General features: G+C 40.4%; 8 protein-coding genes across 8 annotated transcripts; 7 read left to right on the top strand and 1 right to left on the bottom strand.

Moving 5' to 3' along the window:
* Nucleotides 1-27,037: 27,037 nt before the first annotated feature.
* LOC128302679 (netrin receptor unc-5-like) lies at nt 27,038-63,180 on the top strand. The gene is made up of 9 exons (XM_053039542.1): nt 27,038-27,685; nt 27,877-28,093; nt 29,156-29,352; nt 29,958-30,036; nt 30,175-30,345; nt 30,885-31,142; nt 38,515-38,640; nt 40,546-40,924; nt 63,168-63,180. The coding sequence occupies exons 1-9, from the start codon at nt 27,038-27,040 to the stop codon at nt 63,178-63,180; spliced, it is 2,088 nt and encodes a 695-aa protein (XP_052895502.1).
* Nucleotides 63,181-69,919: 6,739 nt separating this feature from the next.
* Nucleotides 69,920-110,275, top strand: LOC128304381 (netrin receptor UNC5C-like). The gene is made up of 11 exons (XM_053041562.1): nt 69,920-70,567; nt 70,748-70,964; nt 73,739-73,935; nt 74,964-75,042; nt 76,318-76,488; nt 76,738-76,779; nt 77,118-77,372; nt 90,076-90,201; nt 102,339-102,687; nt 108,460-108,566; nt 108,897-110,275. Exons 1-11 carry the CDS (start codon nt 69,920-69,922, stop codon nt 110,273-110,275), a joined length of 3,570 nt encoding a protein of 1,189 aa, XP_052897522.1.
* Nucleotides 110,276-116,383: 6,108 nt separating this feature from the next.
* LOC128302678 (probable ATP-dependent DNA helicase HFM1) lies at nt 116,384-119,792 on the top strand. The gene has a single exon (XM_053039541.1). It carries the CDS (start codon nt 116,384-116,386, stop codon nt 119,735-119,737), a length of 3,354 nt encoding a protein of 1,117 aa, XP_052895501.1. The 3' UTR covers nt 119,738-119,792.
* A 16-nt stretch (nt 119,793-119,808) lies between these two features.
* LOC128302340 (glia maturation factor gamma) lies at nt 119,809-121,633 on the bottom strand. The gene is made up of 3 exons (XM_053039140.1): nt 121,475-121,633; nt 121,284-121,377; nt 119,809-121,140 (listed from the first exon to the last, which is right to left on the bottom strand). Exons 1-3 carry the CDS (start codon nt 121,475-121,477, stop codon nt 120,821-120,823), a joined length of 417 nt encoding a protein of 138 aa, XP_052895100.1. The 5' UTR covers nt 121,478-121,633; the 3' UTR covers nt 119,809-120,820.
* A 364-nt stretch (nt 121,634-121,997) lies between these two features.
* On the top strand, nt 121,998-124,366 carry LOC128303319 (exocyst complex component 3). Its single transcript, XM_053040242.1, has 2 exons — nt 121,998-123,020; nt 123,085-124,366. Exons 1-2 carry the CDS (start codon nt 122,049-122,051, stop codon nt 124,324-124,326), a joined length of 2,214 nt encoding a protein of 737 aa, XP_052896202.1. The 5' UTR covers nt 121,998-122,048; the 3' UTR covers nt 124,327-124,366.
* Nucleotides 124,367-124,689: 323 nt separating this feature from the next.
* On the top strand, nt 124,690-136,134 carry LOC128305825 (CCR4-NOT transcription complex subunit 1). Its single transcript, XM_053043442.1, has 12 exons — nt 124,690-125,035; nt 126,703-126,909; nt 127,305-127,485; nt 127,981-132,554; nt 132,629-132,739; nt 132,848-133,477; nt 133,557-133,907; nt 134,026-134,583; nt 134,653-134,894; nt 134,980-135,190; nt 135,276-135,424; nt 135,504-136,134. The coding sequence occupies exons 1-12, from the start codon at nt 124,934-124,936 to the stop codon at nt 135,595-135,597; spliced, it is 7,410 nt and encodes a 2,469-aa protein (XP_052899402.1). The 5' UTR covers nt 124,690-124,933; the 3' UTR covers nt 135,598-136,134.
* Nucleotides 136,135-136,560: 426 nt separating this feature from the next.
* LOC128302467 (uncharacterized) lies at nt 136,561-138,240 on the top strand. Its single transcript, XM_053039296.1, has 2 exons — nt 136,561-137,771; nt 137,843-138,240. The coding sequence occupies exons 1-2, from the start codon at nt 136,664-136,666 to the stop codon at nt 138,034-138,036; spliced, it is 1,302 nt and encodes a 433-aa protein (XP_052895256.1). The 5' UTR covers nt 136,561-136,663; the 3' UTR covers nt 138,037-138,240.
* A 690-nt stretch (nt 138,241-138,930) lies between these two features.
* LOC128304283 (uncharacterized) lies at nt 138,931-140,338 on the top strand. The gene is made up of 2 exons (XM_053041446.1): nt 138,931-140,002; nt 140,085-140,338. The coding sequence occupies exons 1-2, from the start codon at nt 138,931-138,933 to the stop codon at nt 140,276-140,278; spliced, it is 1,266 nt and encodes a 421-aa protein (XP_052897406.1). The 3' UTR covers nt 140,279-140,338.
* Nucleotides 140,339-144,179: the final 3,841 nt, after the last annotated feature.

The following is a 144,179-nucleotide window of genomic DNA, read 5'->3' as shown; positions in this document are numbered from 1 at the left end:
ATAATGATTTTGTCTCCCTACAAGTACACCCTAGCGCTTCACAAGCAATAAACCGTGCTGCCCTTCCTGAGGCCTACAGTTCTTTTGTATGTACAGACTCCTCGTTGCGAGAGGAAATCAAGACCATTCCTAATGATCTTCGCCCGAAGGTCGTCCCGGGCATTTTTAGGAGAAAGTATGGCCATTTAGACCCTTCAAAACAGTTCTACACTGATGGATCGTCTTCTGGGGAGGGTACGGGCTTCGGTGTTTTTGGCACAACAACGGAGGTCGCGTTCAAGTTGAGGCAACCATGCAGTGTATACACTGCTGAGTTGGCCGCAATATTTTACGCGCTACTTATCATAGCTGCGAGCCCTTCTGGTCAGTACTTCCTTTTCACTGATAGTTTAAGCGCAATTGAAGCGCTAAAAACAGAGAAGGCTGTTAAGAGCCATGACTATTTTATCCACAAAATTATGGAAGTATTTGGCTCATTGTTTGAGAAAGCTTTTAGAGTTTCGTTAATTTGGGTTCCTTCTCATTGTGGAATTCCCGGCAATGAAAAGGCCGACTCACTGGCCAAAAAAGGCGCAACCGAAGGCGCATTTTACGATAGACCAATCTCAACCCATGAGTACCTTCGCTCCCCACAGCAACTTTGTCTGTCTCGCTGGCAGAGCATGTGGGAAGCGGATGAACTCGGGAGATTCCTTTTCTCGATCTCTCCGCAAGTGTCCCTGCGGCCCTGGTTTGGTGGGCTCTCTGTGGATCGTGCGTTTATCCGCATGATGTCTCGGCTTATGTCGAACCATTTTGCACTGGATGCACATCTACAGCGCATAAACCTGTCGGACACGAAAGTATGTAGCTGCGGGGTTGGATTTCACGATGTGGATCACCTTCTGTGGCACTGCGTGGAATTCGAACCCGCCAGACCTGACTTGCTGAGGGCAATCCGGGGTATCGGACTGCAACCGGGTGCTCCGATCCGCGACGTACTGGCTAACAAGGACTTGAGGTATATGATGATTATACACCGCTTCTGCCGAGAGAATGGTCTAATCCTTTGATTCCCTTCCTTAAGTTCCTTTCCATCCTTCCAAATGTTCCATTAAATGTTAAATGTTGTCCTACGTTATATTCGTATTGTGCCACATAGATTTCGACACCAACGCGACCCCACTGGGACACGGCAGCATCTCCGAACATCCACGGAGGCAGAAAAATATAGCTACAATTAGCACGGTTGTATCGCTCCTTGTTGTAACTGTTGTAAATGTTACACTAATATTACGTGCCTGTTCTTTGTCCTACACCTACAACAATAGACCGGCAACAACATCAATAGCCCAGCATCACATCCACCACCATCGTTTCAAAAACACTACCACCACCACCACCAACCACCACCATACAACAAATACCACCACCAGCATCAGCATCACCACCGCCACCATCATCGCCATTACCACAAAGCCTCAACCGCCACCACAAAAAGATCACTGCATCCGCCACTGCATTCCATAGTTTTAAGTTAGTTTTTAAAAACAACCGAGCAAGCCCGGGATAAGGCTCATAACTGGGAGGAAATGCCCAAAGTCATGTAATTTCGACAAAATATGTCGATCATACGGCCCTTGGCCGTCATAATGGAACAATAAAAAAAAATAAAAAAACATGAGTAACGATAAATCATTGTTTATGGGCTCATTGCATCTGAACATTGGATTGAGGATGGATTGGTGACGATAAGCTACACGTTTCCACTTTCAATAAGAAGCCTAAGACCAACGATCGAACGATCAATCGTACCTAAACGATGTACATTCTACCCGGCAGCATTGGATTGGAAGTATGATTGATGAATGTTTCCAGAAGCGAGACAGGGACTTTCGCTGGACAGTGATTAGCAGATAAAGATCTCAGTTTGTGATCATTTGATATGTGATCGTTTCCATTCCACATTACTTTTGCCGAAAGCGCAATCCAGGAGTGCTAATGAAATGCTCTTAGCTGTTAACCATCGCTCCCGTAAAAAATGAAAATAGGGTGAAATGTTCACTCTAAATATTGCAGTTTTACAGTTTGAACTAAAATTCTTCCTCGTCAAATTTGTTACAATTCGTCATCAATTTCTTTTTTTTATTCAATTAACACTATCTTTAAATTATATTGTTATTTTTTGCGCATTATTAAAATACTTATTAAATATTCATCCACCTTCTCATTTACCTTAAAAATTACAGTTTCCTTAAAAATATAGTACTCGGTTATTTGAAATCTCGTAACTCTCTGAAGAACATCATTCCTTAACGCACAAAGATATCCAATCGACATGCTCCCGAACCAATAATCGAACTATCGTTTAAATCGTTCCCACATTTATATCAATTTACATTCATATATCAATTTACATGAGTAGCTGTAAAAGCGATTGCTGTTAATGCTTTTACTGTCCCCACAGATTGTTTGTCCAGTATCTATAGATTCTTTCTCACTGTAAACTAAAGGCCGTCTGTATTGTTTACCAAGGATAAAAGCATTTTCTATTAGCCCGAAGACTGATGGAAAGTAGTATGGTTCGAACAGTATGAAATATAAAACCACGAATGAGGGAAGTTGTTTAAAACGTGTTTGATATTTCTTTGCTTTTCTTCATATCAGATTAACGATTCCGGGAATACATACAATTTATTTCGATTTACTTTCCGCCCAATAGAGCGTTGAGTTTTTGAAAATATAAATCAATATTTGCTTGACAGAAACCTGATTACCACATGATGAATACAAGACTTTTGTTAGTAACGATCCATGGGATGGTGGAGGTCGTCAAATAAACATGTACAAAATTTGGTCCAATTAAGAGGCTGCACATTCAAAATCTTGTTTTACGATAACTGCTTTTTAATGAAGAATAGACATCTGTTTTTCCTAGTGTATGTTTCACATATTAAGTAAATTAAGTGAATTTGAGGTTCATTAGATTTAGTACATAGAAATCAAAACACCAGGACCAATAGCCTTCTTTTGAGAATCAAAAGATTTACTAAGATGCTATGCTATGTATTTATCACGAAAATTTTTAGTTAGCCGGATCATCATTATGATATTTTTCTCTACAAAAGCTAACATGCTATTTTATTAACACCCTGGATGTTTTTTTGTGACGCAACATTTTAAAATTGATTATGTACATTATGGGCGCAATAATTATCCTTCCGATTCCTACCGTTTACATTGTTCCTTGTGAGGGATTATTTACTAGGGAATATATGAATTCGAACGCTCTTATTTATACACATTGTAAACTAATTCGCAATTCTAAAAATAGCATGCTGATTTTAACTTCCGACATGGGTTGCCAATTCCCTCACTATTGTATACGTAGCTCCTTTAATAAACTTTTCGTCCCGTTTTCCCGGGCCGCATCACTTATCAAGGCCTACTCATCTATTGAAGTACAGTATATACGACCATTCCATACCATACCATTGTAACTAGTCCCTTGTACGTGCTGGAAAGAGTCTTAATAAAGAAAAACGAAATGAGTGTTTCTTTTGGAGAAGTGAACCCTAATAAAAGAACCAGAAGCCAAATTCCACTAAGTTTGAAGCATTATAAGTTTAATAAATAAAAATAAGTTTTCTTTAATTCCCTAACCTGGAAACCGTTAAGAGACACTTAAGCCAGAAGCAAAAGTCAGCTCCATTTTCGTGTAGGCTCAAAATCATTCAAATCAACTATCGCCTTTTACCACCACCAAGGCAATTCATATGCCATTTTTTATCTAACGCCGAACGGCTGTTGGTGTGGCGTGTCTTTCACAATATCAACGCAAACCTGTCACTAGCTACAACGGAAGCCATAAATTATTTTCTTTGCTATTGCTCTTTACCGTTCCTTCATTTAGACGCGCCTAATCAGTTGGCTAAAGCATGACTGCTAGCAGTCTGATGCAGAACGATACAGGACGTCCGACTTAGAATTGGTGTTCTTTTTTCTTGTTGTGATACCTTATAAAACTATGGTATTATACTTCATTTCCACTCCTTTCTATGCACATCCTCAGATAATCTTTTCTGTCATCGCGAAAACGAAAGCCATGTCAAATGAATTGTGTTTTAGGCGCGTCCGTTGGATCCCGTTGTGTAGTGATATTTTGTTATGTCATAAGAAACGGAATACGGTGTATTGCTTCTGTTGTGATACTTGTTGATAGAAAAATTTTATCATTCTAGATATTTTTACATATTTTTTCATCGTAAACTCTGTAAAATGTATGCAAGGTTAAAATGAGTTTTCAAAGCGTTTATTTTATTTACATACACTCTGAAACTGATAATATAAGAACAACTAAAGATCCATAGACTGCAAACTAAGAGATTTTTAAAACGAAGATCACTGCAAACAAATATTGAACTTACAATCAAGCCTTCTTTTTTTACGACACTTGCCATTTCTGACATGCTTTTTTATGAAAGTTCTTTGAGTGTTACTGAAATGTAAGTTTTGCGTATGAGAGAACGGTCTTTAATAGCGGTGAGAACGGATGGGACCCGATTTTTTTTTTGTCAAACCTGTCAAGTGGGAAACCAACCCCGCTAACATTACTCCCCCGACCATACAACTCACATCACAGTAAATTGAACATGTCCATTAAATGTATCAAGCAAAAACAATAATAATAATCATTTTCATTCATGCCAACACAAGGTTTAAGACATTCCAAGCGGTTATTTCCTTTTAAACCACTTGTAATGCATGTCTTGGTTGCTGAGCTTCAACTGCAATGCGGATTACAGTACAACCATGGAATAAGCCGATCTTACCTAAACCACTCCTTGCGAACTTGCTTTCATCCGGCTGAAGCACAGCCAGCTTCCTGCTGCTTTGGGTACTCTTGTAAAGGTCTCCAACAGTTTCGTTTCGGACGTAACAGCACATAAATTAGCGAATTGGGCACGGAATGGGTTTTGAAAGTCTTCTTGTACGTATTGGTTCAGGAGCGCGAAACACGGTTTAATTGACTGTATCCATATACGAAGGGCGCACATGAAGATGAAATGAATGTTTCAATCCTGTATGCTATCCGGTTCAATAAAGCCGAAAAAATAACACACTACATGGGATGCACAATTGATAACATCCATTTGCAACATGGTAACAGTATTTCAAGTTTTACTTAGTTGAAAAAACGACAGCAACCTCCCTTTTTGGTTATTACACACACATACACACACTTAAGAAATTCAAGAAGGAGACTTTTAAATGTGAAAATTGGCCGTTGTCTTTCTGAGCGTAACTTCACATTAATTCATGTATTTGGGTGTATGTTTTGTGTTGTCACATTGCACCTATGAATATTTGTTGCTCTTACTCCACCCCGAATGTTGGTTACTTGTACTAATATTTTATAAAAAGTTTATAAAATTCTAAAGTCTAAAATTATATAAATTCTGATCAAGTAAAAATGTTAAACCAGTTTAAATTAATTCCATGTGATTGTAATACTTATTGAGTTGTACGGAAATCGTTTATAGTACGTCTAGTTAAGCAGAAGTCTAGTTAAGGACTTGTAAGGACAACATGTGATATATAGCCAATAAATGTATATAACAATATCTGGTTGTAGAACCAGTACGTATGTCGTTGGAACCACTGCTGTATCAGGGTGGGTCTTAGATGTACTTGGCCAACGACGTGCTGAATTAATGACCATGCCACAGTCCGACTGTGCAACCAATTGACGACAGCTATAATCCTATTATCTCGATATATCTTGATTTGCATATCAACAAGGTGCAGAAATGGATTATTTTGTCGATGAAATTTCTACACAGCTTGCAGAGTCGGTTGGGTCGCGTAAGCCTTACATTTAACTCCTAAGCCATTCCGACTTCTTAACAAGAGTATGAAGTGGACGGCAGTGACAACCAACCTGACAAAGGCTTGAACACAGCAACAAATCGTGTCCAATGCTCGAATACCCACCGCTGTTGACATGAAATCATGAGGGTACCAAAGGAAACTAGGCAATCCACAGTCAAAACCTGTCGTAGTCACTCTCTATGACTTCTGTATCATTTCTGTGACTTAGCTCTTAACTGCCCTTTGCAAGGAACTGGCTCGCAACGTTTCAAATGTGCAGACGGCCGTAGCATGGTGACACGAAGCGTTGGTTTGATTTGTTCTGTTTTTTTTTGTTTGTGTCTTGGATAAGATCTTCTAGACTGGTACCGTCGGAGAGTTGCATTCAAATCAGCGACGAATCCTTTGCTGAATGACACAAATATACTCACTAACGGTTAATGGATATTTATGTTGATGAACCTTCAAAACAGCAGCATTAATAATCTGTTACCAGAGATGATCAGAGATAATAAAATGAGACGACGATAAGGTAAATTAAATGGAATTGGAACATAAAATAATGAAATCGATTGTGTGAGCAAAGAATTCATGTCGTATTTCACTTCATCTACCATGTCTTGAAAAATATTTAAAAGAACTATTTAATTCCCATACTCACTTGTTACATATATCTTACAAAACTATTCAATCCTCGTCTAATTTTCCAGAATTTTAACACTATTCTTCCTTTATTCAAAACATTGGTCAGTCTCATAACATATGGCCAAACACGAAACCTCATCGAGTATAATACAAATTTTCTTGACCCAAACGTTAGCTACGTTACCGCTATATTTGTGCATGCAAAGATTCCCAATCCAACACTGCAACCCAAAGCGAATGGCATCAGGTGTAATGAAAACGAGCCTCTTAAACTGCCTCCGTCACTTTCTCCGATTGCTTTCCACTAAGCCACAAGATTTATCGGAATCATTGAAAAGTTGCATGCGATCTTCTCATCCCATTTAAGCTACCAGTCAAACAAAACGTGTGTGCCCCTTCATATGTAATCATTGTGAGAATCGATAATTGAGTTGTGCAAAGATAAACAAATCGACATCCAAACACAAGAGGCGAAGAAAATTTAAATCAATTAACTTTTACTTACTTTAGAATAATTTTGGATTTCATTACTTTTTCAGAGGATCCATTTGACCCATTTCGTTCGGCTGAATTCGTTTGTGTTTTTTTTACTCCCAGCATCAGCTACGCAAAGAACCGGTTTTGAAACTCTTGGATGCAAATCACAAGTACCAGCTATGCTCTTTACACATAAATTTATGCTCGTAACATGGCTTTCCCGTACCTGCACGTTGCAGTCATTAGGAAGCAAATTACCATCTCACCGAAGATCGTGTGCATCACTACGGGTGGTCTAACCAAACTTAATTGCTTCGCAAATCCAAGCAACTGACGTTCAGCAGAATCATTTGACTCAAGCAATATGTTCAATAGAACCCATTCTACCTTTTGTGCAGTTCATTGATCGACAAATTTGAAGACAATATTCAAATAAGCTCTTTATCTTAGTTGTCGATCGCATATAGTTCTTTGTTGCATATTCTGTTTTAAATTAACTGACATTAAACTAATATAATATTTTTGATATTTTCTCTCTTTCTCTCTCTCTCTCAAACATCAAACTTTCATCAAACTAATAACTTAAAAAAATCATTTTAATTTACCAACGACTACTTACCAACAATGCAAAATAAATAAAACATTTCCATGAAATCATCAAATATAGAATACTTACAAGCCAGAATAATGGTTACAACATTCCTAACGAAAAATAAAGAAGATATAGTAAATCAAAATGATGTTATTACTTTGGTCATATCATACTACCAAACAAACTTAAACTTCGATTGCACTATAGTCACATATAAAAACCTCATTTTCATTGCTGTGGTTGATTTGAAACGGCTTTCCAATTCATATGTCCCACAACTTCAAATTTCCCAAAATGTCTCATAACTCCTTGTTTTTCTCAGATAACGCAAGGCAGGTTGAATTTGAAAACTTTCCATCGAAATCACTTTCATTATCGCTTATGGCTAAAATAAAAATTAACCACTTTTCTTACAAATTTCAACTGTTCAATTTCTTAGTTTTACCAGTCTACTAAAAAAATCAAAGAGTTAAAAGATGAAACAAAGCCAAAATGCATTCCAAAAACTAACGCTATCTAGACGATCATTAAAACAAATTTAATGACCCTGAAACCTTCCTTAAAATTGTCGCGCTCAAAACGTTGTCATGGTTCTTTCACCTTCTGTTTTCACCTCTTCAACCATTCGTTCTACTCTCCATGCTATACGCACTACTATCGGCTGAAAGTGTTGCATCGCCGCACATCGATATCTCCCACATTCGTTTCAAGTTTTAGTGCTAAGATTATAACCTTCGTTTTGTTTTGTTTCTATTCCTGCACTCGCATCGTTTCCTGCACTTCCCAACGGATTGGAAACGTTTCCTTACATTCCGTTATAAAACTCAGACGCACAGTGTTCCCGAACGTCTTCCACGCGAGCAGTGGAAATAAAACGCTACTCAAACACATCAAATTATCAATATAATGGTGCCGTAATCTGTAAATTGTTTCCCGGTCTCACATCGTCCACCCAAGAACGGGACAAATTATTCACAAATCTTGAACTCCAAACGATCCGAGCTGACGGAACATAAATTTAAGGATTACAGTCGGCCAGTTCAGCGCTATACCTTGAGGCAGAAGAAAATAGAACAAGTTTAATGCTCGATGAGCGTAAAATTTGAGACATGTTTTATGACCTAGTGTCTATCTCGTCCAGCTGGAAAGAAACAAAACCATCCTCAATAGCAGAAATATTCAATTCAGTATTTGGTCTTGTTTCCTAGGCCTCATATCACTATAGTGTATAAGCTGCATAAAATAAACAGAAAATTATTTTTGAATTTCAATGCTGTATGAATGAGTTACACTGATTTATTGGTTTTCTGATTTGAATGTTTCGCACCAAACAAGAAATTTCGTCAATTAAACTCATATGCACACTTTTTCAAGAACTTAACTAAGATTTAATTTTATCTTCTGCTATTAAAACATTCTCGCGAAGCTTATGTGATTTTCGTCTGATAAACAAGTTTAATTTTCGGAATATTTATTTTTACCAATTAATTGGTGCCTCGTTTTAGTTACTTTTACTAGATAGCGATATACTAGCATAACGGAACAACTGTTATACATAGCATAAAGTGATCTAGTCAAAATATTAGTTTGTGGTTAAACTTACGCAACGAAACTAGTTTGCATCTCACATGAACAAAGCTGACTTGAAGCTAAAACCATAAAAGTTAGATTCATTTTTATATAAATCTAGTTCATGTTATCAGTGGTTAATGAAACAACACTTTACTTATGCTTTGTTGGTGAAAATGTTATCTGACCTGCAAATAGAACAAAATATTCAGTTATTTTATTTTTAGTTCTATGACATTTCTTGGTTATTATAGGATATTTTTAAAGTGTCTATACAAAGTTATCTCTTCCTCACTTCTTTGCGTAACGACCTACTAGATCACGCCTGTCATTTCTAGTTTAATATACTTATTTTATCCCGAATAATCAGTCTTTGCTATGGGAGATCGGTCCGAAAGGGATTTTGGTTCGGTCCGTTTGTGTGAAAATCGGTGCCGCTACCATCATGCTACCGGGCCTCCTCTTACAAATACAAATTACTAAGCAGCATAATATTTAAATCAAAGCTATTTATTTGATCAGCATCCACAAGGAAAATAGAACTGGATTACAAACTAGTACCAATTATCTTTCTCCCATTAGAATTGCATTAGGGATAATCTTCGGAGATGCATTTTAGCCCGTATTATTTAACCCTTTGATCTCCACAATGTTCGTTGGTGGTTTGCACGCCTAGTGTTCGGTCGTAATTTTCAGTCCCTAAACATCCCGTCGTTTGGTAGCGTAATTATACGCACGTTTGCCACGCTTGACTTACGTTGCGCACGTGTCGCGAAGATGTCACGTCACTTGGGTGGCATTGCTTTGTTGTCTTGTTTAGGTTTAACGTTTTTATGTGCGTAATTTTAGGTTGCAATATTTTCACATTTCAATTTGCAGTGGCAAACACAAAAATAATACTATTGAAATTGAAATTAAATCAAACATTTGAAATTGAGCTTCATCATATAAGAAAAAAATAATTTATATTAATAAGGTTGCAAAGGCTCAATCATTACTGAATACTATTAGAGAACATATCTCAAAATTTATCTGTCTAGTTAAGGTTAACAATAATAAACATTAATGCGCAGCTTTTCGTTTTCCTATTATAGAAACAACCTAATGATTAACTTGATTTTTATTGATTATAACGTTTTTAACACGGTTAATTACTTTTTATTTGTGATCATTGAACTTTACTTCAAAGCTCAAATCTATACTTTTTTATAAAATTCTCAGAACTGTAATCAATAACTTTACAATATTTTTTCCCAGTTTATTACATTCAATGTATGCATATAGGTTTATTAATGAAAACTCCCATAGAGCAACCCTGAAACAGTAATGCCATAAAAGAATTCGCATCAAGTCCAGCCGAAACCTGTACACGTTCATGTCTCTGACAGAGCTTGACCACCACAACTAGCGCAAGTAAAAGCGTGTAAAAGAATCACTGTGATGCTGGTACAATATCCTAGGGGTCAACATGAAAGAGCGATCGTAAATCAGTACCAGACGAGTAAACATTGCATAGGAACGACGCTAGTGCTGCCCGCTTTGTATACTTCAGCAAAGGTATCAAAGACGAAACGATCTGATGTTACGTTTTGGCCTTGTCCGCTCTCCAACAGAGGATTCCAACTGCGCCTTTAATGTACGCAAAATAACCAATGGTTATTGCTTCCATTTCTCACACATGACTACATTTAACATGTTCTAGTAATGGCACAGGAGATGACATCAATCAGGCTCCCGCTGCTCTAACATATTATTTTCTTAAAAACCTGCTTATTTATCTAGAACCGTGGACTTGAACGCAAATGGCACAGTTGAATGTTTAATAAAACAAACAACTATTTGTCAAATGGGTTTTTTTCAAAAGTGGACTAGCGTTTTGTATCCGTTTGTTCGACATTGGGTAACACCATTACTTTATGAAATGACAAATTTGAATTTGAGATAAATTGAATTATTTATTTAATTACATAAGAAATAAAACACAACGGCTAATAGCAAAAGTGACATTTTTTTCAATTTCTCTAATAATTTATCCTTGCTGTGTAAAATATGGTCAAAAATTCCTGGAAATGCCGCTATATTACGTTTCATGTTTTCTGCATGAACTGAAATTCATCATTCGATTTTGCGAACAAATTCCAAACTAGTTATATAAAAAATTGAAAAAAAAATCTGTTGATGTGTATAGTTCTGCCTTCAATAAATTTTCCTTACCGCTAACTATTTACGAATCAGAGCTTACAATACAAGCGCTGAGTACATTTACCAAACGGTTCAAACCAAATCCGATGGTAGTACTAGTATTGCAACACTCTCCCACCTTTTCCCTACCAGTTGCATCTTATAGGTTAACAACTTCACGCCGCTGCGGCATACCAGATTGCCTAGAAGCGCGCGTTTGATTTCTTTCGAAATCAATTTTTCTCCAATTACTCCCAACCCAAAGCTTCGTCGATGTAGGCAATAATAGTCAGTTGGGTGGTCGATCAAGCAGCTGCAAGGCGCACAACATCCATCGAGTAATAACACAGCGTACTGCAAGACACATCTTGTTGAGAAGCGTCAACGAACCTCCAATTCCTTTAGGTGATTCGAAAGAAGCGGCTCAATAACAGGATAAGCAGCTAACGATAGGAAAATGACACTAATCTGCATATCAAGTCTCGAGGTGTTGAAACGGTACTACGATGAAAAGATATCTATCGGAAATACCTGCCTAACTGCAAGCTATGATCAATCCCGTTGTTGATGACGAAGATCATAGATCGAACGAACCTTCGGTATCCGACATAACCCATAGGCGCACGATGATTATGGGGTACTGCATCAAGGGAGCGCATGAGATTGTTTCACTTACAGGTTGGCATTATACCGGCTGAATTATACGGCCCATTCTCTTATGCAGTCACTTTTATGTGTACGTAAATTGAATCAAGCTAACCAGAAGTACAAATTATACCTTTTCTGGATGCTAAACGTAACTGAAAATTCAATTTTTAAACTACACAACCATATGGAATTTTAACGAGAAAGAAGTTACTCTTTATTCTTCATTTTATGCTAAATATATACAAAAAATACGTCAAAAATACAAATACGCACAAAATACGTATATTTATCATACATATGACTTTCAACATAAATGAAAAAAGTAGAATCTTTGTCAATCTTCTGTAGAGAAACCCAACGTAGTTGTAGTTTATTGTCCCCTCATGGCTCTATTTATTGGGAGCTATTAATTTAATAGTAATGTGAACTTTTGACAGTAGATAATTGTTATTGTTTACATGTCTCATATTGGCCGACTCAATTTGTTACAAGGCAAATGCGTGTTTGACTACCAGCAGAACAAATAGCTTTCATGCGGGTTGAGACTACAATCATCAATTAAGTAAAGTTCACTGATATCTAATGAAGACATTCCATACAATCAAAATAATGACCGAATGGAATGAATTTCTCCAACAGGAATCATCCCAAGTACACATGGTTTGATCATGCTACTTGTCCATAACTTTGACGATTCAAGCATTTGAGTAACTTAAATACATAAATAGAAATTCTATTTCTAATGATTGAAAATGTATGCCATAGCACAACGTACTCATCATCACCAACATAAACGAAACCCTCAAAAACCTCCCTGGCTAATGACCAACTCAATCAATGAAAATTGTAACACTTTCCGGTATAATTGCTAAAGTTGCTGAAAACTTTGTTGCAAAATCATGATATTAATGATCTAACTATCTCCAACCCGGCAGTTTAGCGTTGAAATACTAAGGTCAATGCAAAAGGATTTTATCATTGCGGATACCCTCTTCTATTATTGCCAGAAAAGTTTTTGGTCCCTTTCCCTATGCCTTTCTAATTAGACAGGTGTATAATCCTTCAGTTTACCGCCGTTTTGGGAACGTCCATCTTGTTTAAACGATAATGCAATGAATTATCAACGAATCTGGGCTTTAATTGGATTCTACCTGACCCTTAGAATGAGAACGGTGCTTTAAACGGTAACATTATAGCAATTGGTACTTTACTGAAATTGGGTAAATGAAGCTAGCCATTAAAATCAACATAAAATTAAAGGCTGCTAAACATTATTTCTTCACACGACAGAATCGGTACAAAACCCCACCCGGACCGAGGTACGCGGGACTGAGTATCCAGATAAAGTAAATGTAGTTAAGGAAAGTCAGAAATTTACCTCCGGAGATTCTTATGGCCGTACAGAACAAATAACATTTGTAAGGAGTTCAGTGTTTCAGTTCAGAGTTCAGTAATGCAAATGTTGTTTAGAAAACTTAACCAAAGCAAATAAGCCATTGCATAATTTTAAGTTCATTTTATTATTTGAAATGTCTTCTAATCAATTTCACAATGACACATTTACAAATCCTTGAAACTCAAAACAAGCATTAAAATATAGAAGGAAAATGAAACCAAAGACAACAACATTGGTATAAATAAACGTTTATGAACTAAACGATATTAAGCGCATTATTCTTTTCGTCCACAAGTCGGGCTTCAATTCAATTCACAGTAAGCAAACGAAAGGAAACGAAGTAAAAAATTTCTCCATTCCGGAAGGTCAGATAGGCCGCACCGTGGTGCAAATTATGAATTAACCTCCACGATGCGGTACAGATCCTTTCTTTACCGGTTTTGGGTTGGCGTTGGATGCATTCGATTCCCACGACCTACGACCGACACTCTGACCAGTTTCATCGCTATCATTTATCTTTCTTCCATGCCATTGCACGGTTAGGAATGATCGCCGCACCTTACGATGTGAATTATGCACGCAATCGTGGTTTTATTTGCGTGAAATACCGCCCGTTTTCCTGGCCACGATAAACTCTTTTCCCGGCATAAGAAATGTACGAACGGAAAAGATAATCTGTTAAGCACAATCAGCGATAGAACGGAGCACAATACGGTATTTACGCCTTCTGAAATGTCTGCTAACTTGAAACCACCCAGTATACGTAAGGTTTTGTTCTAATTTACTAAATAGTTCGAAAAGGATTATTTAAATTGCATTGGCTTTTTATTTAATTGTTGTGTGTTAGTATATTTTGTTATACAAAATAATAAAACAAATCTAAATAGATAAACAAACATTTACATTTATCAAAATCACAGTAATTTACGACGTATCCAATCAAGAAAACAATAGTCACATTCGTGCATTAGGGCAGCTTCTTAGTATGACATTTTTTGTAGCAAGTAGTCGTGTAATGTTCTTTGTCACACCGAAATTATTCCTCTTTACAAGTTGTATTGAAAAAATATATATAATATTAGGTAAAAAAAAATGTTACAGCTTCCAACTTAAAAGTCTTTATTTTAATTACTTCAATCAGGACTTAATGAATCTTGCAAGAATTCATAATACGTAAATTGGTTAAATACAAATACTTGATACTCTATAATGTGATGTGATTGGTGGTAGAAGATTAGAATAAAAGTTTTCGAATATATTCAACCAATGCAATAATCAAGCAGAAAAAAAGAAAAGTCCTGTCACATTCCTAAACTGAAAACGATTAGTATAGCAACAAAGCGACAAGAAAGAAAGCAAGCTTTAAAGTTAAGATTATCTCTCAAAAATCAGCACCGTCTGCCAAATTAAGATTAGTAGCTTTTGAAAGTTAAACTTTCAACCTGGCACCATCGTGTTTCAAGTGAGTCGGTATGTCGTTACCCTAGGGATCAAATTTATTTCCTCTCTATGGAAAAGAAGCAATGAGGGGCAAGGTTGAACAACAGGAGACTCTGCACGCTGTTTCAAAGTCATACCCTTAAGGGAAAAGGTGTTCAGGATGGCTAGATAAACAACCAATTAGTCAATTCTGCGAAATTCCAAATCAAACGTTGTTTCGGTATCCTAATTAAACTTGGGGTCGATTTGGGTTTCACTTTTCATCGAGCCGTTAAACTAACAAGATAAACACATTAAAACAAATCCCTGCCAGGGGTTATTTCCTGTCCAAAGTGACTCGTTCGTTAGTCGGAAGGACTCGCATTATAAAACTCAAAAGAAGCGTCACATCTTATGCAGGATAAGGGACAGATAATACTTCAGGACACTTAATCTAACGAGTAGCCGCTTTTCTAATGAGCAATATCGCTTGATACACCGAAATGTGCTCATATTCAAATAAAGCAAAATTATTGATCAAAATTCGATAACCTCCATAAAAACATTATATTCATCTTGTGATTTTCGACTTCTTTACTCCTAAATATATTTTCCAAAAAAATGGGAAATATTTGTGTAAGTTATCCAAAGAAATTGTATTGCAAATTAAATATTAAAACTTATCGATACTTAAATGTTTTATTTATTCGAGTGAAAATTGAACAGCTTGGCAAATTAGAGTCGTTATGGATCAACCATTTCTTCTCATTTTTCTTTTGTTGCGGAACTAGAACCTAAAGAGGTCTTGGTTCATTTAGGACTTTCGATGATTTTATTTACCCGAAGCATCACAGTCAGTCTTTGCGTACTGCAAATTGATTCATATGTCATTTTGTACCGATCCTGTCGTGTAAAACCACCGCCGCTACCGAATACAGCACGATCACTCGTATACATATTTCAGGTGGAAGAAGAATCACACACATTTAAGTATTGTTTTGTATACTGCTACATAAATATGTAATAAATTTATGCATTGCAGGTTACACATAAGAGACAATTGAAATTAACATTCTCAAACTTATGCTACACGATGCAATCATGATCATGATTGTTTTTCTTGTATGTGCTTAAATAATGTACACTTTAAGCACTTAGGAGTGACAAATACAACAATGCCAAACCTGGCTGTTTTTTGAACGTCTAGCTAAAGATCATTTTATCACCCTGCGCAGCCTGAAATGGCTAGTATAACTACTACGATCATTATTCAGACACATCTTGCCGTTAGCACGTTTGTCATAATAATTCATCTTATCTTTGTTAGACTTTACGGTTGATTTATAGTGTCTGTTCTCCACACTAAAAATATGAGTTTATTTTTTCAACACCTTTTGTGGGAAAATGAAATAAAGGCCATTGTCCTGCAAACTGCTGATCACTTGGTGCTGATGTTCAAATGATCGAGAATACAAACGCGTGTAGTTTTGTCAAGCAATGAAAAAAACAGTTTTTACTCTCCCGCTATGGGCAAAAGACATTTGTTTAACCATTTACGTTTTACCACCGAGCATCATCTTTATGAATCCATAAATGTGGACGCTATAAAACATTCAAGAGAGGCTTAGCACGTGCCTGCGTTCCTAGCGGTTAGCTGCGAACATTATTTGCTTAACTAACCACAAAGCAAATCAAATTTTATAGAGAGCGGCTGTTACTTTTAGATGATCGGATAAGCTTCGGCGACGGACCTATTTTTATTTCTCTTGTGGTTATTGTGGTTACCCGTTAGAAAACCCGGAGATATGAATAATTTCCCCAGTTCGTTTCCTTTATCTATTCACTTGCAAAAATGTCATTACAACAACACATTTAAAAATACAATTCTGCTCCGTGTGGTAACTCGTATATATCAAGTGTATAGTGTTACCATATTCCCTCAGTCAGTTTATCACTTCTAAAATAGAATTATTTTTCTTATGATGCTGTAGCTATAAGATGAAGTTGTAGATTAATTAGTTTTAATGAAAAAACCTTGTGTATCTCTTCGAAGAAGACCAAGACGAATAGCTTATAGGAACTTAAGTTCCTAGTTGAGTTTAAGATCTATCTTCTATTACAATATTGTCACATGTGTACCTATATCGTTCATCGAAATACTTCATATTTGTGTAATCGTTATTCTAAATACAATGTTCTATTACATAAATTCGTTTTCCTTGGCCCACTCAGCATTTGTCTTCCATTTACCATGGAATAGTAATTATGTTAAAAATGCACTTCCGCAAAGCGCTACAATTGTCGGTTTACCACATTCTGTGCAATCCCCTAACATTTCCATCCCATGAAAGGAGCAATAAACATTACCTACAGCCAACGAAAGGATGAGCTGCTTGAGAGACTCTTTCAAAAGTCCTCAAATTCTAGGACACTTATGCAGTAAAACTGTCTGCCAGTGTTACATCGAGCACGTATGAGTCCTGCACAATCCTTTCTAATAACACGCATGGCATTTTATGGATGAAGAACGTACGGCATACAAGCGGTTAGGTAGACAGTTTCTCTGTCTTCAGCCAAGTCTCTTTTGCATTTTTTATACCTCCCTACTTAACGATTCTTTGCAATTGTAAAGATATTTGAAATCTACAATCGACCCTAAAGTATATTCGAATGAGGTTTTAAGCACAGAATATATTGTTAACGGTATATGTAACAATTCAATATTTTATATACGTGTATTAATCTCTTAAGGGATCAGTGTTGACATGATTACAAAAATATGTTTAAAATTATAAAATACACTCCTTTCAACAATCAATACTCAATGATGAACGTGTGCAGACACTCGTTATAATTTTCACTAAACGGATAAGTGAAAATGCAGATCGCCAACTATCTACACATACACACACAAAATTGCAACTCTTTGAGAAAGAGAAGTGATTGCCTGTCCCTATCATGGTTTGAAAATTTTGTATTATATTACAAATTAATTGTTTTATGTCAGTCTTCGTGAAATTTTTTTTTTTATTTCATGAAGCATAATTTTTAAATTAAGTTGCTGCAGTCCATTACAAAGGAACACATATGAACAAGCGACACAGAGACTACAGCGAATTGTGTATCATTCCCATGCTACCATCTGATGATCTTTCCATGTTTAGAAAAATCGTCAAGTCACCTTCTTGGCCTGAAGAATTTTAATAAACCATGAACAGCGACAACAAGAATATGCCTCACTCGACGCCGCTTGATCGCTAAAAATATGCAACACTTCGGTGCATCTACCATTCACCAGGAAGACTTCCATGTGTCTCTTCATGGTTGGAATGAACATGCTAATTTACATTTCTTCCCTATGCTCTGGTGATGCTGCTGTTGTAGTCGCTTTAGCTGGGACATTCGATGGCCATCAGACACTCAGAACAACGCAACTCGGAGCTGAAGAATATTATCTTATACAAAAGAATTCTAAAGTAACGCTTATTATAGCTAAATTTCATAACTTTTTTTTAAATTAGCCAATTTTAGCATACTTTATTTTGCGAACATCGACCGATAGTTCCATTTCTTAACGTCCACTTCATAACAACAACTTAATTCACCTCACGTTCATTGCAAACTTCTCCCATCTCGCTCGTGAGTTCCTTCTCATGCGCTTTCTCATCTCGATCTCACTATGGAAAGCTCACTTTCTCACCAACTCTCTCAGCCATTTTGGATTTCTCACTCGAATCTTTCTCTCACTCTCGTGCTCTGCATCCAAACAACACTCACGTTTACCAGGAATTCAAGAGAACAATCCGTAGCATAAACTCTTTCCTTCTCACTCTCACTCAGTCTCATCGAAAACATTGAACGGGAAGGACGCGTTTCGTCGTCGCGGCCATTCAACGAGTTTCGTCTTCCTGTGGTGTGGGCTTATGCGATTCTACAGACGGGTAACGTATCAAGTGGAAGAGGGGCCGTTTGTTGTTTTCGTTCGTGTGCCATGCGTTCTTTGCCAACCCGGTGCTGTGGCTGTGTCGTTCAAGCTTCTTGCATTGCCTCGTAGCTGTCAAGGGTTGTTGTGAATCCAAAGCAAAAGTGAAAAACCGACTACCGCCGGCAACAGTGGATGCAGTCGGTAGTGAAAATGTGCTCGGATAGTGCCTAGTGTGCTTGGTAATGTAAAATTTAGTCCCGCGCAGGTTGGTGTGAAAAGTTGAAGTGCTTCTTCAAGGTCGCTCGTCGACATTATCATATGAAGTGATGATACAAATCCTCTCGTGGGAGATATAGTGCGGCAAGTATGTGAAAAAGGAATAAAAGTAATTGTTAAAATATCCACGACCTGAGGCGGCTTCGATGAAAATGATTTGATGCAATCGTGACCGTGAAAATAATGATAGTGTACGACCAGGAGTGAGAAAGTGTGAGAAAAAGCCTCCGGAAAGATGCAACCGGTTCTTCTGCAGCGACCGTCCTCCACAACGCCATTCTACGTCAGTGCGAGAATAAAAAAGTGCTAAAAGTGAAAAGATTATTTTTGTGGTGTTTATTCAGGCGCACATTTCATGAAGAATTAATTATAATGAAAATAATCGTACGCGTGTTTGAAATAAAAATTCCGTCTGCAGTTCACTGAATGTGACGTACTTGTTTTGTAAGTGAAAAAGATAGTGCAGTACTCGATGGATTACGAACGTCGACTGATTAATCGAATAAGGATTAGCAGCGAATGATTTATCACCTTCGGATATCTAAAACGATGATAACATAGTAGAATCGACTGACGAGATCGTCGATTGTGTGAAAATGGTAGGTAGTTCAGTTCGATTTGACTGCATGGTTGCTCATGTCACGCATCGTATGTCACAAAACTTTACGTGAAATCGTGTAGTAATATCTAACTTGCTATGAATGATATCTCGTGCCTTATTTTCTGTAACGATATCATCAGTTCTTCAGAATATATCTGTTTTTTCTGACCTATTAAAAGCGACTACTGTGCGTGGATCACAAATTGGATTTAGATTAGGTGGAATTTACCATCCAATAAATCCGTAAACACGACGAACACATCCCTGTGGGACGAGCAAGGAAATTGTATTGCTTTCATTCTTTGCTAAATGTCAATTCAATCAAGATTTTATTACATTAGTTTTATCAACCTTGACCGCAATGCCACCTTCCGTGATAGCAAATAAACATTCTGCTCCTATCCAAAGATCACGTTTACTTGTTCCAGCAATCTAGCATTTATACGTAAGCTCAGAAAATCAATCGAGTATGGAGCATCTTGTGGTTACACCAACGTAAAAATAACAAGCACTACAATATCTCGGAGGAAATTCCAAAGAAAAGTCAGCAAATGTCTGGGCTGCAGACGCTCTTGCTGGTTGACGCAAGGGGAAATATTTGACTGTAGAAACCAGCACACACACATAGAGAGAAAGACCCTTTCATGTTTGCCATATGATGCGGCTTTTTTCGTACGAAGGAATGCTGGAGATGGCCTGTCTCAGCATTAGATAAGGCGAGCAGGGAAGGATCAATAGCATAAATGGTTACTTTCGGCCTAATTCGGTAAAAGGGAGCCTCTGTTTCACTTTGCGATTGAGCAGGAACATTTAATGGGCAATTCGCCTTTTCCCTTGTCTGTTTCGTTCTCCTCGTGGTCAATAACCCGTAAGCGCATGTGTGTTTACTTAAATCACACGATTCAGAGATAATAAACACAAAGCGATTCTGAGACTTGCATGCTGTAGATATCCACTAAATTGCGCAATTTCCGTTTAATTAACCAGAAATTAGACCTGTTTTGTAAAACTCTCAATTCGGTGTAACAAACTTATTATTTATTCCGTTTTTCTCTCAATCAGTTTTCAAAGTTATAAGATCATTGAAGGTTTCAGAGAGATTTCATAAACGATCGCTCCTTGGGAGGACATGCGATCGATTTCAATCACGGCCTGTCATAGCAAACCGTCAGATTGCGGTAGGCCGCAATATTTCTTTTGATGTACGGTGTTGACCACCGTGTTGAAATCTTCGATCGCCTCACATCAACACGAACAAACTGCTCGTAAACCTATCTATTTCAAGTTGACCTCGCACTAACATTATTGTGGGCGTTTTCGTTATTTCAATTAATTTACTAAACTATAAAAGGATCTTAAAACATAAAGCATATTAATCGTTCACATCAAACGTTTTCCATAGTTTAAACGTTGATGCGTTCACCATCAAACCTTCTCTAAGATTAATGTACCATTTAACATTTCTTAACCCTCAAAAGTGCTTTCCAACCTTTTTTTTTAATGTTGCTCACATAGCGACCTAAATCAGCAGATTAATGTTTCAATTGCATGATTCAATATTTGCATGTTCAATCAGTATCTATCACTCTCTCTCTCTCCTTCTCATTTCCTTTTCTTACACGACAGGATGCTGCGTGACCATGTACGAAAGCGAAAGCCTTCCAAACGGCACGCTTCATGCATTGGCAAGCGTACGGTATAGAAAATCGCGCACTTAGTCTTTGATCTTTCCCGCGTTGCTCTCACTTTCTGTACGGGGAACGCATTGGAGCACAGTATTGGTGGTAAATACTATCCAAGTGCAAAGTTGCCAACCGAATGGGGTTTATGTTACGTTGACCGAGAGGTTTTGTTTGGTCAAATCTGGTCAAATGTATATTTTAAAGCAAACGGGAATTTTTGAGGTGAAATTTACTATTCTATTTCTTGAAAGCAATACTTTAAGATTTACTGATTGTCACTTCGCGACGGCGCGACTAATCTAGGGACGATCTGCTTGCGCCGCGGTAGTTACGCTAGCGACCAGCAGAGGGCGCTGGTTCGGACCTCATCGGCCAGGATGCGAACGTTGACGTCAACCGAGCCGATGCGACAACCGTCGAGCGCTAGAATCCTTCTTTTGGATCCTGACCGGCGAGGCAAGCGGACAAATTTTTAGCCTATCACTACCACCGAACACCATCGCCTAGATAAAAACGTGTAATAAAGTAAATGTTTTAAAAGAGCTAAAAAAGCCGTTTTGTCGTTCAGGGTTGCGTTAGCAACATTCTAAACGAACGGCGCAAACAGATCGTCCCTAAATTAGTCGCGCCGTCGCGAAGTGACAGTCCACCAGCGTTTTAACGCAGTTAAAACGAACTACTTGGCGCGACGTTTAGCGTAACAATCTTTACCACGGGTCTTTCCAATGTCGTCCCTCGCGCCGTCTTTACTACCACTCGCCGGATGCCTCCGTCCCTTGATGGTATCACTCGTTCAATCCGTCCTTTCGGCCAACAAAATTGGAAGGCCGTGCAGGCTAGGACGAACGCGTACTGGAAGAAATGGATGAAGACATACCTTCCGACACTAACGCGGAGGACTAAGTGGTTTGAACCCAGCAAACCCGTCGAGCCCGGAGACGTTGTCCTGATCGTGGACGAGAACTGCCCTAGAAATTGTTGGCCGAAAGGACGGATTGAACGAGTGATACCATCAAGGGACGGAGGCATCCGGCGAGTGGTAGTAAAGACGGCGCGAGGGACGACATTGGAAAGACCCGTGGTAAAGATTGTTACGCTAAACGTCGCGCCAAGTAGTTCGTTTTAACTGCGTTAAAACGCTGGTGGACTGTCACTTCGCGACGGCGCGACTAATTTAGGGACGATCTGTTTGCGCCGCGGTAGTTACGCTAGCGACCAGCAGAGGGCGCTGGTTCGGACCTCATCGGCCAGGATGCGAACGTTGACGTCAACCGAGCCGATGAGGTCCGAACCAGCGCCCTCTGCTGGTCGCTAGCGTAACTACCGCGGCGCAAACAGATCGTCCCTAAATTAGTCGCGCCGTCGCGAAGTGACACTGATGTTTTACATGTTTTGTTTTCATAACAATCTTTATTAAATTGTCCTACTTCTCAAGCAGATTATGTTTTGATTCCAATTTTATTTTCGATTTTTTTTATCACGTATTACGTGAAATAAAAAAAGAAAGGAATTTGAGCATAATTAATATTTGCAGCAAATATTATTTCATTCCCTTTAATAGTTTTACTATTACCTTTGGAAAATCATTCAGCTTACTTCCTTGAAACAGTAAAGCATCTACTTTGCTCTGTTCACATCGATCTATTCAATGATCTTCACGAGTAAACAGTTGAAAGCGATCTCAATAAACACCCATCCTAGGCATTGTGTTTATTTACTGTTTAGGATCAATACAGACCGCAGACTATGGAGCCCAAGTTTCAAGTGTATCCAAACATCTAGTTGCACCAAGAGAAAACTCGTCGACGCAATTAAATTGGATTCTTAATGGACTTCATTTCGGTCCAGTCATGTGTTGCAATCATGCAAACATTTCCCAGGGAAGGACCAGTCAATATACATCAATGTAGTTCAATACACTAACCATACCGTTTGCAGTTCCAAATACACTCAATCAACGCATTGGCCCCGTTTTCTCGCTGCTCAATCGATGTCATGCTTCTGGCTTATTAAAGTACTTACTGAGATATCTTGAAAACCTCGTACCAACACTTCATCGTCCAAACCACGGCAAAACCAACTCAATCATTGCATAGTGCGAAGCAGCGCTACGAAGGTTGAGCAAATCAACAACAAAAAAATCTCCGCAAATGAAAGCACCGTCACGCTCGTGAAGTTTTTGATGAGTTTTGATGTGTGGAGCTGACTTCTTCTCCCTTTCGGTTGCCGGATTCGTGCTGGGAAGCCTTCGTTGATGATGTTCAATGTTCTGCTGCTGGCTGTCAAAATGTTGCTGCTGCTCATCTCAATTGCCTGTCATTTGCTTTGTTTATCCTCCACGGTACGTAACACATTCACTGGCTTGTCGATTGTGGACCGAATCGTCGTCAATCATTCTCTCGAAAGTTTATATTGGCATAACGATTATAATTATGCTTAATTTGGTTCATTTAAATAAATGAATAAATTATTGTTCCGGTCGCTATAACCTTCTTTTACGAGCGGTCAGACCTTATTTTCGGTGGCTGCAATAATTTGATGAAATCATCAGGGGAGGGCATCTTCTTGACCTTCTTTCCAACGGTTATGTTTACGAAAACCAGCATAAAGGAAGTCGGACATGTTACATAGCATAGTTGCAACATTTTCAACTATTTGCTATTTGGAGCTGCGGCTTGGTCATTGTAAATGTCAGCTATGTTTCTATGTTTAATTATATTTTTTCAGTTTAAATTTTGAAAAAGAAACAATTAAAAAAAAACTATAATATTGTTACTAGCATACCATGCGTTATCGTAGCTCTTACATTCAAGTACGCCACATGTGGTGGAGGCAACTTCGGTTACAGCAACATAAAAACAATCAGATCCTATATTCAATCATTAACCGTTCATTGAATGGGTCTTCGACGTTTTGCGCTTTGTTTTATTTGTCCTTTTTGTCCTTTTTGCTTCTAAAACATTTAACTTCAATACTGGGTTTATTTTTTTCCTTCAGAACTCCGCACAGCTAACCTTCTGTTTCCAACCGTATGAGGAACGAAGAATGGAGAAATTGAAACTTCATGTTCTTCTTGACAAGGGCACAATGTCTTTTAGCATTTGCTCCTTAATGTCGTTATTTTGCTACCGAAGGAAAGCTGGTGAGGATTCCTGATTCGTTGCTGAAAACCATCCAAATGGAAACATACTCGACGGAACTGTTGGGAGATTTGTTATCTTTCTTCTGTCTATCGCACATAAAGACGAATCTCGCCATAATCAATCTAAAGGATCACCGGGAGTGATATATCATTGTCACTCTCCGTGATAGAAACAGAAGAAAAGGGTTGCTGGATACATTTCCACACCTACCCTCATTCTCTTCCGGTTGTTATCCGTTAAACGTACACTCTAGCAAAATATTCTGTTGTCTGCATGGTTGTTTTAAAAACATTTTACTCTAAAATATTCAGTATTACTTTATGGGATGTCTTTTATTGCACCTCTGGGGCTAACAGGTGCTCCTCAATCAAAACTTTTCCCATTGTCCAATCGGACCAGAGGATCATCCAGATAAATCATGCCTGTTTTCTGCAACCCATTTTTGCGATAGGCTTTTTGAAACACTCCTACGCATACCAACACGTTAAATAGGTCAGTGTCGATGGGTCAGATAATTTAACCCTAATTACGGGTGAGTCCGTAAAGGATTCTGCTTCAGGCAAGGATTAAAATTTGTAACCAACCTTATACACTCTGGGTGGAATGTGTTTGTGTTTGTGAATGTCCCCAAAAATAAACACAAATGTTGGTTAAGGGAATGAGACAAGTTTCTGGCACATGCCCGACAAAAGTTTAGTTCATGGAGCTGAGCTTGTGACAAGGTGAATTGTATACGATACAATGAATAATTCAATCAAGGATGTAACACGAACATCAAGCAATTCTTCATGCATCAACTGTTCTGCTTTTTTTGTATAACCAAATATATAATAATTTAATTGAGTTAAATTTTCAACAACTATAATCCCTAATTAGATATATGACCGTATTACAACCAACGAACATATACATAAGAAAACTCAATGTCATGTCATGTAGTAATGAAAACATACGCGTCAGTGTTATCCGTTTTTTTAATATTGCTCTACCCACTGAATTATTGATCTATGTTGTGTTTTGCGAACAAGATGCTCCTCATGCCATATTTACTACATGCTTAAATGCTTCAAATAAATCATGATTTTGCCCATCTCGATTTAACTTATTAAAGACGGCCTTGTTGTATTACTGCCAAGCTCTTATTTTTGATTATGTTCCTGTTTGAAGTCCATTACTCTTATTTCGCCAACTAATTTTGGTTAGCATGGTTAGCAATCAATGTACTACTGACCAAAAATTATTTGTGCTGGAAACATATGCACTAAAACAACATAATATTACTTTCATATATAGTTCCGGAAAGTCATCGGTTGTCATTAGGATTCTTCATCCTTAAAAGCTGTTTCTCATTTTTCATTTAGAGCATATCATGTGAAGATTGTAAGATCCCATCATGGCAAATCCGATCCCACCGCTATCTCTGTTGGATGAACCTCGAAAAGAAGATTTGAGGCAATTTGTCAGTTGATAAAAATTGAATCAATCTGTCTTTGTCACAAGTTCTCATGCTGTCTTTGTGAAAAAGTAGCACACAGATTTGCAGCTAAAATTGAAATCAAAATAAAACCCGTTGCTACACAAATTGGAACATAAAATTGATTTTACTCTTGCCACCAGCCACTATTCACTGATCAAAATATGTAACATAAAAGAGAATGGACAACCTTTCACCTTAATAGTTGATAATTCAACCAAAAACTGAAGAGTTTAGTAAAGGTACAATCTCCGTGGCAAAGACTTTCCGGCTTTATTGCAAAATAAGTATATTTCATTGCTGGTTAGGATTTTTAGAAATTTGTAAACATAGATCTAAACTAGTTACGATACAGTGACGCATACACTCTTGCACCAATCTATCGAAATCTTTTGAAATATTTTCATATTTTCCAAGAGTTTTATTACCTTTCCTGTTTTGGACGCATGCACCTAAATATATACCAATACCAAACAAAAAACTTTGCTGAAGTTTGCGGATATTAATTATATCATTTAGTTCCATACGTAATTTTCAACGGTTTACAGAAAGCTTTGATTTTACATTACATTTTGTTACATTATTTGGAAAACTATACGAAAACATTTTTGAATACATTTGATCACTGTTCTGTCCTTCGTCTTTCTAGGCTTACTGATTCAAACATGCAAATACGCTGAGTTATCAATAATTGTCAATAAACACACTGCATGTTTACCGCAATTTTTTTGATAAACAAAACCATTTGTTAACATATTCTTTTTTTTTTGTTTTCTCTATTGCAGATAGTATTACGAATTCAACTAAAGCATATTACTCGTGTACTTATTGGTTACATGCAAATGAATGTATCTGTGCTCATATAATTCCTCAACAACATGTTAAAATAATTTGAAAGACCATCATAACAAAAAATAACATTGTATATCAAAATATCAACTGTAAAAAATGCGAAAACGATCGATGAAGAAATCATAAGTAGCACAACATAAAAACCACCGACTGGTCAATGTCGCGGAAAGTGACTTACGGGTGGCCTAATGTGTAGCTTCGTGTTGGTCCCACCAAAGGGATACTGCTCAACCGTCACACATACGCTACACACCGCACGTACAAACACATACTCAAGATAACAACGGCTACTGCGCGGGTCGTAAACATGAGGATAACAGCGGCGACATTGTTTCCATTATTTATCGGCTTGTTCGGCTTGGTGGAGAATGTAATTGGCCTCAAAGTGAATAAGGATCACCAACATCAGCGGCAGCTCTCAGGTGGTCCGCTCGATAGAGGTCGGCGAGGTTATACGTCGGTGAACGATGACTTTGGCTACATTTCCGATGCCATGCTGCCGGATGTGCATGGCGACAGTACCAGCTCGCTCGGTGCAACTGTATCAAAGGGCGCCAACAGTGCTGGCGTGCCACCGTACAAGTCGGATGTTTCCACCAGCTTACCGGCTTTCTCCGGGACGGTTACCAACGCGAAACCAACGCTTGGTGCACATAACCGGGAGGAAGAAGAGGAAGAAGACGACGAGGAGGATGGTTATGAGGATGGAGGCGAGCTATTGGGAAACTTCGATGACGACAGTCGAGCGACCGAGGATCGAGCTCCAAACGCGAACAAGCACGACTCGTTGGACTACACCGATAACTTTGAGGCAGGAGCTATCGATCAGATCGAGAGCTTTGGGGCGGGAAATGACGGAACGCCGTATCCGGCGTTTATAGTCGAACCAAAGAGTGCTTACGTGATGAAGAACCGACCAGCCAAGCTGTACTGTAAGGCGTCACATGCACTGCAGGTAAGACACGGTTCAGATCACAGCATATTTCAGTAAAACGGAGACAAAACCGTTGGTCCAAACAGTCATCACATTTTAATATGTTATCATGTCGCTCAAACATCCCGTACCGTCTCATGAGAAGATCAAACATTTCGTACAGTAGAATTCTACATCATTTCATTAACTGCATTTCCCCCATTTTTCTACAGATCTCATTCAAGTGCAGCGGAAGTAACAAACCTCCACCGACGGAGAAAGAACACCACACAGATCCGCACAGCGGTGTGCAGCTGCAAGAAGCCACGGCCACCATCACCCGAGAGCTCGTCGACGAGTTCTTCGGCACAGGCCCATTCGAGTGTGAATGCCGTGCCTACTCATCTCGCGGACCTGCCAAGACCCAACCAGTTACGATCCAAGTGGCAAGTAAGTGTTAATTACCGACTGGTTACCATTTCTCTTGGTGCACACATGTAACCACAAACGAATCTCCTGGAAGTTGAGGTATTATATACTTCAAGCGCATCATTCACTTCATTACCGATATCAAGTGAATGGTGCCTGAAGAAGATACTACTAGAAATGGGAAAAAATATATGTTTCGATGTATAATTTTGGGAAAACCCAGAATATTTGCAATAACTAATGATCGTTTAGTGAAGTTCTTTAAATGAAAGACATTAAACAATGTAGTGTTGATAATTGTCTTTCTGTTTTTGCATTCACCCTGTATCCTATGTACCGTTCTTTTCTCACGATTTTATGTATGGTTTTAATGCATATGTTGCATGCTGAGGTGAAGTTTTATTGAGGATTGCAGTAAAGTCAGTGAATAAGGTACGCTTCACGAATCCACTCCATTTCTCCAGATTAATCTCAATCTTTATCCCATTGCCGGTGAAACTCTCTAAAAGGAGTCTTCCAGCTGTTCAAAACAGTCGTACGACGTAACACATAAATTAACGGATTGAAACTTAAATCGAAAGCTTCGTACATATTCATTGAAAGGAGAGTAAAACAAGTTTATTTTTACTGCACGTTTCTTTGCGCACAAGCACGCATGAAGCTGGTATAAATGATTCAATCCTGCTTGATTTCGCATCGTAAGCAAAAAAATGAATGCACCTCGTGTTGTATAAAATGCACTCCAACTATCAATACTCACATCTACACCGTATTTTCAAATTAATTGTCTGCTGGTAAAAAAAACAGAATTCATTGGAGAATGGAAACTTGCAACAAGGAGTTAATTGATCAAGAACGTGCATATCTGAGCATATTCGAAACACCAAAATACGAAAATAGTTAAACGGACATATAGGCGGCATAACAGTTCAAATGAGAGTTTAATCCACTGCAAGTTGTGATTGAATTATAACCGCTCTGGTTACTTCTTTGCCCACTGAACTCCGTTTCGTCATAGATTAATTTAAACTGGATTTTGATTATAAAATACTATCATGCCATCGTTTTTCTTCTCCTCCACAGCAATAAAGAAACAAATTAGCATCTCACCAAAGACCGTGCGCGTCGCTACGGGTGGCCGGGTAGAACTGGTTTGCATCGCTAATGCAACACCTGCAGCAAAAGTCGATTGGCTGAGAAATGGCGTTCCAGTGCAACCCAATCCACCTTACGTAGTGCTGACAACAAGCTCTCTTCAAATGTCCAGAGTAAAAATGCAGGTTAGCAGACCGTAACACATCTGAAGCTTCTCATTGAGCGTAATGACGCGCTTAGTCTTGACACCATTAGCTAATTTCAGATCATAATGAATAATTTCTTACTTTTGTAATGATTTATGATATTTAAATTAGTATTTCTTTAAATCCATCTTATTATTTTCCAAATCTTCCAAACCACGATAAAATCGCTAACATATTCGAATTCGCAGAAAGGATATGATTACATCCGATCGACCTGAATTTTGCCATCAATCAAAAATTGTGATTTTTGTCCTATCGTTCTTTGCTGATTGTCTTTACGCATGCTTGCATTCGAAGTAAATATCATGCTAAATCATTTTTCTCTCACTGCAAATCAATGTAATATATTTTCTGCAATCTGAAACATGATAAAAAACATTATGCAAATGTGTTCAATCTTGTTTTCTTCTTTTAATCTTTGAATTGTTTTGTGTTGTCCATTAAAAAGATTCGTATTTTTTAGGCTAAGATTATAATGCGCAGGCAATGACGCCGTTGAGCGTTTATTTTGTGTAGCTTGCCGTTTTTGTATAACAATTTTCATTATTTCTTTTTCACATCATTGTTTTTTTTTTATACCACAGGACATGGCAAATTACACGTGTGTTGCTGAAAATATTGCTGGTAAACGCGTGTCTGATCCAACTTTCGTCAACGTCTACGGTAAGCTCAATCATGCATAACTACTTATATTTTTTTTTCAAAAAGTTTGTGCTATGTGTCGTATATGTTAACTAATTTCCAAAGCAAAAATAAATTAACGAAATTGTTTTATGTTTCTCCATTTGTTCTATTACACAGTTGATGGAGGATGGAGTCAATGGGGCACTTGGACGGATTGCAAATGTCCCGGCCATCCCAAGCAAGGTAAAAAGCGATTGCGGATATGTAACAATCCAGAACCCGTCAATAATGGTGCCATGTGTCAAGGACCAAATACAGAATACACTAGTGATTGTACACCTTGTTCTGGTAGGTATATATTTTTCGTTTGGCGTTCTCCATTATTTTTCTCCAATAGAAATTGATTGTAATTGATCTTTCATACAAATTTATAAACGTAGATAAACGTAATAATAATATTTTTTTATGTGCAATAAACTTTACTTTTTCTTTTGGGAGTATTTCAAACAATCCTGTAAATTGATTTTGATAATTCTTTTTGTACCTCATTTTACGTGATTTAACATTTTTTTAAAAACTTGTTGATTTGACAAACAAAAGCCCCCGGCTAAGCGCTGAATTTAATTGTCTCATTTGCATAAGGAGACATGGGTATTTCTCCCTGCTAGTACAAAATTCCATCTACTACGTCACCCTTGATTTATGAGTCACATTTTCTCGCACCCGTACTTTAAGAAAATATTTCATTTGTTGCATGGCTGCTGTTTGTCCGAGCGATTGAAAATGTTTTCTTCGTCAGGCTTGGCACATAACATCAACTTCAAGGCACCATTCAGCTGTATACCAACTTAATTTTATTTGACTACATTTGCATAATTCAATTGCAGTCGGACGATGGTCGAGTTGGTCAGAGTGGAGTGAATGTGGCCATGACTGCACCCAGATTCGACAGCGCCACTGTATCGGAAGCTCTTCAACAGCTCAAATATCTTCATTCGGAGGTCCGGTCACCACAGCTGCCTTACCGACTAATAGCTCCTCAGCGCAAGCATTTGCCCTCAACAACGGTACAATCATCAGTTGCGCTGGAAGGAGCCAGCAGTCCATCAAGTGCTCCGATGGGTTGTGCAATAACACAGCTTTAGGTAAGAACCTGGCAAATTGTTATATATCTTTAAGTTATTTAAAAAATATTAGAACGCCTTTAAATCTTTTATTCATCTCTGCAACTCCACAGCCATCGTTGGCAAACCAGGTCTTATCTCTCCTAACCCATAAAGTGTTGAAATAACACACTAACCCGAAATAGTTCTGAATCCTACTAATGTGATCGATTTGCCCCTTTCAAAATTTGACTATGTCGAAAAGTTCTCGTTAATTATCAAAATGATGTGCAAATGACTGCATTTAAAGAAGTCAGCCTACACTTCAATCTTATTCTCCGACGACTCGTTTCAATGGCTAAAAGCAGAGCACTTTATAACGTGCTCGACCAGACATAGAAAAGTTTAGTTTGAACGTACTTCAAGGGCCTCAGCATACAGCATCCCTCTTAACTTCCGAGGCGCCATATCGCCCATATCCACTTGCATATTGCGGCATAAGGTTGGTACATTGTTGTGTCTGGTAAACATCAATGTTCTAAAAACGGCTCAAAATGGGGTACGACTGATCTCCCCACTTTGATGTTGCCGGTTACAATGCTTCCGTACGTTCCGGGAACACCAGATGCTCGATCAACCTGCCACTCGAAAGTGCAGTTGAAGGCAGATATCAGATGCACTAAGATATAAATTCAATTTGAGTAGTTTTTACAAAGGAAACGCTGGAGAACAAAAAAAACAGTATGTATCTATATCCAATTCACCCACAACTACGGGAGCATCAGAAAAACTGTGAACATTTATGTTGATGGGATGATGGAAAACTAACTCAAACATAAATCTAAATATAAAACAACGTGGGATGACTATTGGTTCTGAAACAAAAAAATGTATAGTTCGTGTTCATTTAAAATTTGGTTATATTATCACTTAAAAGAAATACGATTCTTCGCGAAAGTTAAAACACAAACTATTTCGAAATGTACAGGTTCAGCCAATTTTCATGAAAGTATTTTTACCCCGACACGCAAAACGGACACATTTTGTGCACACAAAGGCGACGCTTACATTGAAGAACGAAAAAATGGATAAAATGTTCTTCTTATGTTCAAAACACTGGCCACATTTGTCGGTAAAGAATAAACCGGGTCCTCGCTTGTTCCTTCTCAGATCTCTATTACACTTTTCAATTTCGAGGGAGAATTTCCGTTCCAGTGGGAAGTATTTTCATCCGGCACGGTACCATACGATCGGAACCTGTTTTGTTTGAGGGATTTTTTGCAAAGGTATTGGCTGGATCAACCTTTTCCGTTGCTCTCCTTTTCTTGCTTCCTTTTCTAACCTTTTTTCTTGAGGTTGAGTAAATTATGTGATTCGCTCTTAGTACTCTTTTATTGTTGGTAATGTTATGGGTTACGATTATGGGCCACAAGTTTATGTCAACGAAAGTTGTGCAAACCTGATCTTCTGATGTCTATGCTAAGGCAATCAATTCCACAACTGTGTTATAAAATAATAAAAAAGCTCACCCGATAAAATCAAACAGGACATGGGAAGAGTAAACATACACGCTTGACTAACAGCTGTTATTCTTAATGGTGGCTAAACAAGACACCTGAAGAGCAGTTCATTCATTCAACAAATCATTCAAGCATACAAAACGAACTAACGGAACCCTCCAATCTGCAATTTTTTGTCGATTGTTAAAGCATTATTAGTAAAAGTTCCAATAATCGTTAGAAAGTGTTGCTATCATTGTATCAACTTCTATATTTTCAATACCAAAATACTATTTGCCTCCTTTACTATAATAAGGCAAAATTGGTTGCAAATCGCATTTCTGTAAGCAACAGAATAAATAAAATTAAATGTACAAAATCTGAACGACACAACACACATGTCAATAGTCTAAATTGAACCAAATGTGTTTTTTCCGCCCATTAACTGTAATTGTTTTTGCTGATTTAAACAAATTCAATACACACACACTGACAATTTCATAGTTGGAACAAATCTAAGTTTAGAATTTGTTTTCTATTCCATCATCAGTGCATTGCAGGCGGCTATCTACGGAAGCTGTCTTTTTTCATGTTCATGCGTCGTCAACCGAGACGACATCATTAATTATCGGTTAAAGTTCGACAAGAAAAAATCAATGATGATATGTCGCCGTATAAGCCAACCATTCATCAATGTTAAAACCCATACCATAAGGGATGACGAAAATGCTGTACGTCCAACACAAAAAAATGCCTCAATATACTATTTTTCAACGGAGTCGTTTAAACACATCTCCGAAAAGACCGAAAAGTAGTATAAAATTATCATACTGATTTCTCCAAAGTTCCTTTTTTATATCGCTTTTGTTAGTTTTGAAGTTACTTCTACCTAATTGTGCTCATTGCGAAAAATGTCGAAACTGATCACAAGCAGTTTAAAACCCATTATCATACGCATGTGAAAAGTAAACGATGCCTCAAACAAATATTTTTAAATTTTAGTTGAATGATGCAAATAGAGTATGGGTTTTTAAGGGACATTCCCAGTAATATTTCCAAACCGCTGGTACACTTTCGTTGATAATCCATTAACACAAAATCAAACCTCATGACGTTAATTCAATCACGTTTATGAAGTAATCTTATATACTGTTTATATTACAAATCCTACAAAACAAAACAACAAATCCTGCGCAATATGAAAGACCAACGATTATCATAAAATGATAACATTTTCATCAAACTAAACTAGCAACTTCCCCATTAATGGCGACCCATTTGCTTGGTGCAGATAACAGCCGAAAGGGCAAACCACATTGATATTCGGAGAAGAAGAGACCTCGACTGAGGACTGCACGGAGAGAAAGGACGCGAAATACCAGATGGAGACTTATCTTATCTTCAACCCATCGGTAGACTGACAGCGAACATTGGCCCTCGAAAATGTCCAACGAGTTGGAAGCCAAATTACGACAACGATTTCCCATTAGTGTCGCCAAAGAATATTGTCCGGCATGCCCAAAATGTGCAACACTACTGATACGTCGATGCAAGTGAATTAAACAGTTCCATTCATCACACGGCGCGCAAGGAACTACCAATGACTTTCTCTTGCCAAGATATTTGTTGCCTATATGCAAGCATTCACAAAAATTTTTTCTATCACTCAAAACAAAATGAAATGCGTTAGTATCTCTTCACGATTTTTGACACATGCACATTAGTCAGCACCTGGCGTCCTGCATTCGTCATCATTAAAAGTTGATGCTTTGTCAGTTTCATATGTCCAAACGGAAGGCCATAAATTAACATTTCTCTCACTGGATGATGGTTTCACATATTATGATGCTTAAAGTCCACAACGTTTTGCTTCTCGTGTGTTAGCTGCTTCAGCCTTAATATACTTCCATCATCCAATATGCTTCCGTTTTTATGTTTATCCCGGATCAAGTCTGATTTGGATCCAGTCAATCAGATATTTGATTACAAGCTTACGGTGCTTTGATACAAATCATCTGAATATGATTAAGCAGTTTCTGATTAAAACCTTTATGAAATCTTTATACATAATATAACGATCATCCTAAATCGATGACACAACCTTCATTTTATTTAAATTTCATAGTACAAAAAAAATATTCTATGTTGTGGCATGTATTTAACCTTTACAGAATTTATTTTGCAATCACTTTAAAATTCATTGATGATGATTAAACTTTATTTTTAATTACTTTATTGTTCAACATACCTCATTCAGACATTCTCAACTTTTTTGGAGTGTTCAAAATGCATCATGTTGAAGAATGCATCATGGTGCGGCTAATAAAATATAACCTATTCTATACTAAACCCTTAGCTATTCCATGCCTTTACAATCGGTGACGGTGAACTGTTCGTTAACGGCTCGAGGAAATGCACTCATATTTATGGCGTTTCTTTTACGACCATAGAAACAAATCCAATCTCAGACCAGCCGCTCACACTCGTTGCCATAGGCTTTCGAGTAAAGTAGCACATTCTCCATACGGTCGAGTCCATTTGCCCAACGCTAAGGGCAGATTGATTTAAATGACATGAAACCACTTATGAGGCAACATCATTTTAGGGATAGTCGCATCTCCGTGTGATGTGATTCCTTGAAACTGTGAAAAATGTAAAAGAAACCTATCTTGATGCTAGAGAAGGCCTAACTTCGCCTAGCACACAACTAAAATAGCACAGGGCTGCATTTCATGTTACACGTGGATACTTATCTATTAGATTTTGAATATGAATCTCAAATCATTCTTTCGGCGGTAGAAATAATTATCAATTTCTTACCTTTCCGTTTTTGACAACAATTACAACTAGAATCAATAAAAAATACACAAAAATAAGTGTTATACAAGGTTGATATAAAATTCAACTGGTTGTCATAGATACTAAACCATGAAGTCATGGAAAAAATCATAGCAAAGCTCAACAGTGAGCGTTTTTGCAGGTCAAAACCACACATTCATGAACCACATTAGCAAACCAAACGTTTCTTGGTAATCCCGTACTGGTTGCGTCCAGCATGAAGAAACTACATAAAGTTTCTAGTAATTTATTCCACAGCGTAACATCCTTATGCCTCGTGTACCTAACAAGCATATGACACTCCCTTCATTCAGCTAACAACCATGAGAAAATACGACACAGCAATGTTATGATTGGACTCGCACACATGAAATCTTATGCAACGCCGATGATGATGGCTAACATCGCACATGGGCTTGGTTCAGCCGTTAGTAGAGCCTCACTTTTTCTTCCACATTTGCAATACACTTCCCAAGCACCGTGTTTAACGATATTGTGAAAGACGTGTCAATTCATTTGTACTGCTTCCGTCCGGCTTCTGTTGAGTGTGTCAACATGTACTACCGTGAACGCGGAAAGCCTCTTTGATTTATCGACATTCTTTCGGCGGCAGGTAATCTTCGTTGTAAAAAGATTTATTTCCCATCCCAGTTTTGGTGTCTTGATGCAATAGGACGCGAAACAAATGTTTTTGAATTTTCGAAATTCAATTCTGCTGGATTAATGTAATCTCAACGAGAATTGTATCGCGCTTTACATGGAGATTAACATGATTTATTACTCAAAAAAAAAAGCTATTATATACATTCTGAACATTTTTGAGATATTCTTTCTGGGATTTTCAAACATTTTTTAAGCGAAACACTATTACTTACAGACATCAGTTGTCAAATATTGACCAAATCTCAAACTCAAAACGAACCTTAAATCACATATTCACTTTAATTGCTATGCGTCACAGACGCACTTCATGCTCTCCGTTCGACTTGGCCACTAATGATTTTGAAAACTTGCATGACATGTGCTTGTAACTTCCCAACATAAAACATCATGCTGGCTGGTAAAGTAATTATACGCACGGCCGCCACGCTCGACTTACGATGCGCACGTGTCGCTACGATGTCACGTCACTTGGGCGGCATTTCTTAAATTTATTTCGTTAACTTCCTCACCATTTCCGCCACTTGAACGTTTGCATCATGTGCATGAAACAAAAATATAGATGCAACAGTAAAGCGATTAATTATTTTACCCATTCATGCATAAATTAAAGTAAAATAAAACACCATTCAAGTTACGTTCTTTAGCTACATTGAAGATAAACTTATAGGACTTTTATAAAAAAAAAATCCCACACTATCAATTATACCTGATTATGCAAGCATAACCAAATAATGTCTACGTGAAATATGACGCTAATATTTGTACCGTTATCGACAGTTACTAAATTTTAAAAAATCTTTAAAATCTTTGTCTTTTAAATTTTTAAAATACTTTAAACTACAAAATTGCTGCACAAAGCTGCATTCATTTATGCCATTTTAACAGAGAAATTAAATTATTTCAAGTTTAGTTTCAATGAATCTAATAAAAGCTCCCATTCATCATCTTGCCCAGTGGGGATCGATTAACGCCTCGTCGTGGACTTTGTATTATTTCTCAAACAACCCCCTCAAAATGCGTTGCTTTCTCGTGCTTCAAGACGCTTCCAGCTGGGTCTAAATTACCTCTATTGGTAAATGTTTAACAAAACGCGAACACTCTATCCGTTGGCCAAGAAGAAACTGAAACAACTGATTTATGAACTTCGAGCGCAGTCGTCTGCAGAGCGATGTAAAATAAACGGTATTCGATGGACATGGCGTCACGGAACGAACTCCACAAAGCGTGTGGCTTGTATCCACCTTTCGGCGAAATAATTTAATCTCAACCGTTTAATCAATCGACACAGGTATTAACGAGACAGGTAACAGTCTATTATTGTTTATTACCGTTCAAAAACTGTCCAGCACGGTCGACCCCGAATAGCTTACAGGCGGGCCGTAGTACCATGCTACGTCTTGAATGACAAGGCCCCCATCGCCTGAGGAATACCCACGAAGGAGCCGATTGTCGACACCGTGGGTGACCTTTGACAACTCGCCACGGTTTGTAAATCGGGTTTGTGAGACAGACTGGAGAACGATGCACAAACCCCATATACTTTATTAATGTGTTGCTTTCCGTGTAGGTGGTGGGCAATGGCCAGTTTTTCAGTCTTTTTTGACGTCGGTTGTTCCATCAAAAAAAATATCGAAGATTAATTTTGTTTAATTTTAACCCTCCGAACAGCACAGGGCAAATGTGACGTAGAATGTCGATCCTTAAACTCCGATTATTTTTTTCGATTTTTCTCAAAGTTTAGTTAACATGTGACCCATCCTGAGAATTCTTTCTGCTAGAAATTGTCTTAAATGAACGTAACCCCCATCACAGCGCTTGTCACCTTTCATTTCCTGAGGTTCAGCCAGATAGGTTGTCATGGTTCAGAATGGTCTAATAATGTTGTCACATACTGCTGTGGCTGAATGTTGATTCGGTGAACCGTTCCCACTTTCCTTAGGCTGTCTTTTAATTGCCAACAAGTGATTGTACCCAACATCTACCCTGCAACAGCCGGTGCCGCAGTTCCTATCCATTTCTCCTTTTTGGTGCTATTTTTAATTCGATTGCTGCCGCGCCATGGTTCCAAAGAGGAAACAGAAATGACGCCTTTTGCTCGTGACTCCAGTGCGTCTCACTTCCTGTATGCTCGCTGTTAGTTAGAAGGAAACATTTTTATTAAAGGAAACGCGTTTCAGATGGAAACGGGAACGAAGCAAACCATAATCACACGAAACAGAATTTAAATTAAATCAGATGTTTCAAAGCAACACTCTCTCTGTATGCAATACTCTGTCCTATTCAGATGAATTATGTATAGGAAACAAAACAAGATCAATTTTACGATTACATTATTATATTATAAGATATGAAATGAACACGTTGTTGAATAAGTCTAATAAATTTTCTTGCATTTTCTTTATTTCTAATCACAGGTTCCAATTGGTCCATGTATTTATGGGTTTCTCTGTGCGCTATCGTTTGTATTGGAGCCGCCATTTGTGTCTTCAAATTCATCAGGATAAAGAAAACCATTCCCTTGTATAGTTCAGCACGTCCAGGTAAGCTAAACCATTTATATGAAACCATTTATTTTTGTTTTAAACCTCGGTTCGTTTAATTGTTAATAGAATTAATCTTTTGTCATAAAGGCTTTGTACAGTTGCAGATAATCAATATCGTTAAATTAGTTAAATTATGATGCTCAAACTGTTTTAAACGAACTTTTCTCATCTGTTCTTTAAATAATTAATTTGTATTTAATATATTTTACTATTTCTACTATATCAACAACAAGACAAGACAACACTGTTTTGTTGTTTCAAACGATTTGCTAATCTCAAAACTTCTTAATCATTCACTTTCATTGTATCCGTGACACTGTGACCCTTTTTTGTTATTGCATGTCAATCATTTTACCCTATTCTATCTGTTGTCAGTCTGCCACCTACTAAAAACTGAGACTGAATAAAAAAGAAACAATAAATAAGCTATGGAGCGCTTGTTTTCCTGGGCAACCCTTTAATTTTCGGTCAAATGCTAATCGAATTTAGGCGACGGTTTCACCTCGAGTGCGTGCTGTTTTTGTTACGATAACATGGTTAATCCACTCTCGGCCATCAGCTGGAACGGTGTTGTGCAGCAGCTAGACTGACACAATGATAATCTGTTTTTTTTTTGCCCGATGCTGTCCAACTAGAGGACAAGATGCTGAGCTGAGTCGAGTTATTTTACACCTACGACTGAAGCAATGTTTTCGAAAGGAGTGGAGGAAAATGATTAACGATGATTTGGTAGTTGTCAAAACCTTTCAAAATTGATACGTTTTCGTTGATTAACGAGTGGTGCAAAAATAACTTCACCGTGCAAGTATCCCACACACCCACGGGTTTGTTTTGCTAAAGAAACTATTAAAATTCCCAAACGGCCTCAGTACATTTATTTTATTATTGGTAAAAATATTTCATTAATTAAGTTCAAGTATCAGGTGTTCTTCCTTTTGGTCGTGATTATTTGCTTCGACAACTATAGTTGATCTTGGGCTGTCATCGCAAAGGATACCAAATACATAATACAAATTAATGAGTTTGCAAATAAGCTATAGATTCTAATTTGGAAGTGTGGAATCTATTCTAAAACCATTATGTAATTTCACCCATTGTACAACACGTTGTTTCAATGTACCCCACAACCCATATAGAACAGACATACACCCAACGAAAATTACGAACGGCTATAAGCTAGGGTGAAAATCCGATTAGGGTAGGTCTTGTTGAGGATTACAATTTGAATGCACAAATTGGAAATTGATTGGACGCATTATCTACCATCTAACATTACTCTGTGATTATAGGTTCTTGTAGTGCACGCATGTGTTCATCCTTCTGCTAACCATTGTTCGTAATTAGTTTTCAACACATTTTATGTTAATTTCCTCATGGTTTTCGCTTTCTTTGACTGTGACGAAACATTCGCACAAAATGCTTTAAAATTCGTCAATTCGGAGTGGAATTAAAATCACTTCTTTCTTAACACATCATTTTGCTGAGAACCTTTAATGTTTTATTCGCATTTCTCCTCCGCACAGCCACAAATTAATCACAATCGCATTACAAACAAGAAAATCGGTTCTTTAAAGAACGTTTCGAGCTTGCCACGCTAATTACATTCGCTTCGGTGATCTTTTGCCTCATTTGGGTGATTACTTCCCTAGGTAATTAACCTTTTTGCATCAGGTCACATTCCATCAGTACCAGATGCTTCCAGCGTATTTCATGGATGCAGTCGAACACATTACCGTTTGTAATGCTCCATCGCTTAATGATAATCCATTTCAAAATATTTTGTTCCGTTACTATAATTTACTAACTTTCTAACTCTGAAGTGTAAATTATCTTATTCGTTTAATATGGGTGGCCTTATAATACAACGAGTTAAGAATATTTTCATTTTTGCTCTATTCACAGAACTTCAAACACAATATTTCACATACGAGCGGAAACAGATGGCCCAGTGCAATCCTGACCTGACGCAGAATGTGGGACTAATAGATTACGAATATCCACTGACGGAAATGCATCAGCGCGACCAAATCGCGTCCAAGGATCACACACGCCCTCGGCAGACCATGCTACATTTCCAGCACGGTAGTAGTCTCTTAACAAGCGAAATTGATGAACTAGTGCCACATCATCCACAGAACCAATTGCAACAAGTGCCAAACGATGGGTTTCAACCATTAATGCCTTTACCCCGTCCCAACTCGGATCATTATTATGATGAACTTTGTATATACAATAAACCACCACTTCCTAACGGTTCGAACTGTTTTTCCTTTTCTTTTTGGTACTACAGATATGGAAAGAAAATGAGAAAAAAATCATGCGAAATTCATAAATTTAGCACCAGGCTATACGATGTCGCACATTTATTTATTTTTATTTTCTCTTGTTTGGATCATTTGGATTTTTTTTCCAGAGACCAGGTAAGTCTTTGGCGTTAATAGTTTGCATACAAAATATGACAAAAGTGTGTGAAATAGCACTGAAATTAACAAGAATTATCATAATGTATTATCGGAAACTTTTCCTGCTGTTTTTTGTACCGAAAACAACCAATGTGTTTAGTATACACCAAACGTACTACCAATTAGTAACATCTGCCACACAAATTTAAATTATGACTGCCTCATTAAAGGCTCAGTTTTATTCCCAACACAACATTTCACAGTACCGGCACCCCAAGAAGCTCATAATTCACCATAATCAGAACAGATTCGCATCATGTATTTGTTGATCTTCGACAACAAAAACTGGAACATGGTGTCTTTCAACAAATTAGTCATTAAATTCCAAAAAAACCTCAAAATATCATATGCATAATTTATGTGCTTTCAAATCGAGGCCACCACTACCAAGGTCTTGATTTATTTAAGACGGTTCTTAGTTTTCGGTCGTCTGTTGAGCACATTTGCTGAGGTGACTTCTGTGCTTAGAAACATCGGCACACTGTAAATAAAATGTGAAACACGCTAACGATTCGCCTACGGATCACGCGATATTATTCATCTCAGAGACCCGGGATAAAATTCATGTGTACAGAAATATGATTTATGGCAGAGAGACGTATGGGTAAATTGAAAAAGATTGTTCGATAAGGTCCGAAAAATTCTACGATGAGTTTAATTCTTACCAGATGTAGTTCGGCTCATAGTCGTATGCTGTGTGTTATTTATGAACACATTTTATTCTAACAGCTTTGATTTCCCATAACTAATCAGTAAGTTCTGACCGGCAGTTATATGTTTTTCACTTATTGTGTATTTTAATAATTAAATTTTAATTCAATTTATCCCAGCTTGTACGTTTTCTATTGAACTCTTACTAATTCTATTCACAAATTGTATTATATAAAAAAACATATGTTACAAAAACAATGCATTAGGGTTTAGAACGTAGTAAATGCAATATGAGGCGCGTTATGAGGCCAATGTCAAAATGTTTTATGCAGCTAAAAGCGTGATCAACCTTTCGACGACACACTTTTTTCCATCACCAGAACCCCTTTTTTAATTCCACTGTTGGAAGAAGTATAATATTGCGCAGCATACGTTCACTGTCGATCAACCAGCTGTAAGACCTTCTTTAACGAGCGACCTACACTCGGTAATAACAGAGCGTACTTTTGGACAAGTCTTGTTAAGAAGCGTCAACGAACCATTAATTCCCCTGGGCAATTTTTCGGAGACGCTGATCAATAACAGGATAACCAGACAAAACCCACCATATGATCAAAGTAATCTATTAACAATGGCTGCCTTGTAGGAAGGTAATCCTAGCCTCGGAAGAGATGGTTGAGATCATAAGGCATATGACCGATTCCGAGCGAACGAAATAGACCAAAGACTTTGAATGATAGGTTTAGCTATGATACAACAGTGAGTGAGACTATTTGAATTACAGCTTGCATCGCTAACATTGGCTGGGCTAGCAGAAGGATAGATCTATTGTTCTTTCCTTCACCACGACTCGAGCTTAAATACTGTATGATACCTCACAAACATGTCACGTATTCCATAGAGCATTAAGGAACCAAAAAACAGTTGAACTAAACCCACTGAACAGTTTACTCGTTTCGTTTCGTCGTTTAAAATTACACGGCTGTTATGGTATAAGCCAAAAGCAAACTCTGTATGTCGCAATTTGTATTTACAAAGGGGTAACTATCCTTAAGGTTAATCATTTTCTAAATCTAAAAAAGTTTCATTAAGTGAATGAATAATTTTTCACATTTTCAGCTTTGCTGCAATGTCTGTTTCAGTCTGGCTATCAGAGTTAAACTTTTGTTTATACAAATCATGCATTTGAGCTTAATTTAACCTCAAATTCAAAGTTCTAATTGCTATTAGAACTGATACTGATGCTATTCGAAGTTTGAAACCTATTGAAGCGTAAAAAAATAGCAATGAAACCAGTGCAAAACAACACCTTCGGAGTCAAAGCGAACCCCGGAAGATCAGGAAGGGCATTCCTTGGTGCAAAGTACAAATTAACCTCCACGATGCGATGTGGATCCTTTTTCCATGCCGCCTTTTTGCGTTGGCGGTTGTGTTCGATTCTCACGACCCTCGGCCAACACTCTCGGGCCCTTTTTCATCGCAATCATTTATCTTTCTTCCGTGCCGTTGCACCGCTGGAGATGTTGGAAATATTTCGCCGCACCTTACGATGTGAATTATGCACGCAATCGTGGTTTTATTTGCGTGAAATACCGCCCGATTTTCTGCTGGCCACGATTGGTGGCTACATGGGGAAGAGCATAAAAAATGAATCGGTGGAAAAAAGATAATCTGTTAAGCACACTATCGGTCAGGGAACGGCGAAACAGGCATAACTAGCGAGGCTTTGTGCACAATGGTAGAGGATGGACGAAACAACCAGATGTATTTCAGTTTGCAATGAACCGAAGAAAAGACGATGTTCCAGTTTCTTTGTTCTTTTTCATTCCTGTAACAACAATTCTTTACACTCATTCTAGCTTAGTTAGAGAAGATTACTTTTCCTGACATGCGTATCCTTTTCCATCATCGGTGAAAGTTGGTGCGTTTCAATCCTGCGTTTGATATTTCGGGAAGTTCCGTTTTGTTTCCCTGAGCTTGCTTCTAAATTGCTTTTCATCCATTCTGCTTGCGAACTGTACATTCAGTCGTGAACCATTCCCATGTGTTGTTATTTTTCAAGAAAAATAAATTTGTATGGGAATTTATGGAACACCCCAACATACCAATTCCGCTTTAAGATTACACCAACGGTCTGCGGTTGGTCGCGTGATGCACTTCTTTTGATCATAATCCCCTGTATTGTTAAACTGACAAAGCAGCACAACTGTAATGAATAAATGTAAACATTGAACGGCAAAATCATTATGATCTTCATTTAGATGTTTATGTACACTGGTTGGGGTCTAGGTAGAACCCTTACTCACCTAAACATCTAAAGCGTAAATCAAAATCACTCAAGATATGGTACATGTGCTTTATTTTGTAAACAAAGTTTTTCTGTAGCTAATTCACCAAGACAAGAGAGTAAACAAGAGAAACAAAACCTATCAAATGAAAAACGAACTCATTAGGAACTAATCGGGCACGAGATTGAAATACTAAAATAGAGAACGTGATTATTTTTTCCCTACCTTCACTTTACAATATTTACCCCACAATAATAAACATCCCAATTTAAATTATCAACGTTTATGGAGGGAACACTCCAACGAGAGCGTGTCAAAACGAATAATGAAATGGAAAATGATTTTTTTTAATGTTTCGAACAATAGAACACCTACCTTATTCACTGCCTTCCGCTCACGACAAATGAACCGTTCGTGAATGACAATGGATATTTTAAAGAATTAAATAAGTGGGTGGCATTGTTTTTTTTTCTTGCTATATCTTCAAATAGTTTTCAAATTTATCAACAGATTGGCGATTGGCTAAGGTTACCTTCATGAGCATTATATTATATGCTTTATTTGACAAACTGTAATGATATTCGCTACTTTAAATTCTAAATCAATTTTTCTATTATTAATTTTAAAGCACTAACAAATTATTGGTATTTTATATCCCAAATGTTATAATGTAAATAAATTGTTCCACACGAAACAATTGTGGTACGTACAAGAATTTTCAAGTTGTAACCTAATCCAACTGATTCATTGTTCAATTGACATGGATGGGTTAATTCATGGGAATGAACCCGAAACCGCACACATGTGAACGACGTCATGTTTTCACATGTGAGATGTGAACATCAAATTCACATAAGATTGATCGAATCGACACGCCAGACACTAATCCGTCAATCAAAATCGCTGTTCAATTCACTTTCACTCAAACTTCTTTGGTTTCGCTTTTCATTTACAGTTTGTTGACTTGCACTCAAGCCATTCGGTGCAAGATTTCAATATTTGATTGACAACATTATTGGCAGAATTATTCAAAGAGGATGGTTTCAGCTCCTCACTACCAGATGTCTTAATCACAATTTGAACAAGCATCATATTTCCTAAAAACTACTCAACGGTCGTCTAGCACGGGATGGCATTTGTTCCATTGATGTGCGACAAACAAATCTACGGACAACTTCTCTAATCCTTGTCGAAACGAAATTTGAATCGTTTGGGAATGAATATCTCCTTTCCAATGATATCAATGCAAGCTCCAACGCTCCTTATATCCCAAGAATGAATCGGATGCAATCCACAATTTATCTAAAGAGAGGAAGGGCAATAAGACATTCATTGATTCATTGAAATGCTGTATTCGGTCCCAACGCTCCAACTGGCTAGACGTGCTCAATCAATAACGTTTGTCAGTATCGATTTGAAGATGCTCTGCTGTTAAATCCTAACTGCACATCTTTAAAATTTCAATATAAAAACGAAAAACTTTCTGTATAATTTGAGATTATACTCTAATGACCAAAGTTGTTTCGCTCTTAAGGGCTAACACGTATAACTCCAACCATCTTCATGCTCAGCAGTCTCTTACCGAACCATTTGGAAATCATCAAAATGTCACGTTCCAATTAATCATCATGAAAACGTTTATATGTATCTATTTTTGTGAATTGATTTTACGCGTACCGCCCTAAGTAATAAAATCTCTTTCTACAAAGCCATTTCAACAATGTCTTTAACAACGGATTCTTTTTACTACAAAGCGTCAAAAAACACCCTAAACTAGGAACGTTTTATCGTTTACAATCACGTAACATTAGTCACGACTCTATAAGCTTCTACTAAAAAAATATGAAAATAGGCAAACAGTAACAAGATATTTATTTTTTTATAATTTTACTACATGCTTATAACCTTCTTACTTTAACCTCCTACTTCTTTCTGCATTCTTTTACCACTTTGCTTTTCATTCAAACCCCCAAAGTCGACGACATCGGACAAACATCTTAATCGTTTTCTGACGCACGATTCGAAAATGAATCAATTTGTATCACGTAGGTAGAGAACCGCCCTCTGAATGCAACAGAAACGAGCTTTCTTACAAAATGTTCAGAGTTCGTGTGTGGTACATTTGACAAGATTAATTCTGTTTAACCAACCCTCTATTGTTGTTGACGAAATAAAACTGGGAGTTCCTCGTCGGAACTGGGATTGAGTGTAGAGGTGCATTGAGTGTTCAGTCATCATTCATATTTCGAATTATTGCAATTGCTCATTGATTAGGTTTTATATATAGAAATAACTATTAACATAAACTGATTTACTACAACGTTCCTACGACAAGCAATAAAAACTGGTTCTTCTTATTTTCAAGCATATTTCTGTTGCAACTACACCTCACTTAATGTTGTCTATTAATTATCTCTGTTAACGTAAAAATATGTATGTACAAATAGTGAATGTTGTTTTCAAATGGAATTTACTAGTAAAGATGGTATAAATTCAATAAACATTCAACCTAATACCTTGAACACATGGACCAATATGAAGAATATTTATAGTCAGTAGCATAAGGAGAGAGTTAAAGCGTCGCTTTTCTGGCATAGTTCTTACACTTTTTCCACCACCATACGATGCTGCCCTAGGCGGCAGCCTATTCCGCCAACCGTTAGATCCGCCACTGTTTATAATAAAAGTACTACGTTAGTACAAATACTTAGACAATCTTCAATATAATACGAAATATTATTAGCCAAACATTTAAGCTAAATTGCATTAACAGCTCAGGAAACCTACTGTAATTTAATATAAAAAATGAAATCAAAAAGGGGATACAAATAAAATGAAATATTCTCACTGGTCATAAACTCCACTCCTGATAGAATCACAAGCCAACGTTCCGTATCTCAACGATCGTTCCAGTGACGGCACCATAGAATTGCGAATCCTCAAAGATATAATACAAAACACAATGCTGATGACAGCGGCCAGATCTTTATTTTTTCATCCCCACAATCAAAAGTCAAACCACGAAGAAGTAACAAATATAACAATGCTAACACTGGTGGTTAATTGGACGACAATCGTACGATCGCTTGGAGATGTATGTGGCTCAGCCTCAACCTTCACGTATCATGCACGTCTCTGATCTTATGATGTCGTTAACACCTCTGTCACAATTATTGCTATACCAGGCATGTTTCTGTGAAGTTTTACTTTTGATTTATAGTTCCTTTACAAAACCCAAAAGGTGATTTATATTGTTCACATTTGTGCTGTGAGATGTTTTGAAATAACTGTAATGGGATACAGTTATGGGATGAGGATATAGTAAGCCTTTATATTTTCTTTTTATTTATAATTTCACTGTAAATAAAAACTTTTCGTATTTCTTCAACAATTTTTTTCCGGAAAATAGGAAATATTCTATATTTTTATTATAACACAACATACCCCTGGTTATATATATTTTCAGGGTACGCTAAAATAAAATTTAAAATAATAAAATTAAAAATATTATTAGAGGGTGTTTCTGTTTAAAATATTTGACTGTACAACTGAACCAATACTAAATCTAGCATAGCGTAATGTATAGAAGAGCACATACAAACAACAACTCGAATGTATGAAGTGGAAAGAAACAGAATTAAAAGCCACTTCCCTAGTTGCATTCTTCATACTTAGTGCATGTGCTACTTTGCATACGTAACGAATATTAAAAGATAGTGCCTAATGTTCTTTGTCCTCGATAATGCAAGGTGGAATTAATGTTACATGTAACATAGTTTAAACAAGCAGAAAAAAAATCCATTTAGTTTCTGAATGAAATACGGAAACACAATTTTTTTAGTTAAATATCTATAAGCTAAGCTATCCATAAATTAAAACAAAACTGATCAGGTTCAACATTTCAAATGTGAAGCAAACCTCCATCCACAATTACTACACCCGACTTGGACGAAGATAAGTCCCTTGTCTTAATCAAAAAACTACGACGAAACCAGAGCTTACTCCCAACATACCCTCAGTAGTTTCAATATGCAAATGATACTTCAAATTCCCCATTCGCACTCGGCGCATTTAACGGAATCAGCAATACATGGACATTTACTTTTTGAACCAAGTAAATTCAATCATACTCCTAACACTATCCATAATACTTTATACACTGAACTACCAAACTTTCCACCAGTCGCATACACTTTTGTTATGTTCAACTTCCAATCACTCCTCTGAGTGTCCTTAAGAATAACTTCTTGCACATTAGTATTCATAGCATGTGCAAACGTTTTGCACGAAATAGGTTTTCCATTTCCTCTTCCCTCACTGAGGAGACCATCTTCAAACTAAGAATCAAACACGAAACTACACACAGAATCGGAGCAAGTACGGTACCCATTAAAGAGCGAAAGGCTCTGTGCAAACTCTATTACATTTTCTGTTACAACAGAACACGCGGATGGCTTATGTTTTCAATTTTTCAGCACGGACGACGGTTATCGTATGCTGTTACATTGCTGCTGATCTATTTTGAAGTAGAAAGTACTTCTTAGCTTCGCTACAGCGCGACAACGACAAGCAATTGAAATTTGTGTAACGTTTTGCGTCTCCAGTGAAGGACGTAGTAAAGGGAATAACGGCGTAGTTGAAGCATTTATTGGGTTTACTCATAGCGAAAGGTTTATTTCAGTTCATTCAATTAGAATTTATCAAACAAAGTATGCATATGTATACACAGTAATTGAAATCCTGAAACCTGGCTTGCCTATTTTCACAAAGCTTTCCAACAAAATTTAAGATTTTAGTTTTAATTTAATTTGACGTTTGATTTACTTCACGAGTAAAACTTAAACGACCCTATGTTACCCCTTTATATGATTCTTGTCTATGCACATGGAAATAATTGATTTATCCTTCAAAATTGCATACGTATTATAAATAATCTATTATTTACATATCCTCAGTCCAAGGAGTCTACGGTTTTCTCCGCCATTGGGCACAGCTGTCGGTTCAGATATCAACACTAATTGAATGTTTGTTAAAGAGATTACGGTTGACTGAAATGTTTGGATCACTCCTGTATCACATGTACATGGTGTCTAATGATGGCCCATTTTCTCATTCTTAATCCTCAAATCCTATGGGAAGCAGGACATGTTTGTCGACAAAAAGAAAATTGCTTTAAAACGTATACAAACAAACAGATTCCATGTAGCAGTGTACATTGCAAATGTAAAAATCATTATTAACAATCAAGGCATAACGGCATTTAATGTAAACCTTTATATTGTAATTACGGCGTGGTCATATTGTTTAATAAGATTTTATAATTTTCATCGCAGAAAAATTAGTTCTAGGTTTTTTTTACACTTGCAGAATGAGACTACCTCTATATCAAGCTGCAAATATACAAAATATAGCTGAAAAAACCAACACATGAAACCCCTCATACTTCAACGCTGTATGCACATACCATGTTTCAATTGTTTGTTCAGCATGCTGGTAAACGGTCGCCATCCATTGTTTTATCAACGTCGTCTTATACATGCTGGACACGTTCTGAACACCACACAGGGTGCACTTTTATCGAAAAACATCTGCTGACACCAACACTAGTATCACATAAAACCCTCCGACCAGCTTCAAATGGACAATCAACAACGACACTGTCTTCAACATCATACTCAACAACGCTTACCGCTATTGAACAGATGAAACATGTTGCATGAACAAATAAAGTGTCACTTTTTTTTCGTCTGCATACGCAGTGGCGTTAACGGAAACATTTACCCTACGTACCCGTAAACGATGTGAATTTTCTGGGTGTGTACCTCATGATGATGTTCACGGTTATCAGTGACGTCTGAAAACAAAACAAAGGTACAAACAATTGTATAGTCATAGTTAAATTCATCAAGAAATGAATAGTGCCTTCCATAACTTTCTAATTTGTATTTAGACAAATTAGTTTTAATTTTTCGATTATTTTTTTAGCTTTCGCTTAAAGATTTATATCATTATCAGTTTGGCATTTCTAGCTCCATGTCGTCCTCTGCCCGTTCAATGTCCATTATTCGTTCATACTGTCATTGATGAAAATCCACCATTTTAAATAATTTTACACGGGATTATAACATTTTTTTCTGGATATTCTTTTCATACGATAATACCACACCATCATCCGTTGTTTGGGTGGTGTACGGTTATCATGGATCATTTGTGTTTTACGGTAAATGGTCTGATTGCAGCGTGCATTGCAAAAAAAAAACCCAGCAGGACAACAATGAAATAAACAGCGATAATGGAAAAGTCTCGGTTTAATTAATGTGCACAGAATTTATTGCTCTTCATGTAAGCCCCTTACAGATATCACGTACTCTCTTGTTGAGTGGGTCTTGTAGCGCTTGGTCGTGTTTGATTCCATTTACCAAAAAGGCTAACTGTTGTACATCGGAACGGTACTCCACTTGAATCATTTTTAAAACAGAATATGAGATTACGGTATTTATATTTCATCTGGCTTTTAGTGATTGATTTTGAAAATATGTATGCATCATTAAAGTATAATCTCACAAAGTTAAAATAATCTTTTTTAATTTCCTTCATGAGCTTATGGCGCTGTTGAGTTATTTACCTATTTCCTTATGAGGTTTCTGTCATCGTTTTACATTACCATATCCATTCCTTGATGCTGTTATCTGCGTAAGCATTTGTAATTTGTAATTTATGTTATGCTGGCTTCGATAGCTGAATTACTTACTCAATTAAATACAAAATGCTACATACTAAAATACATCGTCTCTAAAAATATCAAAAACTCAAACGCAAATTCAAACAAAATGTTAAAAAATGAGCGATGTATACAAAATTATTTACAATTAGTAAATTATAACCGTAGCACGGCATAGCACAGTTTCATTATCAAAACTTCGGTAAAATATAAAATTTATATCCTAGATTGCAGAAGTCATTCGGGTCGTAAATTATCTACATAATGCAAAATATGTTCCAACAAATGAAGCTATCGGCACTACGGTTGGCCAAAGAAACCTGTTTTGATTTGTGCAATCCTCCGTTTCAGTACGATGCTTAATCGTTAAAAGACAACTAAAACCACTCTACCTTGCAGTCGATCGTATGCGTTCCTTTTCCTGCTGCGAGCCTACTGTAGATGAAGATATTGCTCTTCGATGCAAAGCTAGTCTATGAGACACTCCTCATTCAAAGTGCAGCGCCGAACGGAAGGCACGTACTCATTAAGACATTTGCTGAAGCATACGGAGCAACCGTTCAACGCCTATCTGTACCTTTATGTTTTGCATATACGCAAAAGCGCTATCTCGTCGCAAGAGAAATAAGACGATTGCCCGTATAAGCTATCTGGACGCACATTCGATGTCGGTTCGAAAATTGCATTCCGATGCAAGGCAATTTGCATGTCAATCATCGTTTCCGATGTATTTGCATACCGTGAAGCTGATAGTTTATTCAATTTGCTGCAGTCCATTACACACGAAGCCAAAGCTTAATGGGTCCTCTTCTAAAATGAATCGATATAAATTGATATACCTCATGAAATCTTAAAGTCAAATTTCTATCCATTTATTTGAAACTAGGATGTACGGTACAAAGTTCACTATCACCAACAAAAGCGTTGCAAAAAAATAAACGTATGTCAGAGACCAAAAAGAGTTGTTCTTCCAACCGTGGCTGAATGTACTGTTCCCGGCAATGCAGGGGTGTTTAAAAAGATTATCATACCATCTTCTCGGCCTGGAGAATTTTAATAAACCATGAACAGCGACAACAAGAATATGCCCCACTCGACGCCGCTTGATTGCTAAAAATATGCAACACTTCGGTGCATCTACCATTCACCAGGAAGACTTCCATGTGTCTCTTCATGGTTGGAATGAACATGCTAATTTACATTTCTTCCCTATGCTCTGGGGATGCTGCTGTTGTCGCTTTAGCTGGAACATTCGATGGCCATCAGACACTCAGAGCTACGCAACTCGGAGCCGAAGAGTGTTATACATTTATCTTACACAAAAGAATACGAAAGTAACGCTCATTATAGCTAAATTTCATAACTTTTTTTAAATTAGCTAATCTTTGCATACTTTATTTTGCGAACATCGACCGATAGTTCCTTTCCTTAACGTCCACTTCATAACAACAACTTAATTCACCTCACGTTCATTGCGAACTTCTCCCATCTCGCTCGTGAGTTCCTTCTCATGCGCTTTCTCATCTCGATCTCACTACGGAAGGCTCACTTTCTCACGACCTCTCTCAGCCATTTTGGATTTCTCACCCGAATCTTTCTCTCACTCTCGTGCTCCGCATCCAAACAACACTCACGTTTACCAGGAATTCAAGAGAACAATCCGTAGCATAAACTCTTTCCTTCTCACTCTCACTCAGTCTCATCGAAAACATTGAACGGGAAGGACGCGTTTCGTCGTCGCGGCCATTCAACGAGTTTCGTCTTCCTGTGGTGTGGGCTTATGCGTTTCTACAGACGGGTAACGTATCAAGTGGAAGAGGGGCCGTTTGTTGTTTTCGTTCGTGTGCCATGCGTTCTTTGCCAACCCGGTGCTGTGGCTGTGTCGTTCAAGCTTCTTGCATTGCCTCGTAGCTGTCAAGGGTTGTTGTGAATCCAAAGCAAAAGTGAAAAACCGACTACCGCCGGCAACAGTGGATGCAGTCGGTAGTGAAAATGTGCTCGGATAGTGCCTAGTTTGCTTGGTAATGTAAAATTTAGTCTCGCGCAGGTTGGTGTGAAAAGTTGAAGTGCTTCTTCAAGGTCGCTCGTCGACATTATCATATGAAGTGATGTTACAAATCCTCTCATGGGAGATATAGTGCGGCAAGTATGTGAAAAAGGAATAAAAGTAATTGTTAAAATATCCACTACCTGAGGCGGCTTCGATGAAAATGATTTGATGCAATCGTGACCGTGAAAATAATGATAGTGTACGACCAGGAGTGAGAAAGTGTGAGAAAGAGCCTCCGGAAAGATGCAACCAGTTCTTCTGCAGCGACCGTCATCCACAACGCCATTCTACGTCAGTGCGAGAATAAAAAAGTGCTAAAAGTGAAAAGATTCTTTTTGTGGTGTTTATTCAGGCGCACATTTCATGAAGAATTAATTCAAATGAAAATAATCGTACGCGTGTTTGAAATAAAAATCCCGTCTGCAGTTCACCTAATTTGACGTACTTGTTTTGTAAGTGAAAAAGATAGTGCAGTACTCGATGGATTACGAACGTCGACTGATAAATCGAATTTGGATTAGCAGCGAATGATTTATCACCTTCGGATATCTAAAACGATGATAACGTAGAATCGACTGACGAGATCGTGGATTGTGTGAAAATGGTAGGTAGTTCAGTTCGATTTGACTGCATGGTTGCTCATGTTACGCATCGTATGTCACAAAACTTTGCGTGAAATCGTGTAGTAATCTAACTTGCTATGAATGATATCTCGTGCCTTATTTTCTGTAACGATATCATGAGTTCTTCAGAATATATCTGTTCTTTTGGCTTATTAAAAGCGACTACTGTGCGTGGATCACAAATTGGATTTAGATTAGGTGGAATTTACCATCCAATAAATCCGTAAACACGACGAACACATCCCTGTGGGACGAGCAAGGAAATTGTATTGCTTTCATTCTTTGCTAAATGTCAATTCAATCAAGATTTTATTACATTAGTTTTATCAACCTTGACCGCAATGCCACCTTCCGTGATAGCAAATAAACATTCTGCTCCTATCCAAAGATCACGTTTATTTGTTCCAGCAATCTAGCATTTATACGTAAGCTCAGAAAATCAATCGAGTATGGAGCATCTTGTGGTTACACCAACGTAAAAATAACAGGCACTACAATATCTCGGAGGAAATTCCAAAGAAAAGTCAGCAAATGTCTGGGCTGCAGACGCTTCTGCTGGTTGGTGCAAGGGGAAATATTTGACTGTAGGAACCAGCACACACACATAGAGAGAAAGACCCTTTCATGTTTGCCATATGATGCGGCTTTTTTCGTACGAAGGAATGCTGGAGATGGCCTGTCTCAGCATTAGATAAGGCAACCAGGGAAGGATCAATAATATAAATGGTTACTTTCGGCCTAATTCGGTAAAAGGGAGCCTCTGTTTTACTTTGCGATTGAGCAGGAACATTTAATGGGCAATTCGCCTTTTCCCTTGTCTGTTTCGTTCGCCTCGTGGTCAACAACCCGTAAGCTCATGTGTGTTTACTTAAATCACACGATTCAGAGATAATAAACACAAAGCGATTCTGAGACTTGCATGCTGTAGATATCCACTAAATTGCACAATTTCTGGTTAATTAACCAGAAATTAGACCTGTTTTGTAAAACTCTCAATTCGGTGTAACAAACTTATTATTTATTCCGTTTTTCTCTCAATCAGTTTTCAAAGTTATAAGATCATTGAAGGTTTCAGAGAGATTTCATAAACGATCGCTCCTTGGGAGGACATGCGATCGATTTCAATCACGGCCTGTCATAGCAAACCGTCAGATTGCGGTAGGCCGCAATATTTCTTTTGATGTACGGTGTTGACCACCGTGTTGAAATCTTCGATCGCCTCACATCAACACGAACAAACTGCTCGTAAACCTATAGCCGATTTATTCCAAGTCGTGTGCAGTATTCAACACCTCATTCAGTTCATTTGTGTTGTTCATTTATGCTCTTCCCGTACTAACTTCACTGTGACAGAGTTTTAATGATACAGATGAAACTATACAAATAGCTCATATACTTTCACCGACAGACAATATCTTAATGTTCCCGTTTCTCTAACCACCGTACGGTGATTCTTCGTATTCGTTCGCGAATGCGCTCTTTTACTTTTCTTTTACGCTACTTACACGACGACCCAAATCAGCAGATTAATGTTTCAATTGCGTGATTCAATATTTGCATGTTCAATCTCCTTTTTCCTTCGCTTTTTCTCTATCTCCCTCTCTCTCCTCATCTGACATGGCGCGATGCTGCGTGATCAAGTACGCGAAAGAAAAACCTTCTATTCGGCACGCTTCATACATTGGCGAACGAATGGTATATGAAATCGCGCATTAAGTCTTTGATCTTACCGGGTGCTGCTGCCGTTTTGTACCACGGGAAGGTTTTGTAAAACGAAATGGTGACAACATTTTAGGCAAGTGTCAAGTAGCGAACTAAGTTCGATATAAGTTACGTTGGCCCGAGGTTTTTGTACACGCAACATTCTGGTTAATCAAACATTTTGATTCCAGTCATTGTACATGGAATTATAAGTTCCGTTTCATCTCGTAGCCACAATATACCACTACAAATGCAACCAAATTGGCACCGTCTTCAGCATCAAACTCGTTTTGTTATTCAGTTGTTCTATAAATGCAAATTTAAGTTATGTATGATTTGGCAAACTTTGAAAATATTTCGAGTTAATGAAGAAAAATAGGTGTAAAATATTTTAATTGAAAATTACTTACATGACTCATTTACAAATTAAAAAAACTCAGTGAAGTAGTGAGTGAAACTGACAATAAATAACTTGTATAAATCAAGAACTGCAAGATAATTGTGTGAAACTTCAAACTCTGCTACAAAGATGAAACCAATGTAAATGTAATGTGTCATTTCGCAAGTACAACCACCGGAGATAAGAAAATATGAATACAACAAAAAAATAAAACAATGCATTCTAGTCACACATTACTTCCTTACTATGAGACTAACGGATTATCATTAGTAAGCAAAGAGTCAGTGGTTCATATTATCATCATTTCATTCATTTGCGCTTCAACACATCGATCAAGCAGTATGATTGACGTTGAAAGTTCGCTAATGAAGCTATTCAAACAGGAAAGAATTTTAAAACAATCCCTTGCAACCGGTCAAGAATGTTGCTCTTGATAAGAATGTGTTGTTTATAAAGATTAATGTGCTTTCTTTTGCACTTTAATCGAATACAGCTTCACTTTGCATCAGTGTGTCTGATTCACTCAATACTTTTAAATGTGACAATGTGGCGTAATTTTTAATTCGTTCTGTTTTATACTTTATTTATTTTTTTCATTCATTTTCATTTAAAGTCTATTGCTACCATTTATTTATTAACAACGATATTCCTTTCTAAATACTGAATAAATTTTAAATACTAAAGTCTTTAATAATAACCTTGGATTAATTAATAAACTTTAAATAGAATAAATTCTAAATAACATTTATAAATAATCATTTAATTTTACAAGACCATATGATCTATAAAAAACATTTCTCAATAGTATTAGAAACTCATTTAATGTGAATGACATTGATCTTTTTAAATGACACAGATATTGCTTGTTCGAGATACCGCTTTGGTATTTTCTCGTACAACAAAATTTTTTATTAAATATAAAATTCGTTTTATCTGCAAAACGCTGACGAACAGGATTTTTGTTACAGTTTACCATCACGAACATTCCTCTTCTTCAAAGCATGTTTTTCATCAAACACGAGCACCATCTGCCGTTGTGTATTGTAACCGAGCCAGTGAAGCATGTTAACCGCGTTCGCGAACGCATCGAAGCAAAGTCACTGGTTCCGGTGCGATATCGGGTCAACCGCTGCACACACATACGAGCGGTACACAATCAGCCCGTTTGTCCAACGGTTCATCGGTTTAATTTGGGTGAGCCTACATTTGGCTCATGTGGTCAAGACGCGAACGATGACGTGAGCATATTTGAACGAAATTCACAGAATGGCGTTCTCTCCAGGGTGTATGTCAGCTGCTGCAGTTTTGGGCTTTTTTGTTGCCGTGTTTGTTCCATACGCAACACGCTTAGTAAACTGCATTATTCCCATTTGTGTCGTTTGGACGGGGGACATGCAGGATAAAGTTGTCGGTGGTGCCGAGTGACGAAAAGCAGGGATTTTGAACAAGCGAGAAGCGCTCCCTGTTTTTCCATTCCATTAACCGGCTAAGGCACGGAAGGGCGTCCTAAACATGTTTTGCATATTTGCCCACCGCTTACCGTCCTTGACGCTCATTCTCCAGCACCACACAATCGGGAGCAATTTAAGCGTGGACTCTTCCGATAGAGAAATACTTTTCCGCCATGTTTCATCCTCCATACGCACTGTTGGTTTACTCTTGAAAGCCTGTTACTGATTCTGTTATTGCTGCGCTTGGATTTGTTATGTTTCGCTGAACCACCACCGAAGCGTAACAGCGCCAGAACTTTCGCAAGGTTGCCTCTGTGCGGCCGATAGGACGTGGAGTGGGTTCATCGGACAGGTGTGGTTTTTTTATTGATTTGGTGGTTTATTATGCTCTACCGTACACTTTCCTGTCCATATTCTCTTCATTTTCATACCATTCGCGATGTGTTCATCGTAAATTGTTCCCGATTTTCAGGGTCCCGCTTATGCACCTGTACAAACTGATTCCGATCATCGTCTGCCACATCGCGTGAGACTGATGAATAAGAGTGGTTTGAACGCTACAGTACACTTTCACTTAGGGTGGGTTAACAGAATAAATTTCACCCTGTTCACTTGCTTTGGAACCCCCAAGCTTAATGGATCGAAGAAAGAACTGGACCACATTTTCGGTGCAAACAACAAACCACTAATTGATAAAGTTTGCATACAACCATGCGAGAGCGAACTTTGGGTTCATAGTTGTTTATCGTGCCTCATGCAAAGTGATGCGAATTTTACTTCATGCATTACCAAACTCACACCAACGAACGCTGCCAGCAATCGATGGAAACAGGAAAAAACGGCCAACAGCACCAATAACTTTTATTCCACCCAATTTACTCACATCCTTCCTGTTGTATAAGTAAGCGACCATCGTCTTGGAGGTACCTTTTCATCGACGCAATAAACTGTACGTTTTAATTTATTCCCTAATCCATCATGCCACAGTTCAAACCACCGGGACGGACGTGTACAATGTAATCGCGCTTCTTCAAATATTGGCAAACTTATGGCTGCTGTATACCGACATGGATGGAATTTGCGATCTGTGGAGTTCCGTTGCAGATAATTCCATAAAATAGGAATTAGGGATTAATGTAATCATCTGACCTGTATCTTTTGCTAACAAATTTCATCGAAACGTTTGAAATGGGATAAATAATATGCTGCTCAGCATTAAAACAAACATCCGCATCAGCTCTTGAGCTCACTATTTCAGAACAGGTGTTATAATGTTAAGCCGAGCAGGCACTACGTCCAACAAATCAAACTTTATTATTGTTTGCAATCTGAACTGTATTCGATTTGTGTTAAATCTTTTTTTTCCTTTTAATGTTTATTCGATTGTTCTTTAATAAATAAGTATCATTCGGTCAAATTCGATTACTTAACCAAACAAGCAAATATCAGAAAACAAAACAGGCACTATGACATCAAACATTCGACAAAACCATTTGAAAATGATGAGTTTATTTTAAAAAAATAGTTGCTGCGTGTATTACTAAAACTATTCCTCAATTGTAATTAACAAACAAAGTAAAGTAATACAAAAAAATTGAAACAAAATCATTCAGATAATAAAATTGCCGCAAATGCCATCATTTTTAGGAAAATAGCGCAAGAATCTTCATACACTACTCTTCTAGAGCCAAAATTAAACACAACTTAATTACAGGACGATATGTTACTGAACATCAAGCGACTCTTTCGATGATATTTCAGTTACTAAAAATTATTATCTTATGAACAAAGTTCAGAATATAACTGAGAAAATGCAGTTTAAGTAATGAAAGGATAATTTATCTAAGAATCGAAAAGATATCTAATTACTGAGTGAAACAACATGCTGCCATTCTAATTAAACAAAACGATGGTTGATGGAAAACATTAACAGTAGAGTGAAAAGAGTTAGGGATGATGACCAACCTCGTACCTTATTTCAGGGCGTACCATATTGCGATGGATTGGACGTAAGTTGAAAACTTCTTAGTATAGGTTCTAAGACTCTAAGGTCTAATATTGAAGCACTTGATTCACATGTTTTTTCTTCCGGTTCTGCCAATCTCATGAATGGCAAATCAAAAATTAAACTATAAGAATGCGTATAGTTGGACAGGTTTTTTTCAAGTTGTGATAAGGTCCTTTAAAATTTTCGCACAACACAGTTCCGATTTCCTTTTTTTATAAACACCAGCAACAATCCATCATGTACTTTTTAATTAAACGCTCACCAAATTCTTATCAGTTGGCCAAAAATTGAATGAAATGACAATTCAATAAAGTTATTTTTTTGCTCTATGTCACGGACCCGCAAAGATGAACGTGGTCTCTCGCTAGCTCGTGTTTTTTTTCTTCATAAATATCAATTAAGCAGTTCAACTTTTTCACCAACAATGCAACCGTTGTCATCACTTCACGATGGCATGGTTTGTGATAAGTTTTTTTGCTCTGTCGCTTTATGTACACTTTTTCGCAAATAAAGAAATCTCAATAACACGCGCACGAGAATTAGGCTGCAAAAACGAAAAAGTGCCCATACGTGTGTCCATGGAAGATAGTACAGACACAGCTAAATGTTGCTGGCACGCACTAAGCGCTGTAATCGACATTCGCATTCAATAAACAGTTCCAGTCCTATACCGTTGTCTGCATAAGCAATAAATCTTCTTATCATGCAATAAATTAACCGCTTACACCACGTCCTTCTCTTTTCTTCGGTAAGCAAACCAAAACGCACGGCTGTAGCCAGAGCGATTGATTAGAATAATAATGATGTACACAAACCGATAATCACATACTCCACCACCGTTATGAAAGGTTGGCACTTGGTTCATACTTATTGCTTTTCGTACATCGTGAACAACCCTGTTGTTCGTATCAACCGTAACATAGTTGAGCCTGATGATTGAATGGAATATGATGCTCTAACAGCTTCATTCAGTATAAATAATCCAGCTTTAACACAAAAACATTTCGGCGCTGTCTCACACCCGACTGAACTCCGAACCAAACCGATGCTCGTGACCGATTGTTTTCATCGCGCTGATATGGAAAGCAGCGTTTATGGAACCATTAACAGGGTAGTGGCAGTTCAGGGTTAAAATAACCAAAAGTCATCGTCGAGCAGAGACCACCGGAGTACTTCGAACAGAGCGCAACACGATTGGACATGATTTTGTTTATTTTTATTTTGTTATCATAAAGAATGTGTGTTATACTACACTTTAGTAGTTAGTTTTGCTACAGTGCGCAATATGAGCCACAATTGATTACTACCTTATAGTTAGTGGTTTAGATGGAACCGAACGCTTCCAACAATTTCATGCAATGTATCATCTACCCGATGATCAGATGATCCTATTTAACGAAACCCATTATTTCAATCTTGAGAAAGGTCTTTAAAATCTGCACAGACAAAGACTCTGTAACCTGGATACGACGAGGCACGTAACGAGAATGCAAATTAATTTGCTCAATCATAAATTGACCTGTTTGCTGCCCGCCAGCGATACGTAATAGGTTGCCGGTATATGCATTGCGTCGATCCTCGCCAGATAAGACCGGAGACGCAACGTCGCACCGTTGCTGGTGGGACGGACACATACACTATTAATCATACCGTGCGGCCCAACCGTGCTTCTGAAACGAGGATCGGTGTCGACAAGCTTCGCGACCAGATTGCCAATGGGTAGTCTAGGACAAGTGATCGAACGATCAACGAGACGTCAACGCCATGCGTCTAGTATGACGGAGCCGGGATCAAAGAATGATCGATGAGTGCTTCTCTGGTTCAACAATTGCGAGTCACAAGACAGTGATTAGCTGATAGAAATCTCATTTATAGATCGCGCGCGATGCGGCTACTTCTATTTAAACCTTTACTATTAAAACACAAATGAAATATCAACCGATCATGAGAGGTTTAATGATTTTGTTAATCACAACACCGTTTATAGAGTCATTTCTCTCGTTTGTTTTAACCTCAATATAAGGTTATTGCGAACAAAATGATTCATTTGAAAAGTATTTTAAATACTTTATGTGAAATAAAAATGGTTATTCATACATCTGAGTGTAACAGGAGAACAGAAGAGAGACAAAACAGTAATGCCTTGTGCAATATTCATTTTTTATTGGGGTTCTTTTTCCATTTCATAATCATTTCATATGGAACCGCATTGCATTACGCTACTTGGCGCAGAGAATCCATCTAATTGATGCAGATCATATTACATGCGAGTTACTCATCGACAAGAGACGATTTTTAAACGAAAAAGCTTAGCACAAAGCGTGCACCAGTGTAGCTCACTCTATAAGGTTTTCATCCATGTTTTTAATTCATGTTTTTGTTATTCGTTTGTAAAACACACGCGTTTCATGTTGTTGTAGTTATTTGTGTAAAATTATATGCTGTTTTTATTTTAATTTCCAATTCTCAAATTTGTGGCTAAAAATAAGTTTACCAATGGCTTCCATATTTACCCCACAACGAACAAAAATTGCAAAAACACTCTTATTCGACTATTCGTTCAAGCATTTGAAATATGTTCATTCGAGTCCTTAGGGTCATCTGAATATTTATTAGACTCGTTGCATTGGGTCGTCCCCGGTTTTACCTGACCACCGCCGGAACGTCGCATGGAAAAAGTCTCACGTTACAAAAACCGTTCACCGGTACCCGTACGTACACGTAATGTGCATGTCTGTAATTTTCTAGTATTCATGCTTCTTCTTCAATGCGCAAGAGGGTCGACGAACATCGAGCATTAACCCACAGTCTGCGGTGTCGAAACCGCATTTCAATGCCATCTGAAAAGGGGTTGCAATAAACATTGAATTATACGCCGTTGGAGGAAAACTATCGGCCCTAAAAACGTGGTAAGGTAAAACGAATGTGAAAAGTAAAAAGAACCACTTCCGGTACCGTAAAGCTAGCATTGCTAAGTGATCAATTTTAGGCAAGGGTTAGAAGTCATAAACTCTCACCTTTTGTTTCGGGATTACTATTGTTTGGCTTGCACGAAACAGCTGACGGACATTTGGAACATTTTTCAATGTGGTTGTTTCATTTCTATTCCAACAAACTACTTTAACGTTGTTTTGTTATTTGAAAGGTAGAAAAAAGGATGTAATAAACAAATTTGAAGCATAATACTAGAAAGGTTAAGACGTAAAAAATAACTTCACAATCTAAACTAGTTGCTACGAGGAACGTTACGCAACAAAAAAAACAACGTTTAATTTTTGTTGGTCTGTTTCTTCCTTTGTCCATTTCAAGAATGAAATAGGTATTCCTTTCAAAGCGAAGCATAACATATTTGTGGTAGACCGTCTTTTATACCGTACTAACGCAAGAGGCAAACCATCAACAATTCCTTTCTCAAATTTCTTCAAGCATTTATTCTCGAATAACGCGATAAAAGAATGTTGCTAGGATTCGTTATATCCTCTTACGTACTGCAAACATCAATGCGGGAAAAAAACACTCAAAAATGTTTTTTACACCGCCGACCGCTGAGGAACATCCAGGATACAATACCGACAAAATGTATCTGGGGTGCAACCCAGAACTTCACCAACCACAAAATATATTTTCGTAGAATTTATATTTTTAAATAGCGCTCTGTAATCAAGAATGTTCAAGCTGTTTTAACAAGGATCATTGTTTCTCATTTATTGTCCAGGCGGTTTGGCAGGTTTGCAAAAAAACGGTTGTAGCATGTTTCTGATCGGTTTGGAAATCTAAAAATATGTTACATTATTTGAAAGCGCAAAAAAAACCATTCTCAACATGTGTTTCTCTAAATAATGAGATTGTTACCACGTATTTCGCTGTGATTACATTCAACGAAAATGTAATCTCATTTCTTGACCGAGTGGGTGGTGAGCGAGGTAGCGCTTTCCACCGGTAAACAACGAATGACTTGAGGAAACAGCTGCAGTCCAACCCTGACGAAAGAGAACACTGAAACAACCTGTTTGAAAAATTCCAAATCTCCAAGCATAATTGCCTTTGTATCGTTTCGAGAACATTGCTACAGGTGACCGACCATATAAGAGCTTTAAAAGCTAATGTCACATAGCAATAGCAACTGATGCTCAGTAAATCCTGATTTATGGTACTTTTATTGCCTTCAGGTATGGAGGCTAGGCTACGTTTTCTTTTCTCGTTCTTCCATCGCACTCGGGATGTGGTTCAACCTGCCGACTATGTTTCGTGCATAGCCTACCGGCTGCCTTAAGAACATCAGCGTCGGCGAACAACCATAAACGATTATTTAACATCTGCCGGCGTTTATGAGCGCTAGCCGAAAGGTGAATTTTCTTTTCGGCCTATTGGAAGCTAGAACTTGTAATCAGCTTGAAGGTTTTAGTCAAATCAAGACCGCAGCCTCCCTGGCTTGAATAAGTCGTTGTAAATCTTTCTCCAGCCTTAACGTTAGACGTTTTAAAATAGAACATAACTAGGGAACGGTTTGTTGGGTCGAACCATTTAGTAAATGACCAAACATGTTTCGGAATAATCCGGAATGAAACTCGGAGCAATATTTATCAACATGTGCTATTCTCATGTTGTACAACTATGCTTAAAGTCTGCAGATTGTTTTTTTTTTTGTTATAAACCAGTTTTAGTTCCATCTCCGTTAGAACTTCTTTGAGAGGACTGCATTATGTCTGCTGCATTGTACCACATGTTTACATACTTGAAATTACTTTCCGTCGGCCAATCCATTTCGCCGACCTTTTTGGTGGGCTCTTAAATGTCACTCAAACTTGGTCTAACTCGGATCCTTTTTCCTTGTGTGATCACGGTATTATTATGATAAGAAGACTAGTTCAGTTAGATCTTGACATCTTCAGTCTAATTCGCGAAAGAGAAGCTAGTCATTATAGCGACTCATCCATTATGCTTCCACACATACAGCGCCAAAAACATTCTTCATAACATCTTCCTCTCGAATGCAGTTAAGAGGTCATCGTCAGGTTTCTACAAAATCCATGTCTCAAGTCCATAACCATGCATGTTATGCAACGGGACGATATTAATTCTATATATTCTCAGCTTCGTTCGTCGCGACGGTGGTTTAATTGGAGAAGTTTCCTCAAAATGTACAAGAATCAGTTGGGAACTAGCACACTAGCACTGATTTTTATCCAATACTGCTAAAATTTTGGAATAACTTCAAAATTTTAAAAATACCTTCTTGATAAAAAATATTTTCAGTTATTTTTTTGTATTTTTATTGGATTTTGTTCATTTTATAAAGATATAATAACATATAGCAATGTAAAATTAAAAATAACATCTTGCAATTTACGGAGACTCGTTCAAACATTACCCAATCCATTTTCTGTAAAAATATATTTTACAATATGCAAGACACCTTGTATAGAAAATTCTTAAATAGGTAAAATCATCTCCAAATATCCCAAAATGAGTAATGGGAGAATGCTTTCCACAGCTCTTATTTGTGCTTATGCTATAAACGCTGTTACCGACAAAGAATGCCGCCATTCGATAATGTTTACATAGGATAGAAAGCTCACACTTTACTGTACACTCGTGTATTTACTGAGGGCTTATTGTTACGAAACGTAAAACCGTACTCCTGCAGTTTATTTACAATGCATTACTGTATTTCACTTTCGTATTTCGGTTTTGGTTTGATTTTAATTCCCTCCGTGAATGGAATACTTTAGCATCTTACATTTTTGGTATTTTAAAACTTCAATTCAATCACATGTCTCACATGTTGCAGATCTGTGACAGCTAGTTCTCTACCCATTCCTTGATTTTGGGTGTGAATTTTAGATAATGAAGGGTTGTTTAAATAATCCTAGCGTGATGCAAGATATCCTTACCACATCAAGCCGTTACATTTGTTTGGTTCGAACGCAAAAAAACTTAATGGTACCTTAAATTAATAAAAAAACGAATCGATCAACCCTTGTCACCTAAAGCGAGCAGGCTTGTCACTAGCGTTATTCAAACGCGCTAGACTCGACTATTTCGTTTATTTCGCCTGGTGTAATGGTAAAAGTCACGAATGAGCTAGGTGCCACGTACATACTCAGGCCGGATAATGGTATTTATGTGTGGTTTCCGTTGAAGGGGCCTCTCGAAAAAGCGTCATTCCCAAACACTCACGGTTACAGCATTTATTTCACTTGAAGATGTGCGTCGGGCCCTTGACGCACTCGCATTGCCACTCTTGGCACCTTCCGTTCAATTGCCAACACACAAATCGCAAACATGCCGAAGCAATGATTGATGAGAACCATGGTGATGGGATTGCTTTTATCATTTCTCCCGATGGAATTCATGTTACACGGAGGGAAAGGACAGATCATCCGCTATGTGATATTTTTGAGTTTAGAAAACAAACCCTAAACCCCAAAAACTTCAGCCTCCGACTCTTGCGCTCTTCATTCATTCTTTTCCAGCAATGCTGTGTGAAAATCAGAGAAGATTCTCCAAGAAACTGCTGATCCCTTGGCATTGGTAACGAACCTTCGCTTTCTAGCCTGGCGCCAGCATTCTTCCCTTCGGTCGCTATATGCTTACAAACAGAAAAACAGAAACCTAGATCTCCGGGCCGTGGGTTATGGGCTAGAGAGCTGAAAAAAAAATCGTGTCATTCATTTTGCCTTCGCCGGGTCCTTTCGGTATTATCCCAGCGAAACACGACACATGTTCGTAATTCGATGCCACCGACCGATGAGCACAACACAACAAGAAACTTTGTCGCAAGAAAAGAACCGAAAGAACATCGTCTTGCACTTTTATGCCTAACTGATTTCAATAGCAAAAGCAGAATTCGAGCAGAAGTTCTTAATGCTCACTTCCCCTTTTTTTCTTATTCTTGCACAATACTGCAACTTTTTTGGCCAATTTTTCTCATATTATATCACATCGTTTTACATTTTGTATACAATTCAGTTAAATTACCTTTTTCATAATTGAATAATTTTTAGCAAATTGTTCATTGACGACCTACTAAATACAGACTATGACAAGTAGAATATTACATTTAATGTTGCCTCAAGACCCGAACGGTGACGGTTTCGTCGCGTAAGAAATGGGCGGTTTTTAGACCGCAAAGTAACGTTATTCGAAAGCAGAGACTGGAAAACTCCTCGAATTTCTATCTAAAAAATAGATTGCTATGCTTCAATGAACAAACTACCAGCCAACCTTCATCGAGAACGAATTAAAATTAGAAAACTTCCTTTCATTATACGTAAATGAGAACTATTTCGTTTGTAGAGCTAATATACCTTTAAGATTTCCTTTTTTCAATATGTATCATGCAATCCCAAGTAACAGAAGGGTCTTTTGTAAACCCTCCTGAAAAATCGATCACCGATCAGGGATTAAGCCCCATAATTTAGCGTTTTTCTATTACCATTCTTCTTGCCTTTTTCAATGTGCAGGGATATCATTCTAGCAATCAATAGTACCCTACAATCAATTGTTCAAAATGTCACGCCAGTTCATCCATTTTTTATGTAGCCCAAATGAGTTTTCCCATGGAAATAATTAACCTTCTGCTCTAGAAACTAGAACCTTATTTGCGTTATTACTCCTGCTCCAGTTGAATGTTGGAACAATTGGAATATCCATTTCATTCTTGATTATAACCTTGTAATTGGAGTATTGACAAAAAAAACTGTGCTGTAATGAAGGTTGTAGAATTCATAAACCTTCTCGTACACTCCATCAATTGTGCTTTAATTTCGACGAATTCATTGAATGTACGTTCCGGGGTGAATTTAAAAACAGGATCCGTTCGCTCCCTAATGTATCAATCAGCCTGCCCGGGCTTTATGTGCGAGTGTTATGCCTCATATAAGTTGTATAGTTAAGCTAACACGGTGGCAATCCCTTCGGGCAGAAATTGTACGACCCCTTCGTTTTACACTCGAAACCGACACCCGTGGCATTGAGTCAAATTTTGCTGGAACTTCAATCCATGCCAGGAAAAGTCGGAATCAAAGGTGCTTGAGAACTTGTGGCTCTCACACTCGCGTGTTGGTTTCTTTATCCCCTGGTTAGAATCCGATTTAAATTGCTGTACGGTAACGGGTGTTATAGTTGGTATGTAAGGCAGCAACAGCACACACAAAAAACAAGACAAAACTGAAAAGGAAGAAACCGTTGTGACGAGTTCATTTTGCATAATTCATTGCAACGTGCACCTTGTGAATGTTACAACGGGCACCATGCTGATGGAACGACGCGTTCGACGTTCGCTTCTCCTTCGAAGTTCCCTCAACGGTCGATACGGTCCTCCATCATGTCTGGAAGGTTTACCGACTGTCGGGAGCCACAGTTATTTATAGTTGTCATTAAATAATGTGTGCGGTAAATTTCTTTTTCTCTTTAAATCACCCCGTTCGCATGTAAGATGGGTTTCGCCACTCTTGATACGCCCTGTTGATACATCTGCACCCGCTCCATTATGCCATTCCATTCATGCAATTTTTATATGCTTAGCGAATTTTCTAAGCACATCAAGTGAAAGTTATTGTACAAATGGTAATAATATGTCAAGATTTGTTAAAGGTTTAGTCTCGCTTTTCCTTATAACTTCAACCAATATGCTAAATTAAAATTAAGCATATGCAGGGTTTTCTGAGCAATTGTTTTATTGCAAAAAAAAATGGATTAAATGTTCTAATAAATGTTCTGAGTTGAGAATATTACACTCAACAGAATATGTCATGCTCTGCACAGACAGAGGCTAGCTTTGCGTTTCGATTTCACTTCATTGGCTTCATATTCATCACACGGGTGCTATGATATCCGATACTTGTGCATTAACATTTTTGCTGCCTATGGTCAGCTTCTCGATATGTTAAATACATACCATAAATGCATCTAAAGTAGCGAATGTCACACGATGAAACAAGATACATTAAAATCATCGAAACCACCGCTCTTGTACCCAAACCACCCAACAAATCCGTTGCGTTTTCGCCCCTTTTTTTTAGCATTCGAAACTGGTTTAAAGCTCGCAGATCTTGGCCAGAATGGACGAGGATGCATAAGTGTGAACGACGGTTACTTCTCCTGCGCTACACTGCCATCGAAAAATGTCTTCATTATCTACGAGATATTATCAGTTCTGTTTCATCGGACATGCTTCGCTTAAATTTATTGAGCTTTGGGAAGCTTTGTTTTGGCGGTGTTAGGTTCCTTTTGGGAGGTAGCAACCATCGAACCCCGAGATTGTGCCGATAAACTTTACACCGCAATCGAGATTGGCAAACATTGGTTAATTTTTCAGTTCTCACAGTTCAGTCCATTGGTGTTTTCCCACATTGTTTTTCTTATAGAGTGAAACTTAAGTGATTGCATTATTGCTGTGCTTCATTCATGTTGAAGAAATTCAACATTTGTTTACTATTCGTGCTGTAATTACTATTGCGATAACAACACGTTGTGTTGGTCACAAAAGCAATACAATTATTGTGTTTTCTGACGTTCTAATGACTTTCGGTAATTATTTTCTAGATTTGAAATAGCGGAATATCGTACCATCTTTCTGCTCACTTCCCGAAATTTACTCTCACTAATTGGTTACTCTTACAGCATGTCAAAATTTGCCACTAACATAACATCAAATTCGATTATATCCAACCCTTACCGAGCACGAAAACCATAAACGAAACCAATCACTAACAAACACTTTATTCAATTTTCCAATTACAGGTATCACCTGGACTGACAAGCACCTACATACACTTGCCAACGAATGAAAGAGGGATTTTTCGATGGAGGAAAAAAAACCTTCCATAAACCAACCGACCGACACGGTGCCACCGAATGGCGAGTAAATTCTACAGCATGATGCAGTAAACCATGATACACCATTCAACCAGATGGAACGACGAACAAACTTACCAGCAGACACGCTTGACATTCTGCCACATAGTAAAGAATCTCATCTCGTCCCTTTCGTTACCCCGGACAATACCAAGCGAATGGTGAGCTACGGATCTGTTCCGAAGCTAAAGTGAAATCGTGGATGATTTTCCGAAGGTTCCATGTCCGTGCCATATTGTTTCGATGTATCACTCGTGTGATAGAAGCAGCTTGTTGTACGTCCTGTGGGTAACAGTGTACAGTGTATTATATAAAAAAGCGAGTCGCAAAGTTATCAGTGAGATATGGTTTGAGCGGAACAAGCGTGGTTTTAAATCTAATAGTGTATACAAAAAAATCTGTTAAAAGTAATCATTGTTTAGTTTGTTTCCTTGTTTTGTTTTGTTGTTTGGGTTGTTTTCTTAAGAAATACCCAGGCTGGACAGCTTATTTTGTCCCCTTAAATGATTAATCTAAAAAGGGTACCTCAAGGCATGTTCAATTGACTATTTTCTGAGCATAAATTCAGTTCTAGAATGGAATTAAATATTATGCTGAACCGCTTGTGGAAAATGAGCAAACGTGCAGAATTTATTTTTTATTTAAAGCCGTGACTTTCTACAATTCTAAAAAAATCTACGATTATTCAAAAAATTAAAATTCACTTTCATCCTTATCCTTATTTTCCTTCCAACCTTAAAGGTAAAAAACGACAAACGTCAAAAAATAACCCTAGTGTAGTGCAACCACTGTGAATTATCAAGGAGAATTAAAAAAAAAAACTCTTTTTGGCTTTATCTGCCAAAAAAGGTTAAATTGTGCGGCTAAAATTCCATAAGTGTGAAACCCCATTAAAACCACCGACTGGTCAATGTCGCGGAAAGTGACTTACGGGTGGCCTAATGTGTAGCTTCGTGTTGGTCCCACCAAAGGGATACTGCTCAACCGTCACACATACACTACACTCCGCACGTACAAACACATACTCAAGATAACAACGGCTACTGCGCGGGTCGTAAACATGAGGATAACAGCGGCGACATTGTTTCCATTATTTATCGGCTTGTTCGGCTTGGTGGAGAATGTAATTGGCCTCAAAGTGAATAAGGATCACCAACATCAGCGGCAGCTCTCAGGTGGTCCGCTCGATAGAGGTCGGCGAGGTTATACGTCGGTGAACGATGACTTTGGCTACATTTCCGATGCCATGCTGCTGGATGTGCATGGCGACAGTACCAGCTCGCTCGGTGCAACTGTATCAAAGGGCGCCAACAGTGCTGGCGTGCCACCGTACAAGTCGGATGTTTCCACCAGCTTACCGGCTTTCTCCGGGACGGTTACCAACGCGAAACCAACGCTTGGTGCACATAACCGGGAGGAAGAAGAGGAAGAAGACGACGAGGAGGATGCTTATGAGGATGGAGGCGAGCTATTGGGAAACTTCGATGACGACAGTCGAGCGACCGAGGATCGAGCTCCAAACGCGAACAAGCACGACTCGTTGGACTACACCGATAACTTTGAGGCAGGAGCTATCGATCAGATCGAGAGCTTTGGGGCGGGAAATGACGGAACGCCGTATCCGGCGTTTATAGTCGAACCAAAGAGTGCTTACGTGATGAAGAACCGACCAGCCAAGCTGTACTGTAAGGCGTCACATGCACTGCAGGTAAGACACGGTTCAGATCACAGCATATTTCAGTAAAACCGTTGGTCCAAACAGTCATCACATTTTAATATGTTATCATGTCGCTCAAACATCCCGTACCGTCTCATGAGAAGATCAAACAATTCGTACAGTAGAATTCTACATCATTTGATTAACTGCATTTCCCCCATTTTTTTACAGATCTCATTCAAGTGCAGCGGAAGTAACAAACCTCCACCGACGGAGAAAGAACACCACACAGATCCGCACAGCGGTGTGCAGCTGCAAGAAGCCACGGCCACCATCACCCGAGAGCTCGTCGACGAGTTCTTCGGCTCAGGCCCATTCGAGTGTGAATGCCGTGCCTACTCATCTCGCGGACCTGCCAAGACCCAACCAGTTACGATCCAAGTGGCAAGTAAGTGTTAATTACCGACTGGTTACCATTTCTCTTGTGTGCAGAGGTAAACAGTGGAGATAGTCCTGGATGGATGGATGTTTATTCACTAGATGCTTATTTATTTACACATTCTTGAACTGCTGTCAACTAACACTGTAAAGAATGAGAATTATTATTTTAAAAAGCTTTTGGAAATATTAAAGCATTGCTTCCGAAACTCTGCTCGCTTAATGCATCATCTGGATGAAGTCACAGCAAAAAACTTTTCAAAATAAATCTAATATGGGTCGGAAAAATATGAAATATTAACTTAGACTCATATCTACCGCTTTGTTCTTTGTTCTCGGGTTTGAAATGGTTTCTGATTCTGGGTAGTACCTAAAACCGCGAGATTTATGAGTTCCGCCTTCGAGGGTCTGAAAATTAAAAACAAATGTCTGGTTCCAAACCCCGTGCATGAACCCTAAAGAAGGAAGCATAGAACCTAAAATTATTGCCGCAATATTTTTTTTTTATTTGACATCAGAAGGCGTGTTTCTTATGCATGCCTTATGCTGCGGGAAGAAATAACCTTACGTTAGGCGCCGAATATTCGAACATGGCCTATGGGAACTGGTTTTGCGTTGATACGCGGTTAGAAATAACGTTCGCTAATTTCGTACGCATATCGTTTTATGGAATTAGAAAAATCAATAAGATTATGATACAGGTACAAATATGATAAACATCTAAAGAATGATTGAGTAATGAATTTATTTTGGGTTAAATCGTGTTGTAAACTTCACGACTGTTTGTAATCTACATATTCGAACGTTAATTTTAAACTTCAACTTTCCATATCAAGGTATTCCAACGGGTCTTGTTACATACAAAGTTGCTGTAAACTTTTCCTTCTCGCTCCATTGCATTTCATAACCGTGAGAATGGTCGTTGATAAATATCGATGAAAGACACCCGTTGTTTAAAACCCGAACTTCACACCCACCATCGATCAACGGCATAGAAAGAACAATCCGAACTCGATGCTGTTGTCGTCAAATTAGTGTTGGAAAGTATAATTTTTAAACGTTGAACATTCCTCCACAACCACAACAGGAAAACAAGGGCTTCGCTGTTTTCGAACGATCGTTCGACATGGAAATCGACTGGTACCTAATAAATATCCAGAAGAACAACGAAGAGGCCATAGGGCTTTAGTTGGCCTGTAAAGGTATAGCATGGAATTGTGAGAACGGTCGCACGTTCTCGTGGTTTTTTGGTCCAAAGACCACCGTTGGGCTACGGGGTCTAGGACAGGAAATTCACCGAAAAGCGGTTGCCCCGTTACGTATCAGAACACCAACGTCAGCGGAGATGGAATTTCTGTGTTCGAACGAATGTGTCATCAGTTCCCTTTTGCTTGAACTAACGATTCACGTGATGCTTACCAGTTTACAGCATTGAGAAAGGAACGGCAGTTTATCACATTCATCACCTCGACATTATTATGTATAACCCCTGTGTCGACCTAAGGGTTTCTGACCGATGAAGAAAACCTATCAAGCCATCGATTCGAATGCAAATTAACTTCATCAAAAGGTGATTGAATTTTTATTCGTTTGAATAAAAAGTCATCCAATAGTGTAACAAACACACGATGTTACAGAAATCAACGCCATCGCCGACACGGAATGTGGTGTTTGAAGTTTAAATTCTGTTGATGAACAGTCTGTATGCAAACATGGAATAGCTCGACTATGGTAGATGCAGATCGATCTCGCACTAATATAAATCAGTCTGAATAGCAGCAGATGACAACTAATTTATATGTAAAGTCGATGCGTACAATAAAATCTAAACAATAACTCTTAGTCAGATTAACGAACTAACCAATTATACATGACCAGTATTGCCAGTAAGTTCAGACACAATTCGATCCACAACTTTTGATGCTCTAACCTGAACAATCCTCATGGAACCATTAGACTATCCCGAACATTTCCAGCCCAAAAATGTTCAATAAGCACTACTGTTGTAGTTAGTTTTCGCAAACACACAAAACAATTTCATGGTTAACAAGAGACTTCCACAACTAGACCCTTGACCTTATTGAACTGCAGCATAATACAGCTCATTATTTACTCACTCGTTGGCAACTACACGCATCGTTGACAGCATGTTTGTGCAACCAATGTTTCCCATGGTAAATGCTACCACAAACAATCTCCACTGTCCAGCTCAAGTGGAATAGGCAAATGTCTGCAGGTAATTGTGGAGATGGCCTCTTAACATCCGCCGGGTATTCCCTTTGGATACCATTCCCTCTCCACCTGTCCTCCTATCGTGACATCCTCAACGGATCACGTATCATCGTTGACCGCTGTCAGAAATACATGATACAAACACCTCCCGTTAAGAGTGACATATGATCTTTGATTAGATTGATGAGTTGTGGTATGGCGCAGTGTCCAAAAGGCGAGAACCGTGTAGAGGATTTTAAGTGCTAATCTTTTAATGACTAAAGTAAATTAATTTTATGTATATTAAGACTAAAGTTTGGTGAACTAAGGGTATGTGGTATATTTTTTCTTTAAGAAAATAAAAGGGAGATTACAAAGACTTTTTTCACCACACACGCACAATTCCAACGCAACCACGTTCATTTGAATGCTAAGTGCAGTGCTCTTGCAACTGCTTCTTCACATCGTCTCATCTTTGTCTTTTGCTCGACTCGAGTGTCCGTTTCGCGCATCATTCTTAAACATATTATATCCTTCCTTCAACTTTACTTCACCTTCTTCTCTTTTTTGCAGCCATTAAGAAACAAATTAGCATCTCACCGAAGATCGTGCGCGTCGCCACGGGTGGTCGGGCCGATCTGAACTGCATCTTCAATGCAACACCGGCGGCCAAAGTCGTGTGGCTGAAGAACGGCGTACCGGTGCAAACCAATTCACCGTTCGTAATAGTGACCGACAGCACGCTGATGATTGCACGAGTGGAACTACAAGTAAGCGCATGAGCTCATGACCGATGCTCTGACCGAGGTATTCGCCAAAGGAAGCAGCATATTTCTGCTTTCGGTGGGATGATACTTTACAGCTCTTTTTTTTTTTTCAACTGAATAACGCAACCTGATACGGTTTGGCCATAATAATTTTGAGCATCTAGCGAAGCATGCTGTCAGGAGCGGATGCCAGCTTTCAATGGGAAAGGATGTGGGTTGGATTTGTTGAACGCAGGTCTTTCTTTTTTTCCACTATTGTTATCTCATCCGTTTCCTTCCACCCAGCGTAGCATGAGAAGCCACGCTGCATGCATCGGTTTGGTATTGTTCAGCTCGTATCCTTTTTATTATCATCCTAGTATGATGAAATCGGCATAGCATATTGTGTGTATTTCGTACCGACATAATATGAAAAGGATTCGATTAAAACACGATGAAATGAAGAGAGAGAGAAAAAAACATCACCCAAACCCGCATGAAAAGGATTCGATTAAAGCTTCTTGGGAAAAAGAAATTTTATCCATCGGAAATATAGATTTCTTTTCGCTATCCACGTTTGATCGTCTTTTGCCGCCATCGTTTACGAAGCAGAAATACAGATACCCCCATTCATCCTTTGACCAAACCTAACGATTCTGCTTGGAGGAGTGAACAGCCCGACGAGAAAACATTATTTTGTGGTCTAATGGTCTTTCGAACGAATAGAACGCTCAAAAAAGATATCCGTTACCGATCCTGGTTACATCGTGGTTCGAATGATATTTTTATACAGCTTTTTGTTTCTTTCAAAATGCTAACGGTGACTGATGCATTTTTTATAGCCGATGGAGGCGGGTACAGCTGACGCATTATTCTTATATTTATACTCAAATTTCTTGCCTTTGTTATTGCTCGACCCTTATCACAGCCGACAATACAATGGCTGTTGCGCCGCTGGGCCTCAGATCATTTCTTATGTATCGCTCTCATCTATGTAGCTGCTCATCTTTGCTGACTCTTCATTTGTTTCGTCTTTTGTTGCCTTTTTCCAGGACATGGCCAATTATACATGTGTTGCGGAGAACATTGCCGGCAAGCGTGTATCCGAACCAGTTCCAATCACCGTGTACGGTAAGTGTTTCTTCAGTTGGTTATACAACCATCCACCTATTTGTCATCTGGTCATTTTTGTAACAAAAACGACACAAAAGCAGGCAGAGAATAGTCCCACCAGGACCCTTAAGTTTCAAGGGTGCTCAGTATTGAAACATCTTAAACCGAAGAAACAGGTCAACGGTATCTTCTCGGTTCGCCGGTTCGGCGCTGTTCGGATTCAGCTTTAAGGAGGCAGTCCTTGTCAATTCTAACTTCATTTACTTGTCTTGTTCCAAATTATGCACCCCTAACAATTTGTAGCAGCCTTTTCGCTTACTGCACACAACTGCTTTTTAAAGGGCCCTTAATGGACAGGCGTCACTCAAGCTGACAGGCGAGAATTCTTCTGGGAATATTTTTCAAATTCCAAGACTAAATTATGTTACTTAATTCTGGGAGACTCCTACAGAGCTGACGACAATCGACGACCTTCCCTTGCAGACGGGGTATAGATACGCATAAAAATGTGGGTTATTTGTATGTGCTGATGATTGATCTGCATAAATTTCTTCCTGCCGAGCGGTAAATATAGCTACCGAAAATGATGTGCGAGTGTGGAAAGCCTTCCCACGGTGCAAAGCGCAGGATGCTGTGCGTCCGTGTGATGCTTGACATCAAACATGTCATTATTCCATCGTCAGAATGTCATTGTCTACCGAATTTCCCCAAACTTGTGAAGGAATAAATTGTGTAGACTCATTTACATTTCCCCTTCGACTTTTTAAGAGCCTACAGCTTGATACCGTACGTACTGCTATGTATTGATTTTGCAGCGTAATAACAAAAATTACGTACCGAGTGAAGAATTTTGAAATTGAAGAATTTCATGGTTTTATAAAAAATCTAATTATGAACGGAAAATGAACCCAAAACTTAAACTAAAGCGATATTGTAATTAGTGTATTCATAACTCGGAAAATAAGGAATTAAATACCTTAGTACCAAGAAAAATTTTCTCCAATTTTTATTTTATTATTATGATCATTACAATTATTAATTAAAATCAATGTATTTAAATATGTCACTCCAGAAAACAAAACATCAAAATTTCTAAAAACAACAATACGTTTTGATTAACCATTAAATTAGTACCAGCAATTGTCGAAAATGTATTATTCTAATAATTATACAAAATAATAAAAAGAACATAAGCATTAAACAATAATGATCAACTAGCCCAACAATCAATTCCAATATATATTTGCTAAATAAAAACCAATATGTCTTTCATGTATGTCTTACAATCTAAAGTTGATGGAGGGTGGAGCCAATGGAGTTCTTGGACGGATTGCAAATGTCCCGGTCATCCCAAGCAAGGGCAAAAACGCACACGTCTATGCAATAGTCCTGTTCCAATAAACAACGGAGCAGCTTGCATAGGAGCGAGCACGGAGTCTACGCCAGATTGTCTTCCTTGTTCTGGTAAGTCCATATTTTCCTTATTCATTTGATAACATTTTATTTGACTTGATAGATTTCCACGATTTTGATTCATCATTCGCTTTGGACTATTTCACTTATCACTTTGTTTTGTTGTTTGTCTGTTTTATGAGTATCATTTTACTTACCGAAGTAGTTACATTTTGGTACACAATCATCAATTAACTATTCAACTAATTCATGATATCATCACCGATCCATATGTACTTCACCGCTACCCTCACTACGTAGGCGATGTCCAAATTGTGAATCCTAATAGCTATCATCTAAGCGGTAAGATAATCATCTCATCATTTTCCACTTTTTTTGTTAATTTTTCCAATTTAAGCTTGGATGATGGATTGTTATATAAAGTTTTTTAAGTTGTTACCGTAGTTATACATCAATTCCATCAATGCAATGTGTTATTACAAATATTTACCGTAGCAGCATGCATGCATCTTTCAATTACGTATGCTCATCATTATTGATACTGTTAATTTGCAATGAAAGACTTGCAGAAATACAAATTGCCCACCCAAAAAGTAAAAATAACGAAAGTTAAGCTGAAATTATGTTTTTCCACAGTATCTCCACCTAGTCTGACTGCTATGTCCTATATTTATTTACAGTCGGTCGCTGGTCAAGCTGGTCCGAGTGGAGTGATTGTGGTCCAGATTGTACCCAGTTTCGGCAACGCTCGTGTATTTCTGCTGCGGCTCAAACGTCTTCAGTTGGAAGTGTTCCAGCAGCCACGGCAGCCTTGGTTGCTAACAGCTCATCGGCCCAAGCTTTCGCTGTTGACAGTGGGGCTATCATCAGCTGCGTTGGAAAAAGTCAACAGTCCATCAAATGTACTGGAGGAATGTGTAACTACACGGCACAAGGTGAGTGAAAAACAATGTTTTTTTGTCGTATTTTATTCAATTCGTCTTCAAAGAATTATAATTATTTCTTGTCTTTTTTTTCAAATGATACGAAAAACTATTCCTCTTCGTTATATTCCATTCTAAAAATTTAAAACTTGAACGTTTATGGTACGTTGTGCCCTACTACAAATTGAGATAGCCTTCTCTTCTTCGTATGCCTAAGTTTCATGAAAAACTGGTCGAGCATCTCAATCATAATTTAATCTTTATCATAAATAATTAATCAACGTGTCAGTTTCTTTATTGTTTTGCGAATACCATTAAATGGCTCTTCTCTACAGCAATATTACCGTACAGGCGAAACGAAGCTAAAATTTTACCCACATACCAAATGCTTCAACCTTCTTCCGCGCTCCTGTACTTTGAGGAGGCACGTGCTCATCCTTAACGAACGGAAATCTGGTCTTTTACTGAAAAAAAAAAACAAAACAGCATAGGAAAGACGATTCTCTTACGACATTTACTGAACTTCTTTGCGAAATAGCTCTTGAAATAATTCCCATCCCTTGCAGTCAGACACGCTAATGAGATTATCAAATACATTGTCGTTGCTGAAAATGATTGGAAGACTAGATAAAAAAGAGCGAAAATGTCACGATTCAGATTGTAAAGATTGGGATGACAACTGCAAAATACGATGAAAAAAGGACACTCTAAAAAATACGCTCTAGTCTTAGCTTTAATGAAACCCTTGGCAGAAAAAAATACGCTCAACTGAAGGCACAAACAATCTCCAAGTGGCTGATACGTTGGTAAAACCATCAGTGGGAAGGAAGTGTTTCTGGCACCTTTTGCTGCCAAGTGCAAAAACCAAAGTCACCTCAAGTAGCCGGCTCAGGCGCTTTCAATTATGCCTAAAGGACACAGCAGGACACATTTGCCCGATGGTTTCTCGATGCTTCGGCACTCCAGCACGACATAAATCCTGGAAAAGGTACGACATAAATCATGTTAACCCAGGTCTATCATAATTCAATTTTCTCTCCCAGCATGGAGTCCAGATCATGCTGAACAAGAAAAAAAAACATCTTTTTTTGGAATGCTTTAAGCAATTCAAATACAAGCGGTCCGGAAAAACTTTTCAACAATAAACTACTCCGGGTCCGGTTTTTGGAACGGCTTGATTTAATAATGATTCCGCTACACTGCAGCGTGATATTTTTATTTGCCTAGACTAAAACACAGGAACCGATAGATAAGAAGAACATGGTAATAAACAAGCATTAAATCCAAATTTACCACTCTAAACACGCCACGGGATTAGAGCATTGAGTGCGTATTTACTCTACGGCTGCCTACAAACTTTTGCTGAACCTCTGCCGGCATAATCATTCTAGAGATACCATTTATGGATTTCCATCCGTGATTCATTATGCCAAATTAACAGCCCATCATCTACAGCAGGGAAAAGTCCACGTGCAAATAGCGCCACCGACAGAGGGTGAAATATAATTAATGATGCGAAAAGAAGCAGCTTCGTTACGCTATTTCCGTCAGCACTTTGTCGATCCCTGTCCTATTTGATAAAGGATAGATCAGCGCGTTTTTCGGTGCGTGAATGGTGGTAATTTTTTATCGGTAATGGAATCATAAATTTGGTTAACGTATTTGCACAAGGACGCTAACCAAAAACGCTACGAAACAAAAGCAACGAAACGCTAACGAAACCTGCAGTAAGACAAATCATATAAGATGGCAATTTTTTGTTTTGTTTTCGCTTTTTCCATTCGCCCCAAGTGTTTGCTGAACTTGCGTGATGATGAATGTTATGTGTTTTTTTTCACCTTACATTTGTAACCGTGACACATTACAACATCGGGCATATGCTCACTTTATGTAAGGACTTCAAAAGAAACGGAAAGTAAGAAACTTTGCGTTTTGTACATTTCATCCAAAAAAGTATTCGTAAACGAATTTTAGGGAATTTTAAGACAAATTTCATCATTATGAAATTGAAAAAAAAAGTGAAGGTGAAAAATACTCCACTTTTTCAATACTTCAATTAAATGTAATATTCTTCGACGAAAAATCAACTTCACTCCTTTCCAAAATACCCTCAGCGAGAAATAATCGTTAGTATACTAAACGAGGTACGAACGACTTCATTTATGGTCTAGAAAGGGTTTCAAACAACACTTAAATTTGATTCCCTAGTAGCCAAAAGCATAACACACCATAAATTTCCCGATCAACTATCGAGAAATTTAGTTCTAATGTACTTCATGCGCTCTATAAAGTTCACTTTCTCCCTCTTAACATGCAAGGCGCCATATCGTCCATATCCACTAGCATATTGCAGCATAATATCGGTACATTGTTGTATCTGGTATGCGTCAATGTTCTAAGACCGGTTCAAAATAGGGTACGATTGATCTCCCCAACTTTGATGTTGCCGGTTACAATGCTTTCTCATGGAGCAAACACCAGATGCTCCAATAACCTACCACTCGTAAGTGCATTACTTGGCCGATATCATCTCAAATTCAATTTAAGAAACTAATTGGATACGCATGGTCAAGATATGTAAACGAATGGAGATAATTTCTACCATTCAGCTTTCAACTTTTCTAATGATTATTAAGTTTTTCGAACGATATGGTTGAATACTACATGTATTAAAAATATTTATTAATGTATTAACGCATGTATTACTCAGATCTTATATGTAATAATTATTACTAAATTGGATTACTTTTTTAGATGAAATCGTAACATATTTTACTTCTATCTCTTCATCTGTTGAAATTAATTTTTCCTGCTTTTTTATATGTTTTTGTATTTCGACAACCATAGACCTTAGTAATTAAATCAAACTCGCAAAAGTTTGGTTGTCAATAAACATTCCCTCTTTAAAAAAAATACGGCTATGCAATGCAATTTTTAAGCATTTTTTTTATTTAAACAAAAGGTTTTTAATTTGCATTGTTTTATAATTCCCTTGTTCTGCTTAGTCTATTGCTAATATGTTGAATAAAATATTATACATACCGTGACTTTAATTAAAGGTAAAACTCCTAACAAAAAAGTAAGGTATAATTGATCTGCCCCAACTCCATCGCGTAAATAAATTACATGAACTAATCCTTTAGCTCCATAACTTCAACATCACTCATGATTGATGGATGAAGTGCAGCATTCACATTCAAAACATACACAAAGTGTGAATAATAAACAAACACACCCGGCAAGAAGCAGTTGTTCTAAACGGCTAGTTTACAAGACACATGCTGATCATTTCAAGTTGGTTCAAGTTGGCTAACAAACAAGACCAACTGCCTGAAAAACTAGTTCTTCCGAAAGGAAAAGAAAACCTTCAACTCATCACAAGAAATTGGATGAACACCGTCCCAGTCATTGCATCGGAAATGCTATTGCATAGCCGCCATAACGAAGTCAAAACACAGATCGCTGCTTTTCCTTAAAAATTGTTTTACTTGCAAGCGTCAGAACATGCCATAAACGACGCCAGAAGGACATCGGACACCTTCGAACACCAAATTCGAACCAAATGTCGAACTTAAGAGCAACGAGGAAAAAAATATACTTCCACCAACATTAATTGCTGTTGATGATTTACACACGAATCGGACGAGGTTTTCAGCTCGCCTATGTTTAGAATTCGTTTTCCACTTCATCATCGCTGCATCGGAAACCGCTAACTGCGCAAGATGACTATTTCTCTTGTTCGTATGTCGTCAACCGAGACGACATCATTAATTATCGGTAAAATTTCGACGCGAAGAAATTGATGATGAAGTGTCTTCGTGGAAGCCATGCGTTCATCAATGTCACCATACATTCCCATGCCACATGGCACAAAGAAATTCTACCACTGTATGGGATGAAATGTTCCGCGTAGACCGTTCGTTGTATGGAATACTTCACTAGAACGCGAAAACACGTCTACTACTGTGTCATTGTCATTTATTAGTGCGAAACAACAGCAGTGTCATCAACGCATTAGTTGAGTTAAGCTAGTTGAGGAGTTAATTGGAGCAAAAAATGTTAAATAACTCTGTGTGTTGATCGTACATTTTTCCATACGCTTTGCAACAGTGAGTTTAACATCCACACAAATTAACGCCCCAAAGTGTGATAGGTTTTAGCTCACGAACTAACAAAAACACTGGCCTTTGGATGACCCTTTTTGTGTACTATCTCGAATGACACCATTCGATATGTTTCATGAACGGAACGAAAAAAACAACAACAAAACCTGCGCAATATGGAAGACCAACGATTATCATAAAATGATAACATTTTCATCAAACTAAACTATCAACCTCCCCATTAATGGCGGCCTGGCGTGCCTTCAACTTTTCGTTGATGATGCTCGCCCATTTGCTTGGGCGCAGATAACAGCCGAAAGGGCAAACCACATTGATATTCGGAGAAGAAGAGACCTCGGACTGAGGACTGCACGGAGAGAAAGGACGCGAAATACCAGATGGAGACTTATCTTATCTTCAACCCATCGGTAGACTGACAGCGAACATTGGCCCTCGAAAACTGTCCAACGAGTTGGAAGCCAAATTACGACAACGATTTCCCATTAGTGTCGCCAAAGAATATTGTCCGGCCAAACCAACCACTGCATGCCCAAAATGTGCAACACTACTGATACGTCGATGCAAGTGAATTAAACAGTTCCATTCATCACACGGCGCACAGGGAACTACCAGTGACTTTCTCTTGCCAAGATATTTGTTACCTATATGCAAGCATTCACAAAAATTTCTTCTATCTCTCAAAACAAAATGAAATGCGTTAGTATCTCTTCACGATTTTTGACACATGCACATTAGTCAACACCTGGCGTCCTGCATTCATCATCATTAAAAGTTGATGCTTTGTCAGTTTCATATGTCCAAACGGAAGGCCATAAATTAACATTTCTCTCACTGGGTGATGGTTCCATATGTCATGCTACTTAAAGTCCACAGCAGAATGCTTCCCGTGCGTTAGCTGACTCGACCACCGCTTTCGATCATGTAGATGTGCTCCCGTTTCGATGCTCGGTCCGGATGGTGTCCGATCCGGGATCCAGTCAATCGGGAATGAAATCGAGCGATTCAGTGCTGATTAGACGCGGTTCACAACACGCTACCGTGATGAAGGTGAATAGACTTTTGCATCGCTCCACCATCGTGCACCATGCAACGATCGTCATAGCGATTGGATCCAATCAGCAGAGGAGAGCTACCCACTAGCTGCAGCATCTCTTTCTCTGGGAAATGGGAATAAATTTCCATAATTTTAATTAACCTAATCCTCGACAGCAGATACGCCCACTATCCTCCAATTACGATTGACACCGTTTCTAGCAGGTTGCTTACAAACTTGATTGGATCGTACGTGGGCAGTTTAACTATTTCGAACCGCAGTTTCATTCCTAGTTTACCGACGTTAAGGGCCGCGCACGGTTTCCATTTTTATCTCGATTTCCTCGTAATCACCGAAAGACTGTAAATATTTTCTGTTAGATGTTTCCAGCTTGGTTTGGTTTGGTACTGCGAGACTTGATAAAACGGATAAAACTGAGCTGTCTGAGAATTCAATTGAAATAAGATACGATTTTTTTTATGTATTTTCTTACAACTCGATTGTTCACTTTGAGTAAGTTCATATACGGTATAAAAGGTATCCAACAATTCAATTGTCTATTAAATGAATTGATCATCGTTTAAGCCACTAAGAGAAAATATTAAGTTACTATCGTCTAGGAGTAATAAATAAAATGAAAACTGTACATGTTCCTTTAAAGCGTTTAGATTTATTAATTTAACACTTGCAAAAATTTTTTCAAAATCAAATTTCAAGTGTCACATGATATCAAGCACCAGTCAAGTATAAGTCACTCCTAAAAGTATTTCCATTCTACACATGAAGGCTCTTGGAAAACTTAAAGCTCCTACAAGTTAAGTTAATTTAAAAAACAAAACCAAACAGACTAGTAACATAAATGATAACCTTAAAAAGTTTAATGCACATTGATTGATCAAATCTGGATTCGTGCTGCCACAACACAAAATGACCTATTCTACCCACAGCGTTATACCGTTTCCTTAGCCTTTTCTGGACATCTTATTGTCACATAACGTTTATTCCGCTGCGTTTCTAACAACAAAGTAGGTGAGCCAGCATAAGCTACTCCAAATTCCCAACGATGGTTGTAATCCGATACGTTCTTCGTTGTGACAAATGCAACAGTAAGCCTAGCTTACTTGAGCACATGATTAATTATACTATTTGTGTCGTTTAGATATTTCACGCTGATCAAACTTTTACCATCCACTGACCACGCACAGTTCATGGCTGTTTCGGCATTAGCAGTGCGACGGTTTTACGTCCATTTTTGACAGCAAATTTACGTTACAATCCACTTTACCCACCAGCCGAACCCACACGGACACATTAAACGATGTTTTACTGATGTTTATGCTCACGCATCAACGCGATATCAACGAATGTATCGAATTTTAAGATTCAGCATAACTTAACAAACACAATAGTGTGGGTGTTTCCGATACGGGTGTTTATATCGCTCGCTTAGAAATGTTAGATGGCTTTCTACTTTGTAACCGTTTATGAAACAACTCGTATAACACTCCATAAAAATTACGATTATCCAAAAGGTCTGAAACGATTTTGGTTTATGTTGCTGTTAAAGTGCATATCGAATGACCAAGCCAGTCACACGCTAGGCTTTTGCAGCAGTGGCATCCATGTGGTGCTTTAACTTGAGTGGTACGAAAATCAGCTTATAAATGTGTTGGAAAATATATCACGATTTCCGCCGTTTAGGAATTTATTTGAATAGAACGAAATACAATAACACGGTGTTTATTTAGTAACCACAATTTATATAAAATCACATTTCACTAACAGTAAAAGCTTAATTAAACAGCAATGGTTTTAATCACCAGCATTCCTAACTTTATAACAAAATTGATTAGTAACAAAATAATATTCATTTTTTATTGGCCCAACGTTGTCATTCTTGACCTAGCTTAACTCATAACTGCCTATTTGTGATTCGAAATACTCATAGCTGAAAATTTAGAAGAAAGTCCGACCAATTTTCCGTGACAGGCAAAATCTTTATTTTGTTTAGTAAATATTATACTAATTAAAATAATATTCATTCTGATCAACTTATCATCGCTGTGCTGTGCAACTAATATTTGCCATAACAATTAAATTTCGATCATTCAACGGTAAAAAGCGCTGAGTTTTCTTGTCTGTCCGGATGCCATATAAGAATGTGGAAATAATTTTATTTTTAACACCAATATTCGCAAATACAAAAAAGGTACAAACCCATAAAAACTTTGACATAATTGGTGATATTACAATCCCATGAAGCTGCCTCCATCTGTGGCACATCTTTAAGATTAAATTTTTGGGCAAGTCACTTTGAAGCTTTTTTATATTTGAACCGAAAAAGAATACCTTATCCCGTTTGAATCAAATATTAAATTATTCAAAAAACTGTCACATTTCTTAAATTATCTTCTAATTCAGCTACAGATAAGAAATGTTAACATTACCCTCGAACGAGATAAGATACACACTCAGATTGCGGCTGAACACAGCCGCGAATGCAAAAGCGACAAAAGAACAGTTAAATTATATGCAAGATCTAATTGCCCTACCACACTGTCTGATTGCATTTTCCCAAACATCAAGGAAACATTTTTGTCGCATATTTTCCCCCTGTGTGTGTTTTCCGACGCTGTATAATGGGTGCTCTTGTAATTTCCCAGCATAAACCATCTAGCCGGGTTGTGAAGGAATTATACGCACGTCTACCATGGTTGACTTGCGATGTGCACGTGTCGCTTCGATGTCACGGTACTTGAGCGGCATTCCTTTGATTGCTTGGATTTGTTGCTAGCATTACTATCGTCATTTCCGGCACCAGACAATTTATTCAAAGTTTACCAACCTCACCAGGACAACGGTACCATGAAACGTATTATTTTTTTCTTCTATTACAGAATAATATTTTAAAGCGATTTTTTTGAATAATATTTAAGGAAAATTTAAATTTTGATCTATTCAATAACTTATCCAATTCTCAAAGTTCTCAAGTTCAAAAACAGTTGCATTCAACTTACTAAATTTGCAATCATTCACAAAAACATTCAGCAACATGTTTTTGGCAAAACAGATTTGAAATGCTGTTCTGCTGCAGCAACGTTTCAGGATGCATTGGTCACTGTCATTTAACGAATGGATCATCAATATCAATAACGTTATTATGTTTGGTCGAGTGTTCATGATTGCGTTTGCCAATACGTGTGGAAAGCAAGCCCATCCCGATCATCATATTTACCACATGCGACCGAAAGCTACTAGCGCTTTTCTGCGATTGCATATAGCCCCGATGGTCAATGCTACCTACCCCCGGAACTCTCGTCGAACTGACTCTGACACTCTTGTCCTAATTTATCGTATGTTCGATCATGGTGATGCTGGTCCAACGTTCACGTCCCTGCAACAAATCCATTAAAAAGCGTAAATGAGTTCGGTGCAGAATGATACCAATATTGACAAACCTTAATTGAGTTGGATGTAAAATCATCCCACCGGCCGAGTTCACCATCGTGTCCATCACACGCACCACACGCAGCATTTATGGCATTGTGCCAATTTATGTTCCGGGTTTTCGTTGGACCCTCATCATTTGACAATAATTGCGTTATCAACGACGGGTATGTTTATACTTTCAATCATGTACATCGCCATCCTCTGCAATGGTCTCGACGCGTAAGTCGTGTATCCTATCATTGGTAGAGCAATAAAATTGTACCAACTGATATGTGAATGTCCACCGACAACGGAGGGCAGCCATGCATAGAATGTGGTTGTTTAAATGTGTGATACATATAATAAAATCGAGTCATGTTATGGTTTGCAAACATAGCGTTCAACAACATCCCTGTTCTGGTTTCATCATAGGTTGGAAGTCCGATAGTGGGCAACAACAGATAGTACTGTGTACTGTGTCCAATCATTCAGAGCAGGAAAAATTTGGAATGCTATTTTTGCATACATTGCCAAGAATTTAATAACATCACAAATTGATTTTCCGGAAGTTACGAAACTGATGCTCGAAATATAAAATGGCTTCCTTAACTTTAATGTTGATTCATTTTTATGAGATTTATATGACATAAAATGCATAGCCTAACAGTTAGTAGTTTGGTTTTGTTAATTGCCATGTAATGACCACAAAATGCTTGTCACATTACTATTCTGCTTTTTTCATCACCGTTGTAGCAGAAAATCGGTTCGAAATGTAGCTTTAATTTTCGACAGGTTTACAGTTAACAGTTTGTACCGACCCACGAAACACGAAATACAACCAAATGAGCCAAATCCATGGGATTGCGGGGTAACCTATTATTAATCCACATTCATCATTGACCAGTCCGAATCGATTAAGGTCCCGTCGTAAGGTCTCCACGGTGTTTCCAAAATTGTTCCACGTTTCCGATTAACAGCCCACCACCACACCACAGTTCCTGGCGTTTTGTCGCAGCTCAAGACGTCCAGCTGAGACTAAATTACCTCCCATCGGTTGTTCAACAAAACGCGAACACATCATTCTCCCTTTGCCGATGGCCTTTGAGACGAAACAGCTGATTTACGAGCACCGGGCGAAGCATTTGGCGGCGAACCAGCGAAAAACAAACGGTACCACCACGGATAGGCAGAGCCGGTGAAACACACGGCGCACCAACCATTCAGCGAAATAATTTAATCTCAACCGTTTAATCAATCGACACAGGTATTAACGAGACAGGTAACAGTCTATTATTGTTTATTACCGTTTGAAAACTGTCTGGCTGAGCACATTGACCGACTTCGAATGGCTAATACTGTGGCATGTTTCAGAACCGTGCGGCATCCCGAATGCCAAGCCTCCACAGTGTCCGTGGGCATGGAATCTACGAAAAAAAAACCGATGGGCCACACCGTGAGCGACCTTTCACAAACTTGCGCACACTCGCCACCGTTGGATGATTTAAGAATCTGATAAACACATGCCCAAACCCTTCGGGAGAGTCTTTTCGCTGTAAATGGGCCTTGTACACCCCTCGCAGGGTACGGCTAAGCGGTGCCCAATATTCCACTGCGTCGTGCTCTCCCGCAGCTTCTCAATTGATTGTTAGACACACGAAGACGAAACTTATCGAACATATGTTTTTGTTTTGTATTACGTGAAACATCGGTGATGAAATCTTCAAAACAATTCTGAGAATGTTGCTTGGAAGAATGCAGATGTTTGGGACGCTGGTTAAGATTAATGCTTAATGCTAAATTTGTTAATAACACAGTAACGGTTACGAATCTGCTTTAATACACGAGAGGATGCGTACTGATTTGGATCGCCTTAAAAATACCACCTCCCGATCCAATTCCGAGCTCATAACAGATCTTTTCTTGTAAATATTGGTATTATTTTCTTCGGTAATAGGGTAGGTTAGCTAGATGTAAGCTAGCTCTAGTACTAATGTTTAAGGTTTAGTTTCATGACACAGGTCCAATATGAAAGTAGTTCCTTTTCACTTTCCACTTTATAATTGTTCTTTCTCAATTTCCGAATCGTTAGTCTATTCTAATCTATCTTTTCCAATATCCACAGAATTAATTTCTATCCATAGAGTAAATATTTCGTAATAGCAAACCTATTCAATACAAAGCACCTGCGACAGTACACTCATTTTCTTTGTAAACATGGTTCATTACAGGGTATCCCACAATTTTTTGACATTTTCCCAAGGTTTTTTGATTGCGTCTCATCAATTTTTGAATCCGTCCCACAATATTTTGACTGCGTCCCACATATTTTTGAATTCGTGTCAAGGTTTTTTGACGGTTTCCCAAATAGTTTTGAATGCTTCTTTTTATAAACTGTCTTGCGCTTAACCACAGTATCCTGCAATTGTATTAAACCTCAGATAAGGGAGAGAAGGTCACAGGATCAGATGCATTCATGGAAAACCGTTGGCGTCCGTATGTCATCTTTGAGGCGAAAAAAGTTTAGAGAAAATCGACCGCTGCGGATGAGCTGCTTGGTTAGCGTCCTAACAATCCGCAGAGATTTTACCGTCACCGTCAACATCTTTCTTTCTTGCGTATCGGCACAACAACCTCAAGAAGCCTAGGCCTATCATTTCTGGCTTTCTTTGTCTCCATTTATCCGTAGTTGGATAGTCTGTCCTGTGTACAGAAAATTGATCTGGATGGGATTTTGGACTGGTTCTGTCGTGTGAAGACCGGCGCCGATACCTATACATCACCGGACCGCCCCAATCAAAAAACCTCAGAACGAATTCCAAAATATCTAGGAAACCGTAAAAAAACCTGGGGACTAATTCAAACATTGATGGGACGCAGTCAAAAAATCTCAGGACGGATTCAAAAATATCTGGGACGCAATCAAAAATCTCGGGACGGATTCAAAAATTGATGGGAAACTGTCAAAGAATTACGAGATACCCTGTATGAATAGTTCAACAATAATTGTTCTTTACAAAAAAATTACAAATCTGCTAAGTAATTGAAGCATTACTTAGTACGCCGTTTCTACGCCAACAATCTCCGCTTGTGTGCCCATTTACCCTTTAAGAGTAATGTTTGCATGACCAAAAATAGCCATTGTACGAGCTAATAATCTAAATCATAATATTTTCTACTACTTTTTGCGACACTACACTAAGTTCTATGAGATTTATCAACGACTCGCACATAAATCCTATCAAAATCACGCACGCTAATTGACGTAAAATAGTTTACGCATGTATGGCGTACCCCAATCTATGAAGAAAACTAAATGCAATCAAAAAACCGATTAGCGTTATTATTTTTTCTTCGTTGATTAGCAAGTCCTCTTTCTAAGATGAGTTTATCAAATAGATGTGCTGTTAGGTGTTTTAGTAATCAATTTTTGTATAAATTGGTTTTTACTACCCTACACAACCATCCCTTTTACAATATTAATCTAACTATTAGCTTACGGCAAACACGTTAACATCAAAACTGCTGTTGAAAGGCAACACGTCATCCTGTCACAACGTATTTCCTACGGTTGAACCATGATTGGTTTCTTATGACGGTGTCATAATGCTGTCCCACACCGCTGTTGATAGTGTTATTGAATCCAGAAACTTTTGCCATCTGCCTTAGACTCCCTTTTAATTGCCACTATACGATGGTACTATAAAGAAATAACATAATCAGGGTCGTTATTTCTGTCCTTTTCTTCTCCGTATCTTTCGCTTTTGACTCAACTTCCTGCCAAGCGCTGGAAAAACGTGGCGATGGCTACGGTGTTCCCGGTGCCATTTCCTTGCGGCTGATTTTTCAGGAAAACGGAAACATTTTTATAAAAGGAAGTATTAAAAACCCAGAACACAGTGAAGAGTAGTTAATTAAAAGTCAAAACAGTGACAGTTGAGGGGTTTCTCATATGGTCCATACAATTGTTATACATGTGTATAATCGAGGCCAGAACGGGAGCGTTATTAAATTCAAAGCTTACTATTTTAAAATCAAATTGTTTCTTTTAGGACAATGTTTGTCAATTTCTTGAACAAAAAGTGCATAGCTTTTGATAACTTTACTATCTCTGATACTTTTCTCATTGCAGATTCCGGCTGGTACATGTACCTATGGGTCACCTTGATCGCCGCATTCAGTTTAGGAATTTTGTTTGCAGTCTTAAAATTCATCCGAAGGAAGAAAACCATTCCAGCCTACAATTTGGCTCGCTCAGGTAAGTTGAACTGCAGATGAACTCAGCACAATTTCCTTTTCTTTGCTCATCTTCCATCTTGCCGTACGGTTCATTACGCCCACCCCCACTGAGGAATGCAAATCATGGTCAAAATGACCAATTGACGAGCATGCCATTCAATTGGTGAAAGTGTGCACCTTCAAATGGCACTTAAATTGATACATTCTGTTTCCGCGTTGTACTACGAGCAAGCGCAACATCGCCACCAAAACTGCTCCCCTTTTTGCGGCATTGGAAGAAAATTACAAACAATCATCACAAGCGGACTCATCGTTAAAAGTTAGCAAAAAGCAGACATTAGCTACGCATATTAATCAATCGTTTGTTGTGAACGGGTTGGTTTTTCGCTAATTGATGAGAATGCCAAGTGAAAGGTCTGCAAAATATCGTTCGGAGACTGGCGGTTAGTAAAACCCAGCAAAGGTGGCTGGTTTATTTCACTCCCATTGCTGGCCCGTTGAAAAACAGGGATTGCACCCTTCTTGTACTAACATCACATAAAACAGCTGGACGTGGACCATGTCGGAATATAACGATTTACAAGACTTACGGTATCACTCACTGCAAATCAATCGTTTTCAACAGGTCAGCAAATCATTGATTGAGCAATGCGCGCTGGCTAACCTTTTGCAGCACCGGTATGGCACATGCTGATTGAGGAGAAAAAGGTGGCTCCTCGCACTGTGTTGTTTATGTTACGCGTTACGTTAAAACGTAAAGCAGATTAACGATTGTCGATAAAAGAGGATCGATTGCAAGATGAAATATTTCCGAAATAACGAAATAACTTAAGCCGTGCGGTTGAGTACATTCATTCTCAAACATGAAAAACCACCGCAAAGGAACATAAACAGAATGTAAAGAAATCTTTAAGGATAATGATTAACGGTGTCTTTATTAGCATTCAGTGTTACGTTACTTTAGGGGTTACGATTCTGCTCCACAGGGTCATTTTCATGGGCAAATTTTTAACTCTTTCCGTTTTTCAATTTTTTTTTTAACTAATTTAATTTTTCCATTTTTTCTCAGTTAGGTAAATAAATTTTAAATTGTTTATATCCAAAATTTCCTTGCAAAAATGCTTCGTAAAAAGTGCCATTACAGTTATAGCAGCACATCAACTTCTATTACCACTTCAATCCAAAACGCCCCAACGTCCAAAAGCATTTCAATATAGTACACACGCTGGATTTGCGTGGATAAAAACTAGCGCTCATAAACTCGTTTGTAAACATAATTCCTTCAACACTTCTTTCCGCAGCCGCATTTCGTTAGTTTGCTCACACTACGGGCGCTAAACGGTTCTTTTTTTAGCCAACCGAAGATTGCTCACTGTGGTGCTGGTTGGCAGGCAACTGTCTGAATGCTGTTGAATGCTTGATGTACTCGCAGCACTGAAGGAACAGTATTGGGGTTGTCTAGATGAATGCTCTAGCTCATAGTTACCGTCTGGAGGTCTATCAGAGCGCAGTAGGTTAGTTTTACGAACGATTGCTCAACAACAGCATACCGGTTGGTTGCAAGTGCTGAATGCATTTATTTACACCGCGTATGCGTGGTTTGTTTAAAAACAAAATGCAAATAGGCCTTTAAAGAACCACCTTCACTTGAGGCACAATTGAACTTCTGCTTGAAATTGATGTGAAATATTGGAAACAATTTAAAAAGTGCATTGAAAAGGCACAGTGTGATTTAAATAATATATTCTTCTTACTTTTTTCTGCTATCGTTTCATGAAAACATGACAGACGGCATATTAAATTGATGCGTGTCAATGTCGAGAATCAACCCTGCAACCGCTTATCTCTTCACAATGAAAACTTGTACTAAGATATTGATTTTTAATCACTCCATCTTTCAACTTCAGAACATGTCTACCCTTCTAACCACACGCCATTTGAATGAATAATACTGATCGTTTTGTGTAGCGACTACTGATTTTAGTGAAAAAAACCAACCGTTCATCAAGACGTTGAGCTAGAGCGATAGTTATAATTATTATTCAAGGTAACCCGTAAGCCCAACGGGTGATGCTTAAAGTCTAGAAAAGTAGAATGCAACAAATTCTCCCCATGAATATGTAATGATAATCTCTAGATAATACCCAACGCCACTTCAGCAAGCACACGTTCAAGCACATACTTCGACATTCATGCATTTGCATGCGCATTACGGAGAATTGAAATACGATAAAACTTTTCAATTACATCGGATTATCCGCCAAACAGGTTTGTGTTAAACATGTAGAAACATTTTTTTTCTGACACCAGTGTAATGAGTGAAGATATGCCTCATTATGGAACTCCCATAATTTTTCACTTATTTTACACATTTTATTTTCCTACTGCATTCTTCAAAGATGTTACCAACGATTATGAAAAATGCCAACGAATCAATTTAGCAAAATTATCCAGCGCTTCCAGTTGCGAAATGCAACTGGTTTTCAAACAGCTGTCTAACAAATTTACCCAAACAAACTACAAATGGTTGTTAAATGCCCATAAATGTGTGTTCTTTCTAACCAAACCCGATAAACGGTGGACAGTGAACAAATCGGCAAAAATTAGCATAATTGACCATCACTTAACTACCCAACGCTTGAGTAAAATCCATTAGCGGTTTGTTTTTCAGCTGGGATGGTAAAATTAGAGTCAACGGTTTATTTACGACATGTTTTACGTATCTGCCGGACTCGACTTTTAAAAGCTTTCACACAATCTTTACTTACCACTTTGCTGCCAACCCAGGTATCAACCAATTCTTCCAGTATTCTTCCGTCTTTTATCGAATGTATCGAATGGTTTGCTAAAGCAACTGCCCTTTTTTTCATCCGTTTTCGTTCGTTCGATTACCTCGTTCCTCGCATGACACTGTGACCTTTCCCTTGCGTGACTCATTAGTCATTCCACGCCTACCTAATAACTTCGTCTTGCTTGAGATCATCTTACACTTACTAGGGAGCACCAAATGAAGAAATTAACCTTCACCCGTTAGCCCGGTTGATTTTCCGTCACCTAATCGGAGACTGCATCACGAGTGTATTCTGTCTTTTGTCACGTTGACAACGTTTGAACGGTTAACCCTCCTTGATAGAAACCTGGGTTCAACCTGGGTTACCAGCATGCAGTATGACATGCATGACATGTACAGCACAGCAACATATTTCAGATACCAGATTCTTGGCACCGAATTTCCCGTTCGAGCACTTTCTTTGACACCAAAGATAGGGATTTTTTTTGTACAAAGAGAGACTAGAAAGTTGATTGATGATCATTTTAATCTCTTAACGCCAATGAATCTAGACGAATCTCTTAACAACGAATTAATCTAACATTTTTGCTCTCTTTGAGTTTTGGAATCCCTTTTACGCATATGTACTTCAGTTTTCAAATGACTATTAAACTACCATTTTTTGAAAAAAAATGGTTAATCATATTTTAAATTGTTTAAAAATCAATTTCAAACAATTTCATCTCATATAATTTTTTTCCAAGAATCTTTGTTTATCGTTTCATTTGCAGCAATTAAAATCATATTAAAAGTAATGGATGAATTTTCTAAAATAATATGTTGTTATAATCAATTTCATACAAATATATCATCGTAAAAAACTCAATGCTTCGCTAACCATAGTAAATTGCACAATATTACTAGAACGAACAAAATGCCAATCGGGATGAAAAAATCCAGCGGCCTCTAGGGAAATTAACGACCAGTTTTACCTTTCCGAAAATCCGATTATAGAACCTCTGATTGCGGATTACGAATCGTACCTGCAGATTCGGTACAATTGGAAAGTTTTACGAGAAATTATTATTTTAGAAGGAAATATTTTAAAATGATCGGAGTGTCGAACTGAACATTTTTCTTTGTTCAAGGCACAGTATTACCTATTCAGGTATAAAAAATATATCCCCGAAAACAATAGCTTCAGACCGCGTAAAGTCATAAATTTCAAAAAACCCATTGCAGACCTTTGATTAATGGCAGTTTAATTCCGACAAACAACCGGATCAAAAATCAACTACTCTTTTGAAACACACTATTTTTCTCCCCATATGTATTCATTGTTTCGTTACTCAAACCATCCACGTCGCATGCTTTAAATTCCATCTGCACATGATTTATGATGGAGATACGTTTCGCCGAACGAAAACAGCGGAAGTTGTTGTTTGTGAGTCTGACATCAAGACGACACACCGTCGCACGAATGATATCTGTCGGCGATATATTTACACTTTTGGGGATACCTACCGGTGTCTCCAACATTCACTTTCGCTTCGAAAAAAAGTAAATTTTTGCTCAAAAATTTATAGTGCGACAGCTGTCCGTACTGTGTGGCTGCTTACCTTCGTTTAATCCGTTTTGATTGATTGGTCCAAATCACAGCATGGTGAAATGATTAAAAAGTAAAAAAAAACGTGGAGTGTAATTATTAAATAACACCAATAATAATAACACCTTTTTCAAACATGTTTCCGGCGGTACATAATTAAATATTTACTTTAAAATATACAGTACACACTTCTTTTCGTCGCGCAAAACCAAACAGCTTTGGCAAGTACAACTGGACAGTACGTCGCAAATTTATTTGTAAACGGAAATAGCGCGGCCAGACGATGCGTACAGTAGTGGTTGTGAATCTCAACTTTTTGTATGATTGCGTATTTTATCGATAACTCTCTATGTTGGGAAAAGTTCAACCAGGACCGATTACCATCCCTATCAGATAGGAAAGGTTAGATATCATTTACGCCATAATATTTTCAACAAGATTAGTGAGAAGACGTGAATTGAACTCATTTCTATTTAAGTTGTTCTGTGAGATTTTGAAATACTTTATTTAACTCGTTCAATAATAATTCGCTTTCAAACATCCACTATCGTTTGCTTTTTTTAACAATTTGATGATAAGTATGAGTACTCTCTTGTTTCCATGAATTCATCTGTTGCACTCATTTACATTTAATAGAAATGAAAACTTCATTAATGACGCAATGATGATGCAGTCCCTAGAGAAATGTGTTCATTTCCTTTTCCTTCAAAGTTACACTGTTATGCTCTATCATCAGAACTACAATTACTTTCTACCTCGCATTAGGGAATTCTCCATTGCCATAAAAAGGAAATAAGTGCTGCATCAAACACTGAACTAGTGATGACATGAAACGAGCTAAAAAAAAACTGCTCATTCAGTGCGACATTAATGAAGTCAGGACCTACGACGATTACAAAACTTTGGGGACAGGATATGAGCTTGCTGATACCATCGCTGTAGAATCGCTCTACGATAGTTAATGATCCGCTCGGAACCCGTGCCATCCAAAGCCACAGGACAGAAACAGTTCCAGCGCACCAGTACGTTTCGCTTTAATTAAGAGTTCCTTCAACAAAATGCGCATTATTTCGTTTCGTCATCTGTTTGCGATTGTAAATGAACGAACTTTTCATTTCATTTGTCAGCAGCAAGAACTGCTGTAAATAGTCCGAATAACTGCGTTATTTGCATTTTCTAACAGTATATTCATGTTAACTGTCAGATTATTGAACCAAATGATAACGATGATAAATCGCTATCTATACCACAACAACAATTGCGTCGTTTGATAACCGCTGAAGTTACGTTTAGGCCATCGTTAGCCGTGCGTACATTTCGTTATCGTTTTTGCCGACGATTTAAATATGATTTACAAATGTTAAATTTGACAATTGGCGTGAAATGATTGATCGGTTTAAAGAAACAGTTGTACTGCTTTGCTTATGTTTACTGTTTACTGTGCTCATAAATAATTTATTTCAAAAACATCTAAATGAAGCCTTTTATAAGTTCATTAGAACCCGAACCACTTGCTAATAATAATCATAAACTTTATGCAACAAAAACCCTTTTCGTGGCGCAAAATTAAGAATAACGAGCTTACTTACAGCCAAATTAATGGCTGTAATTTTTTGTTTTTACTCTATGGTCATCTAAGTCTCTAAGTCATCTAGTAGTTTAGCATTGCGAATTGAATCACATTCTAACTGAGCACATGGAAGAGTCAAACTATTTATGCCCATGAAAAAATATTAAAATATAAATATGATATATAACAATTCCTCATTTTTACAAACACATTTTGAGTAGTTGAAAGCATGGGTTATATTGTTTTCTTATTGACAAACATAATCATAACAATGTCGTGAGCTATATTTGAGTGAATGAAGGTTATAAGACAATAAAGGGACATTAAACAAGATCGTTAATATTAAATACTTCATCAATATTGACCGTAATGACAATAAATTCAATATACCGATCAATAATAAATTAAGATAGCATATTTTAATATCTTTTACATTCTAACAGGTTAAGTAACAAAACACGTGAAATGAGCATTATCTTTGTGTTTTTTTTTTTTTTTTTTTTTTTTTAAAGAACAATTATTGTTGAATTTATTCATGATAAACCATATTTACATAAAAGGGGTGTACTGTCGCAGGTGCTTTGTACTGAATAGGTTTTCTATTACTAAATATTTACGCTATGGAAAGAAATTCATTCTGTGGAGATTGGAAAATATAGGTTAGAATATACTAACGATTCGGGAATTGGAAGGACAATTATAGAGTGGAAAGTGAAAAGGATCAACTTTCATATTGGACCTATGTCATGAAACTAAACCTTAAACATTAGTACTAGAGCTAGCTTACATCTACTTAATAATATATCATTAACCTAATTAACCTACCCTGTTACCGAAGAAAATAATAAAAATATTTACAAGAAAAGATCTCTTATGAGCTCGGAGTTGGATCGTGAGCTGGTATTTTTAAGGCGATCCAAATCAGTACGTATCCTCTCGTCTATTAGTGGTATTTCTGTTAATTTGTGGAGGTCGTGGGTGCTGTATCTAAGAGGTAAGTTCAGGATCATTTTTAAGATCTTATTTTGTATTCGTTGTAGAATAAGCATATTGGCAGGGGAGCATGTTCCCCATGCATTTGATCCATACAGTATTGCAGGCAATATTACTTGTTTGTAGAGAATGATCTTGTTCTCCGTTGTTAGTCCTCCATTCCTTTTGATTAGAGGATAAAGGCACATCAGCGTCCCAAGGACTTTTGTTTTTATATGGTTGATGTGCTGTTTAAAAGATAATTTGCGATCTATAACTACGCCAAGATAGCGGACATGGGAGTCCCATGTGATCGCATGGCCTTCTAGTTTAATACACTTTACTCTACGCCTGATGGTGGAAAGCCACAAATTTGTTCTACAAGGTAATACAATACCTTGCGTTTTGGCACAGTTAACCACAATTTTCCAGTCGTGGAGGTATTTTACATATTTTGTTAATGCTCTTTGCAGTCCACCATGTAGACATGCCAGATATTTCTGTTGATGTAAGATGGCTGTATCATCGGCATAAAGAGATAACTGAGTATTGTCATTTAGTGCGGGGACGTCCGTTGTGTAACAATTATACAACAGCGGTCCTAAGACGCTGCCCTGTGGTACACCTGCTTTATTTTCATAAGGTTCAGAGTGTGTCGAACCTAGGTATACCGCAGAAGTTCTGCTGCTTAGATAACTTTGAATCATTTTTATAATATACATAGGAAAAAGCTGTTTTTTAAGTTTGTAAAGAAGGCCGTGATGCCAAACATTATCAAACGCTTTTTCTACGTCCAGCAAAGTGATTGCTGTAGATTTTCCAACAGATTTACCTTCATTAATGATGTTTAACATCCTCTGTAGCTGATGTGCTGTTGAATGTCCCTTTCTAAATCCAAACTGAATTTCAGATATGGTGTTATTTGCATTACAATGATCTTCCATCCTAACATGTAAAATTCTCTCAAATATTTTGCTAAGAGCGCTTAGGAGGGAAATTGGTCTATAGCTGGAAGCTAGGCATGGGTCTTTACCAGGTTTCCTGATCGGTACAATCTTGGCAAATCTCCAGCATTTTGGAAAATAACCCAATTCTAAACACCTATTGAGTATGTTGACAATAAAAGAGAGCACACGAATGCCTAAGTGCTTTAACGTGATGTTAAACATGTTATCAGCCCCAGGGGCTTTAAAGCCTACACTGTATTTAATTAACCGCTGAACCTCACCACGGCTAACTCTAGCTGCATCAGGTAGTGTAAAAGACGCATTTGTTATTTTACGCACGCAGTTTCGAACAATCGCTTCATTCGGACTAATAACATTTTCACTTATCTTGTGTGCCTTCTCAAATGTTTCCGCTAATATTCTAACCTTTTCTTCTGGAGTGAAAAATGTGGTTGAGGTTTCCTTGAGAGGCGGAATGGGTTTAGACCTAGTTTTCAGAACTTTAGTTATTCTCCATAGAGGACGAGCATTTTTCTTGATGTTCTTCACGTCTTCCGCAAATTTTTTGTTTTGATATTCATTTATTCTTTCTTGAATCAACTTGCACATCAACTTAAATGCAGAGTAAAACGATCTGTTTCCCGTACGTTGGAAATGACGCCTTAGGGAGTTCTTTTGTTGGATAAGAGATTTCGTGACGGGGTCTAACTCTTGTATTCTAGTCCTAACTTCGACTCGAGGTACGCAATTATTTACTGTATCCTTGATACTACTTTCGAGATCGATTAACGCATTATCAATGTCGCTGATTGTTCGTAATGGAGCTTCAATATTCACTTTACTTTCCATGATGCGTTGAAAAGCTAACCAATTTGCTGCACGATAGTTTAGCCGTTGGCTTTTGGCTTGGGTTCCCGAACCTTCAATACGCATTAATACCGGGAGATGGTCAGATGTCAGTGCCGTTACTGTTACAGGATCGTCTGTTTCCATGTTTGTCAAAAATAAATCGAGGGTTGAGTAGCTTACGTTGCTGTGGTACGTTGGTTGTGATGGATATGCTACTTTATAGTAGCCCGCCTGCAGGTCACCCCATAGCGTATTGCCATTCTTATTGGCAATAGCATTGCCCCAATTGCGATGTCTTGCATTTAGGTCTCCAGCTACAATGAAGCGTCCCGGTGTTCGAGTGAGAATCCGTAGGTCATTTTTTAGAAGTCGAACAGTACCGTCACTGTTCCTGGCCTGTCTTGGGCAGTATACTGAGTGGAAACGAAAAGATCCATGGGATGTAGTGACCTCAACACCTACGGACTCTATTAAGCGGGTTCCTGGTAGGGGAAGTATGCGGTATTTTAGTGACCGGTGAACAGCGATCGCAACACCGCCTCTGGAATCTTCACGATCTAAACGAACAACCGAGTGCTCAGGGAGATGGAATGATATAGTTGGATTCAGATGGGTCTCTGATAGTGCAATTAGGGCGATATTTTCTCTTTTGAGGAAATCAATCAGCTCTAACCGCTTACGTGCGATAGAGCGGGCGTTCCATGTAGCGCACACAATCATTGCAAGGCCGTGGTGATGAAATCGACCATCTTCGCAAGAATCTGATCTTTTGGGCATTGCTTGGCAATCCGTTTAAACTCCAACCAGAGCCGCACTATCGTCCCAAACAACTCTCTTTCATCCTTTTCCACTTCGGCGCTAAGATCATCTCGCAGCTGATTTAATTTGTCTTGGGCAGGCTGACGTTGGATTTTAGTCGTGACTTGTTCACAAGCAGGCACGGTCATTTGCTTAGGGGTATACTGAATAGTTTTACCAAGTTGTCCACTGATCGTCTGTTGTTTCACTTGTTGCTGTTGTTGCTGTTTAACTTGTGTTTTCTGTAGGTTCAGTGGTTGCGCATGCTGCTGGGTCTGGCGCTGATTCTGCTGCACGACCTCATGTTGTTGAGTGTGCACCACTTGGTGTTGTGATGTCTGCAGCTGTACCAACCTGCCAGGACAGCCGGCACACGAGCAGTTGTGTTCCCTTGGGTTTTGAAAAGGCGTTACATCGGGAGCTTTTGCAGTTTGCATCCAATGCAAAGGATTTTCCCAAGCAGATTTATTCGGCAGAGGGGCGGGTACAAAGCGTTGCTTTGTAGGCAGGTTTGCAGACGCTTCCCGTTTGCGAATAAACTTGATTCGAGTTGGACAATTCGCGTTATGCGGGCTATGGTTTCCAGAGCAGTTTACGCATTTGCGCTGCCCTTCTGGTTCAGCAGAGCATTGCGCTGTTCGATGCTTATCGCCACATTTAGCACACCGAGCATGCATTGAACAGTTATTGGCACCATGTCCAAACAGCAGACAGTTTGAACACTGCTGTACCACACTGCGCCGCGGTGTGTATTTTTCCCATTTTACAATGGTGTGGTTGAGGTATTTTAACGATTGTACCTCTTCAAGTGTTGTGATACCTTTTTTGAAGGCAACCACAAACACTTTGTTCGCGATTTTCGTAGAATCTCCGAACTTAAGCTCGCGTACGAGCGCGGGTTGAAGACCAGCTTCTTTCAACAGTCTGTCAACAAGCTCTGCGTTACCGAAACGAAGACCCTTGAGAACAACTTGGTAAGGCTTATCACCCGGAAAGTCGTGTGTGAAAAATTCACGGTTGAAGCTGCCCAATAATAATTTGATCGCTTCGTGATCTTTTCGAGTTTTGCAGATAATTCTGCAAAAATTGTCCGCGGTGAAGCTGAAGGAGGCGTCAAACTCTCCTTTTTGAACCGAATTGCATAACTTGCTGTAATGCTCTTCATTTATTCCCTGCACCATTATTGGAGGGATTTTTTCCTTACGAGAGACATTTGTCTCTGTGGAAGTGGATGCTCCTGCATCATTATCGGTGTCCGTTTTGCCTGACGCCGCTGTTACTTTGATTGTATTCGGTTCGGTTTGCTTCACTGTCCGCGACACAACAGTGTTGGATCGTGTTTTAACACGTTTTTGCCTGTTCTCAGCAGGCATCGTTTCAGTTGTTCTTCCTTGCCGCTTTCTTTTCTGAGCGGCGCGCTGCTCGGCTTGTGTACGTACGACTCGCCAAGAGGCCATCGTGACGTCACAAACACACTGTAACGTGCAAATGCACTCACACAATTGGATATAAACTCTTCACCGCGATAAAAGAAACACGTCCGATCACTCTGAACGCTGAAGAGAGACTGATTATCTTTGTGTGCAGCGGGTAATTCCACTATATAAAGTCAGAGACAGAGTTTATGGAATACGATTGAACGCGCCTAAATGGATTAAACTCGTTTCAGAGGGTTGAATTATTTGAAACGATAGTCCGAATTAGACTAATGGCAACATATTTCACTGGTTCGTTAGTGGCCATATCGTTATTAATGGTGTTACAGAGATAAACAATACATTAATACCGGATTGAAAATTTCACCTAATATTTTGCAAACTCTGAAGTAATTGTTTTTTTTCATAAAATGAACTACGTAACGCAAATGTTTTAATGTTTTGTAAAAAATACTTCCAATGTTTAGTATTATAACCTAAACTGTAAAAATAATGTTACAGCATTTGCTGAAGTTTTGAAATTCAATTAAAAAAGTAACCACAAGATGTACAATCCAAATGCTTATCACTTTCACCGCAAATTGAACCATTGAACCGGAGAAGCATCAGTTTCAGTTTTTCAGTTTTTTTTTTCCTTCAAATTCCTTTAAACTCCTTCTGATCACCCACAATCACATTAAGAAAGTAAAATGCGCTGCAGATGCTGCCGCAGCAAAACTTCCTTCAGAATCATTAAGAGCTTGAAATAATCACCCCAAATTGCCTCCATTTGGGTAATTCCAGCTCGCTTTCATCTCGCGCTTGGGCAATTAACCTATTCGCACCCGTTCAAATTCCATCTACGGCAGATGGTATGCGGAAAGCTACATCGATTCATTTGTGCGCTAATGTTCCAAGGCTCGGGCGCTTTCGGAACGCATTATAAACTTTGGCAAGTGATTCTATTAAACGTAAACCATCCTTAGAATCTATTGATACATTTTACATTGTGTGGGTTGTGTTCCGTCTTTTTTGTTTTCGATCTTCGATTAAAAACCTTCCCATATTAATGGGTTTTCGTCAGCAGCTTATCGTCAAGCAAAAAGCGCTTCACATCTGTGGCTTTTATTTCACGAGCAATAAAACCCAATAGTCTCACATTTGATTTAACGAAAGTCATTTTTCTCCCTTTTTTGGGATGTTTTTTTTTCTTCTTGTTCATCCTCCAGAAATGCCGACCGAATATTTCGCCAACGAGAGCAAAAAGCTGACCCATTTCCAGCCGGATCTGACGCAGAACACGGGCCCCATCAATTACGAGTACCCGATGACAGCGTCCCACCAGCCGCCACCCGCCCATCTGGCGGGCCACCTACATCATCATCATTTGTCTTCGCTGCACCACCAGCACGGGAGCAGCCTGCTGGGCCCGGTGGTGGTCGCCGGACACGGACAGCTTCATCCCCAGGGCCAATCGCAACAAGCGCCAACCCTTCCGATCGGGGGCCTTAAATCGTCATTGCCTTTGCCACGGTCCAATTCCGAGCACCATTACGACGTGCCCCATTTATGCAATAAGTAAGTTAAAGCAAAGCCCCATTTTCCATCCCCCTCCCAATCCTGGGTCCGCCCATCCTGAGCTGACGATCGATCTTCGGGAAAAGAAAATCGGACCGTAAGCGAGAAGTTTGCCCAAAAGGACGTGTGATTAATTTCCACAATCAACAATAAACGGTCCACCGTGTGCTGATGGTGGGGGGGGGGGGGGGGGGGGAGGAGGGAGGTGGGTAAAGAATCTTCTCCGGGGTTTCGGTTTCAATTACGTGCCCAACGATTCTGTCCTTGCACATCAATTAAATAGCGTGAGATTCCATTTTCTTTTTCCCAACACGACAAATACGTACTAATTACCCGGGTTGACCTTTTCCCCGATTCTTGCCCTGAGTCACGGAACCGGAACCAGCCGGGAGGGGAAAAGTTTAGCAAAAGCTGCTCATTGGTTTGCAAGAACCGTTTGTCATTCAATTTTGGCTGCCGAGAAAAGTCGTTTGGTGGAATTTAGATCAATTTATATGCGCATTGCTTCAATTATACACAGCATTTAACATATTTCCCATACCCAATACAGGCTGCTCGGACACTGAAGCACTTGGCGAATAATTTAATTATTGTACATTCTTTGATTTCCAGTTCTGTATTGAGTTTTCTACTACCAGATACGCTAATCGAATGCAAATCCACTTGTCACTGTGACGCAAACGGCAACCGATTTCTTCACATTTGGACGCGAGTTCGCGTGTTTCAAGGATAGCTTTGAATTATAGCTCAAACCCGGGAGACAAGTTCCTTTTTGATGCGACTCCTACAAAACCAGGAAGGCGCCATCAGCTAGCTGGATCACTGCACAATTGTTTAATTACCCCGCTGCAACGGCCCTCGTTCCTTTTGCGGGGGTCCGGCGTCTCGCGAGTGGCGGTGGCCGTCAAAGTTGGCATTATTATTCAATTGATTGCATTCTGCAGCCGGAGTCGGATTTTGCAGATCGTTGCACAACCGCCTCGCATGCACGGCCGATATTGACTGCGTTTAGTGGTTTGATAAATGGCGTTCAATTACTACCGCTGTCGTAATTCATCGGCTCAAGGCACGCTAGCGACGATGCGGTGCGTTCTGACGTCGGAGCAACCAGAAACTCCGACACAGCGCACACAGCGCGAAACAGTAGCGATAGCGTTCCCTGACAACCGAGTGAACTAGGCCAAACAAGTAGAAGGGAATTTTTTTTTTGTTCAGTGGAGTCATTCGCGCATATCCTGGGAACACCGTGAGAAATCCATGCCTCGAAGCTATCGAAGGCTCACCGTTCTAGTTCGTCCGAGCATCTTGCCTCCATTTGTTGTGCTCGCTAATCTTCAATGCGCGGTGAGATCTGATTCAATTAATAATAATTTACGGTTGTAATTGCGACATTTGTCATTTGGAGCCAGTGCATTAATCTGTCCAACTCCCCCCCTGGGGAGTCCCACCCGAAGTGGTCTAGTGCTGGTAACTTGCAGCTGCACCATAACTGCATAACCTGCCGGGCGGTTTGCCTGCGCGAAGAAAGCAAAGAACTACTAAAATAACAAGACAAAAAAACAAATTAACCGTCTCACCGTAACGGTCAAGCTTGTTTCTGTTTTTTTGCTATTTTTTTTCACCAACTTGCCCTTTTGACCGAGGAGGGGAGTGGACTATGTTTGTAGCCCTCAATGCTTTTGCAATTACCCGTCGGGATAGCTTGTCTTAATCTTACGCCCGTTCACTTACGATCAGCGCGGACCCGGGCGAGCGAAGGATTGCATGTTAACTTGAATAAATAGATACTTTAATTAGATACACACCCGAGCACCCGACGAGCGGACCTACCAACGCCGGTGCACTTGAGGGGTTTTTGCGGCACCATGATATAGGCCAATGTGTCGGTGCGAAATTCCGTAACTCGCCGTGTGCTCGGGCCTATCTATCCCCGCTGGCATGTTTGATTTCACTAGCCCGTTTTTTTTTTGTTCGCTTAAACCAAACTCCCTCCGACAGAAATAAATGAGTCGTAGGCTTTGAGAGTGTTTGCTTGCTTTGAATTTAAATTATACCACCAGAATTGTGCACTCCGGAGTCTCCGGGGGGGTGTATCTTAGAAATTGGTTTCCCTATCGGGCATACCACATCTCGGAACGGGACGGCCTTTCAAGAAAGTGTAAGGGTCAGGCTGAAAGGAAATCTAATTGCCGTTTTCGATTAAGCGAGGGTTAGGACCTCGGGTTTTTTTTTCATTTTTATTATTTTTTTTTTTTGCTGTTTATTGTCCATGTCCCCAAATACGATGCACCGTCAACGGCTTGGCGTATTAACAGTTTAACATTTGACACCGTTCAAGTAACTCCTCAGCAAGTCGTCTAATAGTTTAATCACCACCACTAAGCGAAGGCGGTCCCGGACGTAATTGAAGACATATTTGAATTCCATCCGAGTCATATCCGACAAACGAGCGGATTTGACTTTTAGTGCTATATTAGCCCCCTCTGCTTGATTGGCGGTGGTAGTGTTGTAAAAAAAAAAAAAAGAAAACGCTCTCGTTTACGATCGTCGGCCGAGCGCCACATCGTAAGCAGCGAAAAGTCATAAGCAAGTGACATCTCAATTACAACCTTCCTTGAATGGCAACCACCACCACCAGCCATTCCGTTGTTCACAATCTTTTCACCCCTTCGACAAAAGGTACAAAAAAGGGCGAACTATAAACATCCAATAAATTAAATTATGTTCCATCATCGCTCTAACACCCAGCGTCAATATAAGCCGCGGCGGTGTTTTGAAAGTGCATCCGTAACGAGAATGAACCCACGAGAATTGATGCTTCTGCTGCCGCTACTTCTTACGCTTTTATTATCAGCCACACTAGAACTCCGAGCTGAAAAAAAACCCATCTTAACGAACCCCGCCTCGTCGCGTTCGCGGAAATTTATAAACCTAATAACCGCATAAAATAACACCACACCGTTTCCGCCAGCGGTTCCCCATCGGCAAACGGCAAGGAAGACGCTGTTTCTGCGCCACGATGACTGATGTTTCTGTAAATAACCACACATCCAATTACGCGAGCGCGAATACCACCTCCGTTTGCGTGTGGTTGCGTCTCGCCTGTACCGGCATGTGCGTTCGTCTATCACTCACAATAACCACACAGTCCGCACACGGGTGGTCATAAAACTTCACATCGACGTAGGTCCGCGAGATAGGCCCCGCACAAACAAGATCGATGCGCTTTCGCTGCCTGCGCCATGCGGATCTACTGTGCCGCGCGGTGAGACTAGCGCGTCTTGAATGGGCCTAATGGTGGTAAGAGATCCGAACAGGCGGAGCCCATCTGCAACTGAGGCCTACCTGTCTCCGAAGCACCTGTCTGAAGCCGGCTGAAGCTTGAAAGGTGATAAAACGTTCACTTTGGTGTAATTACAACGCAACCAGCGATCAAACGGAGAGGCACACATTGTTGGCCTCGCGGCCCGGCCGTGGACACGTACTAATAGAGTAATCAAAGCCATCCGTCATCAGCGTCCACAACCGAGTAGGGGGGAAAGATAAACGCCACGCATCTCCACATGACGGTCGGTGCGCGCGGAATCAAAAACTCCCCTTCGTCCGAGTCATCCGGCTCCGCAATAAGACAGGCAGCAGGCCGGCACTTGTTCTGTGCCGGTTAGGCTTTTATGGCTCATTCATTTTAATCACGCCTTCTTCGCCGCGAAGAAGTGGACATTCGTTTTGATTACGGCGGAAGTCAAATTCCGGGTCCCACTTAACGCTGAATGGTGCGTGCGGCAGAAGCGGCGTCGTTCTGTATTTTTAACGCACCTAATGAATTCGGCTGCCCGTACGGGAATGGAAATAAAAACCATTGCCATTTCGGCCATTGTGGTCATCCTTTTGATCATCCTTTACGATGGTTTTTCGGTTCGATTTTCACTCGGCCTCGGTTCTAAATCCCCATCCCATCCCAGATGTGTAGGCAGCACGCAAGCCCCAGGACCCAAATTCAGCGCAGGAATCACCAAACACGGCTAATGCGCCATCAATGAGGTGTCAAAAACGGTGAATACTTGGAATACGTTCGTCAACGCGCGCAACGCCACTGCCCCAAAATCGCAATGTCCACATATGGCAGGATGTGCGAATTCGTCCAGCGCCGCCGGTGATTAATCAATAAATTTCGCGCCCTCGGCAATTACAGCGTCACAGGTTGCTCAGGCCAGTTCGGGAATCGTCACATTATGCTCGGGGATGTGGCGTAACCACCGACAGCGACCGATCGTAAACCGTGTGCGTATCGTCCGTTTGAAGCTGCGAGACGTGACAGAAATATTTGAGTTCGGTGGTGAGTCCCAAAACAAAAAAAAAACGGCCCGCTGTCCGGGACCGGCTGTCGGCTATCCAGTAGGGGTGTCTTAATTTCATCCTTTTACGACGCGGTCATATTTCTCGCGAAATGACCAAAACGGCCGTGCCCGGTCGGCTGCGAAATGCGAGACTCGTTAACACGCGAAACACGCTTTAAAGTGGCGATTAAAATTATTGATTGTCGGTGGCGGAAGGCAATAGGGAATGAAGTGTCACGTCTTTGTCAATGTGAACAAAAAAATACCCCTCGATCGATCTTTTGCCGGCTGTGTGAACGCTGGTTGGGGCATATCACCTTCCCGGCACCGGGCCCTGTGGTCAATTGTTGTTGAATGAAAAAAGAGAACCTACTAAATCACCCACTGGTTTGGTTAAGGCCTCCGATTTCAGTTCAGACGCTCTTCGGTAATTTGAACTCGCATAAACTGCATTCCTCCGACGGGAGGATCAGGAAATCAGCGGAACGAGCCGTTTGGTCGGTTCGGTTTGGTGAGTCAGCTCGTTAGATGGTCACGAGTTGGATTTATGCAAATTTTGCTTTTTACCCAAACCACCCACACGCAGGCACACGCCCTTACTGGGACCATTTCAAATGGCCTCATCCATTTCTTTCTTTCTCTGTCTCTCCCTCTAGTTCAGATTGTATCAATCCAATTCCAAAATCCAAAACCCCAAACCAAACACCTCTACCGGTCGTGATTATCCTAGGACAACACACCGTTTGGTGTCATTTGGGCCACTCTCCAAATAGACGACCCGGAGTCAGAGTGCCCTGCGTCCCGAGGTTCGTCGGCGAGAGGGCACGAAGGAACTAATCTATGTCACATAATTCAACTATACTGACACCTCATTACCATTAACTCGTTTGTTTACCGCCATGTTTAACATCAGTCTTCCCGTGGTCCCTTGTGGTCACACTTTGGAAATAACTACAGACGAAAGAGTGCAGCAAAAAAAAAAAGCACACTCGTCGCAGTTCTGCGGATTGACCACTCCATTCCATTCGTCTTTTTTTGTGCCGCTTTGTGACAGCGCAGCGTTCTAATGCCGCGCGCGCGGCGGAATGTTATTTATGGGCTCCATCCATCCCGGTGCCGTGGACCCACACGGCCGGGCCATCCCGAAATTGACCCATCACCTCGCCATGGTCAGTGTGTAGTTCGGGACACATACACACAAAAACCCAACAGATCGTGCACAAAGTTCTTGCTTACCACGGAGTTCCCCTCCGTGGACTCCATCAGCACCATAATAGACCGTTCTGACCACAAAACCAACTCCCGACGTGCGGATCGTGCAGTTCGGCCGGACTTGTTGTCTACCGAAACCTGTCAAACCATAAATGGATTTTATGCACTCCTGCAGTTTTGCCATTCATTGCCTCTCCCGTTTCGCTTTCCATTTCCTTCGCAGCTACATCTACCCGCTGGACAAAGTTAGCATCAATGAATCATACTCGTCGTCCACCTATTCGAAGCGCGTGTGCAGCGTGGAGTCGCTCGAGACATCGACCAACACATGTAAGTATCCGCGCTAGGCGCCGCCAGTGAACGATTGAATCGTTTCCGAACCAACACTCCGGCCCCGGCGGTGACCCCCCCCCCCCCCCCCATAATATCAATCGTGATCAATTTGCCAACGCAGAATGCTTGTCTCAATTTGACATCCGATTGATTGACGCGGTCAAAAAGTTGAAATTGTAGGAGTTCTAGTACTACATAGTAATACTCCCGCGGCATGTCACAGATGTCACTTGCTTGGTGACAGGCACAGGTTGTGATACTAATTACCACTCTTTGTTCGGTTCCGCTTTTTTTCCTTTCTTTCAACCCAACTTCAAACCGAACTAGCAGCAGATTCCGCCTACGATCAGGCACCGATGATTCCCAACACATCGCCCGCCATCCGACCGACGACCTTAGTGGAGGAGGCGGGCACATTCCGGGGCACCGAGGTAACTCAGGCGACGCTCACTCCCGCCGGAGCATTGCTTCGGCTTAACACCTACTCGACCGCGTTGCTAATCCCCGAAGGGGCCATTCCGAAGCACCAGCGGCACAGCGTGGTGCTCTCGATCGTGCGCGACGACAAACATCACGTGCCGGTACCGACCGGGCCCCGCACAACCTACCTCAGCCCGGTCGTGTTCTGCGGTCCGGTCGATACGAAAGTAAATAAACCGATCGTCATGCAGCTGCCGCACTGTGCCGAGAACCTTTCCAACTGGGCCTTCTCGCTCTACAGCGCCCCGGACAATGTAACGGCGTGGAGCAAGGTCGTGACCATTGGCGAGGAGACGATCAACACGCCGGCCCTGGTGCAGATCGACAAGCGGTACGCGTACGTACTGACCGAAGCGTTCGGCAAGTACGTGCTGGTGGGTGAATCGGCCACCGACATCCAGGAGCGGGTAGCCTGCAAGAAGCTGCGGCTCTTTATCTGCGGCCCGTCAACCGTGCCCGAGTTTTCCGATGTCAGCCTGCGGATCTACATCGTCGAAGATAACCCGGGTGCGGAGGAACGCTGCAGACACTGCGAGCAAGAAATCGGTGGTGTTGTACTCGGTCGCAGCTCGGTTCTACATTTTGCCGATGTCGGACAGGGTCTTATCATCGACATGCGGTGTGTGGGGGGATGGCGAACGAAGAGTGCCAGCGAGCGACAGACGATACCGTTCTCGCACGTGTGGAACAGCAACTCCACCGCGCTGCACTGCAGTTTCACCCTGTGTCGAACCGAACACGACAAGTGTGACTTTAAGATCGAGGTGCAGGCGGCACAGGATCTCAGTTCCTTCGGTGCACCGGCCACCATGAGCATCTCGTCGTTCGTCCCGATGCCGAAAGATGGCCAGTGCCAGCATTCATCCAGTTCCTTCGAAACGATGACCATCTGTAGCGTTGGGTCCGGTTCGGGCGATCACACCAACGTGCTCACTACCGATCGCTTCCGGCTGTCGAAGGACGTCAAGCGGAAGCTGTGCCGCTGTCTCGACCCACCCACCCAGAAGCGGAACGATTGGCGCATGCTCGCCGCTCACCTCAACGTTGACCGTTACCTCACGTATTTCGCCACCCGGCCCTCACCCACCGACCAGATCCTCGACCTCTGGGAGTGCCGCAATCGCGAGCTGAACGCGCTGCAGCAACTGATCGAGATCTGTCGCACGATGGAGCGACCGGATGCGGTAGCAATACTCGAACAGATCCAAACAGCGCCCTGGGTGTAGGGTCGATCGTCATGCTCATTACGGTGGAACACGGTGGTGGCTTCCCTGGGTGCACGGAAGCCACCGCCAGAACTAACAGAATAACCAAGCGATGGCTGCGATATAGGTCAAGTCACTCTTTATAAATATTTATAATTCATTATCTCCAAACGGACACCGCTAGCCGGGTCTGTCGGTGTGTTGCACCAAACCGTTTGCCGAGTGACTGACAGGCGGGCTGTCCTGGAACTACCCCGCACCCTGCCTCCACCTCGGGCGCCCCATCCCCCATCCCGGACTGGACAATCCTATCGGACAATCTTATATTAACTCCACCACGCTGCCGCAAAGCTGATAGTCAAGCACTACACGAATTGTCGGATGTCATTTACTGACACTGACACGGCACGGATGCGAGGCGTCATTGTACTGATTGCAATTGCACGATGCACCGCACTGGTCTGCAGCAGCCACCACGACGATGGGCCCCAAAACAGAGGAGAGGGTCCTGTCCATTCAGAGCAGCCTTTCGAATCGTGAAGTTCAGAGGCGGAGAGGTCAGCCAAAAAGGTCAGTTTTGCGAAGGGAATGTGTTACATACGGCATGCCGGGAATCAGTTGGTGAATGGTTGGGCAAGGCGACTGGAGGATGCCTGCACAAAAGGTGATGTCTTTTTTTTTCTCTCAATTTCCAATCTGTATATTCTAACATAGCTCCGTAAGACTTTGTTTTCTGACGCGCACGCAGCAAAAAAAACATACCATTAATCTCAAAACCGTTACTGCTACAAACTGTATCGCTCAATCACAGATGTTCAACAAAAGGTAGTTGGCTAGAAGAATGAATCGAAACTCGTTTTGATATAGAAATATTGCAAGTTGTGCAAGTACCCTGATGGATCCGCTTGGAGGAGTGCATTACAGGGCATCGCGTAATTCTTTGACAGTTTCCCATCAATTTTAGAATTCATTCCGTGTTTTTTTGACGGTTTCCTAGATATTTTGGAATTCGATCCGAGGTTTTTCGATTGGGACGGTCCAGTGATGTATAGGTTTCGGCGCCGGTCTTCACACAACAGAACCAGTCCAAAATCCCATCCAGATCAATTTTCTGTACACAGGACAGACTATCCGGCAACGGATAAATAGAGACAAAGAAAGCCAGAAATGATCGGCCTAGGCTTCTTGAGGCTGTTGTGCCGAATTCAAAAATTGATGGGACGCAGTCAAAAAATTGTGGGACGCATTCAAAAATTGATGGGACGCAATCAAAAAACCTTGGGAAACTGTCAAAAAATTGTGGTATACTCTGTATCAAGCCAGAATTCATATCATACAACGAGGGTGTTTTGTTTCTGTAGAATGTTTATGACTCTTTCTACGATGCCATTACCTGGGTCATTTTCTTAAGCATCTACTCTCCTATTCTACCAAACATCTATATCTTTCGTGTGTGTATTTCTCCCTATACCCTATACGACTTTACAGCAAAGATGTAGCAAAAAGAGTGAAAATGAAAAACAGAAACCAATAGAATTAATACATAAGACTGAACAAATTTGTGTAGCGAGCGACGTATGATAATTACACGTATGAGTTGGAATGGAATCGTGCGTAACCCTAGCATAAGTACCGGATGGAAAAAAAAAATACCAAAAGAGAACCATCTGGAGCACCGCAATATCCAGGACATTTCTTGGAGATCGCTTCAAAAAACAATTGCGTCTACTGTAATAATGTACTAGTTGTTTAAGTTCTTCTATCAAAGCCGCAATGTGTTGGATGTATTACGAGCTATCGAAACGGCAAACATTAGCCCAGTGTTCTTCTTTTAAAATGTGTAGCATATTTAAGGGCAAATGCCCGCGAGAGTTAGGATTTGTCTCTTGTCCGAATATCCAGTGTTGTCGGAAACGAACTATGTTAAAGCTGATTTCATCTACTGTTTTTTTTTTCGAACTTACAAAAATAAGCAGTTCCGGGATTTAATCATACGCGATTAGGTGCATTACATGCGCACAACTGTTTCCTTAAACATACCTGTAGCATACCTAGTGTGTAAGAAAGACCGAAGCGAGGTACACTACCGTATTTGGCCGTGGACGAGCGACAGGACGAGCGTGATAAAATATTTAAAATATTTTGATTCTTTTCACTCTCTCTGTAGCTCGATTGATTGTCTACTGTTTGATGATACAACGAGAACAAGATCCCTATCGAACTTAATGAAATTGCCTTTTTCTAGGTTTTACGGTTGTTCTTACATGTTTTCAATTTAATATCCTTTGGCTTCCACATTCGTGGAGGTCTAATCCTATGTTACTATATTACTGCTTAAGTAGAAATGATTGTTTAACGATGTAAACGGAAGCGGATGAGCTACAGAGTGGAATTTGTAACGTGTAAAACAGCTCTTACTATTAGGTAATATTGGCCAGTGAAGGCTAATGGGTATACCGTGCGTTTTTATGTTTCCTCTTTTGTGTGATGGTCTGATGGATTATGGTACCGGCGAAAACAAGGCAACGGAAAATATGCGCATTTAGGGCGGCGCGTGCACAGTCAAACGAGGGATGCTACTGAAATAATGCTTCAAAATTTCGAGTGCCAAGAGGAAACATTCGTTTTTGTTGTTTTTTTTTTTTGCTTTGTTCTTGCTACATCCACTCACGGCCAACCGTACTAATGAACAAGCGGTTCGCTTAGATTGTCCTTGCATCCTGTACCGCCCATCTGTCCCGCCATTTTCCCCTCGTATTCTTTAGCCTGTCAACGACACATACAGCGTGACTACAACAAGGACGCAAAAGAATACGGTGGCATTGTGTACTGCTCAAACATCATATTTCGCTCCCACCAGGCCCTCTGCTTCCGTTGCGGGGCCCCCGTCTTGGGACACGTGCTACAAATCAACCAGCATATCTTCCCGTGCTTCCCACCCACCCGGACGCCAACTTCCGGCCGCCACCCAGCGGCGATGGCAATTAACTCAGCTGGAAACGAAATTAATTGTAAAACCGCACCGCGCATCGGTACCGCAAACCGCACTCGGTGCACACTGCATGCAATGCATGCAACAATGAGTAAAACAAAGCATCCCGACAGAAATATGAGCATAAATTGTCAATAAATTGCGGAATGCATACATTCCTCGCCGTTCCTGCGTTTGCCAATCCCGGGGCACGGGTTTATGGGCAAATGGCGCACAGCAAGGACACAATTTAAAATGCGCTTTTTAGTTTAGTTGTTTCTTTCCTTTCCCATGCTATTGCATTGCTGAACAATATCTATTGTGTAGGTAACGCCGTAGCCAAAAAGGTTGCCAACTGGGGTGATGATGCGTTTCCGAGTGTCCCGTGCTGTGGCCATTTTTTTTTTATTCTATTATTTATTAGTTATTCATGTGCAGCAAATACTACGAGTGGAGCAAAAAAAAAGTTGTTTAGCTGCCACATTTGCATACGTTCCGCAGCTAAAATGTATTCAATTAGCGAACAGTTGGAACAATGGCTATGGCAACATTCTGACCGGAAGGAGTACGTTCGGCTTCGGCGGTTCCGTTTGGTGCCATTAGCTTAAAACCTCTCCCAACTAGGCCACGATGATGGGAATTGATTTATGGGCGATTTTCCATAATCGATGACAGTATCGAAGGATAATATTTTCATATTAAATACTGTCCACAGCCGGTGGATCGCATCGCATCGAGCATGGCAGGAATGGACGGTGGCAGGAAATTCGGCAAATGGTACACTCGACTAGCCCCACAGGACAATAGAGGAAAACCAATAGGAAGGATTAAAACCGGAACGAAAAGAGAAAAAAAAACGCACACGCACATACACTTGCGTTCGTGCGTGAATGCGGGTCGGTTGCGGCCATCAGACTAATAGCAGCATAAAATAGTGCAAATAAATAGGAAACGTTTGGGCAAACGTTTCCCGTCTGCCTTGAACGGTTGATGCGTAACGAACATGGCACTCGACACACGATGAGCATAATTAAATCGACATTCGGTAGTGAACCGGAACGCCGTGGTCAGAGATGCCCTCGCCGTCGCTAGGGTGGCCATGTAGAGCGTAGTGCGCTGTTCGGGGGAGATTTGTAAATCGGGCAGTTGTCTTTCGGGACACTGCACACCGCGTGTAGATATACTCGAATTCTTGTGTAAGTAGTGTCCCCATAGCAGTACGTAATCGACAGGAAATGCTACCATTAACGATTGATACGCATATACAATACATCTAATATACCGCTCGTAGAGGCATATATATATATATATATATATATATATATATATATATATATTTGTTATAAAATATAATCGAAAACTATAACGTATAACCGTGGTGGTGTTTATTTATTTTTTTCGAAACGACACTGTAACCGGTAAGTTTTATCCGAACTGTTTCGTAGTTAGCTTCACAAATTGCTGTAAAGTATGATCGTATTTAATTTTGATTGTTGAGAGAATAGGACATTCCAACAATAGCTTGACTAGAGGACATAATGTAATAAATATAAATTATCCAAAAAAGCAAATCTGGACATTTGGCAATTTTATCAATTTTTTATTCTTGATGAAGGATTTCACTTTTGTTTTTAATCTTGTTACACTATAGCCACTATGCAGGCTTGGCCTGATGCTGGAGTCTTCCAAGCTCGTTATCTTGCCAGTTGGTGCCAGCTTATAATCCGCGGACCACATGTTCTCGTAGAGTTGGTCATTTCAGTGACAGCTCCATTGTCCTTCCACAGATACTTACTTACTTATTCGGCGAGTCTTCATAACCGCTCACGGTCGAGCGCCGTCGTCAGTCAATCGTTTATCCCGGCCTTTCTGGAGGACGCATCAACGCTATCACTCTATCTCAATTTGGGTCTACTACGCCTCATCGGTCCATGTGGGCGACCTAAAAGGACTTTACGGGCTGGGTCGTCCGGTGTCATTCTCATGACGTGAACAGCCCACCAGAGCCTGGCGAGTCTAATCCACTGTACGACAGTAAGTTGGCCATAAAACCCGTAGAGCTCGTCATTGTAGCGGATCCTCCATTGTCCTTCCACACATACAGGACCAAAAATACTTCTGGACATCTTCCTCTCGAACACATCTGAGAGGGTTTCTTCAGTTTTGGGCAAAGCCCATTTCTTAGAGGCGTAGCTGAGTACTAGAACGACATAAGTTCTATATAGTCACAGCTTCGTTCGTCGCGGCAGGTGGGTTGAGTGGAGAAGTTTCCTCAAACTGTAGAATGACCGGTTGGCAGCCTGGACCTTAGTTTCAGTTTTTAAGTATACCTTTGACAAAGCATAAATAATATAACATTTGTTGGAAACACGTGCTATACAACTTCAATAGAAGAAAACTTGCCAATCCATTTTCCCAAGTAACGTTCAACTTGTCAAGGATTTTAAATCAGTCTTTGTATAAAATTAATAAATTGAAATGGATATAGGAATTGCATAACTATTTATTTTATAATTTTGTTTTATAGAATAGAGGAAGATATAAAAAGCGCAATTATAAAATTAAATCATGAGTAGAAATCCCTTAATCTGTGTTGTTAAAAATACATTCAAAAACACACATTTTATAGATGTCCGGTTTTGCGTTTTGGACACTGTATTTATTTACGATTGGAACGAATTACGAAGAGTGCGTTATTGGGCATCTGATTCAATGTGTACAAAAAAACAACCGTTACTTTTCAAATACGTCCGTCGCAGGTGTTCCAACAACTATCGTTTGCAGTAATAAAAAATATAGGTGAAACCAACGAGAATCTTTTTTATAAACGAATGTTCACGCTCGTATTCTTTTCAGCGTTCATCAAAAGTACCTCGACCGATACTTCAGACACCATCGCAATCCAGTTCTTCGGCAGGCTGTTGCTAAGCAACCGAAAGCCGTCTTCAATTTGTTCTACACCATAGAAAGGAATTGTCACACAGTTTGGCAATTCGACCAATCTAGGTATATAGATTTACAAATAAAGATAATCTGCTAGGAACAGACAATACGGCCGATACCTAAAGATAAGGTAAGTAACAATCCGATGAGTTATTGCGGAACACTTTCGCTTTCATTGTTTGTTTGCAGTACGCCATCCAATCATCCAGTACATGATGGCACAAGCAGTTCCATCGCAACAATCGGACCCGGATGAAACTATAAACGATGCTGCATTGAAGCTCCCGGACCAAACATTCACCATGAACGATCTCGATCCGACGATTCGGAAAGCGTTTCCCAAGCTGAAAGAATTCAACAAGGTACAGTCGTCAGTCGCAAAAACCGTCATACAAACGGACAGTTCGATCGTCGTCAATGCACCCACCGGGTCGGGGAAGACCGTAATTCTTGAGCTTGCAATGGTGAAGCTCGCCCAGCAAGCAAAGGACAGTTCGTTTCGAATCCTCTACCTAGCACCGACACGATCGCTCTGTGCGGAAAAGTTTCAAGACTGGAAAGTGCGTTTCGCACCGCTCGGCATTAGTTGCATGCAGTTCGATGGCGATAGTGCGGTCGAGGATGTGAGTAAACTCAGCAACCATCGGCTTATTCTGAGCACACCGGAAAAATGGGAAGTCTTCACACGGCACTGGGATGATCAGAATGTGGCATCCGTACTACGCCCTATCCGGTTGCTTCTGATTGATGAAATTCAAGTCATCAACGATACCGAACGTGGTTCGAATCTGGAGCTAGTAGTATCGCGCATGAAGTACATCGATGCGCGACTGTGCAGAGACCACCCGAATATTGGTGGAGTTCCAGCGTCGATCCGTTTTATAGCCGTATCGGCTTGCATCCCCAATGTGGCCGATTTCGCACAATGGCTCAGAAACGATCGGAACGTGATACCGTTCACGTTCGATGAAACAAATCGCACAACGAAAATCGAGCGACACGTGCTGAGCTTTCCTTGCGCTTCGAACCCGTACAAGTTCGAGCTGAATCTCAACTACAAACTCCCGGCGATAATTGATCAATTTTCACGCCAAAAGCCAACGCTTGTCTTTTGCACGTCACGCAAAAGTGTGGAATCGACCGCCAAATTCCTTGCCCGATCGAATATAAAGCGCAGCATTCCTGCAGGACCAACTCTCAGCGAATTGGCCAACAATCTGGCAAACCGAAACATGCAGGAGTGTGTATCGAAGGGTGTCGCCTACCACCATGCCGGTTTGCTGCACCACGATCGCATCCAGATCGAAAACCACTTCCGTGCCGGTCAGATAGCGGTGCTCTGCTGTACCAGCACCCTCTGCATGGGTGTTAATCTGCCCGCCTATCTGGTCGTTGTGAAGTCAACGTTTAATCACGCCGGCAAGGATTACACCGACAACTACATCCTGCAGATGATCGGCCGTGCTGGACGTGCTGAGTACAATGAGGATGGTGTAGCGGTCATACTAACAACCGACGTAAATTTAACTCGCTATCAAAAGATCATTACCGAAACAATCCCGATCGAATCGCAGCTTCGCCCGAAACTTCCGGAGCTGCTAAATTCTGAGATTGCGCACGGTATCATCTACGATCAGCCGGCAGTAATGGAGTGGATAAAATCCACGTTTTTCTACGTCCGCGCACGGGTAAACCCAGCACACTACCAACTCACCGGCGGACGACTTATCGATGAGGAGATAGAGAAACTGTGCACCGATACGATTGAGTCGCTGGAAGCGAATGAATTGATTGTAAAGCAACGCTTCAATACGATTGTGGCTTCTGTTTGCGGTCGGTTAATGGCACGTAATCAACTCTCCTTTCAAACGATGAAACTCCTTCAGCAGGACATGAAGGGTAAGGAATCGCTCGACGAAATGCTTGTTCTTATAACACGGGCTAACGAATTCAGCGAATTCAAGTGCCGACAGGGTGAGAAAAAGATTCTCAACACCCTCAACGGACCCACGATCTCTGCCTCGTACTGTGATGGAGGCGATGATTCAACCGGCGGAGTCCGGTTCCGATGGCCCAGACGCATCAGTACTACCGGGGCCAAGGTGTACTGCTTGGTGCAGGCCGTGTTCGGCAACCTAACCATAAACGATCACGGTTTGCACCAGGAAGCGGCTAAAATCGTGTCGCTTGGAGCACGAATTGCCCGGTTCATTGTTGGACTGTTAACGGCCAACCGGGACCATTTCGAGTCCGGCAGCTTCCGGGCGCTCATTAGTGTTACAACGCTACTGCAGTGCTTTCAAACGAAACTTTGGGAGAACAGTCCGTTCCTGACGAAACAACTAGGACAAATTGGCCCGAGGCTCGCACGTCATCTAGCGGACCGTGGCAAGATTACATTCCAAGCCGTGCGAAATTCAGATCCGCGTGAAATTGAATGTATCCTGAAGAAGCAACCACCTTTGGGTAATGATATTGTAAACTTCGTAAGCGGTCTACCAGAGTTTACAATTGAATTGAAGAAATCGCTTGGGGATCCACCGTCCTTTACCTGTACCGTCGTGCAGAAGAATGTAGACTACGATCCGGAAATATCGGTGAGCTTCAGTGTCCTGGTGGGAGATTCTACCAACAGGGTGTTACTGCATCTGGACAGCTGTACGATGGAGAACATTCCAGTGCTGGGTTGTACGTGGCCATTATCGGTAAAAGACTGTTCCGTTGAATCGCTCTCGGCCTACCTCATCTGCCAGAACTGGACCGGATTGGACTGTACGCATACACTGTGGCTCGTGGAGCAACCGAACATCGTCAAACACCGTCAAACCGCAATAACAAACTTCTTTCCAAACACTTCAGCAAATGATTCGACAGTTTCGATCGAAAAACTTGTGTTGCCTTCCGTGCTGGAGCTATCCCGAATGCGGTCAAATGTTTCAAAAGCGAATGAGTCGTCACATGCGGAGGAACAGTCTTTTCTAGATGTGTCCCGCTACACATCGTTCAATTCCGAACAAACTACTTTTCGTGACAATGTTACAGCTTTGAACGCAATAACAGCCAACAACAGTGCTAATGATTGCAGAGTGACCGAAAAGGAACTCGACCACACTAAACTTGTCGATGGTCCAAACAATTCGAACAATCATGAACAAATTAACTTTCATAAACCCATCCGCTCTATATTAAAGCCAGCCTCATCTGCACTTCCCGACAAACCGCAAGCCTTTGCACCGTTAAACATATCCGAGTGTCTAACAATCGGCAACAATGAAAACCATCTTCAACAGCCAAACGAGCCATCGACTGTCGAATTACTGTTCCGAAACGATGAGCTCCAGTACATGTTTCAGCCGGAAAGATGCACGCTGAATTTCACACTCTGCAGTCCAGTAGACAGTATTGTGCAGTGCTTCAAACGGTACAACATATTTATGGCCCATCGGCACACATTTTTAACTCCATTGCCAACGAAGGAAGACCTGGCGAAGATTGATACAGCAGTGCGAAAAAAGAAAAACTTTGATCTAGGATCTGCCTGTGACGTGTTTTGCTCCGATGATGAGTGATTTAGAAGCGAATAATGTACATAATTTCACTGTTTGATTTGTGTAAAACTGACACAAAACACTAAGCTAAGTTAAGCAACGCGGTTCAATACTATCAAAACTATTCATTTATTGTTACGTTACACGGTAATACACTGACTAAAACAAGCGCAGTATTATGAAATCAAAACCCCCCGACGTGTAGGATAGTTAGTTAGCATACTTTGCCTGTTTGAATTAGGTAAATAAATGAAATTTTTCTTTTGAATTCTATCAAGATCGTGCACGCACACCAAACAAAACTCGATCGTACTCATGCTACAATCACATACCGAATGATCTCCCATCCGTGATCGTTTCCCACGTTCGGTCGAAATCGTTACAATTTGCATAGTTACACACAACGAAAACAAAAATTACCGAATAGTAGTTGTACTTGTGTCTTTGTCGATTGGCTGGTTCCGGAGTGCTCCGGAAGTGGCATTGAAATATACTTTAAATGCTATGCGTCAACTTCGCTAAAAAGAGAAAAAAATAGACAAAAGCGAAACGTTTACACGATTATGTTATGTTATAGCTATTTAGCTTCTATCACGCACGATAATATCGTCGTTGCACGATAAATCTATCGTTATGTTCCTGCACAGATATTCTGATCAGCAAAAGCCAACTACTGGTCCTGTCCTATGTTCCACTTGCCGTCGTGGATGATATCGTTATCGTTATTGTAGGTAGGTAGCTACATCAAAAATTCTGACCAAAAATTCTTACGCCGAGGTATTCCAACTACGTTCAATAAGCTCTCTAAAATTGAGTTTTGCCCTTTTACTAGCACGGATTTGTTCTCCATGCCCAACCGATCGGCATACGGCAGGGCACCGGGACTATGAATCGATTACGTTGCATTGTTCATGCTTACTTTTTGCATGTTACTTTTTTTCTGGCATTTGTTATTTGGCAATTCTCTCTCGCTCTCTCTATTGGGGTTATCATTTCTAGGTGCATATTATAGTGTGCATTTGTCTGTCTGTGCATTCGTGGAGCTTCATCTGCTGCTTCTGGTGATGTCTTGTTGGTCGCTATCTCCCCGTAGAATTATGCATTTTATCGAAGTTTTTCTCTTAGCCAATCTTCGGTCATATCGTCCAGCTCACGAATCTCGTAGTAGCGAGTTAGATCTGCCTCACGCTGCAAAGCCATGCGTGTTTTTGCGTACAACATGCACAGTTCCATCTGACTGTCGCGCGGTGTGTAAAAAATGAAACACATTGGGTAGGATATCCGTGAATCATCATGTACCATCTTGTAGCTATAGATGATGTAGCGTGGCTGGTGGCTCGGCAGCTGTTCCTGCAGCTCCTCGATCGCCACATCGTCCAGCAACTCGTCTACGGTAACTAGTTGCTTTTCGCGATCAATTTTCACTAAAATATATCATGTTGTTTAGTCATCATCGCCAATGTGTTATGCACGTTATCGATAGGCGGACTGGATGATTCATCCACGACACAACCGATAACAACAGTAGCAATGGTGAAGCGTAAGCGCGTATGCCTGGGGTACTTACGAATCAGCGCAGTGTTGGTTGCGTTTCGTCGGAAACGAAATTTGCAGATCTCCTCCTTTGCCTCCGGGCTAATATCACAGATCTGCGCTTCGGTCTGTTCAAGCGGAAACGGATGATTACGGACAATTATCTTACAGGGGGTACTAGCGTACGTGAAGGTATTGCTACGCAAGCTAGGAACGGTAACTTACCATCTTTTTGTTGAGGTTTATACGCAGAGGAACACACTTTTACACAATCACAGCAAACTATTCAACTAAGTTCGAACGTTTAATTCAAATTAACTAACCGTGAAGCTGCAATACGAGCAGTTACCGTACGTGCAATGTTTGAAAGCGCCTCGCCTTGATTCTTTGTTTGTGTTTTGTTTGGTACCGTTACGTTTTTGTTGTCTTCTTGTTATTTGGATGTCACGTCCGTTTACAACGTGCAGTGCTGTACTTGACTCCACTCTTGCTTTTATCCAGTCGAGAAGATATGTTGCGATGATTTAATTCAAAGTTTATAATATGGAGACGAATTTATATAAACGTACTCTTCGTACAGAAGAATCGATTAAAATACCAGTATTACTTGGAGCAACATTTATTTGAAATTCTGCACTTTTGTTGCTCATTATGACCAAAAGTAAATTTGAATCCCATAATTTCCAGTGGCCACAGTTTGTTTACGTCATCTGGCTATCGCCAAACACAACCCAAACGTATTCGTCGGTGTACAATCGATTTGGGGAATTAGTTCGTGTGTTATCAAATTCGATCAAAAATGGATCTCGAACAAATCCACCAGGAAGCGCGACAAGCGGCCCTAAATGAAGTAAAGAACATGTTTCAGCGGTCAAACCAGATGGAGAAAGTGGACCAGTATCGGCGTCGCATATATCGCAAAAATCTTTCGATGGACGCCCAGCTGAAGACGTGCATGCAAAACCAAACCGACGATGTGAAGATTGGCGTGAAGAAACTGCAGACCGCATTGGACCAAATTCAAGAGATTGGCGATCGAATGAAGAGTGCCTTTGCGATGTTGACCGATGTACCGACCGTGTACGACACACTGGAAAGTGTCCGAGATGAGAATGCAAAACATTCGCAGTATATGACGGCGATGGAGAACTTGAAGCATATCTTCACCGTTCAGTCCAGTGTAGATAAGGCAATGCAGTGGATCGAGGAGGACAAACTGCTGCACGCCCATCAGTGTTTATCGGATTTGGAAAATTCTCGTGACGATCTGCTATACGAGCTTCATAAACTACCGAAACAGAACGCTCACGATAAGATCACACTGAAAAGGTACTTCGAGAAGGTGGAAACGGTGTCGGTGACGCTGGAGAAAAAAATAAGGCTGGTGCTGCAACGGACACTGAACACGGTACGCAAGGAACCGACCGTTATTGTGACGGCGTTGCGTATCATCGAACGCGAGGAAAAAGCCGATGCGTTTGCATTGCAGCAGCAGAAAAATACTGGCTTTATTGCACCTGGACGTCCGAAGCGTTGGCGCCAGAAGGCACTAGACGTGCTGAACGATTCCGCTGTTCAACGTATCGAAGGTTCGAAGCTGGAGGAGCGATCGGATAACAAGATGTGGTTGGTACGAGATCTCGAACTCACCAGACAGTTTCTCTTGGAGGACTTGCGTGTTGTTAAATCGTTATGTGTGCCCTGCTTTCCACCGCATTATAACATCCTGAACGAGTATGTGACGATGTATCACAATGCAATGTCGAAATACGTAAGTTACGAGAGGCTATCTCTTGTCTAACATTCAGATTAAAACCTTTTTGTTTCAATTTTAGCTTGAAGAACTTATACAAACTGGCTTGGAAGGGAATGAATATGTTACGATACTGTCATGGATCATGAACACATACCCCGGCCGAGAACTGATGCAACATCCGGACCTGATGATCGATTTGTCGAACGTAGGTCCACTGGTTAGTAAGCAGCGTTTGCACGAAATGGAAACGGCCTACCTACGAACAATGGAGCGTAACTACCAGGAGTGGATGACGAAAACACTCGAGACAGAAAAAACAGACTGGATCAACGGAGTCGAGATGGAATCGACCGATCAGTACTACCATACATCAGCGCCCATGATCATCTACCAGATGATTGATCAAAATCTACAGGTCACCAATACAACCCACTCGGACCTAACGTTTAATGCTCTTATTCTAAGCATCCAGCAGATGACCAAGTACGGCCATATTTACCGCACTGCGGTAATCGAGTACAAGGAACGTCATTTCCGCGATCGTAGCCAGGCCCCGTTCTTCACGCAACACATCATCACGATCGTGAATAACTGTCAACAAATGATTGAAATTGCACAGCAGCTGAAACAACTGTACTGGCCCAAATCGAAAACGCAGCATTACGAGGAGTTTGAAAAGCTGGTCAAGACGTACCAAACGCTACGCGATGAAACGGGATTGGTACTGCTGGAGGAAGCGTTCCTCGATCTGGAAGGTCACTTCAACGAACTGTTCACCGCCAAGTGGACCACATCGTCGGTGTCGGTTGATACCATTTGCGTTACGCTGGAGGACTATTTCCAGGACTACAATCATCTCCGAACGGCCAACTTTGAGTACGTTATCGGCGAGGCACAGAAAATGGTCGCGAAGCGTTACATCAAAGCGATGCTTTCGAAGCGGCTGAACAAAAATCGGGCCGAATGTGAGGTGCTTGCGAAGAAAATTGCTAAGGAAGCAAAGCAGATCAAAATGTTTTTCGAAAAGGTGGCACCAAACGTTGCCAAAAGCGATTCACCGATCGATGTAATTTCCAATCTGGCGGGATTGTTGAACTGTGACGCGGAGATGCTGGTGCTGGATTTGCACTCTGTACTCTCATCGTATCCTTCCATTACCGAGGATCATCTTGTACGGTTGTTCTACTTGCGTAATGATTTTAAAAGCAGCGAACTAAAGGAAAAGGTGCAGGATGCGTTGGCGTCGAGAAAATCTACCATCAGCCACGATAAGCAGGACGCAATATTTAAAGAGATTATCTTTTCTGATAAGCTGTGGTAAACTGCGCATTGCATATCAATATGGCATGGAATCTAATTACTGCAATAAATATTTATAGCATTATGCAAATGATAGTTAAAATAAATTTTAAAAATGTTTTTTTTTTATTATCGTTAGAACGGCCAGGCCGTATATCTAATTTTAAAAATGTTCGAACATACCAATTTGGACCCACGGCAAATTCGCGCAAAAAAATTACCCTTCACCAAGCTGACATGTCGCGAACTGTCAATTTAGGTGTCATTCGTGGAAACGTCAAACTAGTAGCTGGTGCTGGCATTCCATTCACGCACGTCGTCGTCAACAAATTGCACGGAGGAGAAAAGGTGTCTGTTTGCATCATCCGCTCGATAGCGAGAGGGCTCTTCGCGTACATCTCCTCCCAGAAGGCAACGCAACACAACTCAACAACAAACCGGAAACACTTCGCCTATAAGCCAAAGTGCCGCTGCATCCGATGTGCAGCATCCATCAGCAAACGTCTAACCAACGACAGCGCGAAAGTCAGCCATCGGTCGCAAGATCATCACCTACTATTTTGCCGTGCACAATTGGGAGGGCTGCAACCACCGTGTTGTAAGCGCTCGGAATCGATTTGGATGGAAGTATGAACCAAGAGCCTTTCACATACGCCTTATCGCAGATCAGTCACTTAGTGTCGAACGTGAACAAGAAGAACACCGCGGCCACAGTTCGTCAGCTAGCGCAGGTAAGTAGATAAAGTTCCATACGATCGTCATCATAGAAAGTTCGATTGCCTTGCTGTGGGCGGACGGGCGAGCGAGTGGAGGAGTGGTGTTGTGGAGGATGGGGACATACCGCGGGCAGTGTATATTGGCAGACGTGGTCGTTGGTAAAAACAATTTGAGGAGAAAGTTATTAGGAGTTATGAAAATATGAGGAGTTTTCCTGAAATCCACAATGCAAGACGATGAGGTACATAGAATTTGGATGAATATACGAAACCTTATCAATACGATTGATCGTTCTATCGCGATCTTTTCGTGGCGGCGAGGTGCATTTGGTTGAGTGGAGAAAAATCTATTTATAGGCAATTCGTAATATGTACCCTGCTGTGATGGACACACTGAGTCGTATTAGCTATTGTGACAGTGTTTCTATTGTGTTACATGCATTGCACAAACATTACGATAAAAGGTAACCAGAATGGGTTGGTATAATGGCGGTCAACCAATGAATTACACGAATCTAGTTGGCTGCCAATTGGAACTTGTGTGTGCAGGGAGCACTGCGACTCGAAGTGGGCAATTGATGGCCTTGTGCAAATGTTTTTCTTTCGTTCGTACTTTCTTCGAAACAAATGCCTGGATTTTCTGCACTTGATATCTGTAGTATTGTTGCGGAACGTTATCTCTTATTGTACTGAAAGTAAGGAAATATCTGTGTTTATTAAATCAGATATCCTTGGAATTTAGCGACTATTCATGTAGCGGAATGCGAATAAGAATTGTTTTTTGAAACCAACATAACCTTATGTACAGTTGTGTTGTGTAGCCTGGAAAAGGGTTTGTGCAGCTGAGCGTTTGAATTTTGAATCCAAATTCGAACATCCTTCTCCGTTTTCTCCCTTTTCTTGTGTTCAGCGGAGGCTAATCGGAACATTTTCAAGTTTGTGTTTCGTAAGCGCTTCTGATTCTTCCCTCACCAGGGCAACGAAATGACGTTTGCTGCTCTTTTTTTTTATTGTGACTCAGCCCCATTTGACAGCTACGCAGCACCAGCACCAGCTATGGAATGGCGTTCAAAGCGCCTGGCTATCGGTGCTGTCTGGCTCCGCCATGTTGTTTAATCGGATGTGAAAGAGAAGCGATTTGGCGTTTGGAGAGTGCTGTACGGTTTTCAGACTCGGTGTGGTCCGTAAATTAGCGTAAAAAGGAACAAAGATGGAAAATTCTCCGGACAAACCGATTTTACATGATTTGTGACAAAGAGGGAAGTGAAGTGCATGAACAGACAGGATTTCGAACAATCTTTTTTGCTGGGTTTCCGGAAACGCGCAAGGGAAGCGCCAGAGAAAAGACTCCGTGTGTGTTCACTGGGAAGAGGAAGATTTGCCAGTTTTTTTGTGTATTACTTCTTATGCGTCGCGTTTTATTGAAATTGTAGCAGTTTGCACGAAGACGCTCCACATATTCACCACCTCAATCGCGCTCGAATCGTCCTGGCTCGTGTAGCAATAAGTGATAATTTTACAGCATACGTTTTCTTCCTACATTTGTCTTGCAATCTCCTACATCTAACGCTCGGAATACGGTCCGGATCACCTTCTTCATTGTATTGATCGGAAAATTTCGGTGTAACAAAAAAAAACATCCTTCAATGTGCCCGGGATTTTCACGCACATTCCAACAATAGTTGGTGAAGGACTTCGGACTAGAAGCCGATCGTCACTTGCTGCGTTGCTTATTCTCGTCGATTGACTTTGGGGACGCCACACATTCCGCTTCCAGAGGTTATTGCCAGGCTCGCTTACTGGCCACTGAACTCGCGAGCCTGACAAACAAACCGCAGCTGGTAGCCAACATTTGCTTCGCCGTCGACAATCCATTCTCGCAGCAAAAGGTAAGTGGGTTCGGTTGCAAAATGGTGGTGCTTCCACAGTTTGCGATTCAAGCATATACCCGTGCAAATAGACATGCAGCGATTTTTCTCAGTGCGAAATTTCGCAAAGTAGCTCAATCTTGCAAAAAACCCATTTCTCATGTGGAGACAATTCAGCGCCTACTGAGGCTGTCAAATAATTACATCGACAAGCCGTTTTTTATATATGAACTTATCATCTCATTTCATCGAATAGCATTGCGAAATTTCGCACTGAGAAAAATCGCTGCATGGATTTTTGCACGGTACCATGACATATTGAACAATAATTATTGGTATCATTTTCTCTTCTGCTCCGTTGTATCGTTTCACCCGATGAACAACCATTGATTTGTCGGGGTTTGCAAAATAATCAGTCCCTGAAGCCAACGGCGAACCTGCTGACACAGATCACGAAAACACTGTCTTGCACACCGATCCAGGAAACCGCACTGTCCATTGCACTTTTGAACTCGGAACATCCTGAAACAGTGCGGCTTGCGGAAACGCATCTCAAAACCTGCCTTCGGGGGCTGATAGAAAACTACGTCGAATCTGGTGAGTAGAAGCGAACAAAGTAAAAAAAAGTCGCATATTTAAAAGTTAAAAAACCATCCTTTTGCATTGCGCAACGTTTTTTTTAAGAAAATAGTTTTACTATACTTCTGCCGCCTTTAAAATGTTCAGCGCCGTGTCAAAAATCGCAATACTTACCGTGTGACTGCTGTCAAAGCTTACTTGGTTTTTTGTATAGTACTTCACCCATTTTTGGGTGATGCGGCGATGAACGTGTTAAAACAAGTTTTCAATATGGTTTTGGATGTTGGGTTTGGGTTGTTGAGTTTTTGGATAGGTTTAGGAAAATTTAAATAAAAAATTGAACCATATGAAATTAGTTTTATAAATAACAAGATTCCTTAAATTCCTTTAACTTATTTATTTAATTTGCTTTTAATGGCCTAAAAACGTAATTGCATCACGCGTCGTACGAGTAAAAGCTTTATGAAATATGTATGTATTTATTCTTTATTTTCTCTTTGTTGTTCCTTCCAGATCCTGGCAGCAACGTAGAGGGAAACCTAAACGACGTTTCGCCAGAATTCTTACAGCAAATACTGTCCCTGATTTCGTACGGCAAACACTCCACTTACGGCCTTTCGGATCAAACGTACGAACGGTTCAGAAATCAGTTGTGTCGCGATTTTCCGCGCGATCGCGTACCGCTCATTCTCGCACCGCTTCTGTACGCAGAAAATTCAGAAATATCTGCCGAAATATTGAAAATTAACACACATAGCATCCTACAATCATCGATCATGAAAACGTCCTGGACGAATCTGGTTGTGGAAGTTGGCTACTCCTTCACGGCTACCCTTGACGATTGCCGGAACCATCTGCTGAAGGTTGGAGGACGAGAAATAACTCCCCAGGATGTGGCGAAGATTATGTCCTCCATGTGCTTGACGCATGAAACCCTATCGGAGAGTAATATAAACTTGCCTACGCCGAGTACATTCTGGTCGCAGGGCAATGATCCGTCGGGCCAAAAAGGCAAGGATGGCAATGGGGGGTCGTCAGCATCGGAAAACACCACCTGGAAACCGGAAGTGCTGGTACAGGCATTGAAGGAAGTGGTTCCTAACTTGAACTGGAAGGAGGTATGTCTGGCATTGGACCATCCGGAATTTATGTTGAAAGACCGGGCGGGGCTGTCTTTGCTGTTGACGATCGTCAAGATGGGCATGCAGTCGAGTAATATGGGACAGAACTTCCCGGTCGAATGTCTGTACCAGCGGTGGACCAATGTAGAGGGACAGCTGTCGATCATCTCACAGATTTTGAAAAATCAAGACCTTTACTCGTTTGCCGATCACATCTACACAAGCGTGTCGCTGGAGCTGCTTAAGACGCCACCGGAAACTGATAAAGAGGTGGCATCATGGATTTCGCTGCACCTGGTTGACGTGCTGCTATACATCGCGGATCATGCAAATTTGAGCGAGAAGGTTATGAAAATCTTCAAAGTGCCGGGAACAATCTGTCCGGATATACTGTTTTTAGCGCTGCTACAAATCAACCCTCCGATGACGACGGCAAGACAGGAACTGTTCACAAACCTGCTTCCGATCTTCTTGGGCAATCACCCGAACTCGGGAACCATCCTGCATCACGCCTGGAACCATTCGACATTTAACGTGACGTTGCGTCCAATCATACTGCACGGAATGGCCGATTGGTACATGGTGGGAGAGGGTGACCAATCGCGACTCTCTCGCATTCTGGATGTAGCGCAGGATTTGAAGGCATTGTCGAGTCTGTTGAATATTCGCTCATACATGTTCATCATCGATCTCGCTTGTTTGGCCTCGAGACGTGAATATCTCAAGCTGGAGAAGTGGTTAGCGGACAAAATCCGCGAGCATGGTGAACCGTTTGTGAAGACGATACTTAAATTTCTGCAACGCCGCTGTCCACAAATCATGGGCGGGAAGTACAACGAGGAACAGATCCCGAAGTCGGCTCAGCTGCCACCGGAAACACTGAGCACTATTCTGAACTGTTTGCAAACTTGTATCGGCAACTGCACGCCCGAGGTGGCGGAAATGATACACAACATGACGCAGTACGGATTGTTGCTGAACTCGAAGACGCGCGTCCAGCAACAACAGCAACAGCAGCAACAACAGGCGCCACAGCAGCAACCACCACCGCCAGGTGTGCTACGATCCCACCGAGGGCTGGAAGCGTTCGGTCCGAATGCAATGAGCAGCCAACTGTTGCAACCCACCATGGTGGATTCGTTGAACAGTCTTACAGCGAACATCGGCGGGCTTAGTATCGGTGGACCAGGCGGCGGAAACAGTGCGTTCAGCTTCAACAACATCATAACTACGCCGGCTTCACCGTCGCGATTGCTCCCATCGAGCAGTCCATTCCCGATGATGCCACTTCCGCCGGGTGCGGCAGGTGCGGCACAGGCAGGCCCGCTTGGCCGATTGCAGCAAGCGTCGAACGATAAGCTGGGTGCAGGCGGAGGTGCTGGCATTCCGAACACCGCCATCACCCAATCGCCGTTCCAGGCGGAAGCTGCTGCTCAGCCAGTTTCGAAGGAGGTGGAAGATGAAGCGAACAGCTATTTCCAGCGAATCTACAATTTGCCACCGCATCCGACATTATCGATTGATGAAGTGCTTGATATGCTGCAGCGTTACAAGGATTCACCGAATCGACACGAGAACGACGTCTTTCAGTGCATGCTACGCAATCTGTTCGAGGAGTACAAGTTCTTCCCTCAGTATCCAGACAAAGAGCTACAGACGACGGCACAGCTGTTTGGTGGGATGGTAGAACGAAATCTCGTAACGACCTACGTTGCCCTCGGGCTTGCGCTGCGTTGTGTTTTGGATGCCCTCAAAAAACAGGAAGGGTCCAAGATGTACTATTTCGGCATAACGGCGCTGGACCGCTTTAAAAACAAATTGCACCTCTACCCGAAGTATTGCGAGTATGTACGTTCGATTCCCCATTTCAGCGAGTTCCCACCGCATCTGATTGATTACATCGATTACGGTGTCCGAGGCCTGGATCCGCCGAACAAAACCCTTGGCCCGGGACCATTGCCACCACCAATCTTACAGTTCATCCCGAGTGGTGCAGCTGGTCGTGGACCGGTCGGCAATCCACTGTACCGAAGCAATTCTGTAACCGGCACCAGCAACCTTACGCTGGCAGGAGTTTCAACGTCTGCTTCTGCCGCAGCCGCTGCAGCAACGGCAGCCTCCAGTGCTGGAAGCAGTTCGGGTACGCCAGGAAAGCTAAATCTTACCGCGCAGCTAGTGGCCCCCGGTGGAAGTGGAGGTGTTGGAGGTGTGGCTGGTAGCAGTGGCAGTGGTGCTGGCAGTGGCACCGGTGGTGGACAGCCGCCTCGTGTGAAATCAATCGCAAACGCAACGAACATAGACACACTGCTGGTTGCGACACAGGATCGTGAAGAAAACATCATCGCGCCGCCGGACGCTATTCAGGACAAGACCGCGTTCATATTCAACAACCTGAGCCAGATCAATCTGCAGCAAAAATGTGAAGAGATTAAAGAAATTCTGCAGAAAGATTACTACAGCTGGTTGGCACAATATCTCGTCATGAAGCGCGCCTCCATCGAAGTGAACTTCCACGTGCTGTATTCCAACTTTCTCGATGCGCTCAAAATTCCGGAAATCAATAAGCTCGTTACGAAAGAAACGTTCCGCAATATCCGAGTGCTACTGCAATCGGATAAAGGTATAGCGAATTTTTCCGACCGCTCACTATTGAAAAACCTTGGCCACTGGTTGGGAATGATGACGCTCGGTAGAAACAAACCGATCTTGCATCTGGACATCGACGTGAAGTCGTTGCTGGTGGAAGCGTACAACAAGGGACAGCAGGAGCTGCTGTACGTAGTACCGTTTGTGGCGAAGGTGTTGGAATCGTGTGCCAAGAGTAAGGTGTTCAAACCGCCAAACCCGTGGACGATGTCGATTATGAATATACTCGCCGAGCTGCACCAAGAACCGGAGCTGAAGCTGAATCTGAAGTTCGAGATCGAGGTACTGTGCAAGAACCTCAACATCGACGTGAGTGATCTCAAACCCGCGATCTACCTAAAGGATCCGGAGCGTGCGCAAAATCTCAATTACCAACTGTCACAGCCGAAGCCGAAAGAGGCACCCGCAGTAATGCCGGGGGCAGGAGTCGCTGGAATCGGTGTTGGAGGTGGTGGTGGTGGTGGTGCCGGCAGTGGTGTAGTTGCGGTAGTGTCCCAACTTCCACCCGGTCCGGATGAGATGGGCTCAAGTGGCCCATCTAGCTCACCGGCCAATGTGGCGATGGATCCAGCACTAGCAGCAACAGGACCACCGGAACCTCGGTTCCACTACTCGGACATCAACATTGCAAATCCGAGCTGCATCACCCAGCACATCCTCTATCACCCGACCATTACCATTCTGCACACACAATCTCATCTGAAGGTGATTGTAAAGAACAGTCTGGAGCGGACGATAACTGAATGGATATCGATGATTGTTGAACGCAGTGTTAAGATTGCATCGAAAACGACCGAGCAGATCATCCGTAAAGACTTTGCGCTTGATTCCGACGAGACTCGTATGCGACGCGCGGCGCACAATATGGCGCGTAGTCTGGTGGCTGGTATGGCGATGATCACTTGCCGTGATCAAATGTTGCAAAGCATCCAGAACAATATCAAAACGGGCTTCCTGGCAGCGCTTTCACACGCACAAAAGGATAGCATCGAGGGAGCCGCCACACAGCTGGCCTTGGACAACATCGAGCTGGTGTCAGCCTTCATCCAAAAGACCGCCATCGAGAAGGTGGCCATCGAGATGGAAAAAATTCTGGCAGAAGATTTTCAGCTGCGCAAGATTGCTCGGCAGGAAGGCCGACGCTATTGGGATGCTAGCGTACTATCGTACCAGACGGAACGAATGCCGGAGCATATTCGGCTCAATGTCGGCGGTATCTCGCCGAGTCAGTTGGCTGTGTATGAAGAGTTTTCGCGCAACATTCCTGGCTTCCTACCGATCACGGAACGCGACGTGGCTCAGTTTGCACCGAAGATATCGGTAAGTTTGACAGCCAAAGAGCTGACGATATTGCAGAGGAAATTTGCTAAGGAAATTTGATTTTATTATTTTAGGAGTTGCTTCCATTTGTCGCTACACCCGACGAAATTGGTGCAATGTACGATGAGCTAGCTAGCAAGATGGATGCTTTCATCAAGGCGACACGCATCATTCCCATACTGCAGGTAGGATATTAGAAAGAACCGGTTATTTGATATACCATATGTTGTATGCTCAAGCATGTAACGAATTTGCGCTAGAACGGCTTCTAATCTATTGATCTTTTTGCACAGCTTCATACGAACAACATGGAACAGTTGCTGGAATATTTGATTCACGCGCACCGTTCGTTGGACAACTTAACAGGGTGTACGCTGTTGAATAAAGCGGTGGAAGGATTGCTGGAAGGTTTGGTGAACATACCGGACCAGCTCGAGCACATCAAGCTTTACCGCGATATTCATCTGCGCGTGATGCGCCTTATGCAAGATAACCGACTGTTTGGGCCGTTGTGGACGAACAAAGCCATCACACGATACATGTTGGAGTGCCGCGAAGAGCTGCGCTATAATGTGGAAGCGGTCGATTTACTGATTTCATCGAACTTCGTCAATATGCAGCAGTTCGACATCATGTTGGTGCAGCTGATGGACAATGGTAACAATTATGTGGCAGTCGTGTTTGCGATGCAGTTGCTGCAGACGTTCTTTATCGACGAACGCCACAACTCGTCCATCACCGAGAATGAGCTGGCAAGCACCATCGAAATGTTGCACCGCTTGACCGCACATCCGCGTGCGCCGGAAGGGTTAACACATCTGATCGAAATGCTCCGTGCCAACCACGATCCAAACTCGTTCCTTATGGATCGCGCTGTCGTTGGACCAACATCCTACATTCATGCGGGTTTAGCGCAAGCAAGGGTAAGTGGCGTGCTGTAAATGTGGGAGTGTGGACTGAATTTTAATGACACTTATCCCTCCCTGTCGGTATCATCTCTAGTCGGACATTGACGATTCACCTGGTTTTCTGGAACGGGCCGAATTTCTTCTCAAGGATTGGGTTACGATTGCATTATCACCGAACAGCTGCCGTGATCCGCTCAAGGGTTTCAGTGTGTTTGTTGGCAAGATGAATGCCCACGGCTTTCTAAAAGGCGACGAACCGCTGATACGATTCTTCCGCTTTGCTACGCAGTACTGCATCGATCTAACGTATCGCAACATGAACGAACTGAATTCAAAAGCGAAAATTTTCCAGTTCATCGATGCGTACGTGCGGTTGATCGCGCTACTGGTGAAGCATTCGGGTGAAGGTGTCAACACGAACACGAAGCTGAATCTGTTGAATAAGGTACGAATTTTTGAAAAGTTTGTAGCAATGTTTCTTTTCCATTGATCGATAAATGCTATTAATGCTATTATTGAGGTAATTAATATAATTTATTAATTCTTCCGCTTTCCCTTGGCAGATTCTTGGTATTGTCGTCGGTATTCTGTTGCACGACCAGGACGTCCACGCAACGACCTTCCAGCAGATGGGTTATCAACGAATCTTTGCTATGCTTTTCCTTGAGCTGACCACGCAAGATCCAATTTTGGAGAATATCAGCATCAGTGTTATCACCGCGTTCTGTCACACGTATCACATTCTGCGTCCATCGGCTGCACCAGGATTTTGCTACTCCTGGCTAGAACTGATCGCGCACCGTGTCTTCATCGGACGTGTTCTTGCGCTGATCCCTCAGCAGAAGGGTTGGCACATGTATTCGCAGCTGCTGATCGATCTGTTTAAATACCTTGCGCCGTTCCTGCGTAACGCCGAGCTAGCAAAACCGGTACAGCATCTGTACAAGGGAACGCTGCGTGTGTTGCTGGTGTTGTTGCACGATTTCCCCGAATTTCTATGCGACTATCATTTCGCATTCTGCGATGTCATTCCATCGAACTGTATCCAGATGCGCAATCTGATTCTCTCGCCGTATCCACGAAATATGCGCTTGCCGGATCCATTCACTCCGAATCTAAAGGTATTAAAGAGGCAGGTTTACATTTTGGAGAAACAACTAACTTACATGATTTGTTGTGCATATTTGCAGGTGGATATGTTGAATGATATTGGCGGATCACCGCGCATTTCCATCAACTACGTTTCCTCCATCCAGCCTGCAAGCTTCAAAAAAGATCTCGACTCGTATCTGAAGGCCCGCGCTCCAGTCACCTTCCTGTCCGAGATGCGCTCGAATTTACAGATTTCGAATGAGGTTGGATCGCGCTATAATATACCGCTGATGAACGCGCTGGTCCTGTACGTTGGCACCCAAGCCATTGCTCACATTCGGTAAGATCATGAAAACGCTAATTTTGTTCGTTGTATTTGTACATTGCAAGATATAACATTATTACTCTGTTCTTTCTCGCTGTAGATCGAAAAATTTGGGCCCAACAATGTCCACGATCATCCACAGTGCTCATATGGATATTTTCCAGAACTTGGCAGTGGATCTGGACACCGAGGGACGCTATTTGTTCCTGAACGCGATTGCCAACCAGCTACGCTATCCGAACAGTCATACGCATTACTTCAGCTGTTGCATTTTGTATCTGTTCGCTGAGGCAAACTCGGAAGCCATCCAGGTATGTTCTTAGATCGTAACTAGCCGTGAAGGTATTTTTTTTAAATAATTATTGCTCACGATTTCTCTATCTCTGTTTTCTGTAGGAACAAATCACCCGTGTTCTTCTCGAACGCTTGATCGTTAATCGTCCGCATCCTTGGGGCTTACTGATCACCTTCATTGAGCTGATTAAAAATCCGATTTACAAATTCTGGGATCACGATTTCGTTCATTGTGCACCGGAAATTGAGCGGTAAGTGAAACTTTCTTAGAATGCACACACACAAAAGTGTAGTAAAGAGACTAATCGTGTGCACATCGTACAATTCTAGCCTCTTCGAATCCGTGGCAAAATCGTGCATGGTCGCTAGCAAAAGCCAGCAGCAAATTCAAAACGTCGAGCCTGATATTACGGAGTGTAACTAGATGGTGGCGAGAAAAAATTTAATCAGATTAGACCCCATCATTTCATCGATACCCACACTCCCTAAGGAACGATAAATACTTCAAACTTGGCGTGTGTTACATCGGTTGACGATAAAAGAACAGCAGGTGTACATACGTTTCCAAGTTTATATACTACATAAAATGGAAAAGATGTCTACCATTTTAAAAACAGGAGGAAAATACTCTAACAAGCAGAAACCAAGATCAGCATGTAAATTGTAACAAGAAAAAATGTCGTTCGGTTTAATACAGCAAACGAATCGAGCATGTTTTGCATTTTCCATTGCCTTCGGAGTGGCCGCTGAAGGTAATGAAACTACTGCAAAACAAGACAAAACCGCTGTCCAATGTAATTTAATGTACAGAGAAAAGCTGTAAAGCAATGAATGAGGGAAAGTGGCGTTATAGGGGCGTATCTGGTTCCACCAGTTCATTTTACAATGTGCGGTAGGGCAGGTATTTAGAGCAGTAATGTGTAGGATAGGGTTTGTCGTAATAATTGAAATAAATGATAGATTTTAATGGATGGTTTGAGTAGCACTCCAGCATGCACAGCACTTCCGAAACTGGAATGCACGAATCCGCTTACAGCAGAAATGATGGGAGGAAATGAAAGCAACATAACAATTTGATCGCTTGTAAACATGCTGTGGATCGTGTTTATCGCTATAAACGCTGCCTGCGCTTTTATCTACTTTTCTCAATTTTATATTTAAAAAAATCCACTCACTAACAGTACGCGGAGATTCGCGACCAGTGATAGTGTTGACCAATCTTAGAGGAAATATCTCTGGTGTTGTATCTGCCAGAGCTCTGTATTATGCCAGAGGTAGATTCACTTATTGTTTCTCGTCCGTTATCAATTGGGCAGCCGCCAATTGACTATCTCGCTGGCTCTCTTTCTCTCCTACATTTTATATCAATCAGTGTTAGAGACGATAGGTTGATAAGAGGCGTAAAGGTCGCGTGGCAGCATACCGTATAAACAGCACCATTCGCATTAGGTTTGTGTCTTTCCAGCAGTTAGTTCATCAACCGCTTTAATATGTCGACCGGGAAGGAAAATCAAGCATCGGTCGTAAAACAATTACCACCTTTTCTGAACGCGTTCTTTCTGCAGCGGATTTTAGAGGAGAATCTAAGCGATAAACCTATTTGTGTCGAGAAGTTCAATGCACAGCTTGCGACCCAACCCGGGGACAATTACAGCAGTGACGTTTTCACCATCGTGGTCCATTACAATGGCTCCGAAGAGATCCGACTCGTAGCGAAAATCATCGTCGACGAAGAAATGTTAAAGGATTTTGGCGAAAGTCTCGGTACATTCGTCAAGGAGGTAAATACATTTCGACAGCTGCTGCCTGCCTTTAGTCGGATCGTTTCGCGTTCAGATGCAGCGAATTCGGTACAGTTCGGTGCCCGGTGTTTCTACGCCACCCGTGACCCAGCGGATACGATCGTGTTCGAGGATCTGAAGGCACTCGGTTACCGCATGCCGGATCGTACCCGTGGCGGACTGGATTTGGCGCATTGTGAGCTAATCATGCGTAAAATTGGACTGTTCCATGCTGCCTCGATGGTGTACGTGGCGGGCGGTTCTTACGATAGGCAATTTTTTGCCGACCGATACTCCTATGGAATGGCCCGTCCGGGTGATGATGAATCGAACAATCCGGCCCTGGCAATGTTCTGTAAAGGGTTGGACAAGTTTTTGGAAGTATCGAAAGATTGGCCAGAGTTGAAGCGTACCATTTGGTTGAAGCTGGAGGCACTGAAACCGGACTATACGCGACGCCTGCTGAAATCACTCTCACCGGAGGGACCCCACGAGGAGGTAACCTATCGTGTGCTGAACCATGGCGACCTTTGGATTAATAATATGATGTTCCGGTACGACGATCCGGCGGACGATGCGACCGTACGGGAGGTGATGTTTGTTGATTTTCAACTGTGCAACTACGGTAGTGCCGGTCTCGATCTGGTGTACTGTCTGCACAACTGTCCTCAGTATGAAGTACGCGAAACCCACACCAAACATCTGTTGGAGATCTATCATCGATCGCTGTGCGAAGGGTTGTCTGCTGGTGGTTATGAACAGTGCGCTCCAACGCTAGCCGACGTTCACCAGGAGTATGAACGACACGAGTTCATTGGTACGAGTTATGTTTTGGGAGTGGAGTGGCGTGACATAAACATTTCATCGTGCCCTTTCTTAACATTCCAGGACTCGTGAGCGGACTTTCAATGCTACCGATCATCCTGATGGAACGCACGGAAGGCGTGAAGCTGACGTTCGAGAACCTCATTAATGCGGAAGATGCAGAAAAAATCCGCGAGATACAGTACCAAGGCAAACTGTATCGAAAATCGGTCATTTCCATCCTGGAGCATTTTAACGCTAAGGGTCTACTGGATTAATGGACATTCATGGAACCTCTGGAGGCATGGATTTGTTGGGTGATGAAACCCAACAATGAAGATTGTGGGATTTTAGTCTCGTCCATCAATCATGTGACGAATGCATTATTATACAAAATATAAATTCGCCATTTTTACATTAAATAGACAATGCAAATGTCAAACAAAAGCAGCTTTTAGAGGTACGCTATATGGTATATTGTTGATCCGTGTATAGACTTAAGGTCAACTGTATGACAATAGAAAGCTTTGTTATCGCACGCAAGGCATATTTTATTGCGGTGTTTAGGCAGATTTTATTCCCATCATGCTACTATTACTACCATTGCATGCATTGAATAGCTTTTTTTTATTGTTGTTCGAAATATCACATATCAGCGCTACTAATAAGCGTCCATTACACGAACAGAGATGCCACAGAGTTTACTCAGTCATGCGCATAAAATGGTTAATTTGGCCAGCTTTTAAATTTAGCCAGGGAGCTTAAAACGTCCAGCGCAACTAAACTCAGGGACAAACATTTGCCTTTTTTGTACACAGTTGGTTAATCCGCTCGTGCCGTGCTTCTCAATGCTGAGCTGTGTAGATAGGTTCTTTTGTTTTTCTAAGGTACCGCCTTGCGGGGTTGTGCTGTAATTAAGCTACGGAAGCGACTATTCGAACTGGCACTGGCTGATGATGATTCGCTTTACAATACACACCGACCGTTTGCTGAAATGTGCTTATCATTCCTCTCTCGTTTAACGGCGGGGGTGTACAACGCCCTCTTCCATGATTGTGACCCAAACGGACAGTAAATCATTTGCGTTGAACAACTGTATCCGCAGGCATCCCGGTGAATCTTTTCCTTCCCGACGATCGCGAGCGCGAACTGCTTTCCTCAGTACTATCGAGATGTCCAACCTGGAAGGAGCACAGCAGCAGGAGCTACCCAGCTATCTTACGGAATCGCTGATCAAGCGATCGCTCGAGCACGATCTGCGGCGCTCGGTAACGATCGATCGTTTCACTGCCGGTCCTGCAACGTTGGCCGGCGATAACTATCTGAGTGATGTGTTCTGGATCCGGGTGGAGTACGATGGTGGGCTGGCCGAGAAACGACTGCTAGCGAAGTGTATGCCGGACATTGGTGATCGCGGCGCCACACTGGACGTGCTGGATGCATTCCGCAAGGAGTCGGAAACGTTCCAGCATTTGCTGCCCGAGTTCAGTCGACTCGTTTCGACGGACGGGAAGGAACAGTTTGGGGCGAAATGTTACTACGCCACGACCGAACCCATTCGGACGATCGTGTTTGAGGATCTGAAAGCGCTAGGCTTTCGTATGTTTGATCGAACTAAAGGCGGGTTAGATTTCGAGCATATGGCGCTGGTAATGCGCAAGATTGCTAAGCTCCATGCCGCATCCATGCTGTACGCCGGGCAGAGCCCGGATCATGAACGTCGTTTGGCCTCGCAGTATGCGTACGGACTCCACAACCCGGTAGAAAAACCCGACGAATGTCGTATTCTGCAAGCATTGCAGAAGGGGTTGGATAAGTTCATTTCCGTCGCACGCGGTTGGCCCGAACTTGATGCGATGGTACTGCAAAAGCTGGAAAAAATAAGGCCCACTTTTAAGGAACGCATCGCCGAATGTGTGAAGCCACAGCAACCGGGTGCCCGCTATAAGGCACTGAATCATGGCGATCTGTGGAGCAATAACATGATGTTCCGGTACGAGCACGAAACTACCGTGCGGGAGATAATGTTCGTCGATTATCAACTCTCTACCTACGGTAGCCCGGGATTGGATCTTGTCTACACGCTCTACAACTGTCCCCACCGGGACATTCGTCTCGATCGACGTGAGGATCTGCTGAAAGTGTACCATCAGGTTTTGGGCGAAACACTGGAAAGGAACCATTACGAGGACGTGCCTTCGCTAGAGGATGTGAAAGAGGAATTCACTAGGAATGAATTTTTCGGTAACGATCTCGGGATAGGTTTTGTGTAAAGCCATGAGGTAATTATTTTGAAAATTATTCTTGTGGGTTTTTCTATTCCCAGGACTCGTTTGTGCAATTACATTCCTGCCGATCATGACGATGGAGCGATCAAACGATTTGGACCTCAGCTTCGATGCATTCTTCAAAGAGGAGCATGGCGAGCGCGTACGAGATGCGCAGTACAATGGTACCGTTTTTCGTCAGTCGGTAGTACCGATTCTGCACAATCTTCACGATCGTGGCTACATCCAGTGAAGGAAGATTCGCGAAGAACACGGGTTCCATTAACATCCTTCAACTGTTACGCCTATTGTTAAGGGGTTCTGTACATGTACAAAATAAAGAAGCGATGTAGACGGTTAAGTGCTTTGGGTTTTAAATATTTAACAGCAAACGAAGATACCATATCACGCTCCTGTCTTATTTGCCTTCGAAGTATAGCTCGTATAATGGCTGTGCAAAGAGTTTGTGGACGTGATAAGATTTCTTCTTCGCACTCAAAAAACCAAATCAGGTCTGTTTCTTGCCAGATTTAAGGTTTTTTGTGAAACTTCCAGAAAGCTTTTTGAACTGATAAGAATGATGCTATAAATAATTAACGTAGATGTAGGCGCGTGCCATGCCTAATGTCATAATAAATCAACAGGTAAGCCCCGTAATTTTACGCATGGAAGGGATGTTAGTGTTGTAATTATCTAATGATAAGGTTCAGGGCGGAGTTGAGAGGAAATTAATTTAGGCAAATGGTGCAATTCTAGGTTTTATAATCACTTTAACAATAATAGAATAATTAACCATCGCACAATCAGGAAAAAAAGTAACAAAACGAAAGGAACAAACGAAGGGGAGTAACAATCGGACTAAAAAATTACATGGGGCTTTTGAAAAGTCCATAAAAATCAGATCAACATCGATGAATATGATGAACATGATCAATAAGTTAAAAAAGCAAGGTTTAAGAAAATGAAATAGAAATCCCGATAGCAGCATGCATATGTTCTTTACCAAAAATCATGCTAGCCTACAAGTGCACGGTTAAAAAAGATAAAGTTTAGAAACTCTTCTTGTCGTTCAGTTAAGAAGATCCAAAATGGAAGAAACACACCAACAGTGGTGTTCCATATAACGGGCCTGTAAATTCTGAAGCCATGCGAGCAGTTCCTTTGAGTAATTTTCAATCTAATTTTTGGGTTTTTCATCAATTTTGTTTCCACCTGAAAAAATGAATACTTTCAATTGAAATCTATTACCATTATAATATTTAGAAATACATATCTCGAATAATCTAGTCTCCAAAGAAGTCCTCTAGCTTTGTGTTACTGCTTTTTCATTTTGTTTTTAATGTTTTCAGACTTCTAATTGGGCCGTCCTAGAGGCACGTCAGCCGTCGTACTAACAAATTCCAGACAGATGAAATCGAATTCAGGACTTATTGATCAGTGTAGAATATTCGTAGCCAGAAATTCGATCTTATCCACGAGAATTTATGAATGAAATGCTTCTGCTGCTTATCGTATCATAATCGTAAATCTGAGTCTTAGATTCAATTCCGGTTCTGAGGTTTGAGGAGTTGTTATTCTGGAGGCACTCCGGCAAATCGGGCAGTTTCCCGACCGTGGTGGTTCCAGTTGGCGCAGGATGTGGGTTCTCTATGAAGAATCTCTCCTCTGACAATCGAAAAGCGCTCTTGGTTTATGTTGCAAGGAAAATAGGAAACTAAGAGTATTCACAGTATTAAGCTTCCAAAGATTCCAGGGAATCAGATAGGCCAGAGGAAAGTTCGCCAGGGCAAATGTGGTAAAATACCTCAGAACCTAATCGAAGCGATCGCTATTGATCCTTGTTGAGAGTGTTCAGATTGCTGAGCTGTACTTCAGTCTCGATCTGACCAGCGAGCAAAAGAGCACCTTGATGTACAGGGAGTCCGAAAAGTCCTAAGCGATTTTTAAGCGGCCTAGAATCCTACGGGCTGAAACAACGACGGTATCGAAATGATGGCGAAAGGTGAGGCCACAATCAAGTTAATTATTTATCATTTATTCATTAATCATTTATTAAGCAGATTATACATACACCAAAAAGGAGATACTGTCATCCAATCAAGCTTCAAGATTTTTAAGGAATGACATTCTAATACCAGTACCAGAAGTTCTTTAGAAACAGACGATACGAGAGGGAAGCAGTAAGATAAATGAACATCATACAGACAAATGCAAGGAGTTTTTGACTGATCTACAGCTGTAAATTGAGTTCACGTTGAAAAAATCACTAGTACTCTCCAGAGCAATCCACAAATACCGAAGAAAACGAATTTTCCAATCTGACAGAATTTGACCGATTTTTTTAAAAAGATCCTATCCAGGTTTGCTAAACAAGGTTTTGGGGCAAGCCCTTGAGTCTTGTGTTTTGATACACTTAGATCTACTTTCCAAAATATTCCATGGAAAAAACAGTTTTATAAACAGCCGGAAAATACCACTTAAGGAAAGGTCAAAATTATAGTCATCAAAAAATCGGAAAATCGAACTATAAATAACATATATTTCATGTCAGCTTTAAATATAGAACTAAATCGCGTGTTAATAATAATAACACATATATAATGGGGTGGCTCGGTGGTGTATTGGTGGTGGCACCGGTCCTCACCACGACAAGACTGGTCCAAAATCCCGTCCGGACCAATCACCCGTACGCAGGGTTGACTATCTCGCTACGGGTAAATGACATGAAAGAAAACCAGAAATGACAGATTTATAGACCTCTAGAGGTTGTTGTGTAAATAAAAAAAAAACAGAACGTTTTCCCTAGCGTGATGCAAATATGAACCAGCAAAGATGTTGATGCTATAAAATTGTTGTGAGATAGTTTTGTAAGTTTTTGATTGTATTAGTAGAGCTCTTAAAGCTTGAAGGACTTCATTCAACGCATTACTCCGACGTGGTAAAAAAGTTCAAAGGATGAATGCAAGACATCTGTCGGTACCCGTTAAAACTTTTATCCACGAGTTTTGGTCAAATTTCCCGAATGGTGAAGAAGATTATTGGAAAGCGAGCAATTTACAAAAAAAACAGTTCCAACATTGACGTTTACCAAAGCTATTTAACTTTTACCGTTTAACTTACGTCTGGTGTTTATTTAATTTTACTTACTTTTAGCGCCTAAAGCAATAAAATTTATGATTGTTATGCAACATTTACTTAAGTTAAGCAATAATTTTAATACACGCACATTATGCAACCCCATCAATACCAAACCTACCAGGCGGCTCCATCGTAAGCTTCCACTGTCTAAAGGTGGAAAATATGGCAAGCGTGCAGGCATGCAAAAAGTTTCCCTCACTTTCCAAACCCCATTTGTCAATGAATAAAACATAACGGAATTGCGTTGCGTGCGTATGTGTACCAGCTGCCTAATATGAGTTGCGGGTGTGGCGTAGGTTACGTGGGTATCCGTGGGCTTCGGGAACGCAAAAAAAAACCGCACCTTCTTCGATCGATCGAGCACGAACTTTTCGGTGCAAAAGGTGCGTGAAAGGTAGAATGCTCGAACATTTCTAATCTTTACCGCTTACTGTTTCTATTTGTTCTGGAGCCAGCCCGGGCCCTGTGGTTTGGCATGTGTGTGTTTTTTTTTGGAGGCGAAAGATATAACAAAATATTTATTTCTTACCTCACCACTTCTGCTACTGCACTGCTGGAATGTAGCTCTGCTGTTTCAAAGAAAAAAGTTTCAGAAATATTGTGTAGGTATTTTTATATATTTTATTTATTTATTTTTTATATAAAATGGAGCTCGTTGCAGAAAAGTTGTTGTACGACAATTAATATAAAATAATATATTCAAAAGGCAGAAGTTTTAACAGTACTACATATAAGTATAAAGTTTTTACAACGGTAAAGTAAAGTAGTAAATAATAAAAATATCTATAAAAGCTTTGACAAAATAATCAAATACATGTTAAACAATATAACGTACGAAAAAACAATTAAAAGCTCGAAGATATGTTGTAAATCTTAAACTAATCCTTCTGCTACACATTTTCCATTCTGCTTGTTCTCTCTTTTCAATCACTAAACTTTTGCCTGGTTCCCCCCATGCGCCAGACTAAGAAACACGCCTAAGGCGATCCATTTGTCTTAGTATGCACAGTACCCAA

The sequence above is a fragment of the Anopheles moucheti genome, chromosome 3 (genome assembly GCF_943734755.1).
Source record: "Anopheles moucheti chromosome 3, idAnoMoucSN_F20_07, whole genome shotgun sequence".
In the NCBI taxonomy this organism is placed as follows: domain Eukaryota; kingdom Metazoa; phylum Arthropoda; class Insecta; order Diptera; family Culicidae; genus Anopheles; species Anopheles moucheti.
The sequence above is the reverse complement of the archived record's forward strand: the minus strand, read 5'-3'. Positions and strand labels throughout refer to the sequence as shown.

Coding starts and splice junctions, on each gene's coding strand:
- LOC128304283 (XM_053041446.1), top strand. CDS start 138,931: ATGTCCAACCTGGAAGGAGCACAGCAGCAGGAGCTACCCAGCTATCTT. Junction 140,003..140,084: donor CACTAGGAATGAATTTTTCG/GTAACGATCTCG, acceptor TTCTATTCCCAG/GACTCGTTTGTGCAATTACA.
- LOC128302678 (XM_053039541.1), top strand. CDS start 116,384: ATGGCACAAGCAGTTCCATCGCAACAATCGGACCCGGATGAAACTATA.
- LOC128305825 (XM_053043442.1), top strand. CDS start 124,934: ATGAACCAAGAGCCTTTCACATACGCCTTATCGCAGATCAGTCACTTA. Junction 133,908..134,025: donor AGCTGAATCTGTTGAATAAG/GTACGAATTTTT, acceptor TTCCCTTGGCAG/ATTCTTGGTATTGTCGTCGG. Junction 135,425..135,503: donor TGTGCACCGGAAATTGAGCG/GTAAGTGAAACT, acceptor GTACAATTCTAG/CCTCTTCGAATCCGTGGCAA.
- LOC128302679 (XM_053039542.1), top strand. CDS start 27,038: ATGAGGATAACAGCGGCGACATTGTTTCCATTATTTATCGGCTTGTTC. Junction 28,094..29,155: donor AGTTACGATCCAAGTGGCAA/GTAAGTGTTAAT, acceptor TCTCCTCCACAG/CAATAAAGAAACAAATTAGC. Junction 38,641..40,545: donor GTATAGTTCAGCACGTCCAG/GTAAGCTAAACC, acceptor CTCTATTCACAG/AACTTCAAACACAATATTTC.
- LOC128304381 (XM_053041562.1), top strand. CDS start 69,920: ATGAGGATAACAGCGGCGACATTGTTTCCATTATTTATCGGCTTGTTC. Junction 77,373..90,075: donor GTGTAACTACACGGCACAAG/GTGAGTGAAAAA, acceptor TTCTCATTGCAG/ATTCCGGCTGGTACATGTAC. Junction 102,688..108,459: donor GTGCCCCATTTATGCAATAA/GTAAGTTAAAGC, acceptor TTTCCTTCGCAG/CTACATCTACCCGCTGGACA.
- LOC128303319 (XM_053040242.1), top strand. CDS start 122,049: ATGGATCTCGAACAAATCCACCAGGAAGCGCGACAAGCGGCCCTAAAT. Junction 123,021..123,084: donor ACAATGCAATGTCGAAATAC/GTAAGTTACGAG, acceptor TTTCAATTTTAG/CTTGAAGAACTTATACAAAC.
- LOC128302340 (XM_053039140.1), bottom strand. Junction 121,141..121,283: donor AACCAACACTGCGCTGATTC/GTAAGTACCCCA, acceptor GATATATTTTAG/TGAAAATTGATCGCGAAAAG.
- LOC128302467 (XM_053039296.1), top strand. CDS start 136,664: ATGTCGACCGGGAAGGAAAATCAAGCATCGGTCGTAAAACAATTACCA. Junction 137,772..137,842: donor TGAACGACACGAGTTCATTG/GTACGAGTTATG, acceptor TTAACATTCCAG/GACTCGTGAGCGGACTTTCA.